The 142,667-nt window shown below is 38.3% G+C and overlaps 4 protein-coding genes and 1 long non-coding RNA gene across 8 annotated transcripts in view; 3 read left to right on the top strand and 2 right to left on the bottom strand.

The window, feature by feature from the left end:
* The window catches only part of OIP5 (Opa interacting protein 5), a 10,306-nt gene extending 5,615 nt beyond the window's left edge, over positions 1-4,691 (top strand). The window contains exons 4-5 of the mRNA XM_081048808.1: positions 784-865; positions 4,488-4,691. Of these exons, the coding sequence (XP_080904934.1) occupies positions 784-865; positions 4,488-4,583 (178 nt within the window). The 3' untranslated portion in view covers positions 4,584-4,691. The remainder of the gene's footprint in view (positions 1-783; positions 866-4,487) is intronic.
* A 5,506-nt stretch (positions 4,692-10,197) lies between these two features.
* On the bottom strand, positions 10,198-25,227 carry LOC308497765. Its single transcript, XR_013993367.1, has 3 exons — positions 25,100-25,227; positions 23,535-23,616; positions 10,198-16,828 (listed from the first exon to the last, which is right to left on the bottom strand). It is a non-coding gene; the product is annotated as an uncharacterized lncRNA (long non-coding RNA).
* Positions 25,228-28,075: 2,848 nt separating this feature from the next.
* CHP1 (calcineurin like EF-hand protein 1) lies at positions 28,076-62,409 on the bottom strand. The gene is made up of 7 exons (XM_081048807.1): positions 61,958-62,409; positions 53,586-53,658; positions 46,821-46,901; positions 43,382-43,509; positions 33,565-33,626; positions 30,189-30,311; positions 28,076-30,057 (listed from the first exon to the last, which is right to left on the bottom strand). Exons 1-7 carry the CDS (start codon positions 62,022-62,024, stop codon positions 30,004-30,006), a joined length of 588 nt encoding a protein of 195 aa, XP_080904933.1. The 5' UTR covers positions 62,025-62,409; the 3' UTR covers positions 28,076-30,003.
* On the top strand, positions 62,402-88,902 carry EXD1 (exonuclease 3'-5' domain containing 1). 3 transcript variants are annotated; one of them, XM_081048806.1, is made up of 12 exons: positions 62,402-62,549; positions 64,863-65,048; positions 67,776-67,844; positions 70,679-70,736; positions 71,030-71,157; positions 73,875-73,933; positions 76,579-76,665; positions 80,598-80,702; positions 80,785-80,865; positions 82,718-82,861; positions 83,521-83,712; positions 87,437-88,902. In XM_081048806.1, exons 2-12 carry the CDS (start codon positions 64,916-64,918, stop codon positions 88,061-88,063), a joined length of 1,683 nt encoding a protein of 560 aa, XP_080904932.1. In that variant the 5' UTR covers positions 62,402-62,549; positions 64,863-64,915; the 3' UTR covers positions 88,064-88,902. The 3 variants fall into 3 exon arrangements, with proteins under 3 accessions (XP_080904932.1, XP_080904931.1, XP_080904930.1); XM_081048805.1 differs by lacking the exon at positions 62,402-62,549 and adding an exon at positions 62,592-63,403; XM_081048804.1 differs by lacking the exon at positions 62,402-62,549 and adding an exon at positions 62,663-62,939.
* Positions 88,903-128,966: 40,064 nt separating this feature from the next.
* INO80 (INO80 complex ATPase subunit) overlaps positions 128,967-142,667 on the top strand; it is a 108,536-nt gene continuing 94,835 nt past the window's right edge. Inside the window, exon 1 of one of the 2 annotated variants that reach the window (XM_081048215.1) lies at positions 128,967-129,084. The gene's annotated coding sequence lies outside the window, so the exon portion shown is untranslated. Of the gene's footprint in view, positions 129,085-139,191; positions 140,494-142,667 lie in introns of those variants that run through there. The other variant, XM_081048214.1, reaches the window with a different exon arrangement.

Raw genomic sequence — 142,667 nt, 5'->3', positions numbered from 1 at the left:
GTAGCATGAGTCTGGGAAGACAATCTATATCAGTGTTGGTTGCCAGTCACAGAAAACCTAACAGTGGCTTTAACAAGTAAGGGGTGGGGGCGGTTGGCCACTCCAGGAGTCTTCTAATGGCTCAGCTGTGACAGAAGCATCTCTGGCTTTCTTGGCCTTTTCCTCTTGGATGCAAGATGCTGCTGCAATTATAAACATTATATCTATAGACGGTAGCATCCCCAACTGGAAAGAAAAGGATATGGGAAGTATGAGAATGGTCTTTTATGAGCAAAATAATTATTGGCTAGAACTATGTCACATGATCTCCTTAAGCTGGGAAAGCAAGTATGTGACAACGGAATGATTGCCACAATTGGCTTAGAACAGTTATGGTTCATTTCCTAGGACTGGGCACACAGCTGCCCTAAGCAAAATCTCAGTTCCACTAGCAACAAAGAAGTGAGAAATGGCAACTAACAGTATTTGTCATAATGTGATTGCTTTTCTTCTAACTGCTACAGGATCTACTGGTGGCGTGTGAAGCTTATGATTATTCATATGACCCTGGTTTTTGTCTTTAGTTTTTCCTGGGATAATTTTGTCTCCTGTATTTGGCTGGCAAGGAGAATCTTTCTGATTGGGTTAATGGAGAATTTGTTTTTCCTACAAAATACATTATGAATCTTGAAATGGAAATCAGAAGGCAGTCTTTGCTTGACAGATATTTCTTTAGAGGGCAAGTTTGGTTCATTGATAATCTTAACTGTAGTATGGTACTAATATTTTCTTTCTCTTTTCTAGCTATCTCTTAAAAACAAAAGCCGTAGTAAAGGCATCTGAGATGGATATTCACAACATGCCTCTACCAGAAAAGGTTGCAGAGGTAAAATTTCATGATTGTTGGGTGTTTCCTGTAATATAGACAACTCCTACTAATTTGTACCCATGAACTTGGGGACGATGCAATGGTGTGATACTCCACCAGTCCTTTATAACTTGGTTTGACATGCCTTATGGAATTTGTGACACAAAGCAAAATGTAAAAGCCATGTTGTAAGGTCTAGTTCAGGAGGAGGTAGAAAGCTTCTCAGCTCCTGCATTCCTGTGGTCTCCTCTATGCTGGGAATGAACACCATCGTCTTTCATAGATCTCTTTGCAAGGACCATATACTTAAATGTCTGCAGTGTACCATGGACGCCCCTTCCCCAGCAAAACAGCCATAACTGAAGAAAATTATAAAGAACACAATCTTAAATCTGTAGACATTTTCCTCAAGGCATAAAGCAAATGAAGAGACTTTTTTCCCCCCAAGAAAATCTACTAAACCAGCTCTTCCAAGGAATTGACTTTATTTTTTTAATTTTTCAATTACAGTTGACAGGCAATATTATAGTAGTTTCAGGTGTACAGTATAGTGGTTAGACATTTATATAATTTATGAAGTGATCCCCGTAAATCTAATCCACTGGGTACCATACATTTTTATTATAATATTATTGACTATTCACTATGTTGTACTTTACATCCCTGGCTGTTTTGTATATGCCAGTTTTGTACTTTTTAATCCCTTCTTCTGAACCCCCTCCCATCTGGCAACCATCAAGTTTATTCTCTGTATGAGATTGTTTCTGTTTTGATTTTTAGATTCCACATGTAAGTGAAATCACTTATTTGGTATGTCTTTCTCGGTCTGATTTATTTAACTTAGCATAATATCCTCTAGGTCCATCCGTGTTGTTGCAAATGGTAAAATATCATTCTTTTTTGTGGCTGAGTAATATTCCATTGTATTCCAAAAGTATATGTACCACATCATCTTTATTCAACTGTCTATAGATGGACACTTACCTTGGCTATTGTATATGAAATGTCCTTTTTTGTCCTTTATGATAGCCTTTGTATTAAAGTCTGTTTTGTCTGATACAAGCCTTATTACTCTAGTTTTTTCCTTTCATTTCAATTTGCATGAAATTTCCATGGCTTTCAGTCTGTGTCTTTCGATCTGAAGTGGTTCTCCTGTAGGCAGCATATGTATGGGTCTTGTTTTCTTCTCCATTTCAGCCAGCCTGTCTTTTGATTGGAGCATTTATTCTATTTAGATTTAAAGTAATTATTGCTACATATGTAGTTATTGCCATTTTATTCACATTTTTTACCTTTTTTTCCCCCTCAAAGAAATCCCTGTAGCATTTCTTGCAATACTGGTTTGGTGGTAATGAACTCCTTTAGCTTTTTCTGGTCTGGGAGGAATTGACTTTATTTGAAACAGTGTGTGGGATATTCAAGTCTAAGGGTGCTGCCCCAAAAGAAGGAAGTTTTGGTAATAAGCAATTCAGAGAAGGCTGGTCCTTCCATGAGAGCAAGAAGCTAAACCTTAGTTTATAAAAGAGAATCAGGGAAATAGACATCTAAGAAGAGCTCTCCTGGGGTTTGGAAGAAAAACACTGGCCTTAAACACTACCCCTGCCGAGGGGTCTGAATTTAAGGGTTAGACTGGAGCAATTTATGTTCCAGAGCATTGTCAAAAACAATAGAGCAATCACCCGGCAGTTAGTGGAGGCTGACAGCCAGGTGTGATGCTAATGGCAGCAGACAGCCTCCACAGAGATCTGGGAAAGAGGGAAAGCGTCCTGCTAAAACCACTGTCATTCCAGGGTGACTGCACCTGGCCAAGGCTGTGTCCTCTGAGGAGCGACTTCAGAGTCTTCACACTGAGGGAAACAGACATCAACAAGATAGGCTAGCTGGCTCACTAAACAGATAAGCAGACACCACAAGAAGGGGTGTGTGTGTTGTGTTTAGTACGCAGAGTTGCTGCAGTATATTATCCAAACTATCCAATTTTCAATAAAAAATTAGACACACAAAGAAAATATGATCTATATGCAGGATAAAAAGCAGGCATCAGAAATTGTCTTTTAAAGGGCCCAAATGTTGGGCTTAGCAGACAAAACCTTTAAAAGCAGCTATTATACGTCCAAAAAACTAAAGGAAATCATGCTTAAAGAAGTAAAGGAAGGTATGATGACAATGTCTCATCAAATAGATGATATCCCTAAAAGAGAAATGATAAAAAAGAACCAAATAAAAATCCTGTGAGTTGAAAAGTACAATAACTGACATGAAAGATTCACTAGAGGGGCTCAATAGATTTGAACTGGCCAAAGAATCAGCAAACTTTTAATAGATTGATGAGCTTATGCAATCTAAAGAGCAGAGAAAAAGAATGAAGGAAAATGAACTGAGCCTGAGAGACCCGTTGGGTACCAGCAAGCATACCTAAGTCTGCTTTGGTGCTGGGAGTATGAAAAGGAGAAAAACTTTTCAAGGAAATAATGGTTGAAAACTTTTCAAATTTGATGAAAAACATTAACCGACATATTTGAAACCTCAACAAGCTCGGGTAGGATAAATGCAGAGAGCTGTAGTTCAACATATCATAGTAAAAACGTTGGGATATAGACAAAAAGAAAAAAAAATCTTGAAAGCAGCAAAAAGAAAAATAATTCATTACGTCCAAGGGCACCCCAGTAAGATTAACAGGCTCTAGAGCAGGGGTGTCCAAACTGCGGCCCGTGGGCCAACTGCGGCTCGCAATCCATTGTTAATTGGTCTGCAGCAAATTCCAGAAATATATTTAGTTTACTTAAAGAAACCAGGTGAGGCAATAGTACTTCACCTTGAGTGAGTGGCCCAGCTGTTTGTGTATTTTAACGCACATGGTCCTTGGTGAAAAATGTTGAAAAAAGTTTGGACACCCCTGCTCTAGAGTTACCTGTTTAAGCAAAACAATTTCCTGATGAATTTTGGATATTCTTGTATCTTGGACCGTAAAAAGTAGGTTTAGTGTACTGTGCCATTTATGTCAGAAATAAGACTTACTTTGGTTAACCCTGACTTCAACAGAAGACTGTTATCCATTATTCTGTACTCCATGGTAAGTTTATGAGTCTTTAGTACATGTTGCAGGTGAGTAACACCACTGTTTGGTTCTAGATATAGCTATTCTAAGGTTAAAGAGCTATTGAAAATTATCTAATTACAACAAACATCTGTGCTAAACCTGACAACCGGAGCTACTTTTGAAGACCATTAGCGGAATATTAAAGGTATTTTTTTACTGTGAACAAAGAGTTAGGTTCTTGCCACTAGGAAAGGAGGGAAGACTAGTCAATGCTTCTGTCTCCACAAGCTTTCTTACCCTAGTCTTGTCTTCCTTACCAATTGTTTGGAGTTTCAACCTGGTGAAAAGGGGTAAGAAGGAGGGAGACAGAAGCCGTAACGCTCTGCAATGGCTGGTCTTTTTTCATGTGAAACTTTATATCTGAGGATCTGACTGTACTCTGTGGTATAAACTTCTTTAGAAATAGAACCAATGCATTTATGAAATGTGTGGAGATATTGCCAGCTCCCATCACTCACTTAAATTTGAAGTGACTTCTAGAACCAGCAAATTGAGAGTTAAGCTTAAGATGCCCTGATATCTGTATATTTCTCTTCCCAGCTGAAAGAGAAGATAATGTTAACGCATACTCACTTAAATTCACTGATGGACATTCTGAAGGAAGCGACTCCTGACCAGTCCAAGCAAGAAAACTGACCCCAAACCAAAGGTTGAGTATCAGAGTCAGGCCTCGACGGCTGTCTTCAACATCAGGTGCTGTTTGATCATTTCTTGAGAAAGATCGACTTTAAGAATGGATATGAAAGGTGGTTTATTGTGTTTGCTTCTAGGCTGATTTCCCAAATCATTTGTGAAGCTATTTCTAGGAGATGAGAAACTTCTGTCCAGGTTTCAAAGCTATTTACCTTAAGAACTTATTTTAGCTGCTTTTCAATGTCATAATACTTATTTCTGAATATATCTTTAACTGTAAATTTAGGGATTAAGAGGCAATGTCCCATGAATGTGTTGATCTAAAGATGCATGGTTGGTCTGAAAATAAAGTTGTACTTAATGTTGATGACTATGATTCCTGCATGGAGCTGTTAGATGAATACTGAGAATCATTTTTTTCTTATCTAAAATACAGATACGTACATATTCTGTAGGTAATATTTAGTAAGTTGTATGATATACAATTTTTCTTTCTCTTTTCATTTGGAAACTGAGCTTAATAGGGTAAGAATGAAAGGCATAATAAAACCTCAAACATTCTCCTAGTTTGTTTTACATAGCACTCTGGCTCAGTAGCTTGTATTATTCATTTAATAAGTATTTATAATATGCTAGTCACTGGGGATAAAAGGTAAGCAGAAACAGCCACTCTCCTCACAGTGCCTCTAGTCTAGTCAGAGATGGACGGTCAAATAACCACACGAAAACATGTAAAATTGTAACTAGTAAGGGTTTAAAGAAAAGGGACATAGAACTGCAGCACATGTAGTAGGTAACTGACCTGGTCTTGGGGTCCAGGAAGGCCTCTGAGGAAGTGAAGTTTCAGTAGTGGTCTGAGAGAGAAGGAGGCACTAAGGTGGTGGAGGGAACAGCCTGTGCAAGGCCCTGAGGCCCTCCCAAGCCCTGCAGGAGTTCTGGTGGCCAGAGACCAGGAGACAAGGCCTCACTTGGACTCCTGATGATGTTTGTTTTTATCCCTAGAACAAGGGGAAGCCCTTAAAGAATGTTAAAGGAGATGGCCTATGACAGGATCATTTTCTTTTTCAGAACCTCATTATGAGTGTCCTGTGGAGAATGGGTGGGAGGGCCGTTAAGCCCACCACTAAAGAGGGGCTGACACTAGCACAATAAAGAGATGATATAGTAAAGCCGAGCATGGTGCATAGAGAGCTTAAGTTGGTTCAGATGTAGCTAGCGGGTTGTTTTTTTAATAGCAGATTCTTTACATTTTATACTGCATAAAGCACATTTTCCTTTAAAAATACCTTAAAGTGGAGAAAAAAAAAATCTGATTTGCTTTATGCTTTTCAGTTGCGAAATATGGTTCTATAAGCAAGGGTGAAAACTCTGGTAACAAAGAGTACAAGAAAATACTATATTGAATCATCCTGGGGTTTTCATTGTATGTGGGTTATGTTTGCCTCAACATATTTGTCTAAATATAAAAGCAGTTCTTATGTAGCTATTTTCTTTAACCTTTTTTTTTTTAATTTATTGGGGTGACAATTGTTAGTAAAATTACATAGATTTCAGGTGTACAATTCTGTATTACATCATCTATAAATCCCATTGTGTGTTCACCACCCAGAGTCAGTTCTCCTTCCATCACCATATATTTGATCCCCCTTTACCCTCATCTCCCACCCCCCACTCCCCTTACTCTCTGGTAACCACTAAATTATTGTCTGTGTCTATGAGTTTTTGTTTCTCATTTGTTTGTCTTGTTCTTTTGTTGTTTTTGGTTGATATACCACATATCAGTGAAATATGGTTCTCTGCTTTTTCTGTCTGACTTATTTCACTTAGCATTAGAATCTCAAGATCCATCCATGTTGTCACAAATGTTCCTATATCATCTTTTCTTACCGCCGAATAGTATTCCATTGTGTATACATACCACAACTTCTTTATCCATTCATCTATCGAAGGACGTTTTGGTTGTTTCCATGTCTTGGCCACCATAAACAAAGCTGCAATGAACATTGGAGCACACGTGTCTTCATGTATAAATGCTTTCAGATTTTTTTGGGTAGATACCCAGGAGACGGATTGCTGGGTCATATGGTAATTCTATTCGTAATTTTTTGAGGAACCTCCACACTGCCTTCCATAACGGCTGCACCAGTCTGCATTCCCACCAACAGTGGATGAAGGTTCCTTTTTCTCCACAGCCTCTCCAACACTTGTTACTATTTGTCTTATTGATGATAGCCATTCTGACTGGGGTGAGGTGATATCTCATTGTGGTTTTTATTTGCATTTCTCTGATGATTAGTGATTTTGAGCATTTTTTCATGTCTATTTGCCATTTATATGTCCTCTGGAGAAATGTTTCTTCAGGTCCTCTGCCCATTTTCAATTGGGTTGTTTGTTTTTTTGTTGTTGAGTTTCATGAGTTCTTTGCATATTTTGGATATTAGCCCCTTATCGGAGGCACTGTTTGCAAAAATCTCCCATTCAGTTGGTTGCTTCTTTATTTTGTCGATGGTTTCTTTTGCTGTGCAGAAGCTTTTGAGTTTCATAGTCTCATTCGTTTATTTTAGCTTTTACTTCCGTTGCCTTTGGAGTCAAATTCATAAAATGCTCTTTGAACCCAAGGTCCATAAGTTTAGTACCTATGTTTTCTTCTATGCAGTTTATTGTGTCAGGTCTTATGCTTAAGTCTTTGATCCATTTTGAATTAATTTTGGTACATGGTGACAGACTGCAGTCTAGTTTCATTCTTTTGCATGTGGCTATCCAGTTCTCCCAGCACCATTTATTGAAGAGGCTGTCTTTCCTCCATTGTATGTTTTTAGCTTCTTTGTCAAAAATTATCTGTCCAATTTCCTTTAACCCCTTGATTGCCATTTTTTGGTAGACTTTCAGTAGAAAGTTAAATGCTTGAACTTGACATCAAGTTAAGCTGGCTAGTTTTACTTAAACAGATTTCTTTTCCCAAATACAAATTACATGCTCACTCTAGAAAAATACAGATATGGATGTGTGATAATAAAGGGTGTGTACACTTCCCTTTTCATTTTTGAGAGGCATAATATAGCATTCTGGGAAGTGAGCAGGCGGAGCCGAACTATTTGGAGTCAAGTTGTGTGTTGGGTACTTATTAACCATGAACTTGAAGAATTTATTTAAATTCTTGAAAAATAGGGATTAAAAACTGAGGGGGTATAGTGAGGATTAAAAACGAGTTAAAGAATACATCTAATGTAATTAGAGCAGTGCTTAGTTTAATAGTAAGTACTAAATACTAGTTATTATCATCTTCATGAGTGTGGATACACACGAAGAGATAAAACAAAGGCAATTACATTTTTAACATTCTGCAACCTGCTTTACACACAATAAATGTCATGGACAATTTTCTGCCCGTGCATATGCAAATTTATTCATTTTTAACACTTGCATATGATTCAATTATATGAATATGTCAGAACTGAACCATTTTTATATTGGATCCTTGTCCATATGTTTGCATATCTGTACTGATATTTCTGTAGAAGGGACTCCTAAAGTGGGACAGAATCAAATGTGTATTTACAATTTTAATATTATGTCTTCCATAAATGTTGTACTAATTGATACTCTCACAAATAGTTGGCTTTATGAACATGCTTTAGGTGGTGTAAGAGCTCTGGGAATCTAACAGATGATAGGGTGGCTGATATTAACAGATTCTAAGGCTATTTTATTTAGTTTGATACCATTTAGCATTGTATATATGTTGAATTAAAGCAGTTTCAAAATTCCACGTAGTTAGAATAAAATTGCATATTGAAGTTCCCCGCGTTGTATACCTTGAGCTCCTTAACGGAAGAAATCATGTTACTGTAACCCTAACATCTAGCACAGTACCTGGAATGGAGTTTATCAGTGTGTGTTAAATGAAGTCTTGTAGACAAAGGAACTATTACATAGTAGTTTCACCACAGAAACCACATAGCTTTTGTCTGTCTCCATTTAATAATAGCCAATTCCAAGAAAGTTTGTAACATCTACTTTACTTTCTACTATTTAAACTCCTTTTCTCTGAATCAAGGATCTTAGTGTTAAAACCTCTTTAACTTAATCAACATTTAAATATTAAATATAAAAGGATCTTAAACGCTTCATATATTTTAAATAGGAAGGATTCCCTGAAATATTTGTCATTATGGTACTTAGCTTGGCATTTCTTTAGCAGAAACATTTATTTGCTCATAGACCCAGGTTAAGGTTGGCTCCAAAGGTAAACGGGGAATAGCACAAGTTTAAATGGGATGCCTCTTTCTTCAGATGGCTGCCTGTATCCTTGGACTATACCAGAAGCCACAACTTGAGTGTCAGGAAACCTGGATCCTTCGTCTTTTCATTTTGACATCAGGAGCCTACCTCAGCACAGGTCTGTGGATAGGTTCCTTTTCTCGTCTCCATAATTTACTGCATTATTAGAAATTACCCATTCCAAGTAACACACAGTGAAATTTCAGTACATTCTCAGCTCATGCTGCTTTATTGCCAAAATAGATATATATATATATATGTACATATATATATATATACACACACATACACATACACACACACAGGTGCAGAGTTACCAACTCTTAAAGCAGTTCCATTTTACATCAAAGAATAAAATATCTTCTAAAATCCCTTGTAAAGATGCATAGATTAAAAAGCAAGCTGCCTTTTGTAATACTTTAAACATTCAATCAAAGTGTTAACAACGAGTACACCAATCGTGCCATGGAGAAGATGCAGAACAGCAACTAAAAACAGTGAGCAGCAACTGTAATTGACAGTACATAAAACTATGTGAAGGGTACTATATAATATGAATCTTTTTGATTACAAGTGATGGATGATTTTAAGGTAAGCACCAAAACTGTTCTGTTGTTTAAGGACTGATGATAATGTACTGCCAGAATTCCTTTCTTATCTCTGGGAGAAAAGTATATTTTAATCAATGGCATAACATACCATCACCACAGGAGACAATCTTTTGAAAAATGCCAGTACCCTTAAGATATCTGTCTATTCTGACTTAGGAATATGAGTTTCTGGAGAAATTGTGATGTCTGGTTTTCTAATAATTTTTGATATGCCTTAGTGGAAAAATAGGAACAGTTTAGAGAAACTCTGTCCTTAAATCTTTGTTGGTTTCATTGGCAGACATGTGGTTAATAAGTGGCAAAGAGAAAATTTACATATGGGGTGACATCTCACTTCCTGTATTTGAGTGGAGACCAAACACTGCAATGACTTTGTTAATTCAGTTGTGAACTACTAGAAACTTACCATTACACTTAAACATTCCCAAAGCTATCTGGAGTAAAATCCCACAGCAAAGAAAATGAGGTTAAAACAATTTGGAAAAATTATTTTTCAACCTGGAAGGGGCCTAGTGAAAAATCATTTAGTCTAATCCCTCTTCTATTTAGGCCTCTTTCAGATATAATGAATTCCATTTGTAAATTATTATTGTCAAAATTACTTGTAGTTATAAGGGTTATTCCAAAGGCAGAAATCTTCTCAAAAATTTTAATAAATTTACCACAATAAACATCTATTATCTTCATCAATCAAGAAAATAAATGGCAAGGTTTTTTCTTTTTTTCATAATGGGAAAACTTGCACCTATTTACCTGGCATTGAAAGCTTTAGGCAAAAAACTATGCAGTCTGACCAAATCATCAAGAATAAAACTCTGGCTATTAAAAAAAATTAACAAAAAAATTAATGTAATACAGTAACAAAAGAGAAACCAAACCACAGCTGTGCCAACATTTTCATGATTATTTCCACAAAACACAGCGGTCTCCTTTGCTGCAAGGATCCTTTATAGCTGGTCAATACCAGTACAATCCAGAAGAGTTGCCTAGTTATCTGAAAATCCTGGAACATAGGAAGTATGTGCATATTGCTCCTATTTGTTTCCAGGATACTACCCTGTTCCGAAAATAACACCTAGTTGGACAATCAGCTCTAATGCGTCTTTTGGAGCAAAAATTAATATAAGACCTGGTCTTATTTTACTATACAAGACTAGGTCTTATATTAATTTTTGTTCCAAAAGACGCATTAGAGCTGATTGTCCGACTAGGTCTTATCTTCAGGGAAACAAGGTAGTTTTAAGAGATGCAAACTTAAGCCACATACCCCATACCTAATTGTTTTACGTACTTCACCCTTGTATTCCCTACTTTTCCTACCCTTTCTGAAACTCTGCACCTTTCTGATTAGTGTAGCCATAGCAGCTTATTTATTTATTCAACATGCTTAATTTGTGCCTTTTGTATTGTTGTTAAACATGCTTGGGGACTAATGGAGCCAGGCAAGAGGTTAGAGCGTGAGTACTATTATGCTCTATTCCCGAGTTTGAATGTCTTGTGGTTCCCCATTTATCTTCTAGCTCCCATTTTCAATGGAAGTAAGGTAACCTTTAATTAGAAAATGAAAATAATCCAAACAATAAAGTCAAGCTATTGGTTTAAGTCTCTATCACTTCATTAGTAAGTGCATATATGTAATTACTAGCAAACACATAACACTGGACATTTTCCGTCATGCATTAGAATATTGGTACTCTAAAATCAAGTCATGGGCCTGCCACTATTGACTGCACTTTCATCCAGACCCAGTTTTAAACATGCACAGTTTAAATCCCTTGATTCAGAGGAAGGATACATGCAAAGTTTGAACCAAAAATGTAGTTTAATAAAGTGATTGCTTAGAAATGCAGGCAGATGCTCTACATCTATCACAATGCTGCTTCAGAACCGTGGTACAAAAGTTACACAAAACGGTTAAAATTAGGACCACTATTCAGTTATAAAAGGCTGGTCCTTTAGGGTAGAGAATGATGTAAAAACTCGGAAAAGAATTGAGAGATGCTTCTGGAGCAGTAAGTTTTCTTGGCCATTTACTGACTGCTACAGCATAGAGCGTAGGTAGGGATGGTAAAGACGCTTAGGCAGAATGGTTTCTTTTCTGATTCACATTAATGAGCATTGCCTGTAAAGCTCCCTGGGAAAAGGAGTTTATGAACAGCAGAGCTAATACAATGTAAACTCAAAATCAATGCCCTGAAATTTAGCATAGCCCTCTGCTTTTGAACTGTTGGCCAACGGTTCCTTCCAAATATGGTATAATTAATAGCTAAGCAATGTTCTAAATAAACTAGAAGTAATTTGCTTGCATCAGCAGCACCATGAGAATGTAAACTCCTGGAGGCCAAGGGTCTCTTCATATTTTGCATATTACAGGTACACAAAGAGTAAACATGAGACCACAACAATGAAAAGTAACCGCATACTTTTGAGATTACAAAAACTTACAGCACATTTTAGCATTTAGAACTATTAACGTGGCTGTGAAGGGTAATCTTTAATTGTTCTAAGTAACTAAGCTGTTGGCATTACAGTAATATGCAGTGATGTCCTCATGATCATGCAGATGTCTCAATATTGCTTGGTTATTCCAGTGTCTCTAACACCAACTGATGGTGTCGGATATTTAAAGAGGAGCTATAATCAATTTAGTACAGCCTTTCCCCTCTCCTTTGGAGTTGCCAGAGAAGAAGTAAATACTCTATAGGGACTATTTTCTTAGATCTATTCCAGTTTTAGTCTCCCCTCCAGCAAAACAAGGGAACATAAACCCACACTTTTCAAGGATCTTCAAGGTGCTGAATGGCCAAGAAGGCATGAAGTCACCCCCATCCCATTATATCCTGATGTGAGTTATATGATTCCTCAGGTCAAGAAGCTAGTTTGCTGGGTTCTTGTGACAATAAGCAGTCACAGGCCATAGGCCTAGCACGTCTACATTAGACAAGGTTTAAAAACCCAACACTCTCTTTGGCCAGTCTCTTCAATCCTTTTGTTTTACACCTTTAAATGCTAACTCCCCTAAATTAGCCGTAGGCATGAGGAAAAGCCAGCTATCCAAGTTATCTGGTTTTTTCAACCCTAAATACACTACAAACTTTTCCTTTTAAAAAATGCACCCAGAAAACTAATGGAAAAAGATAAGGTGACAAAGCAAAAAGTATGCTGTTAGCCTGGTGCTAAAAGCAGAATCCATACACGATGGCTTTTGTGGGACTGCCTTAGGAGTACATTTGTTTCCAGGTTAAGTAAGCACTAGAAGTTTAATTCAATGGCTGTTAACACTCTGTTCTAGGAAACAAATAGGGTCTTTAACCTTTAACTTACACAAAAGTTGCTATTTTTCACACTGACATATTCAGATACATTCATAGTTTTAAAAGTACCTTTTATATGCTCTTTATCTAGAACATCTTTTTGTGCAACTGTTAATCGCAGAGCCTCACAAACTCAAGTAGCAATACTTCCTCTACAACCTTGGTAATGCAACTTCTCTACATGCAAAACTGTTATTGCTACTAAAATTCCACCTCTTGAAAATTATTCATTTAATGGCTTTTTTTTTTTGCAACAGGAAATATCCTTTCCTATATACTGTGCTACTTTGCATTCATTACCTTTTCAGAGGTATTTTTTTAAAAAATGTTTAAATGCTTTTCAGAAATGGATTCTCACAGGCACTAAACTACTTGAGCCAATACAACTACTAAAAATACACTGAGAATGTAACCCTGGGGCCCTGGAGATCTGCTGCCAAAAAATTTGTCTAAGCTTGTTTCTACACAGGAGACACACCACATTAAAATAGTTTTACATTTCCTATCATGCTAACTGTAGAACCTGTGCCAGTAAATCCTGGACTCTCCTAATACCAAGATTTAAAAATCACCTAAAAGAACTGCCATTTCCAAACTGCCATTTCCTCTAAAGGCAGCTTTTAGAGGTAGGCATTTCTTTTCCACAGAAAGCTGTCTTACGTTTTCAGAACAGAACAACTTTTATGTCTATAAAGAAAGTAGAAAAAAGTGAAAGCTGTCTGAGGCAGCTTACTATAACCAAGCAAGAGTTACTACAGGGCAATCTAGGAAGGCTCCATCAGTTACATTCCCAACCCTCATGAAACGGTCTGGAATTCCATCAATACACAATTTAGCAGATTTGGAAATAGGAAAAGCCTGTGACAAATTACTCTATGGCACTGAACTACTGACCAGTGTTCTTCTGTTAGCATGCTGCAAATAGGGAATGTAAATGGTCTGCAGATTAGAAAAACACTCAAGCAATTAACACAGCATCTCAGTTAAGACATTCAAAATATACTTGCTTGATGCAAAAGGAGTAGGAAAATAATAAACCTAGGACATATAATGTGAAAACAGCGTAAGAACAATTTCACCTCAAACTGAGAACAAAGTAGAATCGTAAAATGGGGCCTCATTTTAATTTGAGGTTTCATAAGACACAAAGGCAGCTGGTTTCCAGCTACCTTGTGGAAAACTAAGTATCCTCAAACACAGTATTTCACATTATGACCCCACATTTCTGTTCATAAATGAGTCTTTTTGGCCTAATCTCCTTTCCCCAGGTAGTATATCATGGATACAGAAATTTATGAAAAAAGATTTTCCACTCTTTTTACACTATTGGTTATTAAAATAATTCATTCTGAAGTTTAAATTATAACTAGGTTCATGCACTAACCTCTAACATGGCAGGCACTACAATACGCTACCAAGCACTAATGCTTACAAAACTATACACATCTCAAAATGGAAGACATTGGTGATTTTGTTGTTCTTAAACAACTTGTAACATTTGTCCACAAGTATTAAAATATACATATATATATTTCTATTGCACATATCCCGTTTTTAACTTTTTAAAAGAAAAACTGCCAGCTAACAGATGAGCAAAGGAAGCAGGTACAGCTATAGATCAAGGCATAGTCCTGCCTAAAATTACAGCTTTTGTCACCAAGAAGGGCACCAAAATAGACCAGGAAAAAATGTAGATGTATTAAGTAAACACTGGGCAAGTACGACTGGAAAATACCCATTTTGTTAAATGCCATTTGGTGACAAGATGCAGAAACAACATGAAAGAGCATTAAAAGGTAGCTGTCTTAGTTGTGAAATGAGAAAATAAAAAGCAACTGGAGAGGCTGAGTCTGATACATATTCAAATAAGTGGCCCTGAGATGGTTTCACTGGTGCTGATAGTACAGGGTCCCTGTTTCCTGCCAATGATCTTACCCCAAAAATCGTCAAAAACACCTGGGGAGGACGGGTAACAGACAACTGAACATCCAAATTCTCCATAACATATGGTATTTTCAACGTACCAATGGGATGGACCCATGTATGAAAGTTCCATTCTGTCCTTAACAATACCAAAATACTAAAATATCAGGAAGTGGCTGGGAAGTTAGAGAAAAATTTAAGTTACCTTTATCCAAAGTTATTTCTATGCTTTACCACTTAGTAACAGCCCTCAATTAAAGGAAATTATGTATTTACCTCTATGATGTAATTAAAACGCTTCCTGTGCCAATTCAAATTGGTTGACCAATTAAACTAATCATTAAGAGTGCTCAACATTTCCACTTTTTTGCCATTTCTACCACTCTCAATTTTTGGTAAATCTGAAGTTTTCAGCATCATTGCATGTATAGCCTTGGGAAAACATTCCCTAAACCAGAGATGATCTTGGATGGTTTGTTTTTAATTTCATCTGAGAAGCTTTAAATCCTTTCTCTGCTCACAAAGACTCATAAAGGTTTCACTCTTATGTAAAGACCTGACAATTCATACACTGGTCCTCTGTTGATTTTTAAGAACAGCTTTACGACTATAGTCTGTTCATCATATAGTATAAGTTTTAAGGGAAAAGAAGGAAGATCCATATGTCTTATTGGAACTATTTTTCTCGTTTGAGGTTTTTGTCAGACCCTGAATTTCTTCTAATGTACCCTGACCTAACCACAAGTTTGGGAACACTGCTTCTGAGGCCGGTTCTCTGATGAGCAAGTTAAGTTCCAACTGGAGAAAGTTACCTGAGTCCCAGCCTACACAGCCGAACATTACAGCTATCTAGAAAAATAAATCAAGCATCCAAGTACCTATCTTGAGCCAAAGGAAAAAAGTTATTTAAGATTTTACAAAAAACAGAGCTACAGAATATAAAATGCCATAAAGTCAGGTGGAGCTGCACAAGGCATTTTCACATCTTTTTCTTAGAAGGGAGTTATACGGAAACTTATCATCTCCCCCAACCCCCCATTCCTCCATGTCCAAAGTTGAAGGCAGGTTATACTGTAGGGTCCATCCCATCTTCAGAGCAGAAAAACCACATGTCACCTTTCTTCCAGCCTAGCAGCACAGAAAACCATCTCAAGAGCTATATAAGACTCCATAAAGAAGAATGAAGTAATTGGTAATATAGCAGCCTCTCATCCTACAGAGGTGAATAGGGTTCCATCACTGGACTCAAAACTTTTGTTTCTTTTTACCAATCTTTCACTAAACCCAAGCATGCATTCATAGGGTTAGCAGCTGCAGTGTGGTCCTTTGAAGAATGAAAAACATTTAAAAATACCAAATGTCCAAAGACTTCTTAGAAAAAAACAGCTTCTTTTTCTAGGAGAAAAATTCCTCTTCTCATTCAAAAATGTGGATTCACACATGTAAAAATATGGATTTTTACAGAGATTGGGATGGTTTATTCATATATGAAATTAACCTTTGCAATATTTTGTCTTTATGCTTCTTTATCACATCAAAGGTTTTACTGCAAAACTGGACCTTTGTTCTTATCCAGTTAATCTATCGCAGGATGAGCCAGTACTTAGATACATATGTAATTTTTTAGCATCTCTTTCATTTCAGAGTTCAACACATTATTTGGAATTTGCTACTGCAGTCTCAACTGTGCTTATTATGATAGTGGCTGAAACTGGAAGATATTTAAAGAAAACTCTAATGTCATCCATACTTGCTATTTATATGTAAGTCTTCTTGTTGGGAACAAAAGGTAGAGAATTCACAAATACCACCATCTAAGCACCTGTTTCAAATTAAACATCAGCCTTCAGGTTGCAAGATAATCTCTTTACAATTAAGAAAGTAGCAGCAGAAAACACATGTCAGTTGCTTCTTTCTTCCTGGAGAAGTCTGTAGGATAACTGCACCCTAGGATCTTCTCTGAGTTGAATTTGAGAGGTGGAAAAAAAAGAAAAGCAGCCTTTTCCAATCCAAATCATGGAGGTAAGTGTAGAGAAGAGACATCCATATTTCAAGATTAGAAAAAGTGGCTGGATAAACAAAGCAGGACTATCCACTCCAGGAGACGACACAGAAATACCTGGAAATACAAAATGAATTAAGAACAGGAAAATTAAGACAGGTATTTCTGCATAAAAAATATTTAACACATAGAAAGAAAATAATATTTACATTACATATTGCCTAGAAAAAAATGTCCAACCATAACTTGAAATTCAGTATCCTCATCACAATAGTAGAAGCAGTAGCCAGAAAAAATATATAAGTAAAATACAAAAAAGCTAGATTTATTATTAAAAAAACTTATAAATGAGATACTTAATTTCCTTTTATGCTAATGAAGTAACATATTCCAAGTTTTTACAGCCATAGAATGATTGTATATAAAACGTACATTTTTTAAAAACGTGTTTAAAAGCCGTATTGTACTCCAAATTTGATGTCTAAATATTTAAAATTCAAAAACCATATGAATCACCTTACTTTGAAGTATCTTCAACTACATAAGATACAACTGAATAATAAAAATTTTGTAAAATACAAGTAAAACAATATTTATTGTATCATGATCAAATGCAAGCATGTAAAAACATTAGCAGGTCGTTAAACCTAACACTTGTGAAACTGCAAATATATGAAAAAGTAAATCAGACAAAAAAGGGACAAATACTGTATAATTCCACTTACATGAGTTACCTAGAACAGACAAATTATTAAAGACAGAAAAGTGGAACAAAGGTGACCTGGGGCTGGGGGAGGGGAAAGGAGAGTTACTGATTAATGGACAGAGTTTCTGTGTGGGATGATGAATAACTTCTAGAAATAGATATATAAAGGTTGCACAACAATGTGAATATACTTAATGGCACCAAATTATACATTTAAAAATGGTTAAAATGATAAACTTTATATATATTTTACAATAAAAATTTTTAAATCACATATGAATATCAAAAGCTTAAATAAATTACTTTGGCTTACACAAATGGCCAATAGCAATTAGTTAACTAGTCTTCCTAACCCTCTATTTTCAGTAATTCACATATATTAAAAAAAAATACCTCAACTCTCAACTTAATTTGAGTTACTTCTTTTGGTTGAATATAAGGGTTCTGATTCAAAACTTATGAAAGACAAATATAAATTAATTCAGAATAAAATAACAGACCTACAAAATTTGCATTCATTGCAAAAGCTGCACTGGAAGTAAGAGAAAAAAAAACAGGTGATCCACAGACAGGTTTTTAGAACCCTATGGGCAACAGGGTTGTTTCATTATATTAGGTTGATGCAAAAGTAATTGCGGCTTAGGTTAAACAACAACAATTAAAAAAAAAAAACCTGCAAAAACCGCAATTACTTTTGCACCAACCTCATTCAGGCTAATTCAAAGTTCGCAGCAGCCACTAGCGCTGTTAGGCAGCTCTATGGCAAGATAATTGGCAGTAATGTTGAGGGGAAAAGAAGATACAAGCTAGGACTTTCCAGAATATATAAACCAAACAAGCATCAGAGGCCTTTAAAAAGAACACCTAGTAAGAAACCTGTCTAGATTCTTTTAAAAACATTCCTTCAGCAATAACAACTGATAAAATGCATATTCATTATATGTAAACCTCATCCTCCAATTTATAACTTAATATTAGGCAATAATGCTAGAGTATCCTAAGTTTGTATTTTCTTCAAAATACCCAATTTCACATCTCAGACATGACTACCCAATTGTATACACTAAATACACATATGTATCAAACTGTAGCACCCATTCAAAAACAATTAGTCATTATAAAAGCCAAAGTTCTGACCAAAGACTGACCTACAATTCCCCATAAGATCCAAAGCACCCCCCTTCGACTGTATCTCTTCTGACCCCAACTCTCTCTTCCCCCATCGTGGGCTCCAGTAGATTCCTTGCTCTTCCTGGAATGTCAGGCATGCTCCCACCCTACAGCCTTTGTACTGGTTGTTCCCTGTGTGAGAAGACTTCCCCCAGGTATGTGCGTAGTTAATCCCCTCACCTTTACTCCAATGTTAATTTTCTCAACGAGGACTACTTTGAGCCCCTATTTAAGATTCTATTGTCCTTCCTTCCTACCCACAGATGTATTTCCACCATTCTCCTTTACCCTACTCTACCTTTCCTTTTATCCATAGCAGGTAACACTATCTAACCTACTACATAAGGTACTTATTACTGTTTCTCATTTACTGCCTTGTCTAAAATGTAAGTTCTACCTCAAAGGAATCTATTTTGTTCAATGATGAATTCCAAGCACCTAGAATAGGGTGTGACCCACAGTAAGCACTTAACTATGTACATTGATCTACAAAACTTACAAGAACAACCCTGTAAACTTGGTACCTTATTAGGCACTTCTAGGTTTCTGAAGTCACTTATTTAGTGATGTTGATTACACAAAATAACGTTGTGTTATAAAATCTGACTTGCTGCAAAGATTAAAAGGGAAAACAGGAGTTTTCAAGGCAGCACTTGGGTTAGACAGATCTAAGTCAAATGACGGTGTGATAGTCAGCTTCCAAGATGGTCCCGTTATTGCTGCCTCCTGGTATTCACATGTTTTTAGTCCCCCCTAACGAAGCATCAGGGTTGATCTATGTGACTATTGTATAATAAAGAATTTCACTGATTCTGTCCCTGAGAGGGAGAGTAAATCCTTGAAATTCACAGTAAATGTGCCAGTGGAAATTAAACAATATACTCCTAAACAACCAATTGGTGAAAGAAATCACAAGGGAAATTAGAAAATATTTTGAGACAAATGAAAACAAAAACACGACATACCAAAACTTAGGGAGACAGCAAGAGCAGTGCTTGCTAAGAGGGAAATTTACAGCTGTAAATGTTTACGTTAAAAAAGATCTGTTATCAACAACCTAACTCTACACCTTAAGTAATTAGAAAAAGAATAAACTAAATGGAAAGCTAGCAAGAAGGGAGAAAAAAAAATTGGAGCAGAGATAAATAAAATAGAAAGGCATGGCGGCCGGATGGCTCAGTTGGTCAGAGCCCGAGCTCTCAACAAGGCTGCCGCTTCAATTCCCGCATGGGACGGTGGGCTGCGCCCCCTGCAACTAAGACTGAAAACGGCGACTGCGCTTGGACCTGAGCTGCGCCCTCCACAACTAGATTGAAGGACAACGACTTGGGGCTGATGGGCCCTGGAGAAACACTGTTTTCCAATTTAAAAAAATCCTCTTTAAAAAAATAAATAAAATAAAATAAAATAGAAAAACAAAGAAAATCAACAAAACCAAAAGTTGGTTCTGACAGGGTTGTGGGAACCCCTGACTTTGTAGTTAGTTGGTCAAGTTCGGGTGGCCTAGGAATCTTCCAAAATGCAAATGCATCGCTAAAGTGAAGGAAGTCTTGTTGGAGACCAGGCCCTTTGACTTGTGGGGTCCGCATTAATTCTAGATGGTTAGTGTCAGAATTTTATCGAGGTACACTGGTTGTCAAAATAGTGACCAACAGAATGAGGAGGAAGTGATAGTTGAGTGACTTCTGAGGCAAGGTCACAGATGAGGCTGTGGCTTCTGCCTTGTCCTGGAGTGCTTGTTCCGGGAGAAGCCAGCTGCTGTGTCATGAAGACACTCAAGCAACCCTGGAAGAGGCTGACATTGGAAGGAACTGAGGCTTGCCATTACCAGCAGGAATCTGCCAGCCATGTGAATGAGCCACCACGGAATAAGATCGGATGACTGCCACCATAGCCATTATCTTGACTGCAACTTTGTAAGAGACTCCAAGCCAGAAGCTCCACCTAAACTGCTCCCTAATTCCTGACCCACATAAGCTGGGAGAGGTAATAAATGTTTCCTGTTGTTTTAATCCACAAAACTTTGGGTAATTTGTTATGCATCAATAAATTAAGTCAATATACTTTACTTCCTCTAAGGACAAGAAGAATGATGTATCATGTGAGTTAAATATTCCTTTCTTTGCTTCGTAAATAGTAAATTCAGAACACATTTCACAAAATACAATGGCTATCACTATCATTCAAATTAAGTTTTTATTATTTAAAAAAAGTGCTGGGCTTGTTGGACAGTTTCTGCCCCCAGATATGGATAGGCTATACTAATGTAAAATTAACTTCTTAGTCTCTTATCAAATATTTACTGAGTGCTTCCTTTCTTTGAGTATTTTGAATTATTTACTTGAAAGGTAACAAATGCACATGATAGGAAAAGGTGAAATAAGGTACAGTGTTTCTTGCATATCCTGTTAGAGAGCTTCTATGGTTATGTAAAACCTGTATATAAGTAGATTTATTTCCTCCCCACAAATGAAAGCACACTATACATCTTGTTCTGCACCTTGCTTTTTCCTTTTAATGTACATTAGAGATCATTCCATATCAGAACTTAAAGCTACCTTCTAAGTATACAGGCACCTAAATTTATTCACGTCACTTCCCTATAGATGGATATTTAGATTGCTACCAATATTGTGCTATACCAACGTCCAGTTTCTATTACTGTGAACCTGAACTTAATTAAGGTTCTACATCCAAGCAATAAAGCCTCTGCTCTAAAGGCGTATGATAAAGACTATCACCTAAAAGGCATTTTGCCCATCGGTTTTTATTCCTTTTCTTCATATTGAAATACAGAGGGTGCCAAACAAAATGTATACACATTTTAAGAAAGGAAAACTGTATTAAAATTGTAATACTCAAAATATAATGGTAACAAAAGATGACTACAAGTCACGTTTGACTTCTACAATTACAAGAGGTGCTCAAAGTAGTTCCCATCAGTGCCCAGACACTTCTTATTACGGCGAAATACTGCTTGAGCAACACTGACCAAAGTGTCTACATTGCATACATTTTTTTGGCACCCCCAGTGTGTATGTACATGTGCGTGTGTACACACACACGCGTGCAGGGTCTGACAAGTTCGTGAACTCATCCTAGAAAAAGTGCTACATACCTCACTGCTGAAAGTCACTGGTCACCTTCGAAGTACTCCCCTTGGGAAGCTGTGCACCTACGCCAGTGCCTAGTCCACCCTTCAAAGCAGTTTTGGAACTCTTTCTGGAATGGCCATCAGACCTTTCGTTGTATTACCCTTGATGTCCTGAATGTCATCAAAATGTCTCCCTTTCGATATTTCCTTTATCTTTGGGTAAAGAAAGAAGTCGCTGGGGGCCAGATCAGGTGAGTAGGGAGAGTGTGCCAATACAGTTATTTGTTTACCAGCTAAAAACTCCCTCACAGACAGTGCTGTGTGAGCTGGTGCATTGTGATAGAAGAGCCATGAACTGTTGGTGAAAAGTTCAGGTCATCTAACCTTTTCACGCAGACTTTTCAGCACTTCCAAATTGTAAAGTTGGTAAACTGCCCAGTTGGTACAAATTCATAATGAATAATCCCTCTGATATCAAAAAAGTTAAGCAACAAGTTCACGAACTTAATTGTCACACCTCGCATGCGTACACACATGCATTTACATGCATATATACATATATTGTTGGGAGTTCTTTTCCTTATTTTTTTTCAATTTCTTAAAATTTACCTTAACCCTTTTTTAAATATTCAATTCAGTGGTATTAAGTACATTCATATAGTTGTGCAACTATCACATCCATCTGCAGAACTCTTTATTTTGCAAAACTGAAACTCTGTACCCATTAAATAACTCCCCATTTTCCCTCCCTGCAGCCCCTGGCCATCATTCTACATTCTAAGTTCTCTATGACTTTGACTTCTCTAAGTACCTCACATAAGTCGTATACAAGATTTTATTCTTTAAAGCAGTTTTACCCTGAATGATTTTTATAAAATATTATCAATGTATATTACTGAGTAGATGATATAGGTTGAACTGTATCCTCCCCAAATCCGTATGTTGAAGTCCTAAGAGCCAGTACCTCAAAATGTGACCTTATTTGAAAAGTCACTGCAGATGTGATTAGTTAAGATGAGGTCATACTGGAGCAGGGTGGGCCCCTAATCTAATCTGACTGGTGTCCTTATAAAAGGGAAAATTTAGGGCACAGACACACCCACCGGGGAGATACCACGTGAAGAATGGAGTCATGTTGCCACAAGCCAAGGAACTACCAAAAGCTAGAAAAGAAGCCTGGAACAGATCCTTTACTAGTGCCTTCAGAGGGAGCATGGCCCTGCCAACACCGTAATTTTGGATGTCTGATCTCCAAAACTGTGAGTCAATAAATTTCTTTGTTCTAAGTCACCCAGTTTGTGGTACTTTGACACGGGAGCACTAGAAAACTAGTTCAGTAAGTATGAAACCCTATTTTGCAGATAAGGTATTGTCATTTATGAAAGCACGTATCACCTCTTGCTCTTTGAGCAACAGAACCTACTTCTGGTGTAAATTCACAAGGCATCAACACTTGGTACAGAACAGACTCATACCTAGGAACATTAAAGGTGTACTTAAAAGATTTAGAAATTACAGATTAAAATAATCAATATTTGTCTATAATTAAAACTTAAGTGAATATATTCTAAAATTTGCCTAGTAGCATATTTTATCAGCTGAACTTCCATCTAATTAAATCGGTAATTTTTTTATTTAATAAAAATTATCGGTTTGGGCAAATGATTTTTTCCTTTTTTATACTCAATACACTGCTTTTGCTGGAAAGAAGAGGTTTAGCTTAAATATCAATAATATATAGCCACTTTTGATGTTCATCTTCAGTTGAAGCTAATGATTTATTGTTCCACCTCTCTCTATATATTTTCAAGCTGCTTAAACAGTATTTGGAAGCATAAGCCACTATTACTCACTTGCCAAATCCTGAGTTCAGGGTTTTGTTTTCTTTTCGAGATGAATATACAAGTAACCTAAAAGTCAAGGAAAATGTTCTTCCTGTGATAAGGAAAAAAAAGAACGTTACAGTAAGGATACAGCCTTCACTTATGCTATATGCATTCACATGCCAGATCATTCAAACGAATCAAGCTATTCTAAAAAACATCACTATCGAAAACTATTCAGAAGGAACAATTAAGAAAGAAGTTATTCTCTACCTGCACTGGTATTAATTTTATAAAGATGTCAAAACTCTTGGAGCAGTGGCTCCCAAGTATTTATGGAATACTGTCCCCTTCGATAATGATACCGTGGACCCTATTCCCCCCAAAGACCTCTGCTTTAGTATCGATGACCACTCTCCTCTGTAAGGTAAGGAGGAAAAATGTTCCCTTCCTTTCCCTCTGTCCTGTATCTTCTTTATTCTAGATGAAATGAAAACCTACTCCTAACAAAATCAAAAGAAAGGTCTTATTTAGAAGTTCTTCTTTACCTGCTTCTTTTCAGCTCTGCTAAATCCAGGGCCAGCAAAGAGCATACCAGAAACATTCATTTGTATAATATTATGACATGTCATTGGAACAGGACTCAACTAACGTGCCAAGTTTAAACAGATTTCAACAATTCAGAAACCCAGCAACAGGAACCTTTCCCAGAATTTAACCTCAAAGATCAAGAGAGGGGTGGTAACAACGCAAACTGACAAAAGAGATACCCCATAATGTTAAACAAGAACTGAATACAAACTCCTTACAATATTACACTTTGCAACCCCACGTTACACAAATTATGTTCTGATAACAATTCCCAACTCATTTTCTCTATAAAAAAATCAGTAAAAATTGTACGGACTCCTTTAGTCCTGTGAAACAACGGTGAATTCCACCGGGACCTAAGAGCCAGCCGGGATTAATGCCCCACCAGGCAATTACCAGGCCGACCGCACGAGGACAAAGCTGCTGACCCCGACCTCAAGCTGCAGAGGTGGGGCCGCGAACGAATGAACACAGTAAACGCAGCAAGAGAAGGCGCACCACCCAGATGCAACTAAAATCCTGGACGGGGGAGGGGGAACCCGTTACACCAAATCTCAAGGTCAACGGACCAGGGACATAAAATACTCCGAGCCGCAACGGGCCCGGATTGATGCCGCAGCCTCAGGCAAAACAGCGACCACGAAGCCGTGAGGCGAGGAGTACAAATACATCAATAAAACAAAGATTTTCTTGAAAAGATAAACCGAAAGCCGACGCAGCTGCTGACAAATATACACCCGCGTGGGTGCCGTCACCGGGAACTACCCGGCAGCCACAGGCACGGCACTGAGACGAGCAGTGGTGGGCAGAGGGCCGGGTGCTGACGAGACACATCACGCAAGGCGGGGGCGGCCGTCCGGGGGCAGCTCGGGAGAAAACCCACTCGCGGCCGACTGGCCGATGCCCGCGCCAGCCGCGAGCAGGCTCCGCGCGCTCCCGTGCCCCGCCGGGTTGGGCCGCGCCACTTCCTACTCGTGCCCCCGTCGCTCGCTGTCTCGGCTTACCTCGCACGAGCCAGCAGAACTTGACCGCCCGGGGGCCGGCCCATCCCCGGCCCACAGGCGGGCATGCCGCGGAACGCCTCACTCCGCCATCTTTGCTCTTTCCCACCTCCGCCAACCCTGCGATGGCCGTTTGCGCAAGCCCGCCTCTGCCGCTGCCGCGGGGTATTGGTTGGATGACGACTTGCGCAGGCGCGTTCTCCTTCTCTTGTAGATTGGTTGGAATATACGTCAATCAATAGCGCTAGCCCCATTCTTTTCACTCTCTTTTTGTTGGACTGGGGCCCAGGGTTGAGGTAATAGCAGGGATAAATGCTTTTGTAATTCGTTTGTTAGGAATGTACAATTATTTCCTCGTAGAAGCGATGTCACTTTGTGGTAAGGTAGTCTGGCTAGGCCACATAACTATTTTAAACTACCATTAAACTGTACTAATAATTTCATTCTCAGGCCCTGCAGCTTTTAATTCTGGGCGTAGCACGAAACCTAGGCAAACAATATAACTACAGTTTGTCTCTGACTTTTGCCCATTTAGACTCTTAAAGGGCCCAAACGTTGGACTGCTGTTTACAGTGTTGGTCAATACACGAGAGCAGATTTGTCATTTTTCTTTCAGGGCCCTTCTGCCGGAAGTCAACCTGTTACAAGGGACACTTTTGTCGCTTCCTACATCCATCTGTAGGGCTCTTGAGGTCCTTCAGCGATTGTTCCAGGAGAGGCAGGGAGGGTAATTGGGACCCCTCTTCAGGGGCCTCACACACCACTAAGGCCGTCACCTAGGCCGCTTCCTAGAAGTACAGATTCCTAAGGCTACACCTCCTCAAGATGCAATTCCCTAAGTCTTCTGATGAAGCCACGGCATCGTATTTTAACAGTTTATGATCAAGGGCATCTACGAGAAAACCTACAGCTAATACTGAATGGTGAGACTTCACACTTTTCCCTTTAAGATCAGAAACAAGGCAAGGACACAGGCTCCTACCATCTCTATTCAATATTGTACTGGAGGGTGGAGCCACTGCAAAAGGCAGATAAACAAAAGGCATCCAGAATGGAAGAAACAAAAGGGATTTGGACCCTAGCACTTAAGTTTCAAATCTTGAGATCTTACCAACCATGTGGGGGCGCACTGTGGAATGTATTCACCCAGCTGTCCCATGCATTGTAAGACCTTTCTGGGATTGTAATGAGATTAAAGGATAATAGTATGTCTGTTAGCTAACTGTATGTCCTCTTTAGAAAAATGTTCTTGCATGTCCTCTGCCCATTGTATGTAAACGTCTATTACTTTGTACACCTGAAACTAATAAAAAAATTAAAAACACACCAAAAAAACCTGTCTTTATTCGCAGATGACATGATCCTCTGAAGAATAAGGAATAAACATACAGAGAGAGCAAAAACAAATACTATAACTTGTATGTTTAGCAAGGTTTTAGGGTACAAGATCCATACACAAAAATCAACTGTATTTCTCTATACTAATAACGAAAATGAAATTAAGAAAACAGTTGCATTTGCAAAGCATCAAAAATAACAAAATACACTGAAAACTACAAAATATGCTGAGAGAAATGAAGATCTAAATAAGTGGAGAGACTTTCCATGTTCATGGATTATTGGACTACTGTTAAGATGGCAGTTCTCAAATTGATTAGATTCAATGCAATCCCTAATAAAATTCCAGCATTTTGGGGGAGGGGGGTAGGAACTGACAAGCTGATCCTGAAATGTGTATGAAAATACAAAGGACCTTGAATAGCTAAGACAATTTTGAAACACAATAAAATTGGAGTAATTATACTACCTGATGACAAAACTGTCAAAGCTACAGTAGTCAAGACGGTGTAGTACTGTCACAAAGATAGGCATACAGAATCAATAGAACAGAATTGAGAGTCCAGAGACAAACTCTTAACATTTATGGTCAATTTTTGACCAAGATGCCAAGATAATTCAGTAAGGAAAGGATAGTCTCTTGAATCCAGGATGTTGGCAGGGTCGATTGATATGTAACTTGGTTACTAAAATATTAAAATACTTCCACACTTGCTCAAGAGGAGCCATTGTCCCAAACCTGACTTTCCCTCCCCTGCCTCACAGTATTACCCAGCGTCCTCCCAGACTTACTCTCTATCTGGCAACTGAAGGGTTCACTTGCCAGCACAGCAGGGATCTCCAGGACTCTGCTCCAGCCCTACATTCTGATTGGTCAGTGCAGCACTGGTAGTAGCATATTTTGAAAACCACCCGCAAATACAGGTATTTTTCTTCCTGAAACCCAGACAACTAGGGAAGAATCAAAAACAACCATAAAATCAACTGGGATAATACAGACTGTTTCTCATTTATTTCCTCTTAACAACCATCCCCCTTCATGTTTAAAAATTCTCTAGATACACCGTGGGTGTTCCTAAAAACAAAAACAAATACAAAAATTTTTTTTAAAATACTGTAAATATCTACTTGGAGAACCTAGTAATTATATTAATTCACCAGCAGGAATTCTAGGTCATCTTGGTAAGCCTGTGTTGTAATTTAGGAATTCTGCAAGATCCCTGACAAAAATGATTATTTAAGATTTTGCTTACGCCTGTGCAGAGACTGCTGGGTGCCCCCAGTGTCTTTCTACCTTCCGCCTTAGGAAAACTGATCATATTTCCCAGGCTTTCTCATAGTAAGGAGGTGCCATGTGACTAATCCAAGTGAAAAATGGTCATTCAAGCTTCTGCCTAGCAACCAACAAACAGGGAGTGCACTAGTTGTGGGGATTATCTTGTTCTGCAATTATAAAGTTATAATTATATAATGCCCCCACCTCGTGTCCAGGCAGCAGTTGAGTAGACCTGCATTTGATAGCACAAACATAAACCTGAGTAAGGGAGGCACTGTTTGTGATTTCAAACTTGAAGAAGGGGATTGAGTTATATAAAATTCTTGGAAAACACATGGACAAAATCAACCAAGTTATATTGTTTTAACCACAAGTATTTATTGATGGATTGGAGAATACAGTTTTAATGGAACAATAAGGCACCACTGTGGATTAAAATAGTTTGCTATACAGCCAAAAGGAGGAAAAAGCCACAATCTTAGGAACTTTAAATATGCAAGTCAAGAACCCTTAAGTACCTTTCTAGCAGATCAGTGTCAGGCAACTCTTCCCTTTTATACAATTCCTATATTATATCATTTGATCACAAACAAACTGATACTTCATCAAGAATTCCTCAGTCATTTACACTTGAGTCATCCAGCCTGGCAACTCCTCTGTTCCTCACTCTTCCCTTTGTAGTGTTTTTAGTGCTTTTTTTTTTTTTTTTTTTTTAGCAATTCCCTTCCTAATGTATTGCGTATACATCTTGGATAGCCTTCCAAAGCAAGGAAACAAGCCAGCAAACAAGGAGTCAGAGAAAATCAGCCAAGGGCAGATATATAAGGATGAACAGACTCATAAAGACAGATGTTAGGATGACAACCACCTGATTCAATGAGGTCTATACTAAGCTGACTTAGCAGAGAAGTTGCATCTGGCTCATGCAAAGGCCTGTAATGCCACCTCAGGTCATGCCACCAGTGCCGGATCCCCTGTTTCTAAGGGATTCGCACAGGTCTACAAGAGGAGCTAGGGAGTCAATGTAACCAGGTAGCTAATGATACATTCAATGCTTTGGACCTGTATTAGGAGCTGACTATGGCTTCCAGCATTAATATTTGCCGAGTGTAAAATTCAGAGAGAATTTTGTGTAAAACTTCAAGACACCGGGGACAATCTCTAAATCTCTTGGACTGGGATGGTTAGGCACTTCTGTAACACTAATCTTTCTACTTGGAAATGTGAAGTGAAAAGCATTCTAGGGCACACAACACTGAGGCACAAACCATGCTGCAGAGGTGGGAATACCTGAGGCTTTTAGGGTGCCCAGCCTCCTTGTTCAAAAAGCCATGAGAACGTCCCCACGCATATTGCCAGAGCAGCCATTCTGGTGCCGATGGTGTCCCTAAACTAAGCCACCCTGCTGGCATATGGCTATTTTCTGAAAAGTCAACACTGTACAAGAGTAGCCACATCAGAATGTATGCTGAGAATCAGAGGCCGGAGGTAGAGCGACCCGGGCCAGCCACCTAAAAGACTCGGCTCTACACCTCTCACCAAGGCCACCACCTTTGAAGAACATCTCCGCTCCACAGCCCTTTGATAACAGAGCAGAGTGCAAGGGACCAAGAGACACTCACATTCTTCTAAGGGACGTGTCAGTTACTGAAAAGCTCCTGGACAGGCAACATCCCAGAGACCCATTGAAGAGGAAAGGTAATTTAAAACCGGGCAGACCACCGGACTATCCTGCCAAGTCACAAATACACGGAACAGGCATAGCTTGGGGTGCTGAGTAGAACAAAGGGGACTGAAGCGTAATAAAAAAACAGTGACAAAGACGAAGTGAATGGTGTGTCAGGCGAAAGAGAAGTAGGAAGGAAGCAAAGGACAGATAAAAAGGTATGGAGAAGCACGCTAACGCCCAGCTGGAGGGAAGGCAGCATGGATACAGTTTCCATCCCGGGAAAGAGCTTTGCTGGCTGGTTCTTGGCATGATTCCCTCTCTCACGTTCTCAGACTAGATGGACATGTGGCATTCAGGAGCAGAACCGGGCTGGGGGGTACTTAGAAATGAAGATAACTGGTGAATGATACTGAACAGATATAGACTGGGTGTACCATTCTGTAATGCCCTGTTTATAAACCAAAGGCAGGTTCGTGTTGACAGAACATAACTTGGTATCATGCAACAGCCATAGTACTCTGGGAGGAGGAGGAGAAGGGGTGGAGGTGGAGCTGATGGACAGGAGGACTCTCAACTTCCAGTTCTTAAATACTAGAGAGCAAGGAACGGTTTGGTCCCAGTCTTTTAGTGAAGAAATCGGATGCTCATTTTCTGTTCTACGTCCACTTTCTCCAACACCTGGGGGGAGAAACCCAATTACAGGTATGAAGGTCATGACAGAAGATACTGTCCCAAACTGTTAATGAATGTTTTTCTCCCTCCCTCCTGTGCAGAATTTAACTTTTCAAACTAAGTGGTGACTGACTGACCTTCACAAATTCTGTGAAAGATATGGCGCTGTCCCCATCTTGATCAGCCTCCTGGATGGTCCTGTCTGCGATGCTGCCCAGCTGTTCATCTGAGATATTCACTCCGACCATCATGCGTAGCACCTGCAGGACCAAGAGCCAGGAATTACTGGAGACGTAGGGTCAGGGGGACTCTTCTACTAAGATTAAAGATAAAGCCTCTCCAACCCTCTTTTCCTTTGATGTCATCGTTAACAGTCAGACAGCTGAAACCCTCCTCTTCTCATCCAAGCCTCTCTAGACGCCGATATGAGCAGAACTTTGTGGCAAACTCATTGAACAGGAAAGCAAAGCCCCACTGAGGGACAGTCCTTTGCATTTTATCCTTCCCCATTCTTCCTGCATGGAATGTAGATATGATGACTGGAGATACAGCAGCCATCCTGGGACTGTGAAGTCAAAGTCATATGTGTTATGGATGCTAGGACAAGAACACAGAGGCAGCTTCGTTCCTGGACCTCATTTAGGCACTGTATCAATCTGGGCAACCTACCTCCAGATTTCTTGTTGCATGAGGCAAACGATTTCCTTATTGGTTTTAGTCAGTTTGGTAGGGCTTTCTGGAATCCCACTCAAATGCAGTCCTCTGAGGCGGTGCATTAGCCCACTATTTTTAAAGCATGGCCAAGAAACATCAAGGTCCTTGAAGGGTTAAATACTATATACCCCATTTTAGAAAAATAACATTTAATGGGCTGTGAGAACTACAGTAAACAGAATTTAACAGTTTCACCAAATTTGTTTCAAACATAACTAATTTACCCTCTCCCCTTCCCCCGGTTCTGCGAGCATCTTTAAGGTGTGAATATACTCTAAAAATTGCTACCTTAAACAAAAGAAACAACTCTAAAGACGTGACTCTCAGACAATATGAAATGCGGACGGGGGCTTTTGCGATGCCTTCCATTCCTGTAGTCAGCCACCTGTCTTCAGAAGGTAAAAGCTGAGCTTTTCCAGGAAAGAAAGGCCTTCTAGCCCAGCTGTTCACAGGCCTTCCTTCCCCCCCTCCTTTATATCTTTCTCCAATCTCATGAAATGATTTTTAAAAAGTAAATTACAGGATTTTTTACAGAAAAGACAAAAAAAGGGCTGAAATAATGATTTGTACCAACACATCATTTTTTTTTTTTTTTTTTTTTTGTTGAGAGCCCACTGGCCCATGTGGGAATCGCCAACACATCATTTTTTCCCCACAAATCAATTCTTGAAAATTGGAAGTTGTACATTTTGGGCATAAATGCACACCAATCAAAGGATTCATAAAGAGGCAATGCGAGCAAAAATAAAAAATGGCCGTTTGCCATCTTCCCTGATGGTGTGTGGCCAACAAGACAAATTCATCCTCAAACAGCAGCTTCTTCAGATCTCAGTCCAATTAGTGTCTGAAGTGTTTTATTTGTAGAATTACAGAATTGAATTGTGCATGTGTACTGTGCATATATAGGGAGGTGGTATCTTAAAAATCACTCATCCAGTCCGTTACTGAGGACATGAGGGTCCAGAAGTGGCTTGACAGTCCAAGCAACCAGGGCCACAAGTTGTCTGCCCACGTCTCTGTGCCCAGCCAGTGCACGTTCCACCTCTCCGTGATGTCACTTATGCTTTCAGTCAGAAGTTTTATTAGCAAATGGGCTTTTATTATGACTCTTTTTAAATGTCTGGTGAGGTGTTTTGTATATACCTTTTATCAGTTTAAGAATGTTCTCTTCTACCTGTTTTTCTAAGACTTTTTTTCTTGTACAGTCTTTCCATGGTTTGGTTTGCACATCAAAGTTGTACTAGCCTCATAAAATGAGTATAGCAACTATCTTTATTGAAGTGGAATTGATATACAATAAACTGTACATATTTAAACTGTACATACGTAAAATTTGCAATCTGATAACTTTTGACATATGTACACACTTATAAAACCATCACCACAATCAAGATAATGAATATATCCATTCCTCCAAAAGTTTAACCAGGACTTTTACAAAAATCATACTAGGAAAACATGACCACTCACTCAGCCTTTCCTTAGGATAAACTTTCCTTACGATAAACTCGCCACAGATGTTTTAACATCCACTGAATAGTTAAGAAATGGAAGTTTTGGAAATGGAAGCATCTAGAAAAGTAAACTTTGTTCTGTCCTCACTTTGGTAAAATGTTTGTATCTTCTTCCAAGGGTAAAACTAGTTCTCTTATACCTCAACAGTTCACCAGCTGTTTCTTCTAAAGTCATTTCAGGCCTGAGGGTTACTTTAATGATGCTGACTGGAATTCTGGCCACATGATCTCCTCCCCACTCTGCCTCAGGCTTGTGTTATCCTAATAATAGAACATAAATCAACCTCCACTCCAAAAAACACACATAAAACAATCGTTCTGGCATCCAGATCTGGGCCAGAGGATGAAAACATGCAACTATAAGTGACTGTCTCCACTTTTTCTCTTCAGAACTCAGAAGCCCATACGTAGCAATTATAGTAAATTCTTCTTACTGACGAAAGAGATCCCCAACTCTAAAGCAAAGGATACTAACACTATTTCAGTATTCCCAGACATAGAAATGTGGGAATGAATACCTTGGACTGGTTCTTAGTCTGGCCTGAGTAAGCTTCAACTTAGAAGACGTCTCAAGACACTGAATGAGTTCAGATTTACTTCAGGGCGAAAAGAAACCACTTTACTTTTTAGGCGTATCTTGAAATAGAGAAATTTCCCCATGGAAATTCCTGAATGTGTTAGCCACCTAGCGTCCTCCAAGTTTATAAAGATTTTAAAAAGTAAAGAAAAAAGGAGAATGTTCTCCCTTTCTAAACTTGTACTTAGGGGAGAAGGGAGAGGAAGAATAGATGGGCCATGCTAACAGGATGAAATGCTAGTCACTGCTAGAAGACAAGGAACTGTCCTCAGGGAACCACACAGGACAATGGGCAGTTAGTTCAGTGTACACGGCCCAGCAGCAGTTCCCTGACTCTTGTGTCAAACCCAAGTATAGATGAAACAGCGGCCATTACCTACGTGTCATCAGAATTACTTGGTTGATGATAAACTGACTGGACAATCACGAAACTATTTAATCTAAATCATCTCACATATTTTAGCTCTGCCAGGCAGCACCTAAATGACACTTAGTTGGCTTTTAAATAGTGGAGATGTCTGTTGGTGAGAACTCGAAGTGCCATTTCAAGTTTCCCCGATCATCTGCTCCCTTGTATCTAGGACAGGACTCTGCACGCAGCAGGTGTTAAATAAATGCTTACTGAAGGAAAGAACAATTCCTGCCTGCAAGAATAAGTAAGCAGGGCCCAAACACAGGTTATCCGTGCTTGGGAACTCTCCCACATACCTGTAGCAGTTCATCGCGAGAGATCTTGTCGTCTTTATCCAAATCATATAGTCGAAAAGCAACTGGTAGGGAAAAACAAGAAGTTAGTAGAGATTCAGTAGTGCCCCTTCTCAAGGAACTAAATATGTAAAGGACAGAAAACTGACACCAAATTAATAGTTTTTCCAAGAGCAATTGCCATTACTTGTAGAGCTTTTAAAGACTATTAACATTTAAGAAATTGAGGTGTGTCTCATAATTGAAGGCATCTCAGCTTTGGTGAAATATGGGCCCTTCCTCGAACAAATCAGAAAACTCAAAAAAGTTGAGTGCCCTTTTTCTTAGAACTAAAACAAAAACAAAAAACAAAAAACCAAAACCCATAGTGGTTCTGTACATTATTAGGTCGTCTCACAACCTATCAAGTCTACTGTGCACCACTCAGGGGGAGCCAAAAATAGGAGTTATACAGGTACCAAATAGCTGACTACACAAAATACTGCTCTGGGAAAATGGTGACTTTGGGAAATTCAGGCCAAATTTCTAATAATTATCTACCATTTGGGAGTCCTGAAGGAAACTGAAAGAACTTTAGTTTCAAATAAAATTGCGAAAAATTTGATGATCTGACCTTGTCATGTTTCTCTCTAAGTCTTCTACAAAGTAGGACACATGAGAGAGAATTCAGAGGAGCAAAAATCATTCACAGTACCATGTTGCTGAAGGGTTACCAAGTGAATAGTGTGACAACACTGAGTGATTTTATAAGCACTGTGAGAAATTGTCACACTAACGAAGTGACTACCTTATAATCATAGCTGAATTTAGTGTGGTTTTGAGGCTTTGAATCACTTCAAGTATGCCACTAAGATTTTTGGTTTCTCAATGAATACTAAAGGCCGAAACCCCACTGCTCTAGTTATTAAGATACACAGATTTAGATCTTGTCCTAAGAAACTTATGATCTCGTAGAGGAGAGCAACATGTACCCCTCACTTCAATACATTCTAAGTGCTCTTATATATCTGAAATTCAGGGGGACGAAGCATATGGCAGATATGCTTCTAATTCAAGTAACAATTGATTAAGTCTGATGAGGGGTGGCATTCCAGGCAGAGCTAATACTAGGTACAAAGGCACGAATACATGGATGAATACCTAAAAATTTAAACATCACCCCCTACCAAAGGAGTGAATCCACTAAAAGTCGAAGTAAACTTTTTTTTAAAATCTAATTTACTCTTTGTAAGGTACACATTAGAATTCTGGAAGGGGAAGTAACCGGAAAAGACTTTCTCTGATGTTTGTCTGTTTAATTTGGTTAGTTGAGTAACCATCTTTACCAAATTTGAGGATTTATCTGCTTAGGAAGTTTAGAGTCCAGGGGAAAGAAGGTAAGGGTCATAAGTGTTCCTAAAGGAGTATGTGTTTAATATATTCCCCACCTCCCCACTCACCCTTCTGCATATGCTGTCATCTTTCTAAAATACCATACAATGTGTTATCTACTAAGCTATCTTTAGGATGATTTCAGGATTGAAACCCGTTTGCTATATAACCCATAAATATCTATTTCTGAATTTCTTAATTGGGTAACTGGCATAAACACTTATATCCCTTGCTGCCAAAGTATTTACAGAAGTCTAAGCTTCTTTTAAAATTTATTGGGGTGACATTGGTTAATATCGTAAGTTTCGAGTGTCCAATCATATAACACATCATCTGGACATGCACTATGTGCTCCCCATCCAAAGTCTAGTCTCCTTGTTGCCATGTATTTGACTCCCTTCTTCACCCTTCCCCCAATCCCTTCTCCTCTGGTAACCACCATACTGTTATCTGTGTCTATGAGCTTGTTTGGTTTGTTCATTTGTTGCTTTGTTTTATATCCCACGAGTGAAATCATATGGTTTTTGTCCTTTTCTGATTTATTTCACTTAGCATGATACTCTCAAGATCATCCATGTTGTTGCAAATGGCAGTATTTCGTTCTTTCTTACAGCTGAGTAGGATTCCATCGTATATATGTACCACATCTTCTTTTTTTTTATTTAAACTTTTTATTTATTTCGAGTGTGTTTTTCCAGGACCCATCAGCTCCAAGTCAAGTAGTTGTTTCAATCTAGTTGTGGAAGGCGCAGCTCACAGTGGCCCATGTAGGGATCGAACCAGCAACCATGTTGTTAAGAACACCGCGCTCTAACCAACTGAGCTAACGGGATGCCCCCTGTACCACATCTTCTTTATCCATTCATCCATCGAAGAACATTTAGGAGGTGTGATCAAACAATACGGTGAATGTTTAAATAAAAAAATATATATATATTTATTTATTATAATAAAAGACACATTGCCATTAATCCCCCTCAAAATACTCCCTCTCACTTCGAACACATTTATCTTATTGTCCCTGCCACTTTCTGAAGCAGTTCTGGAAGTCCTCTTTCGTGAGTGTCTTTAGTTGTGCTGTTGTTGCTGCCTCGATGTCCTGAATCATTTTGACTTTGGGGAAGAGCCAGAAGTTGCCCAGTGCCAGATCCAGTGAATAAGGTGGATGAGGACACACCGTGATGTTTTTATTTGACAGAAATTGCCATATACCAGAAGCAATGTGTGACATGGAGACTTGTCATGATGGAGGATGAGATTCTGGCATACTTTAAAACACAACTTCCCTCCACCGTAGCTCACATCCAACTGACTGCACTGAACAAGTTGAAACTTGTCATCACTGTTACTAAGGTTCTATGCGCCGTTTACCGTATTGAACATCCCTGCCTTCCTGCTGGATGGCACTTGGCAGCAGTATTCATCATAGTTTGTCATCTTCTCCTATCTCCAGTTCCATGATTTCACATGCCATCCAGTGCTGAGACCCTCAACTGTGCATCTCCAGGTTGGACCCCTACCCCGAGCGCCTGAACTTGGCAGAGCAATACAGGACAGGGGTTAAGACTGGCTCGGCCGAATGCTGGCTCTGATGCTTACTATGTGAACATGAGCAAGTAATTTACCCTCTCTCTGCCTCAGTTGCCTGAGAGGTACAAAATCATACATTTGCTTAATGACAGACCAAATGAATGGTCTCAGTCAAACCTTTACATTTTAATCACTGTTTCTTTTTTTTTTAATTGTAGTAAAATATACATAAAGTTTACCATTTTGACCCCTTTTAAAAGTGTATAGTTATGTATGCTCGCATTATGGTGTATCCATCACCACCATCCTTGACCAGAACGTTTTCATCTTCCCTAACTGAAACTGACCCATTAAACAGTAACTCCCCATTTCCCCATCCCCTGGCAACTTTCTCTCTAGGAATTTGACTACTCCAGGAACCTCATGTAAGAGTAATCGTTTGTGTCTGGCCTATTTTCTTTTTTTTTGTATAAGTAGATTCATTCATGTAGTAGCATGTGTCAGAATTTCCTTTTTAAATACTGAATATTTCATTGTATGTACACACCACATTTTGTATTTCCAGTCATCTGTTGAGGGACACTTGGGTTGCTTCTACATTTTGGCTATGGTGAATAATGCTGCTCACTATTTCTTTTTGGCTACTCTCCCAAACTCAACTTTACCACTATTCCTTATCATCCAAATAAAATATCTTCATGCAGACTCTTTATTTCTCACATCATTCATGATGTGTTATAAAACACTTAAATCATATAAGAGGACAATTAGAACATTGAAAGGGAGGTTTATAGACATCTAGCTTACTTACCATGCCCTAGAGCAGGGGAATCAAAATTGCTGCCCGCTGCACTCCGCAATCCATTGTTAATTGGCCCGCAGCAAATTCCAAAAATAGATTTAGTTTACTTAAATAAACCTTGGGAGGCAATTCGTACTTCACCTCGAGTGAGTGGCCCGGCTGTTTGTGTATTTTACTGCAGACGGCCCTTGGTAAAAAATGTTGAAAAAAGTTTGAACACTCCTGCTCTAGAGCATTGTAAGTTGGGCTGTATCTTTCACATAAGTCATTAAAACCTCTCTGATCTGAAGGAGAGCAATAAGGAACCAGTCCTGGGAGACAAACAGAGCAGTAATACTATGTGTGCTTGGGCCTGTGCCTACATCGGTACAGCTAAGCCTTGTTGGTTGCACTTGACATTCGTTCACTGTGGCATAAAAAAGAAAAGGACAAGCGTGTTCTCAGAGTTCCTGGAGAAACTCTTCTATGCAGAAGATGGACCATAAACAAATTTGGTTCCAGAAGCCCACATTTTTATGTAACATACCACCTATATGTAAGGTAAATGTTCCTCACTGGCAAATGTGTTGCTAGGTGTAGGATGTTCAATTGCTCTTAATCTACAAGAAGTGCCATCTTGCTGCTTCCATTGCTCTGTACGAAATTCAAAGAGAACCAATATATAGACAGAGGAGCAGACATCCAGGGCTCCTCCTGTCTGTAGCTTTGGTTTCACTGTTGGTCTAAGTACAGGAAAGTGATCCCTACATATAGACCGCAACAGAATTCTAAGTTATTTTCAGCTTCCTATAAAAGTTGATCTGAAAGCCAAGACTAAAGTCATGGTGAAAACCATGCATAAGTTGCACAGCACTTTGTTGTTATCCTATTTCATCCTAAAGTTTGCCTTTTAAAGTGGTATTCAGACCTTCTTCCTTCCTAATAGAATCTCATCCACAGCTTCAGGAAGGGATTCTGTCTCTCTGATTCTCTCTGCCCCCTGTAAGATGTGGACAGGGAAGTACACAGCCCATTGCCACAGAAAACCGTCATGTGACCATGAGGAGCTGTCTTCGGATGAAGCAGAATAATGTCCCAGCTATGCCTAAGGATGGCAAAGCAGAGCAACAGAAAAAATCTGGGTCCTTGACAACACAATTATCCCTGATGGGTGCCTCTCCTGACCTGTAAAATGACATAATACATGTCCTTATTGTTGAAGATGAGTCAGCGGAAGGGATCCTAATTGACATACCGAATAACTACCAAGTACACTAATGCTATTTGGAATACTTTCTTAAAGGTCAGTGTAAATTAATTCACTTGAGACCACAGTAATTTATAAAGGAAATGAACTGCAGAGAAAGAACTCCATAGATGTGTTGCATAAAATATTTGAATCAAGTCATGGAAACACAAAGCTAACAAAGTGTAATTTTTTCTTTTCTTACTATTAATTGCTTGCTGATTGAAAGGTCTATAATGTAGAGACTTTGAAAAACCACAAGGGGTTCAATTCACTTTACCTACTACTTTTTCTTTTCTTTTTTTATTGTGGTAAAATACATATAACATAAAATTTACCACCTCAACCATTTTTAAACATACAGTTCAGTGGTATTAAATACATGCTTTTGTTGAATAACCATCACAATCACACCTCTTTTCATTTCATAAAACTGAAACTCTATTAAAAATAACTCTCCATTCTCCCCTCACCCCATCCCTGGCAATCACCATTATACTTTCTGTCTTTATGATTTTGACTATTTTAAGTACCCGATATATGTGGAATAATACAGTATTTGTCTTTTTATAACTGGAATAATGTCCTCAAGGTTCATCCACATGGTAGCATGTACCAGAATTGCCTTCCTTTGAACGGCTGAATAATACTCCATTGTATGTATACACATTTGCTTATCCATTCATCCTTTGATGGACACGTGGGTTGCTTCCCCATTTTAGCTCTTGTGAATAATGCTGCTAGGAACACGGGTGTACAAATATCTCTTTGAGACTCTGCTTTCAATTCCTTTGGGTATATATACTCAGAGGTGGAATTGCTGGATCATATGGTAATTGTTTTTAATTTTTTGAGGAACTGCCATACTGTTGGGTCAAAGAATTATCGTAATTTTGAACCACTGATAAGCACAAATGACAAACTGAAATACTTGCAACAACTTCAAGGTGGAATAAATAAGTCTCATTTCTATTGGTGTCAGAGCCACAGGTACCATTATTGCTGTGGTCTATTGCCAGCATTCATAAATAAATGAAATACCAAATTTCAGTAGACATTGGGAGAAAACTATATACTCTTTTTCCTTCCCACCTTCAGACTCCTCCCGTCTGTGGACCTAAATGAAGAAGCAGTGTTTCACGAGATCCCTTTTTCCTTGAACAGGGAATCACTGCCTTTTCTGAGGCAGCCCTATCTATATATGAGCATCTCGTTAAAAAATATTCCTCCTTCTGCTGAACTGAAATAGCTCTATGATCCTCACTGCATAAATTCTTTTCTACATGAGACTTTCATATATTTGAAGATAAATCTCTAAGCCAGTCTTTCCTTCTTCTGACTTTATGCCCAGTTCTCTCAAAATTTTCCTTAGCGGGTAAAAAGAAAGTTTAATGGGTCTAGAGTTTAGATTAGCTGAAAGATGAAAAAGTTCTGGCAACCTGTTCCACAAGAATGTGAGTATAGTTAATATTACTAAACTGTACACTTAAAAATGTTTAAGATGGTAGGTTTTATGTTACGTGTTTTCTACCACGATTAAAAAAAACCTTCCTTATGATAATGATTTATGGTTTTTGGTGCCTTCAAACTTCTATTTACTTTCTTATAATGTGCTCTAGTATATCTTTGGGATCCAAAATGAAGTACAGTTCCCAAGATGTGTTCTCTAGCACACAGTAGTCTTAGCACTACTCTCATTCTAAATGATACATTTCTCTTCTCATGGCCCAATGTTACATTATTTTGGGGTGAGGGTGCTGCAGGCTAGGCAGACTCAGTGTACGGTGGCTTCATTTTACATTTACCCTTAGATCTTATTTATATGTGTTGTTGGACCCAAATGCAGCACTCTGGTTTATCGCTTATAACACTCATTTTGTTAGATTTAGTGCAACTTTTTTCAGCCTATCAAGACCTCTTTTGGCTCTGATTCTGTATTCACTATGCTTTCAAGTTTACAGTCAACCAGAAACTCGATATATTTGCTAATTACATCTTCAATGAAAAGTCACTGATGAAAAAACCACCAAAAAGCTGCAAGAGCCCTGCAGCATACCACTTTGTAGTGTGACACAAATTCATCCATTTTGGGTATTCTAACCTATTTGCTCCATTGTGTACAACAGAACATCGAGGAAGACCTTATTAAATGTCTTCCTAAAAGCTATTTTACATCAACTAATGCCATGGAAGCAATACGCAACAGCAGCACGTGAATGAGTTTCTTGATTGCTTTCCCCACGTAATGTTGGTTGTTTCGTTTTTAGTTTTTATTCTGGAGTAATTAGAAATTTATAGGAAGTTGCAAAAAAAAAAAATATATATACATATATATACAGGAAGGTCCCATATATCCTTCCTGCAGCCTCCCCTGGCGGTAGCATCAATACACCATCAAAACCAGGAAACAGACAGTGGTACAATCCACACAGCACATTCCGACTTCACCGTGTGTGTGTGTGTGTGTGTGTGTGTGTGTGTGTGTGTGTGTGTGTGTGTGTGTGTAGTTCTACGCACTTCTGTCACCTATGCAGATTCGTGTAACTATTACCACATCCAAGATACAGAGCTGACGCACGGCAGCAGGGCTCCAATGTTACACCCTGTGACTTAACGTATAATAAAGAAGCACACCTAGTACTGTATTACAAAGTTGTCTTCATAGTTTCATTATACTTCAATACACTTGGTTTCCTTTGTAATCCTATGTATTTTATTCTATGCATTTAAAAACATTCTGAGAGGGGGGTCAACAGGATTCACCAGACTGCCAAAGAGAACTCATGATTTGGAAAAAGGAGAGCCCGTGCTGTGTAGGGAATTGGTGACCTTTCAAGTCTCCTCCAATCCGGGATTAGAAAAATGAGCAGTTTCAGAGAGCACAGAATGTCTCTCAACTGTCTTCTCCTTAAGCAACTCACCAAAGACACAGATGCTGTCCTCCCCCCATGCAAATCGACCCAACTGCCATGGGGGGGTGGGGGTGTGTGTGTGGGGTGGGAATGACACTGCATGCCCCTACCTGACAGGCTACATGGAGTGTCCACGCCACCTGGTAAATGGGTTGCTTACTAAGAGTCAGGTGTGTCAACAATCCTAAAACTGTACCATTTGTACTTTTAATAAAACTATATAATTTAATAATAAAGACATATGCTCAGTGGAAAGTTACTGTTTCTAAGAAAATTAGATTAATTACTTCTAAACAACTCAAAATTAAGCCACTGGGGAAAAAAACTTGCTAAAGTTAAGTATGGCAAGACAACTGTAAAAGATTGAGAAAAAAAAGTAAATGCCTAGAAAGAGTCAATTCTCAGAATGCTTTACGAGTTATCTTGAACCCTTCTTTCCACTTAAAAGAAACTGCAACTAGAAACCTTAGACTATACATTATAGATGTGCTCTACAAAAAAAAGTCTCACAACAACTATCAGCAGACCTATTCTAAAACAAAACAAAACAAAACAACTCTTGGTCCTCTATCAAAAGATTGTGTTTTTAAATGTATCAAAAGTGAATTTGTTTTTAAATATTTTAAGATAAAATAAAATGCTAAACCACGTATCCTTTTCTATGTTCTATGATACTGCTGCCTTTGTTAATTATTGATCAATTCCTCATCTGACAACACTGAATAAGAACATTTCTACTATACTAATGTCTGAATCAGGCAAACATGTACTAAGTATATGCTAAAACTGTTTAAATGTAAGATACATGGCTTTGTCTCAAACAGTATTTAGTCTTGAAAGAAGAAATTGGAATTCACTAATATCGTATACAATAAATTTGAGAACAATTCATTAGAGTTCTTTTCTTTTATAGTCGGTTTTGTTTGTATTTAAGCAGTCTGCTCTTCATTAAGGTAAATGATCTTGTAGTAAAGAAGAGCAGTATTTTATTATTTTGGTTCAAAAATCTTCCCTATCCTATATAACAATATTTATTGCAGTGTTTCTTAAACTCTTTTCTTGAAGTATCAACACGAGGTGAACTCATACTCCTAGAGACCGACTGGGGATATAGCCCAAGGGCCACAAATCAGAAGTTTAAGCCTTACGTAAGGCTTTACGTACCATCTTTCAAATGTATGCAAATTTGACATTATAGTCTATAATTTATCTACATTTGTTTCAATATTAAAAAGCCTTTTTCTTTTTACAGACGTCTCTGTATATCACTGTGCACCCTTGTAAGAGAAGCATGAGCTCAATCAATTCAACGTAATTTCAATTCTAGTTTTGACTTGTGTTGAATGAAAAGAGAAATTAAATTTCACTTAGAAGTGTTGTAAGAGATTTGGCAATCTCATACATGAATCAAGGGCAGAGGGAAATCTAAGGAACAAACATCCAAGGAAAGGAGGCAAAGAGGCATGGGGACAAAAATTAAACCTTGCACTACCCCAGCTATCCACCCAGACCTTAAGTCACATTCACTATCTATCAAATTCTAAGATGGGCCAAGGATCTCGCCATTATTCCTTACAGGTGGGGCTAGGTCTTTTTCACTGGTGTCACCTTAGCACTTACCACAGTGGGCATTCTATGAACTATAAGGATATTAGTAGCTAACTCTTACTGTCAGGCACTGTTTGAAGTACTTAACACATATTAACTTATTTAATCCTCACAATATCCCTATGTGAAACCCCTTAATATTCCATTTTACAAAAGAGCAAACTAAGGCCCAAGGATTTTAGTAATTTGCCCAAAGTCACATGGTCAAAAAGTGGCAGAGCTGTGATTCAAACCCAGCCAGTTTAGCTCCTGGGTCGGAGCTCTTAACCACTATACTGTTGTAAATGCTTATTCAATAAATGAATGAGTAAATGAATGATTTGTAAGAAATGAAAAGCAAATATTTAAAACTAGAAGACTTGAGCTCCTTACAGTGCAGTTTGTTGCTTCGGCTGTTGAGTGGTTCTGGTCCATTCACATCTTTACTCTTTTCATTATCCTCAATGGGTCGGAAATGAGCCAAAGTTCTCATGAATCCACGGAAGTTTACCTGGTCCTCCCTGTTTGGGAAACATAATAAAGAGATGTCAATTAGGGTGATTATTTCTTACGAATTCAATATATTGCCAATCATTTTAGCTAGAGTGGCCTGAAAGTCCATTTAACTAGGTCTCTTTCCATATGCATAGTACTTTAGGCCTCATAAAATTAGTGTCCCCCCAACCCTGTGAGGTAGGTACTATTATTCCCACTTTGTGAATGATTAACCAGTGTCAAAGTCACCTATTGAGTTTATTTGTATATCTTTTCCCAAAGAGGATTTTGAGTAGCTCCAGGGCTATGCTATCAGGAAAGCCAGAACTTAGACTCACTGCTTCAGACTCTGCAGCAAGGCATATTATGGAAAAGTGCTCTTAAAATAAAGTTCATTTAGTTATAAAAGCAGTAAATACATTTCTGGAAATTTGGGGTAAAAAGTAGAAAGAAAAACCATTCCAAGTTCTACCAATCAATTACAACTATCATTAATATATTTTCTTCCAGTAATTTTTCTACGCTTTTTGGGTAATTGTCAACATACTGCATGTGAAATTTTATCTTGCTTTTTAAAACTGTTAAGCTTTTAATGTTTGCAATCAGTAACACTTTGAAACATTTTAAATGTCTGCATAATAACTGTGTGGCTGTATCATGATTTTATTATTCCCTCATAATTGGATAGATAGCCCCTCCCCCATTTTTCATGATCACAGTGTTTTGAAAAACCTCTTTGTATATAAAGCTTTTTTGGTACTTAACTTTAGAGAAAATCTTTTTATTGAGCCATAGGCTAATCAATAATCCTATAAGAAATAATTCCAAAACTTGAATAAATGAAGAACGTTCTTTAATATTAAAAAAGAATGTCTCATGAGACATAGTCATTCATCTAAATCAGTCATGGAAAGAACAGGTTGCCTGGCTCCTGTGGCTGCCTAAAAAATAAATCCCAGTCTTTGTGTGCCTTCCTTAATATATCTGCTATGTTGGGTCTCTTTGTACTCAAAAGAATGACCTTTAGTTCAGGGTAGCTATACTACTAGTGGAGCAGTATCTTGTAAAAAATGTAAGATCTGAGGAATCAGGTAATGTGGAATAAGATTTGAGTCATATGCCAGAACAAACAGGTTAATGAGTGCATTACTGGCATGACGTCTCTGAGTAAAGGTAACTAAATACCAATGTTCCACTTTCAAATCCCATTCTTTAAAAAAAAAAAAAATCCACCTGCATAAGACTAGACAACAAAAACCCTGGAAGCCAAAATCGGTATCTGATTTGATACAGCAAGAAGCAAGGGTGCAGCTTGCTGAGAGCGTAGCAGTGCAGCTCAGCGTGGGCTTCCTCGTTCGTGTACACCCACCTATTGTGCTGAGCAGCAGATCCCTGGGTAGGACAGCAGGCGACACTGCCCACGTAACAAAGGTGGTTAGGCCTTCCAATCAGCAATAGTGACTATGAGGGGAAAAGGCTGGCAAAATGACTCTACTGGGTTTACTTTTCATTGCAAAAGGTTTGAATACAAAGCACAATTGTGAAAGTTTTCTCTAGAGAAGGTTCAATGCTCTGCATGGGCTACAAGAGGAAGTGAAAAAAGGGAAGAATTCAGCACAAATTCAGCACCTGAAACAAACAGGGCAGGCAGTTCAGGGGAAAAACCAGGGAAATGAGGAAGGGGAGATTACTCATGGTCAACATCTGCAAAGAGTACGTCTCAATCTGATCTGATTCCTGTCTTACACAAACGGGCTACTAGTCTTCCTCCTCTGACTGTCGCTCAGATTTACTGAGTACCCAACTTCTCAACTTGCAAATTCTTTTGCTCTCTATTCAGAATTCTAAAATTTCCTCTCCAGGCATTTTATCTGAGTGTCCTCACTGACACTCAGTCTCATTATTAAGAACTGGCAACCATAAACCTTTTCAAAGTCCTGTGGGTCATAAAGACAAGTCACAAGGAACCCGGAAGAGATTGTTCAAGAGATTACTTAAAAAATGATTATATGATAAGCTTTATTCATGAAAAGGTACCTAACCAAATCAGTCAATATTTACTCAGTACTTTGAAGGGAGTGTATTAGCTAGAAGCTATCAAAAGCCTAGTGTTAGATTAGACAAACCCAAAGCTATTTGAGAAAGTGTGCATGTGGTGGAGGACCCGGGCCGGGGGAGGGCGGGACCACATCCTTAGTCCATGTGGTAAAAGAGAAATAAAGGCTGTGGAAAGGTTCCAGATGAAAGGAGGCTAAAGAGACATGACAACTGACTCAGACTGGATCCTGTATTGGAGGGGGGGGGCGGGGGCACAGTGCTATAAAGGACATTATTGGATGAACTGATTAAACTGGAATATGAATAATATATTAGAGTAAAATAGATAGTGGGGGAAACAGGTGAAGGTGGTCAAAGGGCACAGACTTCCAGTTATAAAATGAATAAGCTCTGCCAATGTAATGTACAGCATACACAGTTAACAGCACCATACTGTGTATCTGAAAGTTGCTGAGAGTAGATTATAAAAGTTCTCATCACAATACAAAAGTAACTATGTGAGGTGACGTATGTGTTAATTAACCTCATTGTGATAATCATTTTGCAACATAGACATATATAGAATCACACATATAGAACACATAATGTTCTCTGTCAATCATGTGTCAATAAAGCTGGAAAAAAATATTTTATATTAGTAAAGCACTTGACAGGTACTATTATTGTAAATTACACACTGGATTTCAAAGACTTAATATGAAAAAATAGTGTAAAATACATTAATAATTTTAAAATATTGATTACATATCGAATGATAATATTTTGGATATGTGGGGTTAAATAAAATATGTATTGCCAAAGCTAATTTACTTGTTCGTTTTTACTTTTTTAATGTGGCTACTAGAAAATTTATAACTATGTATGTGGCATGCTTACATTTTTATTGACTAGGACTGTAAGAGACAGAGAGCACACACAAATGAGGCAAAATGTTAACAGTATAATAATAGATGCATTTGGGTAAAAGATATACAGGTGATTTTTGTATTATTTTCAATTTCTGCAACTCTTGTAAATTTGAAATTATTTCCAAATAACAATTTTTAAAGAGTTTAATTTTACATCAAAGATAAACAAAGATTAAAGACAGAATTTTGAAAATGGGCTCATATACCTGTTTGAAGTCTAAAAAGGGGAGGAGAGTAGAAGAGGAGATATTCTAGATATGATCAAGTTAGGGATGACTAATATATTTAGGATCATGGCGTGAGATAACCGGATCAATATCATTAGTCCCGAGTAGCCTCAGAAAGTAGGCCCAACAACTATAGGGACTCACCCCTCTGGAAAGAAGGCATTGATGATCCGGTCCCCCAGTGGGTTGATGGCAAGTTCTGGAATCCGCTGGAAATCTTCTCGGCTGCCAAGAGAGTAGCCCAGAGTTAGAGACCATTGGCCATTAGCATGTATGAACTTCTTCAGTCATGCAAGTGTACAACCTAGCAAAGATATTACCTCCTGGAATTTACTTCTGTGACAAATTATACAAAATAACTGCAAAGAATAGCACTTTAATACCTGCCAAGTGTTTCTTGCACCAACTCAGAAGTAGAAGCCAGATTTGACTATACCACATTCCAGTGAATTCAGCACACAGGTTATGTCAATAAACCACCGAGAGCAAATACTCAGTTGTTCCCGTAAATGATTCCTTGAACATTACCATTTTGTAATTAGTTATCAAGTTTGGAGAATGAACAACAAATGCAAAGTATCAAACACTACAAAGCTTGAATATGGGAGCAAAAATTCAAAGGGGCCTCTGTACTGAGACCTACAGCACCTATGAAATGAAAGGAACTCTTAGGTAATATTTACATTCAAAGAAAGAATAAAATGTGACAACTAAGTGACTTCCATACTTCCTTGCTCTGATTCTGGCTTTTTCCTCCATTGTCTCCTACAGACTAGAGCTAGAGAAGTATTTAACCCTTGAACATGGCAAGAGCAGTCATCTCACAATTTGGAAGTGATGTTGAAGTTACCGTTCACTGTATGTACACATGTGCCGCTGTTTATACACACGATCTCATTTCTTCATGCCAACATTTTATCTATACCCTTTCGGAGCTGAGGAAATCCAGAGTCAGTGAGACAAAGTAACTCGCCCAGTGCTACAAAGCTAGTAAGTAGCAGAACTGTGATTTAACTCTAAGACTGTAAGTCAAAGCACATGTTCTTTTTTCCTAAAGCCCAAAGTTTATATTAAACTTTTTGAAAGGAAGGTGTTCTCCCAAAAAGTGTTCAACAAGTGTTTTCAAAAAAACTTCTTGGTTGATATTCTGTGCCATGAGTGTAAAGCTGTCTATAACATAACTGCTCTGCATTCTTCAAAAATACCAATGTCATGGACAGAGAAAGGCTGAGGATTGTTCTAGATCAAAGGGGACTAAAGAGACATACAACTAAACTAAATGCACGATAGGGGAAAAAAATGCTATGAAGGACATTACTGAGCCAACAGGTAAAAACGAAAAAGACCATTTTGAATATAAAATATTATATAACAGTACTGTATCGAAATGCTAAATTTCTTGATTTTGATAGGAGAATGTCCTTGTAGGAAATACATACTGAAGTATTTGGCAAAATGTTAACAATGGGTAAACCTGGGTGTCAAGTATGTGAAAGAATTCAAATAAATCTTGATTCCTGCCGTCAAGAAGGTTACTAACAGAAGAGATAAAACTTACTCTCCCACCCTCTTTGTACTAAATACTAATGTTCCTATTTACCCAGAGGCCTTTAACATTCTGTTCTTCTTATGGTATAACATTCACACAATGTGTAACTAACAAGCTCATCTCCATCACATCCGGTGGTGACACAGGTAAAAACTAATCTAGGGGACTGAGCACAAAGCCCTGGAATCGTAACTCTGGTTTCTAATGTTCTTTGATCACTTTAGGGTGATCATTTTAACTGAGTTGCTTAAGATGATCTATACTCTGGAAATTACCGAGATCCTGATTATTTAATTCAACAAACATGTACAAAGCTAAAATGTAGCTGCTCTTGTTTGAAAGGTTTAAGAAACAATAACTGCTCCCTTTTACATGAAGATTAAGGCTGATTTGAATTGCACAGCCACATGTCTCAGTTTAATGTCTGACAAGCTTAAGTAATTTTAGCTGAGAAAAAGCACAGTTGGGGGGGGGGCGGGAATCACAGTCTAAATACCAGGTCTAGTATCAAGTGGCAAGCGCATAACCTAGCCTGAGTCCCTTCAGTCTCAATAAGGGATCTAGTTTCGGACTTCCAATGTCAATAAGGACCCAAACCCCGTCCTTGGATACTTTTAAGCTCTAGTCTTAGAAGTTAGATTGTAAATACAGTGTGGTTCCTGACTTCTAACACTATCAATTAGATCAGCACAGAGGATATTTAAACACAAAACCCCATCTTCATATTCAGATGCTGACCAGGCTCTTCTTGACCTGACCTACAAAGGACCATTTCAAGACCCCTTACTGGACCCAGCTGCCTTTTCAGAAAGACCAATTTCCATGGCTGTGGTATATTTCACCCAAAATAATGGCATCTGCAGAAAGTAAGATTTGTGAGGTTACACAAAACATTTACATTCTATGAAATACCAATCTGAAGAGATGATCCCTGTAAGAGAATCTACAGGGAAACAGCAAAGCAACTTGGCAGTGTTTACAATCCTCCGCTCCTGAAGATGCCCAATTCACTTGAACATATTAAAGACACTGGGAAATTCCACTCCTGAAGATGCCCAATTCACTTGAACATATTAAAGACACTGGGAAATTCCGTAATGAAGAAACCAGCTTAACCTTGTTTACCACACTTTCACAAAGTTTAGTTGATAACTTGTTTCTTTCTTCTTTTTAACACAACCCTTACTGGTAGACCAAGGAACTAGTGGTTCTATAAAACACACTTTGGGGTGAATCTCTGAAAGCACTTTGCAGAAACTCCATTTCTAACCAAAGTCTTCCACAGTTTCCGCTGCATGTTCCCACTGGGACTGACAATACACAGGAATACAGAATGCTTTGGACAATACATTATAGCCTCTCTGCAGAATTTGGCTTTGGGCCCAAGAGATGGAGCATCTTGAAAAAGGAAAGTGAAGAAAATGTAGAAGGGAAAAACATTTCTCCTTATTACCTTCTTAAGAAAGTGGAAGTGGCTCCAAGTAACAAAAGATTGGAGATCACCTGTATTGGGGCTGAGACCCTGATGAGTTCTGGAAAGGTCAAGACAGGCGTTGAGCTGAGTTTGGCAGTAAGAGGCTAGGGAGACTAAATGCTCTGTACTAACAGAAGAATCTGAGTTACCGCGTAAGCTTTAAGGCTGGAGGGAGTAGAAGAGAAAATGAGGCTGGGAAAAGGGAAGACAATCTAAAAAGATGGCCAAAGGCTGAGATGGCTACTGTCAGGAGGCACACCAGTGCGAAATCCCTGATAGTGGGTGGGTCCAACAAAATGATTTTACATATATATGCTACCTGTTTACTATGTAGTACAATGAGGTAATTTCTTCCTGTACTCAGGTGGCCTGGGGCTTTGCCCATATTTTAATCCACACCATGATGGAGATCAAAGAACAGATTTAAGACCTAGTTCTTTGTAAAGCTGAGTACAAAAAAATCAGTTAGATCCAGGTAACCATGAAATCAAAAATTACCCCATCACTTTCTACCACCTCTTCTCCCACCAAGAATTTGTAGAAACCAGCACTAAGAACAGTGCATAGTACAACACAGGTACTCATTAAACACCTGTCAAATAAGTGAGTTAATTCACTGGCTTTCCACAGTGTGAAATGGGTTTTTAGGGGTTGAGCAAATCTTACCTAGATTTTTAAGGCGCAGTTAACATTAGCGGACACCTGGAAAGTTTTCACCCCTTTCTTAGGAGAAACAGTTCCTTTTACAAAAGCTTTTCCATTGTTTTCCAGCAAACAAAGTGATTAAAACACACACACAAGTGATAAAACACACACAGTCTACAAAAGAAATGGACTCACAACAATTTGCAATCTGTATCTTTACTCAGTGGTTAAATGTGACTTTAAGAGGAAGATGTAATCCCAAACTCAAGTAAATTATTTAAGTATTGGAGCTAAAGGGGTAAAAAGGAAAGATTTCTAGTCTGATATATTTTTCAAGTGTAAATTTACATAGTCTCTTCAACAGGTGGATATCCACAGGCAAAAAAACAGTTTGACTCTCACCTCACACTATATAAGTATACCTATATTATATATATATATATATATATATATATATATATATATATATATAGTAAATATATACAAAAATACATATTTTATGTGGGTATCTCAAAATGAATCAAAGACCAAAATATAAGAGCTAAAACTATAAATCTATTAGAAAAAAACTCAAGGGTAAATCTTCATGACCTTGGATATGGCAATGGTTTCTTAGATATGCCACCCACAGCACATGCACCAAAAGCAAAATCACATAAATTGGACTTCATCAAAATTTAAAACTTTTGTGCTTCAAAGAACACTAGAGAGAGTGAAAAGACAATCCACAGAATAGGAGAAAATATTTGGAAATCACATATCTGAAAAGGGTCTAATATCTAGAATATAAAAAGAACTTTTGCAGTTCAACAACAAAAAGATAAGCAATCCAATTAAAAACTAGACAAAGAACATGAATAGGCATTGCTCCAAAGGACATTTACAATGATCAATCAGCACATGAAAAGGTGCTCAACATCGTAAGTCACTAGAGAAATGCAAATCAAAACCACAAAGAGGGGCCGGCCCGGTGGCTCAGGCGGTTAGAGCTCCGTGCTCCTAACTCCGAAGGCTGCCGGCTCGATTCCCACATGGGCCAGTGGGCTCTCAACCACAAGGATGCCGGTTCAATTCCTCGACTCCCACAAGGGATGGTGGGCTGTGCCCCTGCAACTAAGATTGAACACGGCATCTTGAGCTGAGCTGCCTTCCGGATGGCTCAGTTGGTTGGAGCGCGTCCTCTCAACCACAAGGTTGCCAGTTTGAGTCCCTCAACGGATGGTGGGCTGTGCCCCCTGCAACTAACAATGGCAACTGGACCTGGAGCTGAGCTGCGCCCTCCACAACTAAGACTGAAAGGACAACAACTTGAAGCTGAACGGCACCCTCCACAACTAAGATTGAAAGGACAACTTGACTTGGGAAAAAAAAAAGTCCTGGAAGCACACACTGCACACTGTTGTTCCCCAATAAAGTCCTGTTCCCCTTCCCCCAATAAAATCTTTAAAAAAAAAAAAAAAAAAAAAAACCACAAAGAGTTACCAGTCACATCCACCAGGATAGTTAAAACCAAGACAGAGTGTTGGTGAGGATGTGGAGAAGTTTGAACCCTCATATACTGCTGGTGGGAATGCAAAACGGTGCAGCTTCTTCATAGAACAGTCTGGTGCTTCCTCAGTTAATTAAGAATAAAATTACCATAGACCCAAATCAGATATATATCCAAGAGAATTAAAATGTCCACACAAAAAGGTTCGTAGCAACACTATTCATAACAGCCTAAAGGTCTATAAAGAACCCAAATGTCCACCAACTGATGAATGGATAAACAAAATGTGGTACATACACATAATGGAATACTCCTATTCTTCAGCCAAAAAAGGTATAGCATGTATACCATGATACATACTATAACATGGGAGAACCTTGAAAACATGTTAAATGAAAGAAGTCAGTCACAAAAGACCACATACGTATGATTCCATTTACACGAAATGTCCAGAGAGATAAAGAAAGTAGATTAGTGGTTGTCGGACAATCACCGAGGAGGAATAGGAAATGACTGCTTAATGGGTAAAGGGTTTCCATCTGTGATGAAAGTGTTCTGGAAGTAGACAGTGGTTATGGTTACACAATGTTGTGAACACACTTAGTGCTAGTGGATTGTACACTTTAAAACGGTAAATTTTAGGTTATATGTATTTTGCCTCAATCGGGGAAGAAAAAGCCCCTCGTGTGGTCCTTGCACCTGGTAGATACTCCACAGTTGTTGATTTTAATGACAGTGCAGCACGGTTTTGGTCCCTCCCAGCTTCCAATGACCGTGGAATTTGCCCCGAACAAACACGGCCCTATGGATTTACCAGCATCCTCTAGCTCTTCTGCCTGAGGATTATGCACAAAGACTTAGCAACTGTGTTCCTTCCCCGCTTCTGCTACATCCCACACCTGTACTAGAAGCCTTCAAAGAAGTTCTAAACGGCTTCCTGCCAGCCACCAGAAAGGCAGGCAGCTTCATTCTATACTAGTCAATCAAAGCTGAGGAGCAATAGTCACAAAAGGCTGTTGCTGAGAGTTAGGCTGGGAGATGGCAGTCAGGAATTATTTCATTTGACTATGATTAAGACAATTACAAATATGAAATTATAGCATTACACTACTCTGAAATCATACGCTTACTCTAGACCAGTGGTACTTTGGACATTCAGGGTAGAAAAGTCTTTGTTGTGGGAGGATGTCCTGTGCATTGTGGGATGGTTAGCAGCATTTGTGGCCTCTACCTACTAGACAAGGATAGCATTCCCCAATCAGGACAGTCAAAAATGTCCCTGGAAATGGCCTTCAGTTGAGAACCACTGCTCTGGACTAAAATAGTGAATATCTTATCTAACATTAATACATATAAAGTGACGTACCCTAGGGTTATGGATTGTGTTGGAAAATGAGAGGAGAGAGGACAAAACAACCTGACTACCTTACATTGCTACAGGTCAAAAGCTAATATGTTTGGGAAAGGGCTGTGGGAAAACTCAAGAAGAGAGTGCTGAAATCGCAAAAGTATGTCCTGAGGACCAGAACAATGGCCACCCAAAGTAAGGGAAACTGAGTAAAGCAGCAAGCACCGACTGATAAATATACTGCTGCTGTTCTGCTTATTTAACTACCTTTTGGATCAAGGATGCTCAAAGACCCGTGAAGAAAGGGTCCCTGCTCTCTGCATGCTGGATGCCTACCATGCCTGCCTTTGGGATAAAGGCAGCTATTCAGACATTGCCAGAAAATATGGAAAGGAACTGCCTACCTGAGAGTCCCGTTCTCTCCTTTGTCCAGGCTGGTAAACCGACTGTAGAGGCGGGTGATCTGACTGTGGGAAACTAAAGAACACAAAATTAGTCCCAGTTGGAGCAGTTGCCCTCCATTCAAACTGAACCCCCCGTGGCCCTTCGGAAGCCAGCTGTCTTTCTGGTCCGAGGCGGCCGTTAAATGCTTCACAATGAGCAAAATGGGGAGATGTCTCCATTCTAACTCATCTCTAAAATGAAAGCGGAAAATTTAAAGCTAAAGAATGAAAGGAATTAGAAAATAAACTAAATGAAGAGCAATCAAAATCGACTAGTAAAGTCTAGGCTTACTTAAGAGTATATGTTAAGTGTCAGGTGGTTGAGATTTAACAACACAAAGCCAACTTTAGTTTAAAAGGAAACTGTGAAACTTTCACCTTTCAGTGCCCTGACTTAAAGATTATAAAAATGCATTAAATGTTTTTGATTAAAAACATACTTATTAATAATCATTTTGCTGTTTCAGGCTGGCACTGCTGGGTAAGTAACTTGTACTGAATTTAAGATTGGGGCACGTAGGGGGGTGGCCGATTAGCTCAGTTGGTTAGAGCGTGCTGCTGAAGATTGGGGTACGTCAGATTCTATTTTTAAGATCTGGTTTAGTATTAGTGCTTTACCTTTTCCCTCAATACGGACCTTTCCCTCAGTAAAAGATCACCACAGGTTTGGGTCAGCCTCTTTTCTGTGACTACAGGAGCTCCACTGAGTTCTCAGTAAAGGAACGGGCTCCAAGAAAGTAAATTAGGCAATTTGTACAATGTCATGTTATCAGATGACATCTAGAAGGAAGCTACTCTGCTAGTTTTGGGTTAACTCAGCCACTAGCTGACAATTAAAATGAGGTAACGACTACAGGTACACAATCAAACTTTGAAAAAACACAAAAAAGGAATTTCTGGGAAATAGTTTAGTCTCCTGGATGACTGGAGGTAGAAGGGAAAAAAACAGTTATCAAAGGAGAAGAAACAACAGCTCAAAAAGGGTGTGGCAAGGGTGGACTTTGTCCCAGGCTGTACCTTCAGGGGTTTAAAGGGGTGGCTGAAGGAGTTATAGTTGTCATCCTTCCCCAGCTCCAGAAACAAAAATCTACTTGTGGTTTTAGGAACTACAGGACAAAGCCAACAGGGGCACAGCACGAGAAGCAGAAAGCAAGTGGCCCAGATCAAGGCTGAGAGGACACACCAGGTGCAGCTGTGGATGCTTTAGGGTCAGGTTTCACCCCAAGCTGGGCTCCGTTCTGTACTAGCTCTCTAAGGACAGCAGAGGAGGAATCATTCCCAGCCAGGGCAGAGCCAGCCAGGGGCCAGGCACTGAGGAAGCCCTGTGGCCCTTTCTGCCAGCCAGGCAGGTGTGAATCGCTCGGTACAAAGCGTACACTCGTGGGAGGGTCAGGTGGACCTACCGATTCCATTCAAGGCGCCAGTGCTTGCCCGTGAGGGGTGAGTGAATGGGGCTGTGGAGGGAACTCAGCGAGTCCACGAGAGCAAAGCGGCGAAGTGTCTGGCACACGGTAAGCACTTCGGATTAGCTATTAGCATCTTCATCCTTACACCAGGAGCCTGAGGGTACAGTTTTCCCGCTACACTCATTAATCTGCACCTTTCTTCTAACTCTGCCAGCCACAACCCTGTCTTCTGGAATGTGACCAGTTTACTCTGGCAATGGCCTTGGGCCTCAAAGGCTACTCTAGAACTCAAGTTCCCTTTAGTTTCAACAACAACAACAACAAAAGTCAGTTAATGAATGACTAACTTTCTCCAAAGATTTTTTTGAAAAACCAAAATTTGTTCACAATCTCATTATCGCTGTTTTCTTTATATACCACCTAATATCAGTCACGCGTCCACTTAACATAGTTGTAATAGGTTACTTTTCATTTAAGATTTTTCTATATTGCTTTAGAGTCCTTTTTAATAACTGCATAATATTTAGTCCACTGAATCAGTTTTTAGTAGAGTATTACATATTTCAGATTACTTTTCTTTAACCAGGAAAACATTCAAATTGAAAAGTCTCCCTAACAACCGAGTTTCCCCGTCTCCCTTGCCAGAGGCAAACACTATTACCAGTTTCTTTTGCATCCTTCCAAAAATTCCCTGTGTATATAGAAGCAGGTACAGCGATTTATACAATTTTAAAATGGAAAGGAATGTCCAACCCCTTCAACTAACAAATGAGCCATCAAACACTTTTCGGATTTAGATCATCATCTGAAAGAACTAAGCCCTGAAACCTCTTATAGGACGATTTTTTAAAATTCCCTTCATAAGTACCGGTAAAGCATTACAGCCCACATTTCGGGGAAAAAAGACCAGTTTATGGCTACCTGAGTTCAGAATTTATCAATGTTACAAATAAATAAGTAGCCAAATAACCACAAAACTGCTATCTTCTAGGACAAACTGGGCCATGTGGAAATCAGTGGAGAAATGTACAACCAAATGACAACTTTTAACAATTCAATACGGTTGCATCTCAATCTAGCTCCTGAATTTCAGAACTAATGATATGACATTGTTAAAGAACTGTTGAAGAAGAAGGGGGGAGAGAGGATGGAAGGAGGGAGAAGAAAAACAAGATTTAAAGCTTTAATTTAGGTGCTAAATCCACCATGACCAAGAATATAAAGTAACGTTCAAGGCAGAGAGCTCCGAGCAACTTCAAGGAGCAGAAAGGCATTGGAAAGGCCACAAATGAAAGCAGGGCAAGTTTCCAGTGAACTATTCTCACCAGAAGGCACTAAGCTAGCAGGACAGGTGCCCCAAACCTTTAAAGGAAGTCTCAAGAGTTGACAGTTACTCTCAGAAAAAGCTGTACACATGGACCTCTCTTGAATGAAGCTGTATTTTTCTCCCTTGATGGGCAAATAATTATTTTATATTGTTGAAAGATTACTTAGAAAAGCCTGCAAATCTTCCTGACCACAAACCTTTCCATCATCACTTCCTTGAGCTCAGAGGAGGGAGGCTTTTCAGAGAAGCGCTAAGCACTAAGGAGAAAGGGCAGAGGGAAAATTAAAAATGAAGAGGGAGGAAGAAAAAAGTTATTTTGCCTTTGCCTTTATCCTGTATCTTAATGCAGAAGAACAGACCTACATACCAAGCACACAAGTGCAACCGAAGGTAACATAACCACGCAAAAACTTCACTTCTTTAAAACGACAACCTTTTCTCTTTCTCCTTGATTCAAACTGGCCTTGTCTAGTCTAATAGCACCATGACTCACTGGTTTCTTTCCGTTGCTTATCCTTTCACCTTTGCACACACTGCCTGACCACTCCCATAATTCTTTAGCCCTTAGGACATCAGTTTCTGATCGGCATCAAACAGTTTCAGGAACAAAGCCTCAGGTCTGCTGTCCACAAAAAGAGTTTCAGTCAACTGAAAGTTGTGTTTCAGCTCCAGACCCATGAAGGCAGAACGATCCACAATGCCATAACTGGCATCAGATCAGGACGTACTTGATGCTTACTACCTCCTACCCGAGACCCAACCACTCAGGAGATCCCAGGACCCCAACGCCCTTGGCCAACCATGACTGATGATCTTTCCCCTACATGAACTATCTCCTAGAAATCACTGGGCAGCCAGGTCTTTGAACGTTAGCACACTTGTGTCTCTGGGCTCCATGCCACTTCCTTTCCTTTCTTTGCTACACACTCCACTTTGTCATACTGGGCTTTGACGCGCGCGGGCAAATGAACCCCTGAGTCTGGTAACAGTAACTCTAGATAAAAGATTAAGATGTTGAAGCCTACACCCCTAGCCATCCCTCCTGAACACTCCACACCCTAACATTTTCCGTGTTTTCCTTGACAAGAGGACTTCAAGAGCTGGCCTACCTACTCTCTTAGGGAAACTATAGATTAAAAGAGACTTAAAAGACATTAAAAAAAAAAAACCTACCTTCTTACAATTGCAGAGATTTGAATATGGACTCAATGGTAGACATTATACTAGAATTACTGTCAACTTTCTTAGATGTGACAATAATACTGTGGTTATGTGGGGGGGAATCCCTGTTCTCAGGAGATACATGCTGAAGTATTTAGATATCTGCAATTTTCAACTTGTTCATCAAAAAATATATATAGATAGCAAAACGTTAACAACACGTGTTATAGATGTTCAATATACTATTTTGACTTCTCTGTATATTTGAAATTTTTCATCAAAGTTGGGGGGAGAGCTGGTTTACTTAACCCCAAACCAGCTAAAAATGTTAGTTATATGTTCATTTCCATTGCAATAGGAGCTAGAAGTCCCTTTAGGGACTTAAGGCATGGCAGGTGAGGGCCATGAAGGGGCCCTGAATTTTGGCCTGAAGTGGAACTTCCACTTACATTGTAGCCCCAGAAGTTATTCTCAAGCAATTGACTTTGCCAGGCTGTGTTCTTTGTTGCAATTGTACAGAAACCCACTTTACCATGTTTCTCCGAAAATAAGACCTAGCCGGACCATAAGCTCTAATGCATAGTATAAGACCGGGTCTTATATTAATTTTTGCTCCAAAAGACACATTAGAGCTGATGGTCTGGCTAGGCCTTATTTTGGGGAAACATGGTAGTTCTTTCATCACTACATGCATCAAACAAAACCTCACCAGCCAGTGAAACTTATTTCTAAACCTGTTCAACACCCTCCTCATACCAAATGACACCAGTAGCTAAACACTAAAAATAAATGAATCTGCATTCATTACTACTCAGTTGGCATGAATTGTTTTTCACAGATTAAGTGGCTATTTTTTAAGGTTTTAAGTAATTCACAGCCCGATTATTACTGAATTACTTATTAATTATTATTAATCTCCACCCTTAGTTCACTTATTAAGTGAACTAAGGGTGGAGATTACAGAAACTTCCGAGATACTTGTGACCTTCCCCCAATGACAATTTTTATTCAAATGAGTTTTAATTTATGGAAATGCTGAAATGTACAAGAATTAGCTAACAGAACAAAGACAATATAGCAAATGTGTTATGCCAACACAAATGTTATTAGTATTTTTTAAACTATTAGTAACAACAAGATTTCTAATCCTTTAAAAGTTCTATTGCCTTAGAATTGGAAAAACAGCATCTGTACTCGATTCCTTATCCAATGCCCTCTGAAAACAGGCAAAGTATGAAATGCTGTCACCTCCTTAATTACATAGACCTAGAGATAGTTTTTATAACTAGCACATGCAAATGATCTTTTCCCAATACGATGATTGTCATCTATGGTTCAAAATAGGAGTTGCCAGTTAACTCAGCTGGTTAGAGCATGGTGCTAATAACACCAAGATTGCTAGTTCAATCCCCACATGGCCCACTGTAAGCTGCATACTCTTTGAAAACAAACAAAAAAACCCCACCTGGTTCAAAATAATAAATGCTAACATTTACCTGGTACCACATACCAGGCACCATTCTGAAGAGTTTACATAATTTATCTCATTTAACCCCCATAAGAATCCTATGAAGTGCGGACTATTAGTACCATTTATAGATGAAACTGAGGCTTATAGGTAATTATTACTTAGAGTTTCTTTCCTAGAATCATTTAGATACTAAATTTCAAATACCGGCTAAACTAGTGATACATGAATTCTAATCAATTTAGACTTATGAAAAGTGTTTAAATATAATCATTAATTGCAATGCAAAGCTTCTATATTGAACATAAAGTCAATTTTCCTCAATTATGCTACATTTTCTTACTGGCAAAGGTGGCAGTGAAATGTCTTATACTTGTTCTTAACTCGAAGTGCTTCTGATTGACAGTTCCCCAAACTCTTAATAAAACAAGAAACAGATGAAAATAGGGCAAATTCCACCTCTTTACCCCACCCTCAGGCATCTGTTGTTTTTATTCTTCTAAACCTTTTGCATCACGCTAAAATTACGATTTTAAAAATCAGCTCTACAATAATATTGCAATAATTATGTATGGTGTCAGATGGGTACTAGGCTTATTGGGGTGATCACTTTGTAAGTTATATAAATGTCTCATCACTATGTTGCACACCTGAACTAATATAATATTGTATGTCAACTATAATTGAAATATTTAAAAAATAAGATAAAATAAAAATCAACTCTGCTAATGGGCACTAACAGGATAAACTGATGGCTCAACTCCCAGGGTGGAGGAATGACTGACAGTATTGGGGGGTGGAGAACGCTCCTGGAAACCACCCCAAAATGCCCGAAGTTAATTTATCTAAATCTAACCCATTCATGCATCAAGGCCCAGTTCTTGTCCTCTACAAGGCCAGCAACACAAGGACTGTCTCCCCTGAGCTCTGCAGGTGGGTGCCACACAATTTCAGTAAATTCCGTTGTGATGCTAATCCCAAAGCTTGTGGGCTTTCTCCACGACCAGGTGGTGGACATTTTTTGTTACCACCTGCTTTGAGTACCTAGCACAGTGCTGAATACACATTGCAAAAATTCAATAAGCTTGTTTAATTAGGCTTTCTGGCTCAATACATACATTTGCATTGGTTGTGGTTGAGAATCTCCCTTAGGCTTTACTTTTTGCCAACTAGAAAAACAGCTCTTCCAGGAGTACTTAGTTCTGTGTCCACAAGTCACGGGATAAAATAACCAACAGTCCTACAGCAATCCACGCCCTTTTCATTTGGTCAAATGTATTAGGTTGGTGAAAAGTATTGCAGTTTTTGCAATTGTCTGTAACCTTTTAAACCTCAATTACTTTTGCACCAACCTAATAAATAAATCAGAATGGGATTACTGCTCCCTTCATCTTGAGGCAAAAATAGCTTTTTCCCATCCTCACTATGGTTTACACTTCCTCATTAATGTGACTTTTTATTTTACGCACAAATGCTTTAACTCTAGTGTTACCTTAGACCTAATGTAGTTCTTATATTTAGAAGTATAGCCAGGGGTCATGGCCACAAAATGTAATAAAATGCTTGCTGAATCCAAATTGCCTACATTTCCACTCTTGGAGTGTCAAAAATAGACCATGAGGTCAAGTGGCCAAACAGGTACTGCACATTACAAACAGCTAACTACTTTCTGTTATTCATCCAAAATCATGAAAAGGACTGCATTGGTAGAGGGTGAGTGCATCACTGTTAAAGGTCTTTATGGAGAGGCTTAATGGCCATATACCGTGTTTCCCCGAAAATAAGACAGGGTCTCATATTAATTTTTGCTCCAAAAGACCTATTAGGGCTTATGTTCCGGGGATGTCATCCTGAAAAATCATGCTAGGGCTTATTTTCCGGTTAGTTCTTATTTTCGGGAAAACACGGTATTAGGGGATGCTGAAAGCAGTAAAGCACTCTGACCAGTACTGGGACTAGATAACATCCCTTCCGACCTGAAGGTTCTACAAAATTGAATTTGTCAGAAAGCACAGGAGAGCATTTAATTTATCTCAGGCCATCAATGCCTGAGCAACTCTGTAGTTCCCCCAGCATCCTTCACTATTATCTGCATATAAGCCACTGCATTACTTACTGGTCACCTCATTATCAAAGACTGCTATCATTTAGAGACAAATCTCAGATGCTTACATAACTCGTGGAAAATACAAGAGTCACAATGGATTATTAAGAAGAGAAAATACTGTATGCATTATCAAGGGCTATACAAAAATGTATGTGATGGTGTTCACAGAGCTTCTGAATTCTTAAAGCCTTGTTACCCCTTTGTTCAGGTGAATGAGGAAGAGAATCAGTTCCTAGTACAAATTCACACAGATTTTTGGAGCACGTCCAATTTCCATAGCGACCGCATAAAGTACACCAGCACAGAAGGAGAAATCAATATATCAGAAATCAGCATCCTCGCTGCAAGTAGAAACTAGTGGTCACAGCACCCATGCTTTTTCTCTACACGTTCAGAAGTCTTACACTCTCGGACCCGATTCTTTAAAGGTCTCCAAAGTCTTACTGTACTATCTTGCTTTCCTGTGTCTATTTTCCCAGTTGTGGCCAAGAAAATGTGTGATTTCCCACAGATGTCAGTGGTTAAGTCCTTGCCCAGAAACGTCACAGTAACGGATCATGTTTTCTACAGGTCCATCCAGAGTGCCCGAGTTTGAGCATCGTGAGAAGAAAGGTAAAGGAAAGGAGTTCGGGGGTTTCCGTGAGCAGGGGGAGAAGCGCAGCCCCCCCAACGGTCAGAACCCCTGTCCGGGTAGCCGTAGCTGGAAGAACAGGTCCTCCAACCCTCGGCCTCGAAGCTCCAGCGCTGGACGCTGCCCCCGCCACCCCCGGGCACCGCAGCTCCAGACCTCAGCGCCAGCCGCCCCCGGTCCTGCAGCCAGCCGGAGGCGCCCGGCCGCGTTCCCACCCTCCTCCCCGAACTCACAGCCAGTCTCCTTCTTGATCTCCTCGAGCTCTTCGTCCCGCAGTAACGTGGAGGCCCGAGACCCCATCACCGAGCCGGAAGCTCCTCCGGGAGCGGGGCGCCAGAAGCGACGGCGGCGACCGGAGGGAGGGAGGGAAGGGAGGAAGGACCAGGGGTCAAGAAGGAAGAGGGCAGCGTTACCACTGCGGACCCGGGAAGGAACCCAGGGCTGGTGCGCGGAGGAGGGCGGCCCGGCAGGCGGCCAATCAGAAGCGAGGCTGCGCCCGGCGCAGCAGCAGACGTCGGCGCTCGCCGCCCCAGCCCTGAATGAATCAGCCCAGTGCCAGGTGGAGTCTCGCTCAAGACGGACCACGCCCCCCGGAACCGTGATGCAACCGGTCTTAAAAGGGCGATGCCACTCTGGCCCTAGTGACCGCAGTTAAAAGGGCAACGCCGGTGACTCACGGTTTTCATAACAAATTAACCTGCGGCAGGCGGCGTAGCCGAGCAGTTTCTCACAGAACTCACACTAGACATCCCACACGATGGCTGGCACGGCTTGCTCAGAGAAACAGTAAAAATAGAGAAAACGTCGCGTAGGGGGAACGCTAAGGTGCGTCTCCTGGGAACGGCATGCTGGGAGTTGCCCCTCCTCCTTTTTCCAGGCGTCGCTCTCCTTCCGGCCGCTGGGGACGCTCGGGAGCCGGCTTCGGGGCCTCCCACCGAGTGGCTCCTCGGCGAACCGCCGAGACTGTTCGTCCGGCGGGGCTGGCGCGGCTGAGCGCGCGGGTGCCCCGCGCTGCGTGCGTTTCTCCCGTCCTTCGATAACCGCCGCCGCGGGCTGGGAACTCGCCCAGAGTTCTTCCTTCACTGTCCCTCTCGTTTTAGCTCGGCGGAAGCTCGAGGAACTCACGGTTGGGCTGACATTGAGACAGGATTTCCCCAACTTCCTTCGGAAAAAAAAACCACACCACCTAACGGCAGAGGAGAGGGAATTCATAGCGTATGGGCCCCGCCTTTTACTTGAAATTTCTTCTGTTGCCTTAAAAATGAGGGAGTTGTCCGTTGTAGCCGTAACGGTATATTTTTGTTGTCTTGGAAACGTGTAAATGCCCCCGTTAAATTAGTGCAGCCTGTCCGATGAACCAGCTCTTTGCCTGAGGTTTTCATGCCTTTCCTGACGCCCCCTCTCTGCCCCGAGAGTGGTACCTGGGTGCGGAACTGATCTGAGACGGGGAGGAACCAAATCCTGACCGCTCAGCACTAGGGGCCTCGGCAAGCTCCCCAGGTCAACGGAGGGGACGAGTTTTAAGCTTTACCCAGGCTTGGCGGCTCAGCGTGAGACCGGTTCTAGTCTCACTGCGTTGTATTCGTGATTGATCTGCCCTGGGGCCTCGTGAAGACGTCTGCCTTCCCAGACAGTGTGACCTCTGATAACAGGAGCATCTTTTTGCCTTGCGAGTAGGGGTATGGGAGAAAAGCCTTGAGGTCTGCGACCTGAATGACCCTTTTCGGAGTCTGCCTTGAAGCCCCTCTGTAGATCCTGACGTTACCTTTTCCTTCGTACTCTTGAATCTTAACCGTAATCTTGAATCTTAACCGTTTGCAGCTGTCCTCAGTCAAAGCTTGCTTTGCTTTGTTAGTGTTTTTCTAATTTAACATGTCTTAAATGTCCTTATTGTCCAAGCCTTTATTTCTCATAAATCTTTTAAAAATGTAAATTATTTTTTGCCCCTGGTAAGGGCTGGTTTTTCTAGTGTTACGTCCTCTTGTTTTTCTCAAAATTCCCCGTTTGCCTGTTGGATTGACTTGAATACAGAAGCATTATTTTCTTAGGCACCCGGGTGGCTTGCTTGTGGTATGTTCTCTCTGGATGTACAACACTTGGGCTTGCCCTAGACTACACACATCCTCCACTAGGAGCCTGGTTTTAGTTCAGGTTCCATTACCTTCTAAATGTGTGACTTTGGGGAGGTGTCTTAAATCTTTAAGCCTCAGTTTCTACATCTGTAAATTATTTGTTGTAGGCAACAAATATTTGTGCAAGCACTTGCTAGACCTTAAAATATAAAAATATAGGTTATTGATGTAGCTAAAAATGCTATGTAACTTCTCATTTTCTTCCTAGTTAAATTAGGCCTTAATTATTTTGTCAGTGTTTTATAGCTAAAGTAAATTGCATAATTCATTGGTTGACTATTGCTGGTGTGGCAAAGGCAAGTAGCTTTTAAATTTAAACCGCCGTAGAGGAACATTTATCTAGGGTTCTAAATACAAGACTACCCCAAGTAAGAGGATTGTTCTAAACGATACTTTTAAAAAAAGCATTCATCTTTTAAATGACAGTATTACCCTAAAGAATATGCATATATACTATGACTGATAGTTATTTCTACAAGGTAAAGTTCTTTTCTTTGTATATTTCTTCATTGTTATCATTCTTTATAATGAGCATGCATCATCTTTATAAAAACAGTTGAATTTTACAAAACCAATGTATGGCACATGACTGGTTGGTGATACTACAGCAGTCCAGTCCCTGAGCTGCAGCCAGGGGTGGGTGGGATGACACTTGCAGTGACATGGCAGCTGGATTGGATAAAATGATATATGTATGTACCATTAAATAGCCTCTAAATGTTCTGCTGGTTCATTTAGCTAAGGAAGGAAAGGTGGTATTATCCCATTTTATAGACAAAGAAACCAAGCCTGCCTTGCCCCGAGTCTTATGGCTTTCAGTTTCCCAGGTATAAATTAGAGTCGGTACTTGCATGATCCTTTTCTCGTTATCACTCTAAAAAGATGAACAAAACTGAGTTACTCTCATATTTTTATTTTTCTTGTTGCTTGGGGGTATGGGGCAAGGGAAGATAGCCCCACTCTCCCCAAAATATTTAAAAAACCATAGATCTCTTTTATTTTCAAGTGTACGGATACTGAAAGAAGATTATTTGAAGACTGCTTTTGGAATCAAAAAGCATGGATCCCAGCAGTGACTACCATTTCCTCAATCAGATTTTGTGGAGAAGGGTGAAACTCACATTGGTTTGTGGTGTCTTTGAGGGAGTGCTCCAGCATGTGGACCCTAACAGGATTGTTGTCCTAAAGAAAGGTCTCATTTTATTTTGCATAATATTCTGCCTTTTAACAGATTAATAACTGGGTTTGGGTGTTGGCTCTATGCTCCATTAGCAGCTGGGAAGGAGGCATCACTCCTATTTTAGGGGAGGGGTAGGAGGAAGATTAGAATGCCCTTTTCCCTAGCAGAGCAACATGGCTGCTATACTAGCTTGTCCCCACTTTTATGCTTTTACTGAGGTGACAGCGGAAATTTTCAATATATAGAATTTTTTTTAACAGGGTACTTTTAAAACTTTCTCTCCATATGCACCTTGAAATTAAAAATCACTCTGTTAGATAGAATTGCTTTTGGCTTCAACAGACAAATTCACAAAGATAGTAAGGAGTTAATTTTTCTCATGCAGAAGGAAGTCCAGAGGTAGGCTGCTGAGGAATAGTGCAGAGGCTCAAAGATGCCAGGATGGACCAGGTATCTTGTGCTCCTGCTCTGCCACCTTAGTGATCATCTGTTATCCTCATGGTGACAAAGTAGCCGCTATACCTCGCAGCTTCAATTCCAGTTCATTGTAAAGAGCACAGCTCAGGAACAGCCAAATGGAAGAGATGCATAGGGCAAGTATGTAGAAAGGGGCTTGGAGTTTCCATGCCTTCTCTGGGCATACCACCTTCCTCGCTCCTCCACGTGTTCACCTTGAAGTTCCAAAATACAGTTTTTATTCAGCTAGAATATTGACTTGCTAGGGTTGTTGTTTTCCTGGCATGATAAGTTTTCAAGTTCACAATTCAAACATGTATAAATGGCCATTAAGAGATTAGTGTTATTGTTAAACCATACCATGAATTAAAATAGATTTGTGGACTAGGATTGTATTATACTAGGCTTTTGCAATATTAAGTCTTTCATTTATCATTTACTGATGGTTTTATATCCCAGGCACCATCTTAGGTACCAGGGATACAGATAAGAATAACATTGTCCCTGTTCTCCCAAATCTTAGTCTAGTAAGGAGACAGATAAGCAAGTAGAAAGATACACAGTAATGCAGTGTGATATCCTCCCTGGTAGATGGACGCACAGATGGTATGGAAACACAACGGTTCAGGTAATTTAGATCTGGGACTGGTAGAGGCTTCCCAAAGGAGGGATTGGTGATGGAACTTCATTTGGAGGAGTAGAGGGTAACTGGATAGGAGAAAAGGGGAAGTTGTTTTAAGTCAGTGGTTCTCAAATTTTATCTGTGCATCAGAATCACCTGGAAGACTTGTCAAAACATTGCTGGGCTCCCTCAGAGTTTCTCATTCTGAAGGTCTGGGGCGGGGCTCAAGTATTTGCATTTCTAACAAGTTTCTAGGAGCTGCTGATGCTGTGCTCGGAAGCACACTCGGCGAGACCCGTTGTTCTCAGCAGAAGTAGCAGCATGTGCAAAAATGTAGAGGCATGAAAACTTGCTGCGTTCAGATAACCTCAGTAAATTTCAGTATGAGGACGTGGTGAGAGAGAAGGCTGAGGGAGGCACCAGACAGATGAGAAGGACCTGACATATCATAGCATTTGGACAATTCTGAAAGCAATAAGGACCAACCTGAAAGATTTTTCAGTGGGAGGCATATATATTTTCAAGTTAGTTGCCTGAGATTTTTAATGCCGAGGAACCACACTCAGCTGTTAGACACAGATTCGCTTCCAGTGGCTTAAACAAATTAGGAGTGTGTTCTCTCGTATACAACAAGGCAGACATCCTGGGGCTACTAGGATGCTCCCCAAAGTTGGCAGGGATCCAGGATTCTTCATCTTTCTGCTCTGCCATCTTTAGTACATGGTGTCAAATCTCAGGGTGGAGGAGGAAGAAAGATGGCGGGTTGGGGGTGTGGGTATTCCTCGCTTCTGAGTCAGTTCCCTTAAAGAGATACCCTAAAAGTCCAGTAGACCACCATTCCCACTATCTTTGGGGAGACCGAACACGTTGCTAGTCTGAATAAATGGCACCGAGTAGACAACAATCAGTAAATGCCACGTGCTTGTTCAACAAAGCATTCAGTCCTGATCAAATGCCTTGGTGTATTTCTCTCTAGTCTTTAATTACACAGATTTATATAGTTGACTGAATGAATAGGTGATCTTTGACTCAGTCAGAATTAATATATATTCATTCAGTGGACAAGTAAGGGTAAAACTCAATTATTTTGGATTGCTAAGATGTGCAAATATACAGCTGCTGTGAGTATTTCCATCTGAAAAAAGGACACTGTACTGTAGACATGGCGTCTAAATTTTTCATAACTCCTCTACCTGTTCGCAGAAGAGCCAGGAGTTGGATTATTGTCCCTGACAATATTTTTGAGCATGTAGCATGGTATGAACAGTGTGGTCTCTGGAAGTAGTCAGCTATTTTACATTTTTTTTCTGGTGTTAGGTGGAGTAAAAATCACTTATTTTTAATTAACACTAGGAAATATAATAAGTAGTATAGTCCTTAGCCCCAAGGGCCTCAGAATATTCTTGGGAGAAGTTTAAATCCAGTGTACTACTGTCACCCTTTTAGTTACTATTGGAACGTTCTGGGGTTCCCTCTGTTCTCTATGCTACTTGTTTCAAGGATATTGCTTTGTAAGTTTTTACTGACTTCATTTCTTGGAGAAAATAGTTTGGTGATTTTTATAAAACTCAGACTTGGGCACTTTGGAGAGGCATCGTATTTTCTTACAGTTTTCAGGAATATTATTTTTTATTAACCTAATGAATTGTTTTCTATAACAGTGAAGAATGTGGAGACTGGTAGAAGTGTCCCAGGAGTGAAGATGTTTTTTGGGCATGAGATTGTGAATGGTGAGAGTTTCATGTTTCCTGAACCCTGGTATTGGGATTTACAGTAGTAATAAATTCACTGCTCTGCCTCATTCCAATTTTTTTTTAAAAAAGATATTACCTTTAATATAGCATTTATGAACTCTTAAAGTTGGTATTTGAGAATTGACCCTTATCTTACTATGTTGGTAGAGACTATGAGCAGAACAGTCTTAGAGAATTTTAATCATCTTGCTTATACTATGTTAAAACTGCTACAATGTTTGGGTGCTTATGACTAGAGTCAGCCAGCAAGCAGAGTGAGGAGGCTGAACAGAAAGGAATGGTCTTGTTCAGAAAGCGAGTTTACCACTACAGGCTCCCATTACATTCATAGTCCCTCGTCTGAAACCTCGGGGTCAAATGTTTCAGAATCCAGATTGTTCTGGACTTGTGGAAAACCCAACACACGGTATATACTGTTCATATTATATAACACCTCAAGCTAGGCAGCACTCTGTAATAAAACACATTTATACAGAGAAAGGGTGGATAATCATATTAAGTGGAATAGAATAGGACTGTAAATAGAATGTCAATTAAGGTTTTGCTGCCAAAAAATTTTTGGTTTTCAGACCTTTCTAGATTTTGGAAATGCAAATTTCCAAAATTTGCCTTGTTCTTTCTGCCAGTTTCAAAAGCCATTTAATGAGAGTAGGGCCAGTTGTTTGCCTAAAAGAATAGATATAGAACCTCATCTGGTCAGTGGGCTTCAAGCCAAATGGGCTAAGAGGAAAGGGTTGGGAGCAAGAACTATTCTGGCCTTCAAGAACTCAAAAGCAGAAAGCCCTCCAAGGAAGAGTAAAGATCAGTAAGGGAGTGAGAGATCTGGGACTTCGTAGAGCTGTGCATTTCTTACCATTGGGGCCGATATGAGGAAAGGAAAGGAAAGGACTCCTATCAAAGAGAGAGTACTGCTGCTTGAAAGATTACTGTTTTTGACAGAAGTAGAATTTAGGGATAGATGAAAATTTCACCAAATTAGTGATTTCTGATCCAGACCCAGTTCAAGGCAGACAAGTCCAGACAGCTATCTAACTACTTTCTCACTGAGTACGTTATGGTAAACATTCTGTCCCTTGAACACCTTTTATAACGGTGGTGATGGTGGTAGTGGTAGTAGTGCGATTTTTAATTGTGTTCTATTAGTCTTTGCAGAGGAGCAGAGCTCTGGACTGGCACAAAGCTAGGCTGTGGATGGATTTGTAAAGAGAAGTGAAGGAATCACTACTGCCATCTCCCTACTCAGGAGAGGGCTGACCACTGACTAGCTTTGTGATCTGTACACATGGATTTCATCTAAATTCTTTCTCAGAACTTGGCCTTTGTTCATAATTTTTAGGCTCAAAAGATGGCCTTCCCCTTCTTTGCCCTGTGACTCAATCAGCCATGGAGAGGACTCCCTGAAAAGCACCTTGAATAAGAATTATCAAGATGAAGGATAATAATTGACTCATTAGTGAGTGTTTTTAGTGAATTTCACTTTCTCTGCCTCAGACTCAATACTTCTAGATGGTGCAGAGAAAAGAGACATTTGACATATAGTGTCCCTGAGAGGCTTTTTCCCTGAAGTACCTCAGTATATTTAATTGAATCTAAGATGCCATTAATTATAAGGGACACTGTTACTTTTCCCACGCTAAGACAGAAAAGAAAACCCTGCCGATTAAATTGTCATGTGCATTTATTGTAAATTACATTCAATTTCAGAGCTGTTCAAAATGCATCTTAGAATCAATGACACACAATATTTCCCTACATTCCCTGCACTGCTACATTAAAAATAAATGGTTTCAGAGTCTCCGTGGAATGTTTTTCTCATATCTTTTTTGATTTTCAATCCAGCTTTTATTACCCTGAAATATTAATGTTCCAGCCTGTAAGAGTGAAAGGGACAGATCTGTAAATTATTTCAAAGAGATGCCCCAAGCAGTACATAGTGTAAGGGAAGGTGCATTAGGATGAAAATAGGAAAGAAGAAATATCTCTAGAACCAATCTGCATGACCACACAGGTGCCCTGGAACAAAAAGTGTAAAGGGAAAAATGTACCGAGGTTCCTAATCCTGCTGAATGACAAAGAAAGTTACATAGGGAAATAATGTTAGGAGTCTTCACAACCTAAGTGTCTGTCAATAGACGATTGGATAAAGCAGTGGTATATATATACACAATGGGATATTACTCAGCCATAATAAAGAATGAACTCTTACCGTTTGTGGCAATATGGATGGACCTAGAAGGTACTATGCTTTGTGAAATAAGTCACACAGAGACATGCATATGATTTCACAGAGACATATGATTTCATTTATATGTGCAATCTAAAAAAATAAACAAAACAGAAACTCATAGATACAAAGAACCAACTGATGGTTGCCAGATGGGAAGGGAGTTGGGAGAATGGGGGAAAAAGATGAAGGGATTAAGAAGTTACAAAATAGTCACAGGGATGTAAAGTACAGCATAGGGAATATAGTCCATATTATAATAACTGTATAGTGTCAGGTGGGTACTTATTGGGGTGCTCACTTTGTAAGTTATATCAATTTCTATATACCTATATACCTGAAATTAATATAATATTAGACACCAGCTGTAATTGAAAAATGAATAACAATTAAAAAATATAATAGGAGTCTTCAGTACTTGGGATAGTCTTTTCTGCTCTATTATTGCTGGCCAATGAAAGCCCCTATGTACAAACATTTCATGTTACTGTTTGTGGTGCACAAACTGTGGGTTGGGACAGATGGTGATTAATTTATTTCAGATTGGAAAGTCTGTTGGGGATCATTTTTTTTTTCAATTTTGCAGTGGAGCTACTGGATGAAGTGGAACAAAGTACAGTGAGAGAATCGGCATCTTCTGTTAGGTATGCTGGAATCATTTCTTAATTATGATGTTATCCAAATGTACACGTTAAGAGTAGAAAGCCTTAACTCTAATTGACTTGGCTGGGTAATTCCTAAAATGGCCTAAAGTAATAGAAATGAGAAGAAATTGATGTTTTCTTCCATCTTTAGATGGTATCAATGCAAGCAGTGGATGAATGGATCCTCTAGGAAACGGAGGTCCAGAGTTCTTAACATTCATGTGTGGCAAAATCTGTGTGTGGCGTTCGCAACAAAGAACAATTCACCTGAGTATTGTTTTTTGTAAACATAGTCTAAATACAGAAAGAACCAGGGTGGATAAAATGAAAAATGAAGACCTACATGTATGTGAGCCTCCTTCTCCTGCCTCTGAAGCACCAACCACTTCTCCGCTGAATGACCTCAAGTACAGCCCGTCAGGTGAGTACTGGGCTTTCCATTGTGGTTCAGAATTCTTCAGAGTTGGCCTAACCCTGAGCCACGGTCCTATAGGGAATGATCAGCTAGGCCATTGCTTCTAGGCTCTGATTAAAATAAAACATCATGATTCATTTGCCTATTTAATGTTCAAGGGCACACTATGTCCAGACGTTAGAGATACCAAAGTGTGTGGTATCCATGCCTTCATTGAGCTCGTGTAGGAAACGGACACTAAATAATTAAATAAGATAAATTAGTATAATACATAGTATGCTAGTGCAAATGCTATGGAGCAAATAAATAGAAGAGAAGAAGCCTGTGGAGAGGGTGGTTTTACAATTTAGGGCATCTAGGACAGGCCTCACAGAAATGGTAACATTTGAATGGGTCAGAACTGTATGGATATCTGTGGGAAATGTGTTTTAGGCAGAAAAAAGAAATGCACAGGTCCCGAAACAGGAACATGTTAGGATATTAACATACAGCAAGGAGAGTAGTAGGAGATGAAGTGGAGTCAGTGGGTCATAGAGGACTTTGTAGGTCGTTGCAAGGACTTTGGCTTTTATTCTGAAGTGAGAAGAGAAGCCACTGGAGTATTTTTTTGGATGTATCATTTCCCTAATGGCTAAGGACATTGAGGAACTTTTCATGTGCTCATTTGCCATCTAGATATCCTTGGTGAAATGTCTTCGTATCTTTTGCTCATTTTCTTATTGGATTATTATTGTTCAGTGTTGGGAATTCTTTATATATTTTGGATACAAGTCTTTTCTCAGATAATTGCTTTGCAATATTTTCTGAGTCTGTGGTTTGGCATTTATTTCATTTTCTTAAAGTATCTCTCAAAGAGTAGACCTTTTTAGTTTTAATAAAGTACATTTTTTCCATTTTTTTCTTGGATTATGCTTTTGATGTCATATCTAAGAAAGATTTTTTCTAACTCAGAGTCACAAAGATTTTCTCCTGTGTTTTCTTCTAGATGTTTCAAAGTTTCAGATTTTACATTTAGGTCTATGATCCATTTTTAGTTAATTTTTGGATATGATATGAGGTATGGATCAAAGTTCTTTTTTCTGGGGGGGTGGCATTGGATATCCAATTGTTCCAGCACCATTTATTGAAAAGACTATGTATTCTCCACTCAGTTACATTTGTACCTTTGTCAAAAATCAGTTGTCCATATATGTATAGGTTTATTTCTGGACACTATTCTGTTACATTTGTCTATTTTTCTGTCTTTACAGCAATAATAGATTGTTTCGTTTACTGTTGATTTATACTTGGAATCAGGTGGTTTTAGTTCTCACAGTTTGTTCTTTTTCAAAGTTGTTTTGGCTATTCTATGTTTTTTGCATTTCCCTATAAACTTTAGAATCAGCTTGTTAATTGTTACAAAAAAAAAAAAGCCTGCTAGAATTTTTACTGGGGATTGCACTGAATTGATAGATCAGTTTGGGGAATATTGGCATCTTAACCATATTGAGTATTCCGATCCATTAACCCGATATATCTCTCCATTTCTTTAGATCTTTTATTTCTCAGCAATATTGTGTAGTTCTCAGCATATGTCTTCCACATCTTTTGCCATATTTATCCCAAAGTATTTCATATTTTTAAACTATTGTAAATGGTATTTTTTAAAAACTTCTATTTCCCAGTGGAGAGATTTGAGCAGAAAAGTAACCTAATCTGACTTCTGTTTTAACAGGATCACTCTGGATGTTGTATAGGTACTGAAAGGAGGGCCAGGGTAAAAGCATGAATATCCATTGGGAGGCTATTGAAATCATTGTAAGATGAGTGGGTGCGGTGGGGCTTGGACCCTAGTGGTGGCAATATGGTTAGATAAGAAGTAGTCAAATTCTGGATGTGTGTTTTGGTGGAGCATACACGATGTACTGACAGATTAGTTGTGGGTGTGAAAGAAAAAGGAATCAAGGATGACTTCAGGGGTTTGAACCTGAGCAGCCTGAAGTATGGAGTTACTTTTAAACTGAGATGGGAAAGACGATGGGTGGAAAAGGTTTTGGGGAGTTGATTAGTTTAGTGTAGGTCAACCTAAGTTTGAATGTAAGCATAGAGATGAGGAGAGAGGTCTAAGATGGAGCTACAAATTCAAGAGTCAGGCTATAGATGATACTTCAAGCCTTGAGACCAGATGAGCTAGATCACTAAGAGAGTGAGTATGGATAGAAAAGAGAAAAATACGTGGACTGTGTCCTGTGCCACTCCCAAGTGTCAGAGGTTGGGAGATGAAGAACTATATGTTATGCTATAGCTGTAATGTTTGAAATTGTATAATTAAAAAAATAAACTTTAAGGACCCAGAGAATTTTAAAAGTGTGGACATTGGCCCATCTCCAGTACTGATTTATTTTAAACTTATTTTTTTCCTATGAACATGCTTTTAAAAAGTGTGTGTATTGAGATATTCAAGACAAACCCATGAGGAGGAAAACATTACTAGATTATCACAGGAAATGAGTCAATCATCCAATTCATAAGGTTATCATTGGTGGGGCTTTTGTTTCTTCTCAGTTGACAAACAGGATACTAATAGTGTTTTCTGTGTGTGGGCTGATGCAGGTGATAATGAAAGAACATCAGACATTTGAGTTGTAATAGTGTAGGAGTTTATGAATATGGCTAAAATTCCTGGGAAGGTTCTTCTATTGCCGAGAAAAACAAATAGATCTAATACCCTCATTCTCCTGCAGGGGAAGAGGAGGTGACATACACAGTCATTGATCAGTTCCAGCAGAAATTCGGTGCCGCTGTAAGTATTGCCCCCAATCAGCCCAGTATTGTCCGCCTATTGGCATCATGTCTACATCTCACAAATTTCTCTCTCCTTATGAGATCATTGATGGTTTCTCTAATAATTGAACAAAATATTTGAGGCCTATTCTATGCCAGGCATTGTTCTGAAGTCTGGGGTAAAACAATACTCAAGACAAAGTTGCAGCCCTCAAGGAGCTATCATTTTAATGCAAGAAAACAAACAAATAATTGTATATCAGCTGGTGACAAGTGCTATGATGAAAAATAAAGTGTGGTATGGTAAATCAAGTGACAGGGAGTTCCTATTTTATATAGAGGAGACAGAGAAAACCTCTGTGAAGAGGTGACTATAACACAGATCTGAAAGAAGGGAGCTAGACATGTGGCTATCCAGGTAAAGAACTTAAAGAAGGTATAATTGGGAAGTGCAAAGGCCCTGGGGCTGAAGCACACTTGGCCGCCGTGTGAAGGAACAGCAGGGAGGTCAGTGTGGCAGGACACAGGGAAGAAGAGTGATAGGAAATGAAAGGGGACGACGGGACAGATCAGGGAGGGTGTTTAGACATTATAAGGATTTTGAATTTGACTTGAGTGAGATGGACAGCCACTGACACTTTTAGAGGAGAGTTAGAAATTCTTATATTTTTAAAAAGATCACTCTAGATGCTCTATTTAGGCAATTTCTCTATAATCATTTATTAATATGAGACCTGGCAGTATTAATTATTCAGTCTAGGGTACAGTTCACAGGTGGACTTCAGAGGAATCAGTAGGCTTTCTGTTTGGACCTAAGCTTATGTTCATGGGTGCATTTTTAAAGGGAGAGTTAGCTTTCAACAGATTCTTTTTTAAAAAAACAGTGTTTTTGAGATATAATTCACATGCCATAAAATTTACCAGTTTAAGATGGACAGTTCTCTGGCTTTTAGCTTAGTCACAGTTATATATCCATCACCACCATGAATTTTAGAACATTTTCAGTACAATCCAAAGAAACCCCCTACTCCTTTGCCATCACCGCTAACCTCTCCCCAGTCCCCCAGCTCCTGGCCACTACTAAACTATTTTCTGCATCTATGGATTTGCCTAGGACATTTCATATAAATGGGATCATGCAATATGTAGTCATTTGTGACTGGCTTTTTTGCTTAACATAAACATTTTCAAGGTTCATCTATATCAGTATTTCACTTATTTTTATTGCCAAGTATTCCTTGGTATGGATATACCACAATTCATTTATCCTTTCACCATTTGATGGACATTTGGGTTATTTCTACTTTTTGGCTATTATGCATACCGCTGCTATGAACGTTCATGTACAAGTTTTTGTGTGGGCATATGTTTTCAACTCTCTTGGATAGATACCTGGGAGTAGAATTGCTAGGTCATATAGTAATTCTATATTTAATTTTTTGAGGATTGGTCATACTGTTTTCCAAAACTGCTTTTACATTTTACATTTTCCAAAGCTGCTTTTACATTCCCACCAGCAGGATATGAGGGTTCCAGTTTTACCACATTCTTACCAACACGTGTTGTTATCTGTCATTTTGATTATAGCCATCCTACTGTTGTAAAACGGTATCTCATTGTGGTTTTGATATGCATTTCCCTGATAGCTAATAACGTTGAGCATCTTTTCATGTGCTTATTGGTTCTTTGTATATCTTCTTCAGAGCAATATCTATTCTTTTGCCCATTTTTAGATTAAGTTATAAGAATTCTTTATATATCAACAGATTCTTTAAAGGGTCCGTGACAACAATAAGAAAAAAACAGGATAAGAACTTTTGCTTTGGAAATTCAAAGAGGTAGTTGGAAATTCTTATCAATAGGGAAATACAGCTTTCGTTCCTAGTTCTGCAGCCTTCTTGTTAACTGAGGATGGAACTGAAATTCAGTTCCCTTTTTCCATCAGTAATTAAACATACCCAGAAAGTAGAACACTTTATGTTCTCTGAAGGAAGATATTGTGTTACTATCACTCATATTCTTGAGTAATTTACTTACCTGTAAAATGGGGAGAATCTTGTATCATATGGATATTTTTATAGATTAAGGATCTTGGAATTATATAATGTTTTGAAATTGGATAAGATTATAGATAATCAAAGGACCAGCATGTATTCCAGGAATATCACTGTTTCAGTTTCGAGTAACTTAATGAATCCAAGACTTTAAGAGACCTGTTGAGTCCTTATTTCTCTGATTCTGAACAGTAGATGCTGTGAGACTCCACCACTTTGTGAGTTCCCTTCAGGTCCGGTAAATTGCCCTGTGTTTGGGCGCTGTTCTTTGCATGAGGAATCAGGTCATAAAGACTTGAAATCATTTGATGTAGCATCAGTGGTGACAAAAGCTACCTGAGTTTTCAACTCTTCTTAGCATTTGGGATGTGAATGATTTATTTTCCAGTTGTAGAATAATTTTACAAAAAAAAGAGGATCAGAAGTGTTCAGTGTGATGTGTGTGTATGTGTGTGAGAAGCAGACTGTTGTTTTGGATTAGTCAGATGCTATGAGTTTAAAAAATAGGATCCACTTTGTGTATTACTATCCATTTTACTTGTGCTATTCATGATGTCATAATTACATAATTAATTCCTGGGGAATTTAATTTTCTTCCTTTTCTTACCAGATGCTCCATATCAAGAAGCAGAGTGTCCTGAGTGTGGCAGCAGAAGGAGCTAATGTGTGTCGTCATGGGAAATTATGTTGGCTTCAGGTAAAAGATAGGTTTTTGAAAACATTTTTGTAGATTCACTGGTTGAGTTTATTTTAATTGTCTTCTTTATGTCACCCCAGTGTCACTGTCATATAACTTGTTTATTTGCTTTCACTCTCTTAGAACTCAGTTTATTTTTTTCAAAAGAAAAGAGCTTCTGTCTCTTTCTAATTCACTGTTATAGTCATCATTACTGTCTCACAGTCTCTACTTGAGATCTTTCCCAGCTCTGTTCTCTCTTGTTAGATACATGAAAAGTTTCTCCTCTTTCCTTTGGTTGGTAGCATTCCACAGCAGAGTTCTGCCACATCATTTTTATTTTCTTGGACCTGGGAGATGTCAGGTGTGGGTTCCCATTGTATCAAAAGACGTGGCTGTTTCATCTACTATATAGAAACCAGCAGAGAGAATCAAGGAAAATGAAGAAACAAAGGAATATGTTCCAAACGAAAGAACAAGATAAAACCTTAGGAAAAAAAACACACCTTAATGAAACAGATAAGTAATTTACCTGATAAAGAGTTCAAAGTAATGGTCATACAGAGGCTCACTGAACAGGGGAGAAGAATGGATGAACACAGTAAGAACTTTAACAAAGAGATGGATAATATAAGAAAGTACCAAATAGAAGTCACAGGGCTAAAGAATACAGTAACTAAAATGAAAACTATACTAGAGGTGGGGTTCAATAGCAGACAAGACGAAGCAAAAGAAAGAATCAATCAACTCAAAGACAAGGCAGTGAAACTCAACCAAACAGAGCAGCAAAAAGAAAACAAAATGAAAAAAAACAAAGAGCGCTTAATGGTCTTTTGGGAGTTCACAGCCTACACTCCTTGAAAACAGCTCTGTAGGCCACGAAATGTGTGCCAAACCTGAAGCCTGCCCCTCAGGCTGAAGTTCCAAGACAAGTATCAAGACCTTCTTAACAGAAAAACCGGGAAGTGTGTCCCAGTTTACTGTTTGCAGCCCTGGGGGTGGTAGCCTGCCAAGAATTGTCTCTAGGGTTGCCACAATTCCATGGGGACCCAGGAATGCAAGCCATCACCCTCTAGCCCCTAGAGGCAGGTGATCAAGGGGCATCCCCTGGGCAGAAGCCACAAAAACTGGGCACCAGACACAAAAAATACACAGACACCTACTTTTAATATGTTGAAATGTTTCTATTTCTTCTTTTCTAGTAACATGCTTATTGTTCTCTCTTTATTCATCAGTTTTACGAATTATCTATTAACTTTTATTGTGATGAATAAAGATTTTGCTCCCTTAGAGCACCCATGCCTCCCTGGATCCTCCCAATTTAGTTATATACCCAGTTTTGGTTAAGACAAGAGTCAGGCTGTATGTGATTATAACTGTACCTATTGTTCCCTGCTGAGCCAAATAAGATTGTTTCTTTTCTTGCACAACTTGTTTTCCATAGAATTGATAATTGCCTCATCTTAGTAGCTTTGTTTTCTTTGCACCTGTGACTAAGCCTTCCCATACCTTCCCCTCAGCGTAGTTTTTCCACACGCTTACCTCTGTCCTGCTAAACTGCATTGCAGTTTTTGTCTTGAAACCGTCTTCCCTGGAGCCTTCTACCCTCCTGTTCGAATCAAGCTGTTGTTCTCAAGGCTGCAAGCTGCAAGGGAAGAGTTCTGGAGGCTCACAAGTCAGTGTGCAGACTGTCATTTTCCAGTCCATGACCTAAGCCTCCTCTATGTTTCATATTCCCAACAATAGAGCCTCTCTGGTTGGATATATCCAGGGAATACATCTCTGTCCTCTGTGGGAGTGGAGGGGAATGGGTGCAGATAACGTGGAGGCTTCCTTCTCCTCCAGGCCCCCAACCCCATTTCCAACTCCTCATTTTTCTTAGTGTCTGGCACATTTAATCCTTTAACCCTTATTTATTTATTTAATTTATTTTTGTTTGTTTCTTTGTTCTGTTTTGTTTTCCCTAATCTGTTTCCTTTCTGTCAGCATTTGCCACTGATTTTCTTTAAATTAGTTAAATATTTAATCTTCATCTGTGGCCAGATATTTTCAGATATAATAATATGTCTTGAGATGAAGGTAGCAGATATTTGTTGAGAATCATACAATTTTTATATCCTTTGGCCCACTTCTTAGGGCCACTTCTAGACATCTATCCTAAATAATTCAAAATATGAAGACAAAAATATGTGAGAGCCTATTCATCTTTGAATGGCATCCTTTGTAATGGTGAAAAATCAGAAACCACTTACATAGTTCATAATAGGAAATGTTCTAGTACATTTCATAACTCTTATGTGGCTGCCAAAAAATTGATGACAGGTGCAATATAGAAAAATATTTGGAAGTTTATGAATGGAAAAAGCAGGATATAGATTTGAATGCATATTATTAAAGCCATGTACATTTTTTGCATATGAAAAACTGGGAGGAGTATTGAATGGCATGCCTTGATTCGCTGAAGAAGTGTGTATCAGCCATCCATATGCCTGGCTCTTTCTAGTTGTTGCACGTATAGTGGTGAATCTGACATAATCTTTTCCCTCATAGAGCTTACAGTATAGCAGATAATTACTTTCTAAATGTTTAGTGTCTGTTCAATTTTTTAAAAATATTTTATTGGGAAAGGGAACAGGACTTTATTGGTGAACAGTGTGTATTTCCAGGACTTTTTTCCAAGTCAAGTTGTTGTCCTTTCAATCTTAGTTGTGGAGAGTACGGTTCAGCTTCAAGTTGTCCTTTCAGTCTTAGTTGTGGAGGGCGCAGCTCAGCTCCAGGTCCAGTTGCCGTTGCTAGTTGCAGGAGGCGCAGCCCACCATCCCTTGTGGGAGTCAAACCGGCAACTTTGTGGTTGAGAGAACGCATTCCAACCAACTGAGCCATCCGGGAGGCAGCTCAGCTCAAAGTGCCGTGTTCAATTTTAGTTGCCGTGTTCAATTTTAGTTGCAGGGGGTGCTGCCCACCATCCCTTGTGGGATTTGAGGAATTGAACTGGCAACCTTGTGGTTGAGAGCCCACTGGCCCATGTGGGAATCGAACCCGCAGCCCTCGGAGTTAGGAGCACTGAGCTCTAACCGCCTGAACCACCGGGCCAGCCCTGTTCAATTTTTATAACTAAAGAAATGGGGGGAAAGAGCAGGGATTGACTGTTTTAGGTGTCAGATTCCAGTAAACATCATGAAGGTTCTGAGAATGTGCCAGGTAGATCCGGTCATTCTAGCTGTAGCAATAGTTAGCTCCTGAAATGACAAAGATGGCGTCAGATTTCAGGTGGCTGACCCCCTACTCCATTTGGATCTTTTTTCTTTTTGCCTTCCTCTGTCTGACTCAGTAGATTATCCAGCTGTACTGCCTTTGTGACTTTTATGATCAGAAATAATCTAGAATTCTTATAATTGTACAAAGTTGATCTATACAGCAGTATTTTACATCCTACCATTTGTGCCCACATATTTGTTGCCTGTTTTATATCGCTGGTGGGTAGGGATCTTCTCTTATGAGTAATTTTGTATAGTACCTAACACAATCATTGTGGAACTCAGAAAAATAAAATAGTATTTTGTGTTATTAACAATGAAATGCTGTTCATTCCCCTTAAACCTGTAATCCCTGGGGCATTAGAATGTCATAAGTAAGACTGGTAAAACATTAAAGTTGGGACGATAAAAAGTGAAAGGCTAAATCACCAGCTTGTCTGTTTCTTTCCTTTTGAAAATCACAACGATAAAAAAAAAAAAAAAAAAAAAAAAAAAAAAAAAAAAAAAATCACAACGATAGTGTCTTTTTTCTTTTTAAGATGGATGCAAACCCATTTTCCCTAAGAATCATTGAGTGCCTGTTTACTTTGAAAGTGAGAATGCTAAATATTTTATCACATGTTCTTTCTTGATCCTCAGATCCCCTTTCCTAGTTCTTGTCCTATAACATGTGTGTCTCTGGATGGTCTATTATAGGTGGCCACAAATAGTCGAGTTTATTTATTTGATATTTTCCTTCTGGGAAGTCGTGCTTTCAACAATGGACTTCAGATGGTATTAGAAGACAAAAGAATTTTGAAGGTGAGTGTGTAAATTGATTCCTCTGCTAGTAAAATTAGCAACCATGTTCTGATTACTCTGTCTCTACCTTCTGATTCCTTAGGTTATCCACGATTGTCGTTGGCTTTCTGATTGTCTCTCTCATCAGTATGGAATTTTGCTGAATAATATCTTCGACACACAGGTACATGCAAGGAAACACTGGATTCAATCCAGTGTACACAGCTCCTGTAGAAAATGGGCTTCATCTGATGAGTGGTAGAAAGTCTTTTTGTGTTTGTGCCCCATTCCTGCCCACTTCTCATGTAAGAGGTTTGTACAATATGTGAGAACACTTGGTAAACTGTAAAAGCACTTCAGAAAAGGTACTCAAAAGTACTTAGGATTTCCCCCCCTCATTTTGCTCCAGAATTTGTCAAATAAGAAGCAAGCTCCATACTGTATAACATTCAGAAACTTGAACAATTTGAGGGTAATTCAGAAGTGTGACATGGGACACTAATGTGAGGTGACTAATCACATCTCTGCCTTTGCCACATACGTGTCAGTCAAGGTTAGTGGCTAGTTGACATCTAGCTCAGGGATGTACGTTGTCCTAGAGTTGCCCCCAAAGCCTCTTACGGCCCCAAGTAGCCTGAAGATATATGATTTTTCTCTTCTCTAGAAGACCCTAGAGATCTGTGGACTTCACCAGCTCTTAGAGTTGACTTTGCTGTGAGAGCAGTAAAACCACTCGTTTTCACTATGTTTTCTTGGGGTTCTTCTTGGTTTATGCCAGTGAAAGGGAGATCTTGTGTATATAAGCCTAAAGCCTTTGGAGAGGGATTAAAATAATGAGTTGGCCAATTATTTTTGAATAGAAATTCCTAAAAGTTCAATTTCATGTTATTATTTGTAGTTCAAGTCTGCTCTTTATGTGTCTGATCTTAATGAACTTGATGCCACTTCTCTTGTTTACATGATCCTTTGGGCCTTCTTTCGGGATCTTTCACTGTGTAGAGATGGCTTCTGTGCTTACTCCAAAATGTAAGAGAATTGCTCTTTGTTTCCTTGAGGCCATCAGGCTCCTTGATTAGACCGCATATGTATTGTGTAATGAAGACATTGGCATATCTTTCCATATTTTTCTTTTCAGACTTTCACAGTGCAAGAAGCAGGAATTGAGAGTTTTTCCAATTTGTTTTCCTTTACTACGGTGTATTAGTTTCCTGGAACAAATCACCACAAATTTAGTGGCTTAAAACAACATAAATTTACTCTCCTGTAGATCTGGAAATCCGAAGTCTGAAATCATTTATACTGGACTAAAGTCAGGGTGTCAGCAGGGCTCATTTCTTCTGGAGACGCTGCAGGGAGAATCTGTTTGCTTGCTTTCGTCACCTGTATTCTTTGGCTTGTGCTTCTTTCATCTTCCAAGTGCTTAACTCCAATCTCTGCTGCCATCATCATATCACCTTCTCCTCTGACTGGAGTAAAATCTCCCTCTGCCTCCCTCTTATAAGAACACTTGTGATTACATTTAGGGCCTACCCTCACAATTCATGATAATCTTCCCATCTCAAGATCCTTAATATAATCACAGCTGCTAAGTCCATTTTGCCATATAAAATAACATTCGTAGGTTCCAGGAATTAGGGGTTGGCTATCTTTGGGGGCCATTATATAGCCTTCTACACACACATAATTATTCCAATTCTTAAGAAAAATAATTTTTGAATTTTATCTGCCTTTCCCCATTCCCCAGACACCAAAGAGTAATAAATAACAATAAGGCAGGCAAATTAAAGAATTGGAAAAGAAAGTAGACAGGGACACATTAAAGTTGGGTGATCCTTTTTCTTTTTCCTTTTTTTCCCCCTAATTTTTCAGAATAAGTTGACTGAACAACTTTAAATTTTCTGATGGCATTGTCTGTCATGTGGCTCCTTGGGAAAAATGGTATTTAAAGACACTTTTCTAAATACATTTCTGCCAGGAGATAAATTGCTGTTATGTATTCTACAGACTGGTCTGTTTGTCTTTTTTTAATGCTACAGGTGGCAGATGTCCTTCAATTTTCCATGGAAACAGGTGGCTTTCTTCCAAACTGCGTCAGCACTTTACAGGAAAGTTTAATAAGACACCTTAAAGTAGCCCCTAAATATCTCTCCTTTCTGGAAGAGAGACAGCAGCTGATTCATGTGAGTATTAAAGGATAGCCCATATGGCATTAATTTTTTAAAGTGTTTTCTGAGTGGGATGATCAGCATAATCTATAGAGAAATGATAGCAGCCATATAAGTTTATGAGCATTTCCAAAATCTTAGTTGTTCAGAATGGGAACAGTTTGTGGTCTCAAGTGGATAAGAGCCAAGATCCAGATTTGTTGTTTCTGAAATAAATTTTTAAGTTGAGACAAGGAGGGATTATGTTGAGAATTTGAACTAAGGCGATGGAGCAAAAATTATCCCAATTATTTCTCCCAAAGTAAGGTAGTTTTTCTTTATCTCCTGATAGTCTTGCATGTGAATTTGGGTCATGACCATATTGACTACAATTTTGGCCAGATAAGCAAGTTTGCTGCCTCCAGTTTTAAATGAGAAGTCCTGATATTTCTCTCTCTTTTTTTTTCTCTCTCTCTCCCTGTCTCCCCTGAATATTTACACACACACACACACACACACAGTACACCCACACAAAGTGTGTGCGTTCTCAGAAGGCTAGCCAAAGTGTGAAAGTAGAAGGTAATAATTGAAGAAATGGCAGTAATAGTATTTTAAGTAAAGCAACACTTAAATAAACAGTTATCATCTTTAAGGTTTTGCTTACTATTCAGAGAAAATTGTTCTGGTGTTTCTAGGAAAATCCAGAAGTGTGGTTTACACGACCTCTTTCACCCTCCTTACTAAAAATTTTGGCTTTGGAAGCCACCTACCTGCTACCCCTTCGCCTGGTCCTCCTGGATGAGATGATGTCTGACCTAACCACCCTGGTGGACGGGTACCTCAACGCCTACCGAGACGGGTCTGCAGACCAGCTGGGAGGCATAGAGGTAGGTGCAGCCCCCTGGGGCTGTGTCTTGAGAACTTCCACTTTTGCCTTATTCCTCTTGGAGAGCACAGCAATACCCACTCTTCACAGCTGCAGCAAATTTCATGAGGCTGACTCTGCGGTAAATATTCTTGAAGGGACTAGAGTTTGGGCTTACCCCATCTCCTTGAGCTCGTTTTCACAATATTAAATTATGTTTCCAATAAGTATTTCTGTCAAGAATGAGTAAATTTAAGATTTCGTTAGTTAACCTTTTCGTAAAGATTATTTTAAATTAAAACATAGCTGACATATATTTGTATTAGTTTCAGGTGTACATCATAGTTATTCAACAGTACCCACCTAGTTCTATACAGTGCTGCTTACTACATTATTGATTTTACGCCCATACTAAAGAAGTGATCACCATAATAAATCCAGCAACCATCTGACACTCATTAGTTACTTTTATAAAACCAGCATACTATAAGAAAACGATATTTATGAGTTGGGAATTGATGCCCTAAGGCCAAATCTGACCCATGGCCAATTTTTGTACAGCTCACTAGCTAAGAATGGTTTTTTTTATAATTTTAAAAAATAATAATAAGGAAGAGAAGGAGAAGGAAGAAAAAGTATGCAGCAAAATTTTGTGAGTTTGAGACTCACAAAATATTTACTAAAATATTTACTATTTGGTTCCTTACATAAAGAGTTTGCAGGCTGCCGGTATAAACCATTCTCACTTCAGAATACTGATGCAGAATCCTAAATAAAATACTAGCATTTTGGGTACAAACCACTCTTAGATATATTATACTTTTCTTTTAATGTGTCACTGGATTCTAGTTGCAAACATAGTTCAATGTTAGGAAATTCTCCATCTTACTAGAGCCAAGAAAGTCTTATGATTACCTCCTAAATGCTGAAAAAAAGTATTTTACAACTTTTTGTATTTTGCTCTCACTGTTTAACAAAAAAAGAACAACATAAAAATCCTTGCATACCTTGTTCAATTAAAGAATTTTAATATTTTTTATCATTGTAAAACCCAGGACAATTTTATAACTTTTTTGTATTTTGCTCTCACTGTTTAATGTTGGAAAAAATTAAATTTTTCTGTTTACATTAGTGATTAAAGTTGGAATAGATACTTTAACTTGAGAAAACATGTATCTCAAGTAAGAAGACTACATAATATTTGATTGGAAACACTAAAAACATTCCCATTAAAATCAAGAGAAAAATTTTAAATGGTGACTATCACCATTACTTTAATATTTTTGAAGCTATTAGCCAATGGAATTCTTTTTGAAGATGAATTATAAAAGTTGAACAGGAGGAATCAGAATTATGATATTCCTATGATACAACTAAAAACTGAAGAGAATCAACTGAAAAAGACAACCACAAACAAAAAGACAATTTAGTAAAATGGGTACAAATATAACATAAAAATTAATAGCTTTCCTATTCCATATACACAGCTGGAAAATATAATGGAAGACATCAATTTATAATTCCGTGTTTTCCCGAAAATAAGACCTAGCTGGACAATAAGTTTTAATGTATCTTTTGGAGCAAAAATTAGTATAAGACCTGGTCATATATTATATAATTTATATAACACCGGGTATTATAGTAAAATAAGACCAAGTCTTATATTAATTTTTGCTCCAAAAGACGCATTAGAGCTGATTGTCCAGCTAGGTCTTATTTTCAGGGAAGCACGGTTGTAGCAAAAAGATTACTTAGAAATAAGTCTAACAAGAAATGTGGAATATAGAGATGAAGAAAACATTAAAATATTACTGAATGACATAAAAGAGAACTTGAATGGGAACACTATGTATTTTTAGCTATCAAAATTAACTTTTGAATTTAGCTCTATTCCAAGAAAAATATTAACACCAGTATTATTTTGGCAAACTGTGATTATAGAGTTTATAGAGATCAATAAACATAAATAAGTCCTGTCAACTATTAAAACATGTTATAAATCTACATTAAATAAAACAGTTTGTGACTGGTGTAGTGTAGGCAGATCAGTGGAACAGAGTAGAGAACTCAGAAATAGATCCAATATATATCTGCCAGTATGGTTGTGATAAAGTAGAATTTCCCATCAAGGAGAAAAAGATAATTATTAAGGAAAAGGCCTTAGACAATTGACTGACTATTGTGCAGGAGGAGAAGCACAGCTGCTGCTAGATTGCTGTCTCTTTCATTACACCAAAACAACCCCTATGAATCAAGTATTTATGTAAAAAGTGGAATCATAAAATTATTGGAAAAAAACAAAAGAAAATGATCTCACAGTAGGGAATGCTTTTCACCTCCCCAACTTTACTGAGGAATAATTGACAAAATTAATTGTATATATTTAAAGGTACACCTTGTTGGTACACATGCATTTGTGGAATGATTACCAAGATCAAGATAATTAATATATCCTTCACCTCACAGTTAGGCGTAACTTTTTGTGTGTGTGGTGAGAATGCTTAAGACCTACTCTCAGCAACTTGCAAGTATACAGTATCCAATTATTAACTATAGTAACCATGCTGTACATTATATCCTCAGAACTTATTCTTATAACTGAAAGTTTGTACCCTTTGACTTACATCTTACCATTTCCCTCTTTCCCCAACCTCTGATAATTACCACTCTGTTCTGTTTCTATAAAATCAGCTTTTTAAAAAAGACTCCACATATAAGTGGTATCATACAGCATCTGTCTTTCTATGTCTGGCTTATTTCACTTAGCATGCCCTCCAAGTTTACCATGTTATCACAAATGGCATAATTTCCTTATTTTTATGGCTGAAAATGATACTCCACATCTTCTTAATCCATTCATCCCTTGATGGACACTTAGGTTGTTTCCATATTTTCACTATCGTGACTAACGCAATGTAAATGGAAGTGCCTATATCCCTTTAAGACAGTGATTTCATTTCCTTTGGATTTGGTAGTTCTATTTTTAATTTCTTTGAGGAAATGCCATACTGTTTTCCATAATAGCTGTACCAATTTATATCCCACCAACACTGCATAAGAGTTCCCTTTACTTCAGATCTTTGCCAACACTTGTTATCTCATCTTTTTGATAATAGCCACCCTAACAGTTGTGAATGATATCTCATTGTGGTTTTGATTAGCATGTGCCTGATGATTAGTGTTGTCCAGCATCTTTTCACCTATTGGCCATTTGAATGTCTTCTTTAGAAAAATGTCTATTTAAGTCCTTTGCTTATTTTTGTAATTGGATTATGTATTTGCTCTATCGCTATTGACTTGTATGAGGGAATGACTTTCTATGCAACACAAAGATAACTTAGAACTCTTAAAGGATTAATAAATTTGACTTTCATATTTTTGTATGGTGAAAATACTGTGTACAAAATCAAAAGGCAAGCAACCTAGGAAAAATTGTCTCATGTAACAAAGAGGACATTTTCTTAATGTATTTATTATTGTTGTATTTATGTATTCACAGATGAAAAGGGAGACTTACTTTTTACTGTATAATCTTGATACACACACGCACACTATACACAAAACTAGATTCAAAATATTTACTTGAAAAATAGTACTACTATAATTGCAGACACTAGAGGGTGCTATGAGAACACATTTGAATATCATCTCGCTTGCCAAATACTGTTAAGTATAGCAGAAGTGATTTTAAGGAGCATATTCAGAAGTTTAGTTATAGTAGACTTGTGTTCATTTTCTTTTCTTAGCCTGCATGTATGGAGCTTCCAGGGGAACTGCTTCAACTCAAGGACTTCCAGAAGCAGCGCAGAGAGAGAGCTGTAAAAGAATACAGGATGAATGCAAAGGGACTCCTACTAAGGACAGAGCTATGTCCAAAGAAATCAGTGACAGAAACAGCAGGGAAAGAGGGAAAAGTAAGAGGTTTCTTACTTTGTGAAAATTCTAGGCTAAGTAAAGCTCCGAGTTTTACATCTTATGGGAATGTAAATTTTCTGAAAGAACAAGCTAGCAGTAAACAAACTACAAATCCTCCACAGTTACCTCCCATAAAGGAAGGAGCCAATGCGGATTCCAGTAACAAAGTCATTTGCCCTGAGTCAGAAGGGTCGGAGGACCCGAAAAGAAATAAAAAAGGACACCTTCAGATACCCAAAAAGGAGTTTCAGACAAGTTTGTCTTTGAAAGAGGAGATAGAAAAGTTACTGATGGTGGAAAACAAAGAAGATTTAAAATGCACCCAACAAGATATTTCAGTGTCTCCTTCCCTTTCTCAGGAAACCAGAGTGTCTCCAAGTGACAACTTGCATCCTTTTAGAAAAGCTGTGCTTTCTACACTTCCTCCCTGTCCAGCCTTGGAGAGGATTCCTGGATAAATCCGTGTTCATTTCTACCTTAGAGATTGGCAATTTCTTGTTGAGGCCACAGAGGTGATTCATTTCCCCTGCCATCAGGGCCTTCCTCAGTGCTTAAGCTTCTCAAGTTGTAAATTTACTTATGCCTCAGTCATGGGCTTCGGGGAAAATTGTATCCTCTTGCTTAAATTCCTGGAATTTGATTAAGATAGGAATGAATAAGTTAAATAATAGACGAAGTAAATTTTCTGATTAGGTCACTGGGTAGAAATGTTCCCAGTGGCCAGAGTGAATTATTTCTCATAATTTGGATTTAGAGGATTTAAAGAAGGGAAAATCTTTGGTCTCAGTATCTGAAAGAATCTATACTTTTAAAATTTGGTTGTGTTTTGGTTTGAAGGGGTTTGGTAAAACTCTTAGTCATAAGTTTAAAAATAATCGGTACCTGACTACTTTATTAATACTCTTTTGCTTTTTAAAATATTAACTTTAATTTGTCAATTATTCTTCAATAAAGTTGAAAAATATTAACTTTGTTGTTGAATGTTTTATCTGTCTTATGTCATAGATAAACAGTAGTTAATGTTACTATAGGAATCAGTATCCCAGTTTTAATTTTTTTTAGTTCGTTTACTTTTAGAAGATTTTGGCCATTTTTCTGGCAAAGGAAGGGCTTCTTTTTAGTATGTCTATTATGTAAACTTGAAGTTTGATTCCACTCTATTTGCCTGGAGTTGGTATACTTTCTTAGGGTCAGAGGAAGGCAGCTTGTACAGAGCCTTTTTTTTATTTTAAATACTTTCAAGTTTCTCACCATTTTTTGTGTACAATAACCAATAAACCTGTTTTGTCATTAGGTTATCTCTTTCCTTAATTGGGTCAGGGTAGGAATAAATTGGAGTTATGTCTGGATTTCTGGGTTTAGAGTTTTGAAATCTGTCATTTGACTTTTACGGGACTCCATTACTGATCGCACTGAGAGGAAACACAGGGACAGCCTGTGATTAGGAACTTCCTCGTCTGCACCAGCTGATTCTATTGCGAGCTGCACTGGAAGGAGAGCTGTGCGCTTCCAAACCCCAGAGCCCAGATCCATTCTAAGGTTAAGATGATGATGACAGGCCCAAGAGCAGATGGCTCAGCCCTGCGTTTGCTGCATCTCACTTTGCCCATAGTTTAGAAGGTCACTTGGGGCCAGGGTGGTTTCTGGTTCATCTTGGGTGAATGCATCTTCAGGTTGAGCCCAGAATGTGGTTAATCTAAGTTTACTCTGGTAAGATCATGAATTCCTGTAAAATTCCTGGCATCGATTTAACTTTATGGAACCATGCAGTTACCCCACACAACATATATACGTACGGGCTACAGAAAAAAAATGTAATCTTCATATTTAAAGAAAGGATTCTTCTTCCATTTTGTACGTTTTGTGTACTTAAAAAGAACAACAGGACTGCATTGGACCTTCGCTGTGCCGTTAAATGTGATAGCCAGTAGCCACATGTGGTTATTTCAATTTAAAATTAAATTAAGAAACATTAAATAAAATTTAAAATTCAGTTCCTCAGTTGCACTTAGCATATTTCCAGGCCTCGATAGTCCCACGTGTCGAGCGGCTACCAAGTTGAACATCGCAGATGTAAAACATTTCTGTTGTTTCAGAAAGTTCTCTTGGGCAGTGCTGTTTGAGAAGTGCTTGGACTCCCGGAATTAAATGAGCCTTTGGGTTTCATTACAGTATTTTGTCAGGGAAACACGCATAGTCCTGGAACTGCATTTGTTTTTCACGTCCTCATCTAGACTGCAATGCCTACCTAATTCCATGTGCAGCCAGATCCGGCCATGAAGTTCTGTACTTGGTTAGACAGAGTGTAAAACAATCCCTGGGTTGTTCAAGGCCTGTTGCTAGTGCCGTGTGCCATTACTCACATTTCTGGTCTAAAATTTGCCCAGAATTTTGGGAAATGCTGGATTCTTGTCCCAACCCATTGTTGAGTTCTTTACTTACTCTGTATTTTTCTAGTTGAGAGCTCATTAAACAAGAGTGCCTGCTTTCCCAAACTCTTGGGGTTTTGCTTCAGCCTACACTAATTTCCTGCATCCCACTCAGATCTGACATTCCTGATCTGACCTTTCTGTACAGGACCTACAATTAGATAGTCTTACAAGTAATCTGACCTTTTTAGTTTGGGTATTAGAAAATGGAGACAAATGACTTCCCTGAACAAAAATACAGCTCTGAGATTTTTTTTTTCTTGCGTCTTGGTCCTTTCAATATTCTTTTATTATGAAAAATCACTGTAGCAGCACTTGCCTCTAATCTGGTTGTGGGCTTGATAAATCCCAACATGCCACAATAGAGTTTTAATGCCCTGTTGGTGTCTCATTGTTTTTGCACAAGGCAAGTGCCAGCAGCAAAGTGAGATGAGGCATAGGCAAACTAGGGAGCTTGGGGGTGAATAGCCAGGTATACTTACCAAAAAGGCATTTATACTGTATTATAAAAGTATAATAAATTCTTTACAGAAAATGTAGCAATAAAGAGAAAAAGATACTCAACTATAATCCCACATTATATAACCCTTCCTTGCATTTTGGCATTTTTCTTTCAATTGTCTCTCTAAGTCTCTCTCTCCACACACATATATATTTTAAACATAGTCACAACCATACAGTAAATACACACGTATTGTGCTTTCTATATCATATATTTTTCCATTTTATAACCATAACGGTCAACATTTAAATAGATGTTTCATTTTAAAATTCATATGCTATTAAATAGAATTTTGGAAAATAAGAAAAATTACTCTTATTTCTCTAACCTGACAGAAAAAGCATGTAACACTTTTGTTAATTCCTGTGTTTACATATAGTTTTTTCTCCCTACCTGGTTGTAATCATACACATGTGTATATATCTTGCCTTATGTTTTCCTATACTGTTGACACAAACTTTACAAAGATTTTTAATGACTGCCTAATATTTTTAAGAGGATGCAGTATGGTCTATTTAACTGTACTTTGGTATTTTGAGGTTGTTTCCAATTCCTTATTTCATGCTTTTTTTCCAAAGCTTTCTCCATGTTTTGAATCATTTGTTAGAATGAAATTCCAGAAATAGCATTAGCAGGTTTTCTTGCTTTTGTTTTTACAGTTTTTTGCAGTTCTTGCTAACTTACTTTATAAACGTGTTAATTATATTACTACCTCCAATTTTTGTAGTAATGATGCATCATTGAGGCCATTAGATTGTTTTTTGTGAGCGGCATGGCATACTTTTTTGGCTTTCAAAATTCTTACTTCTTCATCCATAAGTCTGAAAGGTTTCTTGTCATTTTCTATAATTTACATGCATGGGATACTATAACGATTAATGAGGACATAAATATTGGGAACATTTGAATCGCTGATCTCTAAGTAAGGACAATGTAATGGGTAAAATATTTTAATCATAGAAACCTCAAAATATAACCAAAGTCTATATACTCACAATAAAAGGTATCTTTAAAATATCTTCAGAGCTCTCATCAGGAATATTATAGAAAATTACATTTATTATGTGAAATAAGAATCTTAGCTAAATTACTAGGTTCACCCTAAGACAAAGTATAATACATTCTATTCCACATACTCACAGGATTTGAGCCTTTGACTCTACAATTTAATAGACCTCCTCAAACAAGAAGAGCTGTCAAATTATGATCAGGGCATAATCAGCAACCCAATCTTAAAATAACAAATCATTGCAAAAGAAATGTCTAGAGACTATGTTTCAATTTAGTCAGTCATGAACAGGATTTCTTAATGGAATAGAATAGAAAATATAAGAGTGCTTTGTACATAGTAAGGGAAAGTATCTGTTTGTGAAACTTTTTTTCTCTCAGCTGTATGCCTGAGGCATGTGTGATTTTACTGTTGGTCGAAGTAACAAACAGCTAAAGATAAGCATAAAAGGAAATTTATATCTTTAAATACTTACACAATAAAACAAGAAAGATCTACAATCAGTGAGTGACCTCAGCTTTCACTGTAAGCTAGAAAAAGAAGAGTAAATTAAACTTGGGGTAAGTATAGGATAAAATGAATAATGATGAGTAGAAATCAACAAAATTAATAGTGGATGGAAAAAATGTATAAAACCAAAATCTGGTTCTTTGAAAATATTGGTAGAATTGCTAAACCTTTAACCATACTGACAAATAGAAAAAAAAAAAGAAAGACACAAATTACCATTATCAGGAATGAAAGAAAGAAACTACATATATTAAAAGGATAATAAGGAACTGCTATGAACAATTCTATGCCCACAAATTGAACAACTCAGTTGAAATAGAAATATTCATTAAAAAACACAAATTACCAAAATTGACTCAAGAAGAAATAGAAACACGAATAGCCCTAAATCAATTAAACAAATTGAATTCATAATTTAAAACCTTCCTTAAAGCAAACTTTGATACCCAGACTTTGTACCCAGATAGCTTTACTGGTGAATTTCTATCTAAGGAAGCAATAATACCAAGTCTTTAATGGAAATTTAAAAAGGAGGGGTCACTTCACAACTCATTTTGTGAGACCAGCATTACCATGATACCAAAACCAGACTGTGGCACTGCAAAAAAATATATAGACCAATATTCCTCATGAACATAGATGAAAAAGTCCTTAATAAAATATTAGCAAAGAGAAACCAGAAACATAAAAAGGATAATATATAATGACCAAGTTATATATTGGTCAGAATAACAGAACAAAGGAGAAAGACCATATCATTATTTCAGTAGCTACCAAAAATTTTTTGACAAAGTTGTATAATACATCCTTTCATGGTTAAAAAACCAAACAAACAACAACAAAAAACGCCTCTCAGCAAACAAGGATTAGCAAAGGACTTCCTCTACCTAATAAAGATCTGTAATGAAAGAAAAGAAAGGAGAAGAAGGAGAAGAGGAAGAAGAAAAAAGGAGAAACCTATTACTGATACCAAAGGCACAGGCAACAAAAGAAAAAATATATTAATTTGACTTCTTGAAAATATGTGCCTCAAAATAATAAAAAGACAACCCACAGAATGGGAGAATATATTTGCAAATCATATATCTGATAAGGGATTCATATCCAGGATATATAGAGAACTCCTGAAATTTAACAAAAACAAAAAAACAACTTGATTCAAAAATGAGCAATGGGTTTGAACAGACATTTCTCCAAAGAAGATAAACAAATGGCAAATAAGTACATGAAAAGAATATCAACACCACTAATCATTAGAGAAATGTAAATCAAAACTACAGTGAGATACCACCTCATACCCACTAGGATGTCTACTAACAACAACAACAAAAATAAAACAGAAAATAACAAGTGTTGGCAAAGATGTAGAGAAATTGGAATCCTTGCACACTGTTGGTGGGAACACAAAATGGTGCAGCTGCTGTGGAAAGCAGTATGATGGTTTCTCAAAAAATTAAAAATAGAATTACCATTTCATCTAGCAATTCCACCCACATATATACCCCAGAACTGAAAACAGAGTCTTGAAGAGGTATTTGTACCCCATATTCATAGCAGCATTATTCACAATAGCTAAAACATGAAGGCAACCCAAGTGTCCATTGATGTTGGAATGGATAAGCAAAATGTGGTATATACATACCATGGAATATTATTCAGCCTTAAAAAGGAAGGAAATTCTGACATATGCTACAACATGGATGAAACTTGAGGAGATTATGCTAAATGAAATAGCCAGTCACAAAAAAACAAAAAACAAATATGAGGTACTTAAAGTAGTTAAACTCATAGAGACAAAAAGTAGAATGGTGGTTGCCAGGGACTGGTGTGAGGAAGGAATGAGGAATTATTGTTTAATGGTTATAAAGTTTCAGTTTTGCAAGATGAAAAGAATTCTGAAGGTTAATGCTGGTGAGTTTGCAGAATAATATGAATATATTTAATGCCAGTGAACTGTATGTGTAAAAATGAATGAGATGGTAAATTTTATATTACATGTATTTTACTTTTTTTTTTAATTGGGAAAAAACCCTATTACTAACATCACACTTATAATGGTGAGAGTCTGAATGTTTTCCCCATATGATTGAGAACAAAAAGGATGTTTACTCTCACTGCTTCAATTCAAATTGTACTGTAGGTAGGTATTAATTAGTGGAATAAGGCGAGGAAAATAAAAGCATATAGATTAGAAATTTTAAAAGTAAATTCGTATTTTTACATGACATGATCATGTGCATATAAAATCCTAAGAATCTACAAAAAGTTACTAGAACCCATAAGTGAATTTAGCAATATCCCAGGATACACTGTCAATATACAAAAATATGAGTATACCAAAAATACCAGCAATGAACAATCAGAAACTGATTGTTCAAAGTACCATTAACAACAATGTCCAAAAAACATGATATCCTTAAGGGTATATTTCATAATACATGTGCAAGACCTGTGTATTGAAAACTACAAAATATTGCTGAGAGAAATTAAAGAAGACATAAATAAATAGAAAATATACCGCAGAAGGTTCAGTATTGTTAAGATGTAAATTATTCCCAAATTGATCTGTAGATTTAACAGTCAAAATCCAAGCAGGCTTTTATGTAGAAATTGACAAGTTGATTTCAAAAATGTACAGAAATGCAAAGGACTTTGATTAGCTAAAACAATTTAGAAAAGGAAGAATAATGGAGTGTTTTTGCTACCTGATTTAAAGACTTTAAAAAGCAACAATAATCAAAACAGTATGGTATTGGTATAAGCAGTCATGAAATCAATGGAACAGAATATTGAGCCCAGAACAAGATCCACACATATAAGGATATTTTTAAATTTTTGACAAAAATGCCAAGATAAATTCAATGAGAGAAAAACTGTCTTTTTAACAAATAGTTGCAGAATAACTAGGTATCCATATGGAAAACAATGAAGTCATTCTTTATCTCATACCATACGAAAAATTAACTCAAAATGAATAATAGACCTATATGTAAAAGCAAAAACTATAAAAAATTTCAAAGGAAACATAGGGAAACATTTCAATGACACTGAAATAGACAAAAGTTTTGCAGGATACAATAAACACAAACCATAAAGAAAAAAAACTGAATTGTATATCATCAAAATTTGAAAGTTCTGCTCCTTGAAAGATATTTCAAAGAAAATGAAAATAACAAGCCACAGACTGGGAGAAAATATTTCCCACGCATATATTCTGACTAAGGATTTGTATCCAGTATATATAAAGAAATCTTATTACTAAATAAGACAATTCAGTTTAAAAGTGGGCAAAAATATGAACAAGAAATTAAGATGATCAGACTATATATCACAGAAGAAGATATAAGAATGGCCAATAAGCACATGAAATGATGGTCAGTATTATTCATTATCAGAGAACACAAACTAAAACCTCAGTGAGATCTCACCATGCACTTACTGAAGTGGATAAAATTTAAAAGACCAACACCAAACATACGTGAGAATGTGGAGCAACCAGAACTCTCATATTGGTGGTGGGAGTGTAAAACGGCACAACCACTTCAGAAAAAGTCTTGACTATTTCTTAAAAGTTCAATATTCATTTACCATACGATCCAGAAATTCAACTCTTAGGTATTTATGCATCAATAAAGTTTATTTGTGTTTTTTTGTTGTTGTTGTTTTAGTTAAAAAAAAGACTGGCAATATCAAGTGTTGTAGAACGTGGAGCAACCAGAACTACTATAAAATATACAACCATTTTAGAAGACAGTTTGTCAACTTCTTTTGAAGTTATCAGCCCACAATCCACTCCTAGAGATTTATTTCAAGAGTAATGAAAGCATATATCTACACAAAGACTTGGACAAAAATGCTCATGTTGGCTTTATTCCTAAAAGTCCTAAACTGGAATCCAAATTTTCAACAATAGGCGAATGAATAAATAGTGGAATATCCATAAAGTGGATTAGTGCTCAGCAATAAAAAGGGATAAACTATGATGCACATAACGTGGATAACTCTCAAAAAATTTTGCTGAGCAAAATAAGCCAGATGCAAAAGAGCACATACTGCATGATTTTATTATGTGAAACTCCAGCAAAAACAAAACTAATTGGTGCTGAGTGAAAGCAGATCAGTGGCTGCCTGGGGCAAGGGACAGGAGTTGGAGATTGACTGCAGAGGGGCCCAGCGGAATTTTTTTCAAGAGATATGAATGTTCTATATCTTGATTGTGGTGGTAGTTACCAATTGGTAGTTACCATTGGTAGTTACCAATGTATGCATTCATCAAAACTCATTGAACTGTACATGCATTTTACTGTGCATAAACTATGCTTCAATAAAGTTTATTTTAAAAGCATTTGGAAACCACAGGTCTAATGGGTATAGGGGAAATAATCATTAGGGTTACAACATTTTGTTAAATTATATCAATGAACAAAGGAAGCAAATATGTGTTGCTAATACAATCAGATTAAATTTGAACAAAACTTAAAAACAGTAATGCATGCACATGGTTATAAAATGAATAGTACAGAGGACGTATAATGAAAATAAATATCCCTTTGCCCCATTCTATCCCAACCTCAGTCATTTCCCCAAAGGCACCCACTTTTAATATTTTAATTCCACCTCCCAGCGTTTTCCTCAGTGAACTAGAGTGTAAACTGGTAGATACGGAACAGTTGATGAAAGGCATTTAATCGTGAGATGAACCAGAAGGGCCAGTAAATTAAGCCGAAGGCTGCTGATCTGTCCACATTGCAACAGTAGCCTCTCCGATTTGTATGAGATACTTCCACATTCTGGAGTTTTCAAATTCCCCAAAGTACATTCTTGTTTATAATTTGAAAGCCACCTGATGTCAAAGCCTGAATGTTTTAAATAAAAAGCTTTGTAATGGAAACAAATGCTAATGAAAACATTCCGTAGGAAGGGCCAAAACAGCAAATTCCAGGAATGAGGGAAAGAAGGGAAAGAAGTTCTGTTCATTATTGTGTAACTTGCTGGGATGCCATCCATAGTTTGCTTTTTGAGTAGCCATTGAAATAGCAAAGTCTTGATACAGGAAGGGAAACTCTTCCTCAGCTCCTCTTTCTGAGAAGGTGATCTTTAAAATAGAGAACACTAAACTGTGGCTGTAAAGCTGCATTAATGCAGTGTCTCACATTTGTGCATTCATTAGCAACTATTTTGAAGTGACTTTAGTCACTTTTTTTTTTAGTCTAGCCAGGCACTGGCTAGACTAGCTTGGGGAATCAGAGATAAAAAGACAGTCCCTACTCTTAAAGAACTTAAGAGTCTAGTGGGAGACATGTACAAAAAATTAAAATTGAAGCAATAGTTATGTTCAGGGTGTGCCAGTGCATTGGTTGGTGTGAGGAGTTGGACAGCAAAGGCAGGGGCTAGCCTTGGAGAGGACATAATATTTGCCCTGGAACTGAGGGGTCTTTCAGGGGGCTTCAGAAGAGATAGGGTAATAGTGCATTTGGGATAAGAGAACTATAAGGAGTTCACTATCACCAGGGAGGAAAACATATAGCGTGTGATGGTGAGAGGTAAGGCTGGGAAATAGGGCCCATGTGCCTGTTATGGTTTTTTGGTCATAAGCAAAAGAACTAATTTGATTAACGTAAACAAAAAGAGAATTTATTGGAAAGATGAGTAGCTCACAGAATTGACGGGAAAGCTGAACTAGGCTTGGAAATAAGATCAAGGGCAACTGTAGAACTCTAGGCAGCAGGAACTACTCAACTGTCAGTGAGTGAGCGCCAATACAATTTTTTCCATCCGTTCATAATTTGACTCAGGATTCGAAATCCTGAGAGAGTATAATTGACCTTATATCATGGAGCCGCCCATCTAGGGCACTCTGATTTATTGTCCTACCAACACTCCCCACAATGGGGAAAAGGTAATTCCCAAAAGAAATCTAAGTGCACCACCAAAAGAAGGGGAAATTGAGGATATGCCTTTTTGAGTTTAAGTGTTACCCTATAGACTCTAGGAAACCACTGAAGAATTATGAATAAGAAACTAAGATGACCAGAAATGTAGATTTTAAATCATCTTGGTTTAAACTTGAGGATGGATTGAAATGGGAAAAAGAATGGTATGATGGCGACTTGGATAAAAACTTGGCTTTCTGGGGTGGCCGGTTGGCTCTGTCGGTTAGAGCTCGGTGCTCTTAACAACAAGGTTGCCGGCTTGACCCTACATGGGCCGCTGTGAGCTGTGCCCTCCACAACTAGATTGAAACAACTACTTGACTTGGAGCTGATGGGTCCTGGAAAAACACACTTAAATAAATAAAAGTAAAAAACAAAACAAAACAAAACTTGGCTTTCATTCAAATGGGAGATAGTGAATGCTTGAATTTGATAGGAATACGGAAGTTGGTAGGATGGAGAGGAATGTGAAAGGTATTTAATCTGTTACGTACTATAATCTCTCTCTTTTACGTTCATTTAGTCTTAGTTCTACAAGGAACTATATAATTAATGTGTACCACTGGCTCTTACGAGTATGTCAATGATTCTTTAGTCATTTTGATTGTCTGAAGCTCTTCCTCTAGTACAGGGGTGTTCAAACTTTTTTCAATGTTTTTCACCAAGGGCCATATGCGGTAAAATACACAAACAGCCGGGCAACTCACTTGAGGAGAAGTACGTATTGCCTCACCTGGTTTATTTAAGTGAACTAAATATATTTTTGGAATTTGCAGCGGGCCAATTAACAATTGATCATGGGCCGCAGCTGGCCCGCAGGCCGCAGTTTGCTCTAGGAGATTCACTAGCAGGGCCTCATGGGAGCAATATTCCCCAAGTGATTGCATGATGTAAAAATTTATCTGTGCCTTTTAGAGGTCAGTTTTGCCAGATATAAAATCCTTGATTCATATTTTCTTTCTTCGCATATCGTAAGTATGTTATTCCATTTTTTTTCTGGCACAAAATGTTGCTATTAAAATCTAAACATGCTAATCTGATTTTATTTCTAATTTTATGTCATGTGGTGTCCTTGTCTAGATGCCCAACATATTATTTTTTCTTTTTCTTTAAAACCAAATCATTTTAGCAGATTATATCTTGATGTTGGTCATTCTGGATCACCATTTTCAAGATACACAGTGTGCTTTTTCAACATGTAGTTTTTTGTTTTTTAAATTTTAGGAAAGTTTTCTTGAATTTTATTTTTAGTATATTTGTTCTCTTGCTTCATTTTTTTTTTTTTAAGGACTTCTATTATCTATGTGATTTTTTTTGTTTTTGGCCTGTCTTCAACACTTGCCACTGTCTCTCAAATTCTTTACTTTTCTCCAGTTTTTTAAAATTCAAACAATGCCCTTCCTTTTCATCTTTTTCTTAATATATCACTTGTGTTTATTTACTCTTATGTTCATTCTAGTTTAGTCTTTATTTAAAAATTTTTTTTTTTTTTTAAATTTTTTAAAAATTTGTACTTCTATTCTTTTTTGGTTTCTGTCACCTCACTTCTTAATATTTCCAATTCTGACTTATATTCTTTCATATCTTGAACAATATTCTTAATGCCTTTTAGCTTTTTATGCAATAGTACATTAGATGTTAATCTTTTCTTTTTTTCTTAGTGTTTCTTTCTAGCATGATTTCATTGGGATGTTAGTCTGCTCCTTATTTTTTCTCTCTCTTTTTTTCCTGATGATAAACTTGTATGGGCTTTGAGTAGCACACTTTTCTGTTGCCCATATTTATGTGAAATTAGTTTCCCTAAAATTTTGCAAGGAAGCTTAGTTCAGTTGTCTTTTTTTAACTTCACAGAGCTCCCTCTTTTGTTGTTTTTGTATAGCGTTAAAATGAGAGTGGTTTGCCCTTTGAGATTTCCTGGCTCTATTTTCTGGCCCCTCTTTTATCTGGACTTTCTCTTTCCTTCTTTGTTGTCCCTGCCCTGCTTAGTTTTTATTCCATTTCCAGCAGTTTCTTCCCAGTGTGGGACCCTGTCCTGGAAAGGAGCCATGGTTAGTTATTTTCCAGAGTATAGGGTCTGGACTTCTCCAGCCTCTATAGACCTTCATACTATGAGATCCTTACACTTACTTCCTATTAGAGTGGGCAAAACCCTTAACACTTTCTAGTGAATGCCAATTGGCTATTTTCATGTTTTCTTCTTAGGGATGTCAAATGCCCCATTGTTTCCCTCTGTTTTTTTTTTTCTTACATAGCTGCCAATAGCTCTTGGTGGTTTGTACCTACCTGCTTGTAATTTAAGGTTTATGGGATACTTTGTTACCTAGTTTTGTTGTAAGTATTGTTCAAGGATTTTGGATTTTGCTATCTAATTATTGTGTTTTTCTGGGGGAATTTGGGAAGATCTAAAAACTATGCCACCACAATCATTGCTGTCATCTTCCCAGAATCTTGGTATATACTTCTATTTTCACTGAAAGGTTTAATAGTATCGCTTCCTTCTTGGGTGCACTCTCTCTCCGATCACTTGTTCTGAGGGAAGTCAGCTGCCATGTCAGGAGAACACTCAGGTATCCCTGTGGAGAGGTCACCCTGGCAAAGAACTGAGGACTTTAGCCAACATCCTGTGAGGCACTGCGTCCTGCCAACAATCACATGAGTGATTTTGGAAGCACATCTTCCCCACTCAAGCCTGCAGATGCCTATAGGCCAAGTCAACAGCTTGACTGAAACCTCACGAGAGACTCTGAACCAGAACTACCCAGCTAAACTGATCTTGGATTCCTGATCCTCAGAAACTGTGAGAAAAATGTTTGCTGCTTTGAGTGTGAAGTTTTGGGTAATTTGTTACCTAGTAACAGATAACAAAAACATATATGAATAGATGATCCCACTTGGTAGGTCTAGATGTCTTGCTGACTTCAGTGATGTTTTTTCCAACATTTTATTACAGAAAATTTCAAACATGCAGCAAAGTCACAAGATTTTACAGTGAACACCCATATACCTACCACCTAGATTCTATTAACATTTTTCTGTGGCTTTTAATGGCATCATATAGAACTTGTAGGAGAACATTTTATTCATAACATTTCAAAATATTTACCAATTGTAGGCTCCAAAATCATCACTTTTCAAGGCAAACTGTTGCCCTTTTTAGACAGTTGTGTTTATTTAACTATACTTTCTTATTTTGAGTTGAAATTTGTTTTACTTAATTTTCCATCTGTTGATTCTCCAATGGTGCCATGGAGAATAAATCCATTCCCTCTCCCAAATCATAGCCATTTGATGATTTGGAGACAAGTGTTATCACTTCTCTAAATCCCCTTTCTCCCTATTCCCTTCATTTCTTGCCCTTCCACTATTCTGCTACTGCTATTTTTCAGCTGATTCGGGCTAATGGGAAGTACTAATGAGAGATTAGATGGAGGAAGAAACCAGGGTATTCACACAGCCCCCCTTTTTCTGCCCTGGCTGGTTTCTCCATCATTGACTGCATCTGCTCCATGGCTCCATTACCTGCCTGACAGTCTTGCCATGGTTCAGCTTCTACTGGGTGATCCACTTCTTCTCTTTGTTTCTCTACTTCTTCTCTTTGTTCCTCCAGCCAAGGTGAGTTTTCCTGCTGTTGATAATCTCTGGACTGTGTCACCATCCACTGTTGGTTTCTCATCTCCTTCATCAGCTGGGTAACCAATTTCCTGCATTAAATTCCATTTCAAATACTTAGAATGCTTTCTGTTCTCCTGATTAGATCCTGACTGATATAGGGGTGTCCCACATAATTTTTGAGGAAGATATGCCATAAGAGGGTACCTGTGGGGTTTTCCACAATCATCTGTCATTTCTCCCAAAGACAGGAAATTGTGTTACATGGATTTATGTTGTCTTTTCTGTGCCTTGCCACCCATGGAATGCCTGGAGGCATAAGAGAAATCTGTTTTCAGAGATGCAGTTGGAATTAGATGAGGAAAACTTACAATAATGGTATTTTGGAAAACGGTATACTAATGATTTGTAACTATGGGAAAGGAAGTAGTCTTTGGAGTGATATACTATAAACAAGATTATAACCAAGGAGGAATTAGAAAATTAAAATCAGGCAGATGACTAAAAAGCTGAATGTACATTGAAAATCTCCCTTCAGTAATAAAAAAAGTCCAGTCATCGTGAAATATAAACACCAGTAATATTGTATGACTCATTGCTAATGTTTAAAAAAAAAACAGGGAAATCAAAGCATCATGCATTAGTACGGCTTCTCATTATATGACTTAGATTAAATATTCTATTTATTGTAATTTTTGTAAAATCTCAACAATATGTTATTGTTATTGTCATTCATCTCCATCTACACTGCAGGTGCTGAACACATACTAGGAATTAGGGATGAATAAGGAATAAATACGTAAATTTCAAAAAATGTTTCTGGAAATCACCATCATGAAACTATAATCTCAACATTAAATAAAATAGTAGAATAAATATTTAAAAAGACAAAATGTGTAAGCTTTTAAAAGATGAAGGAATTCTGACTAATCAACAGCAGTGAAGAATTATAAATAGCAGACCTTGCCAGATTGGCGTGAGTGGTTTTCTGGGGGTTTTTTGGATTTTGAATTCCAGGAACAAGAGGAGAATAGACGTGTTAGATATTCTAGACTGGGCTATCAGTAAAGCATTTTGATCTAGCATCTTGTGAAATCTCAGTTACGAAATTAATTTATAGTGACTTCCAGGTGAGGGTGGTAACTGGAAACTTCCAAGGAAGGCTTAGAGGAACAACTGAGCAAGGACAGGGAATTTTTAAAACACATTTAAATTGTGAAATATACATAGAAATTTACTATATCATGAAAATGTACTGTTTAAAGAAAAATCTAAAGTGAATACTCAGTTCCAGTGATCGGACGTTGCCAGTACCGTAGAATCTTACCTTGTATTTGTTTTCCATTACAACTCTCTTTCACCCCACCCCACCCCCACAGAGATAGCCATTATCCGGACTTGGTAGCCATGTCCTTGTTTTTTTATTACAGTGTCACCATCTACCTATGAATTCCCCAACAGGAAAGTAGCTTTGCCTGTTTTGAACTTCATATACCTGGAATCATACTGTATATATTCTTTTTATTCAATATTATTTTGTTGTTATACGTTGTGTGTGTCTATGTCTCATCCATTTTCATTGCTGTGTAGTATTCCATTTTTGTTATGTACCACAGTTGATCTACTCTATTGTTGTATATTAGCTTTGCTGCAATCAACAACCCTTCAGTCGCACTGGCTTCAATAACCAATATTTGTTTCTTGCTTTTGATACTTGTAAACTGTATCATCTTAGTTTCTTTTCTATGTGTTTTCTCATTTCGGGATACAGACAAAGGGAGCAAACTGTCTAGGACACGCATTTTTGTGGCAGAGGTAGAAGCGATAGCTCTGACAGAAGCTCATTAAGACTCTTACAGATGTAATGTATATTATGTCTGTTCTCATGTTCTATCGGCCAAAGCATGTCTCATGGCCAAGCCAAAGTCAATTAGGTGGCATGTATACCCCTCTCGCGGGAGGCATCGCAAGTTACATGGTAGGGAGACATACACAGTTCTTTTCAAAGGAAAGGTGCTGCAATTTGCCACCACTATTAACATTCCCATATTTGGTTATCACAAATGTGTTATTATGAGTTTTCTTGTATATGTATCCTGATGCAAATAGGCATGACTTTCTCAGGAGTAAAATTGTTAGTTATGTGTGTTTTTAACTTTACTAAGCAAGGTCAAACTGTTTTTGCAAATGGTTTCATTGGTTTACACACTCACCTACAGTGTACGAGACTTCCAAACATGCCACAACCTCACTGACTGTAGGTATAGTTAGGTAATGTAATCTTGTGAGTAAGTGGTTGTAGTTTGGTGTGGGTTTAATTTGTATTTCCCTAAGTATTAATGAGATTGAATACTGTTTGTATACTAATTGACTAGGAATTTTAAAGTGCCTGTTCAAATCTTTTTCTCATTTTTCTGTAGAGTATGTCTTTTACTTAATAAGTTTTAGGAATTCTTTATTCTATATATGAGTTCTTTGTCATATATATGTATTGAAAATATCTTCTCCTGCTCTTTTACTTCTTTTTTTCACTTGGACTGCTCCAATCAACTGAGCCATCCGGGAGCTCAGCGGCAGCTCAGCTCAAGGTGCCGTGTTCAAGTCTTAGTTGCAGGGGGCGGAGCCCACCATCCCTTGCGGGATTCGAGCAGTTGAACTGGCAACCTTGTGGTTGAGAACCCACTGGCCCATGTGGGAATCGAACCGGCAGCCTTCGGAGTTAGGAGCACGGAGCTCCAACCGCCTGAGCCACCGGGCGGGCCCCTAGGTATTGACTTTTAAATACAATATGAGGTATAGATCCAATTTTACCAGCTTCTATATACAGCTACTTAATTGTTTGGCACCATTTATTGAAAAGCTGCAGTGCTCCCACTATCAGATATGCAGCAGTGATACATGCAGTACATCCAGCGCAATGTCTGCCGCTCGATTCTCCTTTTGTTTATTAGGTATTTGTCTGTCTTATGTCAATAACACAGTCTTAATTATTATAGCTTTATAACAGATCTGGATATCTAAAAAACAACTCATTCATCATTCTTCAAAAGCCTCTTGGCTCTCCTTAGCCTTTTTTATATCCATGAAAATGTTAAGCGTGTAAGTTCCACAAAACATTTAGAGTGTAGATCGGGAATGCATCGAATCTACAGATTACTTTAGGGGAAACTGACATTGTTATTAAATCATGAATTCTAAACCACAAATTTGGTATACCTCTCTATTTATTTAGGTTTCCTTTAACACCTCTCTATAAAGTTTTATACGTTTTTATACTCCTATACACAGAAATCTTACACATCTTTTTGTATCTAGAAGATTGTATGGCACATAGAAGGTGCTCATAAATGTTTGTTGAATAAATAGGCAAATCCATAGAGACAAAAAGTAGATTAGTGATTGTCAGGAGTTTGGGGGGAGGACGAATGAGGTGCAACTATTAATGGGCATAGGGTTTCTTTTGGGGCTGATGAGAACGTTCAGGATTTTGATAGTGGTGATGGTCGGGTAACCTTATGAATATACCATAATAAAAAAAAACTCAATTGTACACTGCAAAAGGGCAAATTTTATTTCTGTTTTTATTTTTTAAATTTTTATTGGGGAATATTGGGGGACAGTGTGTTTCTCCAGGGCCCATCAGCTCCAAGTCGTTGTCCTTCAATCTGGTTATGGAGGGCGCAGCTCAGCTCCAAGTCCAGTCACTGTTTTCAATCTTAGTTGCAGGGGGTGCAGCCATCCCATGTGGGAATTGAACCGGCAACCCTATTATTGACAGCTCATGCTCTAACCAACTCAGCCATCCAGCTGCCCCTTCTGGAAGCTCAGCAGCAGCTCGTTGTCTTCAATCTAGTGGAGGGTGCAGCTCACTGGCCCATGTGGGAATCGAACAAGCAACCCTGTTCAGAGCCCGTGCTTTAACCAACTGAGCCATCTGGCCACCCCTAAAAGGGTAAATTTTATGTGAATTACATCTCAAATTTTAAAAACAGGATCACACAAAAGTTTAAGAGGAACAGCCTCAGTGGAAATTGGTATGACCATTTGAGAGGTCAACATAATAATAATGTAAGCGATATAAAGATATTCGAAACTTTTGATTTTGTAATTTCATTTTAAAACGTCAGTTCTAAGAATTTAGATGGAAATGCAGATACAGATGTTACAACATTATTTTTAATTGTGAAAAAATTTGGAAACAGCTGGGACTTTATGGGAATAGTTCAGTAAACCATGGTAAATCTAGAAGATGCATCCATTAAAATGCTTTTGAAAAAATTTTAATGTGAAAAAATGCTCAGTACATTGTGTTTTAGAAAGCAATAATCAAAATTATAAATCAATTTGGTTTTCAAAAATCTATGTTAAAATTAGATGGTGTTGTGCGGGAGACCCTGCTCTCTGCACCATGTCATGCAGGGCGGCCTGCGGAGTCTCTGCTCCCGCTCCCCACATACGAACGCAGGATATGGCGAGGCCAAAAAGGAACACCCACGGAGCCATAGATAGGGGAGTCATACCACTATATTCTCGCTGGGGGCTGGGTTGGAGACACAGGAAGCAGGAGCCACACTGTTCGCAACCCCCACTGCTCCGTTTGCTAGCTCAGCCACCATCTTCTTGCTAGCCCCCATTTTTTTTGCTAGCATAGCCATGGCCAGTGATATCAGTGGCCAATGGCACACTGGTTACAGCTGACGGCCAACTAGCCACAGCTGATGGCCATGCAATCACAGTTGATGGCCATTTACTACCTGAGCCAGCACCTTTCCACGTGATGCCGAGAGCCTGGAAACTGCCCTCCTGGCTCTGTCCCCACAGAGGGGAAGAAAATGTACCCAAATACTCTGAGTGGTCATTTCCAGATTGTGGAATTATGGCTGATTTTCTAAAGCTCTTTATCCATTTTTCCTGTAATGAACACATAGTAGTATGTTTTGAATCTGAAAAAGAGCATTGTGTACTGGTACTAAAAAAAAAATTATGTTTTTTTTGTTGGGTAAATCATGTTACCTGGAATGAGGAGTATACGCTCAAGTATGTATGTATTCTTAATTCCTCATCACACCACATTGCAAGAAGGAGTTCTTAAGTAATTGTACCGTATGTTCCAGAGAGAACTCAGGATTCGAATTTCAGCTGTTATCTTCTGTAAGTAGGATAATGTTTATCTATAATGGAGGATTTGCTAATGTTTTTCAGCCTGGTAAGCCTGATTTATCTGGGTTGATAACTGAGGTAGTTTCTTGAGCAAGAGTGATATAGTCTTACAGGTTTTCTAAAGTGATTTCTCTGAGGAAAAGAGATGATTGACAACTCCTACTCACCCTTCAACTGCCGCTCAGTTATCCTATCCTTCAGGAAACCTCTGCTGCCCACACTACCACCACCTCAGACTGGGTGACGTGTGTCACTGAGCTTTCCATACTTGTCACTATCTTTGCACTCACTACATTGAGTCAGAATGATTGGTTTTTGTGTCTGCCTTCCTCATCAAGTGCACTATATAGAGGCTGAACCAGGCCTTGGTCAATTTTGTAGCCCAGACATCTGGTTCATGGTCAATATTCAATATGCTTGATGCATACATGAAGAACCAGTGGAGGATGAGTAATTAGTACGAGATGGTAGGCTGGTGAGAGTGGAACTGGATTCAATGGGATGTCTGAGAAGGGATTTGGCCGGTGATCACACTAGAACATTATATCAGGTTTTAGAGGTCAGTTTCTCAGAACAAATGGTGTACTGGAGGGGAAAAGGGAAGGACAGGGAATTCTGCTGGTGAGAAGGTTATTTCTCACAGAGTCTGCCCCAGGGTTGCCAGTATCACAACCACTGATTTGTAATGCTGTGCTGATTTATAATGCAGATTTCTGGGCCTCCTCTTAAGCTCTCTGAATCAGAGTTTCTGGAGCTGGGCTCAAGGAACCTGCCTTTGAAAAGCTTCCCAGGTGCAACTGTAAGGTGAAAGGGCCTCTAAAACAGGTGATTTAGTGCTAGAGTCTGAGTACCCTGTAATAATTTGTGCTGCAAAACTGGCTGTGTGTGAGGTTTCAACCCACCACAACAAACAGACTTGTGGCTCCATCTCGGAGCTTGCTATTCAATAAGTTCAGGGTGAATCCTGAGAATATATGTAGTAAAAAGTAGGTTCGCAAGCCCAGCAAGCACAGAATATATTTGGACATGTCAAGTTGTCAGTTTGATGGGAATGAGAATTTTCTTCCCACAGCAGTTTATGAAGATATTCACAAAACCCTCTAATTTATTATATATTTTGACCAGTCTGTTATTTATTTCCTCTATGCCAACAATGTGCTAAGTGTTATGAGAAATGGGAAGATAAATTAGACATAGCTTTTATGTTTATGGCTCTTATAATTGGAAAAGAAAGATGTGTGGAAATAATTGTTGTAAAGACACGGCTCTCAGATTCACATTCTGGAACCTTCTAGTAAGGACCTTAGATAATGGGGGAAACCAGGATGAAGCCCCATCATTGTGTCCAAAGACATAATTTTGGAGTCAGTCTCTGAAGATGCCAAAGTGAGAAGTCAGGACATGGTTGCAGGATTTCTTATCAGTGCAGGTACTGGCCAACAAGTAGAAGAGAGAGATTCATATGAGCCAGTGTAAGCAATACTGCAGAAATAGAGTTAGGAACTGTGTAAGGGGTCCGAGCTTTGACTGAAAAACAGGCTCCAGGGGCAGGCTACAACCCTGGAAGGAAATTGGAGTGAGAACCAGGGACCCAGCCAAAGGTTTTTTTGTCTAGACTTACCATGTACATTGGAGGGTAAACAGGAAGACTCAATTTGTTGTTCCTGCAGACATCCAAGAGTTTGCACATCAAGCCAAGGGCAGCAGACTACATCCTCACTAGAGGAAAAGGAACAGAAATTGTGCCAGACGAGGTCCTCATTAGTTTGGGGCTGGTGGGACGGAATCTACAGGTAGCAGGATCTCAGTGCCTACAAATGTCTGGGGCAGAGGCTGGAACAAGCAGGAAGCAGTTCATGTAAGAATGCAATTTTTGCATCAGAAAGGTAGAGATCCAATTTGACTGGAGTTAACCAGAGAGAAGTGGGAATCAGGAAAAGATTCATGGAGGAGTGAGAATTTGAAAAGAGCTTGAGAAATCAATGCTAACTAGGGCAAATGAAACTTACTGGTCTGCATTAACAAGGTCACTTATGGACCCCTTCTCATTACGAGGAATTATGTAGCAGTTTATCAAAATCTTGGCCTAGTGACAGAATTAAATATTTTTGTTATGTGTATGCAACTGAACTCTAGAATTTTTCAAAAATCCTAAATATATGCCATAAGATTCCAGTGACTTCCCCCCCGCCCAGTATCTTACTATTAAAAATGTCAAACATACACAGAAGTTACTTTACAGTTCTCTGGAGATTGATCTAGGTTGTTGTCTGCATCAATAGTTTCCTCCTGCTGAGTAGTATTCTGTAGGATGGCTCTACCACAATCTGCTTAACAGTTCACCTGTTAAAAAACATCCGAATTGTTTTTAGTTTTTTACTATTATGAATAAAGCAGCTATAAACACTTGTGTACAGGTTTCTTGTGTGAACATAAGTCTTTATTTCTCTGGGATAAACACCCAGGTGCACAACTGCTGGGTCATATGTTAGTTACAGGTTTAGTTTTTTTAAAAATTAGTTTCCAGTGTTACAGATTTAGTTTTTAAGAAACTGCCAGATCGTTTTCCAAAGTGGCTGTACCACTTTATTCCCAAGAGCAATGTATGAGTAATCCAGTGTCTCCAAATCCTCAGTAACACTTGATACTGTCTGTGTTTTTAATTTTGGCTGTGTGAGTGGGGGGAGGGAGTATCTCATTGTGATTTTATTTTGCATTTCCCTAATGGCTAATGATGTTGAACATCTTTTCGTGTCTTTATTTGCCATCTGTATATCTTGGTTGAATTGTTTCTGCATGTTTTTTGTCCATGGATTGTTTGCTATTTACATTGTTTCCTTTTTACTGTTGAGTTTGTTGCTGTTTAATGTGTAAAGAGTTAGCATTGTTTCTTTAGTCTGCTGGATGCCTTCAATGATTTATTCAAAGAAGATCACTTAGTCTAATGTGATGAAGCCTATATCCTTTGTGTACTGACACAAACACTGGTGGCATTTACTGAGGCCATATTCCAGGTTAGATCGTGCTGGTTTGAGCAGAGGTTAGCAAGAGTGAGAATCTTGGCTGATATTTTGCAAGTGGCTCCAGTTGAACTGCTGGTGACCCACCTTGCTTTTATGGATAAGACAAGGCAAAGGGCTACTGCTGAGTTTTGAGAATTTTTTATGTATTCTAGATACTGGTTTTTGTCGGACATGTGGTTTGCAAATATTTCCTTCCAGCCTGTAGCTTGTCTTTTCATCCTCTGTTAACCGCTTTTTTAAAGAGCAAAAGTTTTTCATTTTTGGTGAAGTAAAATGTATCAGTTTGCTTTTGTGGATGATGCTTTTGGTTTCAAGTCTAAAAGCTCTTTGCCTAAATCTACATCCCAAAGATTTTCTGCTCTATTATTTCCTTAAAGTTTTATAGTTTTACAATTTACATTTAAGTCCATGATCCACTTTGAGTTCATTCTTTGTGTGGGGTGAGACTTAGGTCAAAGTTTATTTTTCTGCCTATGGATGTCTAGTTCCTCCGGCCATTTGTTAAAAAGGCTCTTTCTTTCGTTAATTTACTTTTGCAATTCAGTTGGTCTTTGTGACCTTGGATGAGGCAATGATTGCCTAGATATCATAAGGAACAAAAGAAAAATAAATTAATTGGACCTCATCATAGTTAAAAAAATTTTGTGCCTCATGGGACACAATGCTAGATTTTATACCTACGTATTTCTCTTTTTTTGAGTGATTTAAATGGTTCTGTATTTTAATTTTGGTGTCTATCTGTTCATTACAAGTATATAAAAATATGATTGATTTTTGTATGGTTATCTTGTATCCTGAGACCTTGCCAACCTCACATGTTAATTCTTAGATTTGTTTTTTGGTAGATTCTTTGGTTTTCTCTGTAGACAATCATGTCACTTGCAAATGGAACAGTTTTTTTTTTCCTTCCTTTCCAATTTGAATGCCTTTTATTTCCTCTGCTTGCTTTATTGTACTTCTTGAACTTCCAGAACTCTGTTGTCTTAAATATTTCCCCTATATATATATATATTTAGAACATTAGACAGTGATTATCTTAGTCCACTTGGGCCGCTATCACAAAATACCATAGACTGGGTGGCTTATAAACAACAAAAATGAATTTCTCACCCCCTTGGAGGCTGGAAGTCCAACATCAGGGTGCCAACATGGTTGAGTTCTGGTGAAGGCTCTTCTGGGTTACAGATTGCTGACTTTCCTCTGTGTCCTCACATGGTGGAAGGGGCCAGGGAGCGCTGTGTGGTATCTTTTATGAAGGCACTACTCCCATTTATGAAGGCTCCATGCTTATGACCTAATTATCTTCCAAAGGCCCTACCTCCTAATACCAATACTTTGGGCATTAGATTTTCAACATGTGAATTTTGGGAGGAAACAAACATTCAGCCCATAGCAGGTAATATAATTTTTGTTTCAACTGTCAAACATAATCAAGAGGAACATGTATGACAAACATATAACAAACACTGATTCAAACAAAATCAAGAGGAAAAAGAAAGCCTATTGTATTTACCTATATTTTTACTTATCATGTTCTTTTTTCTTTCCTGATGTTCCAAAGTTTCCTCTTTCATAATCTCCCTTCTGTTTAGAGAACTCCCTTAGCCATTCTTTTAGGATAGGTCTGATGGTAATAAATTCTCTTTAGTTTTCTTCATCAGACAATGTTTAGATTTCCCTTTCGTCCCTGAAGGACATTTTCACTGGGCAAAGGATTCTGAGTTGTCAATTCTTTTCTTTCATCACTGGAAAAATATTGTGCGACTTCTTTCTGTCCTCCATGGTTCCTGATAAGAAATTCACTGTCTGAAAATTGTTTTTTTCTGAATAGGTAGTGTGTCCTATCTGTCAGCTTAGTGTTGACTTCTCTTGTCTTTTTTTCAGTCAGGTTGAGATCTTGGTTCTTGGTGATTCACCATCACCTGGACATTTTCATATTATATCTTAAATGCAATTCTGGGCCTTATTTAAACTTATTTTAGTTGGCTTTCCAGCAGGAAAGTTGGGGGTATACCATCTTGTTACTGCTAGGTGGAAGTAGAAATCCAGGTTTCTTACTTGGTTTCCATTGATGTCTGAAAGGGCACTCCTTGTTATTGCTGGTTGGGGGGTTGGAATTGCAGGTCTCTATATAGTCTCCGCTGATACCATGGGGTAGGTGTTCTTGTTATCCCAATCGGGATGCAGGTCCTGTCTCCCTACTTGGCTTTCTCTGATGCCACCCTGGCAGGGGTGTCGGGGCACTTTGTTACACGCCGTAAGAGTGGAAGTCTAGGCTCCCCATTCAGCTTTTGCTGGAGTGGATGTGTGCTGAGCCACAGTTTTTTCTGTGGTGTTTGGCTGGAGTAAAGTAAAGTGGTTATCGTGTAAAAATGTTCTGTCTTAGTAGGCTGCCCTTTTCTGGTCCTTTGGCAAAAGAAGCAGAATTTTGTTGGGGCTTTTTTTTCATCTGTATCCATTGGTTTCAGAGTTGCCAACTTTTTCAGCTCCCTGTCTGATGCATGAGACAAAAAGAAAACCCAGGGAATCTGTCACCATGTTGCTCCTTGGGTTCTGAGGTCCCTTGCTAGTTAGTCTTCTATTTTCTCCACCTTTTAGACTCTTAAGTTTGTTTTATATATAGTGTTTAGGGATTCTAGTTGCAATCAGTAGGAGGAATAGAGAAATGTTTGTTTAGTCCACCTTCCTGGAAATCTAATTATTGTGTGAGTTAATAATGTTTCTCAATTTGAGTTTCTCTGATATTCCCTCATGATTAGATTAGGGATATGCTAATTCATCTGTAGTTCCTCAGAAGTAATGCTGAGTTCTTTTCAGTATATCACAGCATCACCCACTAGTTTTAGCACCATACACTGATGATACTTGTCTGAATCAATTATTATGATGGTTTTCAAATGATGATTTTCCAATTCTATCATTCCTTTGTCATTTATTAACTTATATTTAACTGAAGAAAAGCTTTCCCTTCTCTACCATTCATTCATTTATCTATATATCTATTTATGTCAGCTGTGAATTCTTATAAATAATAATCCTTTGCTATCATTATTTATTTTGATGTTCAAATTGTCCCAGATTTGGCCAGTGGGATCCCCCTTTAGTTGCTTCCTATTTGCTTGAGACATGTCTTTATTCAAAGGTCACATGATCACCTATGTAGAAAATCAAAAACAGCTACTAAAACTATAAGTGAATATTATAATGTTGTAAGACACAAGATTAATATACAAAAATCAAACATACTTCTATACAATAGCAATAAGCAATTGAAAATTAAAATGTTAAAAATACCATTTACAATCAGAAAAAATCATGAAATACTTAGGGATAAATCTATCAAAATATGTGCAACATTTGTTGAAGCTACAACTGATGATAGAAATTAAAGAAGAGATTAATGGAGAGATGTACTTTGTTTATGTATGGAAGAGTCAATATTGTTAAGCTGTTACTTCTTCCCAAATTTATTGACATATTCAATACAAACCCAAGGAAAATCCCAGGATCCTTACTGGGTAGAAATTGGTAAACTGATTCTAAAATTTATCTAAAAAACAAAGGATCTAGAATAGCCAAAAGAATTGTGAACATAGTTAGAGCAATCACACTATCTAATTATAAGACTTATTCTAAAGGTACAATAATCAGGACTGTGTAGTATTGATCTAAAGACAGACAAATATACCAATGGAAAAATAGAGTCCAGATGTAGAGTCACATATATTTGCTCAATTCATTGTCAACCAAGGTTCCAAGGCAATTCAATGGAAAAAGGATAATCTTCTCAAAAATTGGTTGTGGGAATTATTGGATATCCAAACGTAAAATATGAGCCTTGACCCTGGCCTTGCAACAGATAAAGTAACTCAAAATGGATCATAGACTGAAATCTTTAAAACCTAAACTATAACTTCTTGAAGAAAACACAGGAGAAAATCTTTGTAATCTTGAGTTAGGAAAAGATATCATAAAGTGGATGCAAAAATACAACTCAATAGAATAGAAAAAACCCCAAACAATCTGATTGAACAATGGGCAGAGGAAATGAATAGACATTTTTCCAAAGACATACAAATGGCTAACAGGTACATGAAAAGATGCTCAACATCACTAATCATCAGGAAAACAAAAATAAAAACCACAGTGAGATATCACCCCACACCTCTTAGAATGGCTATTATCAAAAAGACAAACAATAACAAGTGTAGAGGAGGATATAGATAAAAAGGGAACCCTTGTGCACTATTGGTAGAAATGTAAATTGATACAACCACTGTGGAAAATAACATGGAGGTTCCTCAAAAAATTAAAACTAGAACTACCATGTGATCCAGCAATCCCATGCCTGGGTGTATAGCTGAAGAAAATGAAAACAGGATCTTGAAGAGATACCTGCAGTCCCATATTTGTTGCAGCATTATTCACAATGGCCTAGACATAGAAAAAAATCTAAATGTCCATCTGACATTTCTTCTCAGTGAGCTTAGTCATCAGCTTATTGTTATACAAAGAAAACCCTAAATGCCCTGAACTGTAAGCCTCCTAGACTTTTCCAAAAGGATCTGTGTGTATATTTGGGCACACTTTCAGTGCTCCAGCTTGCTCTTCTTTCTTACATACCAGGCATGAAATGATTGATGGTGTTAACAAAATGGATTCCACTGAGCCACCCCACAGCCAGAAGAGAAAGTATGAAATTGTTGAAGCCAATACATATAGTGAAAAAATTGGTTAAATCCTGGATCTGGAAGCATTTCTGGTTGGAATGGGGACAAGCTGTCAAACTCTAATATGCTCTGGATTAAAGCATAGAAAATCACCTGTGAAGACTTTCTACTAAAACAATACTGTTTGAAGCCTTGGATTGTTTCTACATCCACTAATCAAGTTGGCAATCGTACATCTTTTCCTCCAGGGAAGAGTGGATCAGTTTCATCATTGTGGGTTGAATGAAGACAGAGTTTCTAAGATCATGACTGAGTGTCTGTCACAATTGAGTGTTCTGAAAGGTACTAGACAGAATATTTTCCTTTTTAAAAAACCTCTTCTTGCAAAAAAATTTCTAACATCCTTAAAAGTACAGAAAATAACATGGTGAACCCCAGGTACCCATAACCATAGTTGCAGAATTATCAATATGATGATTCCATCATTCTTGTTTCATCTATTCTTTTCTCTTCTAAAGTATGTAAAAACAAATCCTAGACATCATATACTTTCCCCTATAAATATTCCGGTATATATCTTTAACAAATAAGGCCTTGAAAATAATCATGCAAACTCTTTCATAGAACAAAGAAGACAATTTCAAAGCATTTTGTAAGGGCAATATTAATTACTCTCACATAAAAAGCTGAAAAGGACATTATAAGAAAAGAAAAATACAGACTGATATTCCAAGCTCACCAGTCTGGTCATTCCTTGAGATACTACCTTGATGGGCACCATTATCAGCAGCAATAATCAGCTCAGCAATTTCAGCCTGAAATGTTCCTATAATCATGTTTTCTCTGAGGACCATGTTCTGGGGTACTTAAAGGTCTCAGATTTCAACAGGGAGGTATTGATGTCATGTTCACACTCAGCCTTCAACTTTCAGACCCAGGTGTCTCCCACGTCCGCAGCCTCCTTCTCCAACTCTCAGTGGTTCCTGCCTTAATTTCACATTTGTAATTCAAGGGGCGGTGGGCCTGTCTAACTCTACCTCTCTAATGACTTTGATGTTGATATGATTCTTTTCATTTCCCGTTTGTTTCTTGGGTGGCAAAGCATTGGCAGAAAACACTCCTCTCGTGAACTGGCTCAAATATCACGTACTCTGAAAAGCCTCCTCTGAATTGTATTGGCAATTACTTATGCCTCCTCTCAGCTTCCTAAATACTTTACACATATCTCTTTTGTTGGCCTTGTCACGTTATACTGTGATTATTTTTAATGTTATACTGAGATTATTTAATCTGGTATTTCCCTCATCAGACTAAATAGCCAGTGGCTAGTACATTGCTTAGCATAAAGCAGTTAACTCAGTAAATGTTTGCTGAATGAAAGACTGAATAATAAAAATACAAATCTAGGGTTAGTTTTGATCACTCAAGCCAAGAAAAATAAGCCTCTATCGAAAAACAAAATATCTTACTGTCACTTCACACATGTAGAAAACAGGAGCCTTCAAAGGCCCGTAAGAAAGGATAGGTGTAGTTTATGATTTCAATTTTTAATATAATACTTTTTAAATTATAAAGAGTAATAATAGATACTTGTAAAAAAAAAAGGCTCAAACAAATCAGAGCTGTTAAAGTAAGAAGTAAAAGTCCTCTAAAAAGAGACTGCCAATTTAGACTTCATTAATGTATCGTGGTGCCTGTATTCCCTCAGCCTTGCCTGTTCTAAGCTTAATCTTTGCATGTCTAGTAAGTGAAAAGAAGTATTTAAAAAAATTTTTTTTAGAAAAACAATTTATTGCAAGTGAAGTTGAGAATCTTTTCGTATACTTATGAACCTTTGGTATTTGTTTTTCTTTGTTGTGTTTTCCAAAGCCCTCTCTCCAGTATCTAGAAGCAAGCCTTGCATACATTGAGCATTCAGTAAATATTTATTGAACAAATGAATGAATTCTGTTTTTTCTTCTTTACCCTTTTCCTACTGGGATGTTAATTTTTTAAATTTTATATACCGGTGCTCTTTGTATATTAAAGAAATTGGTTTTTATGGGACTTATGGTGATTTTTAGGTTAGGTGAGGGCTATATTGTTTATGTTGTATTTATCGGCCTTTCGCTTTATGACTTCTGGGTTCTATGGCAGGTCTAAAAAGGTTCCTTCACTCCAAGGTAAAGAAAAAAATCAATCTATGCATTCTTCTAATATCTTTTAGACACATTTTTATTGTTTTAGCTACCCAGAGGAGTATCCCACCTTTTTGGAAATCTGTTCCTCCCCACCCCCATAGTTCTCGTAGTGGCTGTCTATCAGAACCCACTGCTCCAGTTCAGCCCCTTGGGAACCAGAAGCAACTTGTACACACATAGAAAACTTACCCCAGCACAATTATAGATACACATTAGTTTCCAACTTCTGGGTTTCTACTTGAAGGCATTAATGTGTCATTTATCTAGCTATATTCTAACCGGATAGCTTTGTTCTGTCTGTGTTAGAAGTTTGTGGAAGTTTTTTTTTTATTGGGGCGTATTGGGGAACAGTGTGTTTCTCCAGGGCCTATCAGCTCCAAGTCATTGTCCTTCAATCAAATAGTGGAGGGCACAGCTCAGCTCCAAGTACAGTCGCCATTTTCAGTCTTAGTTGCAGGGGGCGCAGCCCACCATCCCATGCGGGAATTGAACCGGCAACCTTGTTGAGAGCTCGCGTTCTAACCGACTGAGCTATCCAGCTGCCCCTGTGTTAGAAGTCTTGAATAATGAGAGTCACGTTTCAAACAAGGGTGCCATGACCTCTCAGTCTGCTGGATGCCTCATTACCAGCATGAATTCAGGGTCTCCTTGGGCCTCACGGAATGAGTCCTTCATCTCACTAATTGTCCCTCCAACTTACGAGTTGAGCCCAGAGGAAAGAAAACAACGGAGAACTGCCGACAGTTGCAACTTAGGAGAAAGATGGAGCACGTAGATGTTCCCTCCTGGTTAATGTCCCTGTCCTCTGGAAACTCTGCTCCAATATGTTTTTACTATCCCAGACGTGGAGTCTGGTAGGGCAAAGGGTACTGTGGAAAGGGTGTTGTTGATTGAAACGGAACAGTGTTTCCCCAGGGAGAGGTGGGATTTGGCAGTATCCTTTCTCTCTGGGTGAGGGAGGAGCCTGAAAACCAGAGAGGATGTCTAAGACTTGTCTATGGTGCAGAGGATGCTGGGAAAATACTTTAGTGGTTCATGCTGTTCACAGACTGAGTGAACCTCATAGACTCAGAACCTAGCTCTGAGTGAACCTATTAAGAGCTAACTGGGTTTGGTCCTCTTGAAGGAGCGGGTCTGCCTTCCCTGGGACTTGCCTTGAGCACATCTCCAGAGGGTCAAGTATGTGGAAACTCTACTAGACCCTGCTCAATCCTCTGCTGACAGAGGGAAAGAAAATGGGCTGGTGGTATAAACAACCTAGAACCAATGAGTGAGTTTGTCTCTTGCTTTAAAACTAGTCAAGGAACCCCTCTTCTCCTTCAGGGTGCACTGTGCATTGTTCAACGCTAGCCTTCTAGTTACGTCACTTCAAACACTGGCATGAAGTCAAACCGGTTTCTCCCCTTTGACAGATCTGACATGTAACATTCCCCAGGAATACAGCATTGGTAAAGAGAAGAGATGGATGAGTTATTCATCCTGTCCCCAACGTCTGTCCAAATACGGTACAGACTTATGGGGTATGAATTCAGAGTAGGGTAGGCCTGAGACGTGTACAGCCACTCAGGATTGCTAGGGACCAACTGAAGTACACTTTCCCAACCTGAAGGAACCTTTACATCGGGGCTAGTACTGGCCTCTGGGTTATCCTATCATCACTTTCTATTTGATTTCCGTGATAACCATGCTGGGGGTTATCCTGAACAGCTAAAATGTGGACACAACCACTCTCAGATTAATTTAAGAAAACCTCCAAACCTCCTTTTTTTTTTTTTTTTTTTTTTTGCGTTATCTAGGAAAAAGCAAGGGGTGTAGGGGAATGTTGCTGGGAAGATCTGGTCTTCAAGTTCTTCAGCCGTTCTTTATTTTTTACAACTTTGTTGAGATATAATTCACAACAATACAATTCATCCATTTAAAGTGTCAAGTCAACAGTTTTAGTATATTCACAGATATGTGACACTATCACCACAATCCATTTTGGGACATTTTCATCACTTCCGAAAGAAACTCCATACCGTTTAGCTATTACCCCTCTAGCTCAATCCTCCCCAGTGCTAAGCGACCATATTCTTCCGACTTCAATGTAGACACTGAGGGTACCACTTCAGATAAGGTGTATGAAAGCTCAAACCACATGTGAGATATGATCAGCATCAGAACTATCCACTGCACTTAACTCTAAGGCAATATTCAAAATTATCCTTCCATAAATATTTAAATCCATCCTCATAATCTTACTTTCTTTGTTAAATCTTCTCTATTATAAAATAACCACAATGGAGAAAAGAAGCTAAACATGTATAACTATTTTTAAAAGTTTCTGTCGGTCATGTTTTATATTCTCGTGACTAAATTTATTTATCTTTATTACATCCTCCTCTTGCCAGGCTTCTGACTCTAACAGCAACTTAAAAGGGTCTGTTTTCATTACCACTAAATATATCTAATTTCTTTCCTTTGTACTTTGCCCGTTTTACTTACTGTCTTAAAACTCCAGCATGCTCTAAGGAGTTAAAAATTCGGTGCTTTCAGAGCTCCAGGATGCTCTAATTTTCTTTCAAGTATTGTGATACAGTGGAAAACAGGGAATTTACATTGAGAGATCTGGAGTCAAGTCTTGGATTTATTAATAACTGGATTTGTGATCTTGAGTTTAATATTCATGAGGTTCTATTTTGTCATCTATAAAGAGGAGATGTTAATACTATCATATTTACAGCATCATATCAGATAATAAATATAAACATAAATATATAACATTAATACCAGATATATTGGAAGTGTTTTCTTTTTATTTCTCCTAGCAATCAGTCTAGCTCTGAAGACCTTAATGTTGAGAAACTTGACGTGGAAGATAGTATCTAGGGCTAGTAGTTATTTGATATTTCCTTTAACTTGGCTAAATCGCTTTTCCAGAAAAAAAAGAATATCTTTAGTAACAAGATTCTCTAACTTAATTCTTTGTATTTCTTGGAGATTCTTGCACAACCGGCTCATTTTCCTTCTCGGAGGACTTGAGTCTCCGGCTAATGCTCATTCTAACACTGTCAGGACATTCCATCCTCTACTCTGAACATGCCTCTCCTCCAGTTTGACTTTGGCTGGACTATAACTACAGTATGATAAAATTCGTCTCATCATTTTAATTGGGATAGTTTCTTCATTATATATCTCTCAAGTGTTTACTGATAACTTACATTTGTGTTATTATTCACAGAGCTCTTTCTGTTGAAGATGTACGTATCCTGTGACTCAATAATTTGAGTCATTGGAGTACACCCGAGAGAGACTCCCACAGATGCCCAAGAAAGATGTGCAACATAAAAGATAAGACAACTCTTACAATTTATTAATTAATATACCAGACAAAATAATATCTGTGAATATAAAGTAATTGGGAATAAATCTAACAAAAGTGGTCCAAGGCTTCTATAGGAAAAACTGTATAAAATGTTATTAAGGCGTAGTAAAAAAAATCTAAATAAAACTAATGAATGTGGAGATACCATGTTCATATTAGGAAGATTTAATATCATGGAATGGCAACTCTCTTCAAACTGATATATAGATTCATGAGAAACAATAAAAATACCAACCATATTTTTCCTTAAAGTTCATAAGATGATACTAAAATTTAAATGGAAGAGTAAAGGACCAACAATAGTCAAACACTTCTAAAGAAGAAAGAAGAGGGACTTGCCTACCAGGTTTCAGAACTTATTTTGAAATTGTAATAATTAAGGTAATGTGGCATTGATGAAGCAAGAGACAAACTGACCAGTGGAATAGAACAGAGTCCAGAAACAGATTATCACAGTGTAGAACTTTAGTAAAGAACAGAGATTGCACGTCAGAGCAGTGGGAAAAAAGGGACCAACTGTTCAACAAACAGGTTTGGAAAAAATGGATCTCTATGTGGAAAAAGATGTAATTGGGTAATTATTTTATGACATATTTTAAAATTCCAACTGGATTAAAGATCCAAATGTTTAAAAAAAATTTAAATTCTTAGTATAAAATATTGGTAGACTTTTTTTAGACATGGAATAGGGAAATAAATCTTAAGCAAAACATTAAAAACATTTATGTGGAAGAAAATATTCATAAATTTGACTATTAGAATTAACTTTTAAAAGGACACTAAAGCAAGTGAAGTGAAAGGACACTCAAGAAGTGAAAATGTAACTATCAAACTGGGGGAAGATATTCATGCTATGGAGAACTAACCAAGGCTTTGTATCAAGAATAAATTAGGAACACTTACAAATCAGTTGGAAAAGCACACACACACACAAAACCAATAGAAACATAGGTAAAAGACATGAACAGGAATTTCGCAGAAGAGCAACACAAATGGCCAATAATTATTTGAAGTGCTATTAATCCATAGGATCTCTCTCTCTCTCTCCTTTATTACTGGTGACGGTGTACATTTGCACAACCATTTTGGAATATAGTTTCCAAACAGTTTTAATTATTTTCTATACTTGACCAGTTGCATATCCATGATTATGCAAGTGTACTATTATGTATATAATAGGAAAAACTCTTAGACATACATGAGAAAACTGCAAACCAATACCATTCATAACAGCAAAAACCTGGAAAACAACCCAAATGCCCTCAGTGGGAGAGTGGATAAATAAACTGTGGCATAAACAAAATAATATTATACAGCATTACAAATGAATGAAATAATCTATAGAGATAGAAAGATTAGTGGTTATGTGGGGTGGAGGTGGGGATTGAGAGTAAGGAGTGAAGCTAATGGATAGGAGTATTTCCTTTTGGAGTGCTGAAATGTTCTAAAATTAGATTATGGTGATGCTTACACAACTCTGTGAAGATACTAAAAATCACTGAATTATATACTCTGAAACTGGTGAATTTTTTTGGTGTGTAAATTATATCCCAATAAAGCTATTTTTAAAAGTATGAACTCCAGTGACACCTAAGAGTTGTGATGAATTTTGTCAATATTAAGTAGAAAAGGTGAGTCCCAAAAGATTACATGTATCAGGATACTCTTTAACTTTTATTTTGACATAATTTCAGACTTAGAGAAAAGTTGCAAGAATATCAGAGTTGTCATATAGTATTCACTTGGACTTCCCAAATGTTAATATTAAGCAATCATTTGCTTTCTCTTTCTTTCATACATATAATTTTTTGTACATACATAATACATTTTACCCTAAATTGTTAGTTTCAGAGGTGAACATAATGGCCCTTTACCCCTAAAAAGTATATAAATTTCTTTAAAACAAGGAATTGTGTTACATAACACAATTATCAACAGCAGGAAATTAACATCAACAGACTACTGTCATCTAATCTACAGAATTTACTCAAATTTTGCCAATTGCCCCATTAATATTCTTTATATTAATTAATTAATTCTTTATATTAATAAATGTGCCCCCCCCCCAAAAAAAAACCCCTCCTTGTTCACACATTGCATTCAGTTGTCATATCTGTTTAGTCTTCAGCCTGGAACAGTTTCAGAATATTACTGCAGATACTAGTTCTGACCACTTGGTTAAGATGGTGTTTACCAGGTTTATTCACTATAAAGTAACTCTTTTACCTTTTGTAATAAGTATCTGTGTGAAAATATTTTGTGACTATGATGCTACCGTTTTTACATAGGATAAAACATCTAAAATTTAAAAATATATACTTTTAATAAATGTCCATAGATCCAATAGGAAGCAAGAGAATGTGAAGATGGAATTCAGGATGATGGTTCTGTCAGGAGGCAGAAGGTGGAAGTTTGGAACGTGATATGGTTAAACACAACTTATTGTCCAGGACCTAGATTTTGTTTTTCATAATAAGTTTCCAAGTGCTTATTACATTATTAAAAGTAAGCTAAAGAAATAAAAAGGAACCACTGATAGATCTCTTATGTGTCATGAACAAAAGATTATGATTAATCCAATTTTGTGAACCTGAAGCCACCCTCCCAAATTTAAAAATAACAAAAATTTAAAGTAAATTAATTAAAGCTCTGCATATTAACATGGATAAATCTAAAAACATAATGTTGCCTGAAGAGAGCAAATGAAGATAGATATGTGCAGTATAATTTTTATGGATATATACAACATATATATATATATATATATATAAAACATGGATGAGTATTGTCAGTAAATTCAGGATTGTGGTTACATCTGCGAGTGGGGAGAGAGAGTAAATGGTATCAAAAAGGGCTACATACGAGGTCAGACAATTAAGTTTGTGAACTCATCGTAAAGAAAGTGCTACATACCTCATTGCTGAATATCACTATGGTCACCTTTGAAGTACTCCCCTTGGGAAGCTGTGCACCGATGTCAATGCCTAGTCCACCCTTTAAAACAATTTTGGAATTCTCTTTCTGAATGGCTATCAGAGCTGTCATCATATTACCTTGATGTCCTGAATGTCATCAAAATGTCTTTCTTTCAATATTTCCTTTATTTTGGGGTACAGAAAGAAGTCATTGGGGGCCAGATCAGGTGAGTAGGGAGGGTGTTCCAATAGTTATTTGCTTACTGGCTAAAACCTCCCTCACAGACAGTGCCGTGTGAGCTGGTGCATTGTTGTGATGCAAGAGCCATGAATTGTTGGCAACAAGTTCAGGTCGTCTAACTATTTCACGCAGCCTTTTCAGCACTTCCAAGTAGAAAACTTGGCTAATTGTTTGTCCAGTTAATACAAATTCATAATGAATAATCCCTCTGATATCAAAGAAAGGTTAACAATATCGGTGCAACAAATTCACAAACTTAATTGTCAGACCTTATAAATAGCATCAACTAGATTTGTAGTGTTTTATTAATAAAAACAAATATTACAAAATATGAAGGTTTGACAAATCTGGTAGTGAATACAGACATATTCGTTCCATTTTTCGCCATACTTTGTGGCGGTATATATTTCATAATTTGAAAATGAAATAGTGACAGCATCAAAGATTACAGCTAGGCCATCAAGTAAGTAAAGCACATGAAAGTGGTAAGGGTAATGTTTGGTACAGTATAGGAACACAGAACTTAGCATCTGAAGACCTGGGTTTGGGTCCCTGCTGTATGACTCACTACTTGTGTGAACTCGAACAAGTTGCTTGTTACTTAACGATGTTCAGCCTCAGTTCCCTCTTCATAAAATGGAAATAAAGAGCTTTTATACAGCTTAAATGTGTATTGCTCCTAGAGCACTACCCAGCACATTATCGGTGCTCACAAAATGGTAGCTATTGTTGTTTTATGTGCTTTCAAAACAGCATTTACTAACCCATACTAATTGGAACAAAAATCATCTCAATGAGACTGACAAATTCAAATTAAAAAAATATTTTATTGTAGGAATTGCAAAACTGAAAAATCGGCAGAAGCTGGGCAGTTATGGAAAGAGTCAGTAGAATGGGTTTAAGTAGTATTACCAGTAGTAATAGGAGCTCAGGTGAACAGGAGAGCACATACCGTGCACGAAGGGAGAAGCTACGGTTTACTTCCATTCAGCTGTTGGACTGGTGTCGCTAGATCTTAGTTTTCAAGAAAAAAAAATTTAAAAATAAAAAGTAAAAACACACATCTTGAGGCCAGTTAAAGCCAAAGACCATCAGCGTATGGCCCTTGCTTTCATGCTTAAAATGTGTGATGTTGCAGATCCAGGCAGAATGTACTTGCTCTTCACCTCTGTTTTCCCTGGAATCCCAGACAGCAGTCAGGATGGTGGGAACTATCCCGTGTGGAGTTGGTGGTTGGTGGGTGCTGCTTCATGGTTATCGTTGATCAGATTGTTGCCATGTCTGCTACATCTGAGAAAAGGTTGAGTTTACACTTCCAGCTCCTCATAAGTGAAGTCCCCTTGTTTCCTGTGATTTCGTTAGGTAAGGAGAGTGTCTTAAAATATTTCTCTATTCTCATGAAACTCCTGCCATTTCCCCCATTCATCAAGACCAGTCTTTATGAACAGTGTCCAAAGAGAAAGAGCCTCCTAAAAAACTAAGAGAACATCTTGATTCCAAAACCAAGGGAAGACAGTGTTTCAAGAACAGAGATGCTCCCAGTTGGAAAGTCAAATAGAATGAAAAAAAATTAACTTTATTTTGAACTAATTTTAGACTTACAGAAAAGGTGTAAAAAGATTTTCTGTGTGTTCCTCACCCAGTTTCCCCAACGTTAGTATCTCATATAACTTGAGTAAAATTATCAAATGAACATTGGTACAATATTTTGAAGTAAAGACCTCATACGAATGTCACCAGTTTTTCCACTACTATTCCGTTTCTGCTCTAGGATCCTTTCTAGGACCCCACATTGCATTTATTTGTTCTTTCTCTTTAGTCTCTAGCAATCTGTAAGAGTTCTCGGGTCTCTCCTGGTCTTTCATTACCTTGATAGCTTTGAAAAGTATTGACCAATTATTTTTTGGAAAGTCCCTCAATTCAGAATGTCTAATGTTTTTTTCATGATTGGAAAGAGATTATAAACGAATTTTTTACAAGAATACTACAGAAATGATGTTGTGTCATTTCTCAAAGCAAAATATCAAGTGGTTCATGATACGTCATTACTCATGTTTACCTTGATCACTTGGTTTAGGTGGTGTCTTCTGAGTTTCACCATTCTGTGTATCTTTTCCTTTGTACTGAAACGTATCTTTGGTAAGACACTTTGAATCTATGCAAATCCTGTTTCTCTTCAAATTTTCACCCACTAATTTATCATCGATCAGTGGATCTTGTCTGTAAGTTATTACCGTGGTGTTTGCCTAATGGTGATTTTTGTTATCCCTCTTTCTTTCTACTGCTACGTTTATTAATTGGACTTCTACTCCAAAAAGGGTCTGCCCTCTCTCCCCCATTCAAATAACCAGTTGTTTACATCAGTATGGATGCATGAATAACAACAATAAATACCTAGGGGTCTCTAAGTCATAATGCAATACTATCAGTTATTTTGTTGCTTTGGCCATTAGGAGCTCTTTCAGGTTGGCTCCTGTGTTCTTGTGACATCCTTTTTTGAGCATTGTTTTTTGGACCCACAAGATAGTCTATGCTCATCTTTTATTTTCCCAGCCTCAGCCTAGGGAATTATTTCTCCAAGGTTCTCCTTTTGATTGGAGAATGGTATTTAGAAATAAAGATCTGGATACTAGGTATCCTCATTACTTCTAAATACTCTGAGCAGACAGTACTAGGAAATATATGTATATTGATCCAAACAGACCCACCAATCTGTATTTCTGTACCTACTGTACATATGTTAAAAACTATGAGTGTATACTGATACCTCAGATTCCTATCGAACACCACAGGCTTCATTTTAGCTTTCCCCTTTTCTTTAAAAACTTTTTTCTCCAGCAGTGAGACACCCAACTCATGACCTACAATGTATTTGTTTAATTCTAGCACACAGGTAGTTTCAAATTGCTCACATCTCTCCACCCCACCATGGGAAGCACTTAGTATGTAGATCACAGCATTTATGTACATTTCAGTTTGTCTTATTTTTAGGTATTCAGTCAGTTATTTCCCTCAGTTATTAGGTGAGTTCTTTTTCCCCCCATTCTCTGCAGAATGGCTATGTTACTCATTTTTAATACAGTAAAGTTCATTCCTTAAGTGTTTATATTCAATTTTGGGTTTCTCCCCACCTCACCACCATGTATTGTGGTTTTTGTTTTTGATTATTGCTTTATTATCAGAAATTGTCTATGGCCACACCACCCTAAACTTGTCTGATCTTAGAAGCTAAGCAGGGTTGGGCATAGTTAGTACTTAGATAGGAGAAATAAAGTATATATCCTAAGTCAACAGCACAAAGTTTCCTCAAAATAATCATTAAATAATATTCTGTATGTTTTATTTTCTAATGCATTTTATACATACATCAATAAATTTAATATTGCATATTGAATGAGTGTGAACAGTATTTAAAGAAAGCCAAAGAGACTCCTCTTTTTGGACAGAAAACAGAAAATGTTACAATGAACTGTAAAATAAAGTCAAGATATATCTGGAAAACGTTAAATCTCAATTTAAATCCAAACTACAAAGAAATTGTGGATTAAATCTTACATGGTGTACTACACCTCTAAGGCAAACAATCTACAAACACTTTTAATCAAGAATGCAAGACTGTATTAGAGATTGGAAAAAACTGTTTTATCATGAAAGTCATAGATGAAAGATGTAGCGAGCTGTATTTCACAAGTTCTAGGACAGATGGAGGGGAGCACAATAATGCTCCCCCCAAGAATGACCACAGGACCTGTGAATATGTTAGGTTACATGGCAAAGAGAAATTAAGGTTGCAGGTGGATTTAAGGTTGCTCATCAGTTGGTTTTTAAATGGGGATATTATCCTGGATTATCTGGGTGGGCTTAGTGTAATCACAAAGACCCTTAAAAGGATAAGAGTTGGTCAGATATGATGTGAGAAGGACCCAACCTGCTATTGCTGGCTTTGAAGATGGAGGAAGGGAGCCAGGAGCAAAAAATGCAAACAGACTCTGGAAGCTGGAAATCAATTCCTCCCTAGAGCCCTGCCAACACCTTGATTTTAGCCCAGTGAGACAGTGTCAAACTTCCGACCTACACAACTGTAAGATAATATATTGTGTTCTTTTAAGCCACTGTTTGTGGTATTGTTAGCACAGCAATAGGGAACAAACACAACAGACAATCTACATTCGAACACTTTTCTAAAGGATTGTTTAACTTGGTCCCTCCCTAGATTACTGACTTTCCTCCCTTTATTTTTTTCCTTTCGGTCTATGCTCCAAATAGCTCGTTGTTACTCAAATATTATCCTACTTTCGGTCTATGCTCCAAACAGCTCGTTGTTACTCAAATATTATCCTACTTGGTTTTAGGTATTTACTTTTGGGGGTATGTGAAACATTACTACAGTTCTAAGAGTCAGTCCAATACAAAAATCTTGTCAATTCTCCATCACTCCTGCTACCTGGTTTCCATTCCTCCCCTGCTTCCTGCCCTTCCCATATAGGAAATCAATCATTTTAATTTCTGGTTTAGCCTTATATTTCTTTTGCCCAAATGAGCAGAAATTTGTTTTCTGATGTCCCCTTCTAGCTTACACAAAAGGTCGTGTACTATACTTTTGCCTTTAAGCAAATTAACTTTTTACAGTCCAGTGAATTTAGCACGAGGAAGTCCACTTAATAACCTCAAGCAAATGCTGTTCTGCTTAATTACACCAAGGGCCCGGTTGAAATGAATTAAAGCTTGAGACCGGAGGCAACCGACATAGCCCAGTCCACTTGCAGGAAGCTCGCACCTTTCCGTGCAGGTGGGGTATTCCCGAGGTCCTCCTCATCGCAGAGCCTGGTAACTGAGGTCATTAACTTTAGCAAACGTGGGTAGCACAGGAGCTCACTGCTGCTGGCACGAATCAATTATTCCCTTTTCAGAGGCTGAGTGGGTGACTTTTCTGATGACAGGTGTGTGGGTTCCCCAGGCCTTGAATCAATCCTAAAGCCCTCGCTTAGGCATCTTGCCTAAGTCACAGGATCGTCGTCTTGACCTGAGCCTGACGGGGAGGCCAAAGCTACAGCACAAGGGTGCTTTTCAGAGCGGGCACTTCCTCTATGTACAGTCCCGCCCAAAGGCTCCAGAAACAGGATAAAACATCACACTCGGATCCGTGCTTTCCCTCCAGTGCATCTCCCCAGGGTTAGGTAGCCCCTAACACACTCATCACAAGAACCCTCCCACCTCCCGCCTGCGGGAACGAATATTCCCAGGATCCTGGGCCGTTTCGATTGACGTTACTTCCGGGAAAAGTAACCTTTCTTCGGCGGTTGCAGGCCTGGAGAGGTCTCGCGACATTTGCTCCCGCGAGATCTGCTTGCTCACTCTAGCGACGACATCCTCCTCCTCCTCCCCGCCGCCTTTCGGCAATCTTCGCCAGTCCCAGCCCCGACCAATCTGCACTCAGATAGCATGGATCCTAGACTCCCCCCGAACCCCGGTCCACGCGGGGCGTCAGGCAGCAGCGGCGGGGTGCGAGGTGCTCGAGGCCGACGGCAGCGGCACTGCGGACAGCCACGGGCTGGAGACTAGCAGTGAGCGTGGGCGGGGCGGGGGTAAGCCAGCTGAGTAGCGGCTCGATTGTTCTGGCCTGGCTATGGCGCCTCTCCTCCCCCCCGCCATGGCTCCCCGTGTCCCTGCTCCGCTCCTCTCAGTGAGTGAAAGTGGCCGCCGCCGCCGCCGGCCCAGCGCCCGCAGCCGCCTCAGCGCCGCCGCCATCTTGGGGTCCCAGGAGCCGCCGAAGGAGCGGGCTAGGAGCGTCCACGCTCAACGCAGTCACCGTCCCACGGCCTCGGAGAGCGAACCGCGGCTCCATCGTCGGCGGGGCGACCCCCCCCTCCGGACCCCGCCCGCACCCCGCCCCCCCTCCGCCGCCGCCGCGGCGGCGGGGCCCGGCGGCCCGAGGTGAGGCGACTGGACGTGGGCAGGCGAACGGAGGGGGGGTCGTGTAGGCCCCGTTGCGCCCCTCTCTGCGGGCGACGACTGGGCCGCGTCTTAAAGGGGCCGTAGCCCCCGGCCCTGGGATTTGGTGGGGTTAGTGGGGAGGATGGGTGTGAACCCTAGGCAGGGTTGGGACCTCAGGGACCTGGGCCTCGTCCGTCCCCTCTCGTATCTCTTGAGACCCGGGGTCACGCGATGACCTCAGCCAGCCGAGGAAGCCCGTGGGGCGCCCACACGTGGGGAGTGTTAGACCCGGTGCACGTGGGACCCGGTGGGGCGGTGTCGGGCTAACACGTGTGTGGGTTTGGGGGTGGGGTGGGGCAGGGCGGGGGCTGCTGGGGCTCGAGTGTGAACTCTGAGGATTATACCTGTCCTTTTGAGCCAATGAGATCTAAGGGCCAGAGAGCGTGTTCAGTAGTGGGGAGTCAGTCGGGGTGTGGACGAGCGGTGCCTGCTGCGTGTTGGTGTTGGGTGGGTGCAGCCCCGCACGTGCACAGACTCCGCGTGTAGGTGATACTCTGTCTGGTCTTTTCGGCTTTCGTAGGGCGGCTAGGCAGGTGTCATCCTGTTTGACATTCCCTCCGGAGCTTCCTGATGAAAACTACTTCCGTAATCACCGAGGGTGGAAGCCCCCTACAGTTTAGGAGCGATAGAGCCTGCGAAGGCACTCGTTATTTTAGTTACCGGCCAAGTGTGCCGAATTCTCCTTTGATTCGTACGCTGTCTGGTTTCATGTTTCTGTACTTGTTGGTAAGAATGGGAGAGGGAACGAGGGGGTTGACCTCGCTAACAGCTATCACAGGGAACCGGCTTACCTTTCCCATCAGTGAGTTGCGTGAGGTCCTCCCAGGGAAATTCTCACTGTGAGGGCTTTCCAATTCATTTTTTAAAGTAACTGCTTTATTGATGTATAATTCATATACCAAGAAACTCACCCTTTTGAAGTGTACAGTTCCGTGATGTTTAGTATGCGCATAGAGTTGTCCAGCTGTCACCGCTGTCTAATTCATCAGCCCCAAAAGAAGCCCCTTTAGCAGTCACTCCCCGTTCTTCCTCCCCTGAGCCCCTAACAGCTAATCTATTTTATGTCTCTGTAGATTTGCTTATTCTGAATATTTTGTATAAATGGAATCACATAATATGTGCCCGTTTGTGACTGGCTTCTTTCGTTTAACATGTTTTCAAGGTTCACCCAGGTTAGAGCATGTGGCAGAACTTCGTTCCTTTTTATTGCCCAATAATATTCCGCTCAGATTGTGTTTTATGCTTGAAATTCACAAGCTCTTCCCAGAAAACAATTTGAGATTATGTATGGTAAAAGTTGCTGCATACCTACTGGTTGCATACCGAATTAATTGTGTTTTTAAGGATTAAATTCCATTATTTTAGTTAACGGTGTTCTTATCCTCTACATTTTTGTTTCAGAAGACTCCAAACCATTTTTAAAAGATCTGTGTCTTTTGATAGGAAATAATTGTAAAGAGCACAAATGTGATTTTAAAAGTTTATGACTAATAAAAACATTTTGAGTACATCAAGGTGCAAATGTGATTGTCTAAGCAACAGACTACAAACTGTGGTGTGATAACGTCACTTATTGAAAGTTTATTAAGTACTACTGAGGGAAGGTATGACAGCTTTCGACTGCTGTTCCTCGTGTAGAGATAGGGCAAGGAGAAGAATAATGGACACCTCTTTTGCCCACAAGAAGATTAAAACTGGCTTGGGGATTTGACATTTCAACATACATGTTCACACAAAATATCAATGCTGGGATGCAGTGAATTTTAGACTGGTCAGAGCGGGATAGGGTTCATAGGGAACTTTCAGTTTGAACAGGAAAATAAGTGAATTTGATGACAAATTTTAAAGTTGGGTCTTAAGTATAAGAATTTTGTTAGGGTAGGCTGTACATGCAGAAGATGAGAAAAGCATGTTTGTTAATACTTACTCTACACACTTTTTATGGGCACTAATCCTAATCATGGGGGCCCCGGTCCCACCTCCTAATACCATTGCTTTGGGGGGTTAGGATTTCAACTTAGGAATTTGGGTGGGACACAGACCTTCAGACCATGGCTGAACATTAAGTCAGAAATTTAGTTAGGGAAGCATTGGATACACTTGCTAATCATGATACAGTAGGTTTGCTTAGGGTTGAAAAATTGATCACAAAAAAGCTTAATGCCTGTGTTTACTAAGTACATAAGAGATTTCTATATGTTAGGTCAGAAACAGGAGATCAGTAATAGTCAATGTAGTTGACAACCTTAGATAGAAAAAATCACTGGGACTAAATGCTGTCCATATTTTGAATGGACTAGAGGACAGTGAGTAAACTGACGCACGCCTTTATAAACCTTCACTACCAAAGATTGACAACCTGTGTGATGGGCTCTAGAGCAGGCAGGGTTCTTACATTTTTTTACGTGTCATGGACCCCATGGACCCCTTGGGGTCTAAAGAAGCCTGTGAACCCCTTCTTAGAATATGACTTTTGTTTGTTTGGTTGGTTTTTACAAGACTTTATTGGGGAACAGTGTGTACTTCCAGGACTGTTTTTTTTTTTTCCCAAGTAAAGTTGTCCTTTCAGTCTTAGTTGTGGAGGGTGCCATTCAGCTTCAAGTTGTTGTCCTTTCAGTCTTAGTTGTGGAGGGCGCAGCTCAGCTCCAGGTCCAGTTGCCCTTGCTAGTTGTAGGGGGCACAGCCCACCATCCCTTGCGGGAGTCGAACTGGCAACCTTGTGGTTGAGAGGACGCACTCCAACCAACTGAGCCATCCGGGAGCTCAGCAGCAGCTCAGCTCAAGGGGCCGTGTTCAATCTTAGTTGCAGGGGGCGCTGCCCACCATCCCTTGCGGGAATCCAGGAGTTGAACTGGCAACCTTGTGGTTGAGAGCCCACTGGCCCATGTGGGAATCGAACCGGCAGCCTTCGGATTTAGGAGCACGGAGCTCCAACTGCCTGAGCCACCGGGCCAGCCCCAGAATATGACTTTTAAATGTATAAAATGTAGTTCATGTAGTTAAAGAATTTATGATGTGAAAAATTTGCTTTTATTACTGAATGAAGTAACAGCTAGTGATAGTCCTGCTCATATGTGGTGTGCTGCCTACATTCAGATTTGAAGGAAGTAACTACTTCACTTATAGGTTAGTGAAAATAAGGATGTAAATTTTTTTCCATCTTTGCAATAATGCTAGCAGAGTACACACAAGAAGAAAAGTAACTGCACTAGATTGTAAAGACTGGGGTGCACCTCTTTCTTAATGTCCAGTGTCCTTTGTCTTAAGATTTGGTGCAATATGTCTAGAAAAATAATAGAAAAAAAAATTTTTTTTCCATCTAAGTTCATGGACCCATAGTTTAAGACTCACAGTTTAAGAGCCTCTGCCCTATAGGGCTTTGTACACATAAAACTAAGTTCATATGGGTCAAGCCAGTGGTCTCCATAGCAAGACGTAGGGTTGTTAACTCAAATTCATGTTCACAAGAAGATGAACTGAACATGACTTCTTATGGGAAAATCAAGTTATAGTTTAGCTAAAGAGAAACCTGGTAGTATAATGGAAAGACATTGGTTTTGGACATTAAAAAGACTTGGGTTTGAATCCTGCTTACCACTGGGTAAGTTATTGGACTTTTTTTGCATTTCAGTTCTCCTTATCTGTGGTAATTTCACTTCTGAGATTAAATGACATTAACTACAAAATAGCAGAGCATGTATGGCACATAGGGTTTTCTCAGGGTGTTCAAGTACAGAGTTCAGCTTTTGGTAATGGTACTAAAACTATTCTCATTTCTTATTAAAGAACAAATGAAGTGTCTCCAGGTTTGCATGTGACAGCTAGCTTTTCTGGGTAAGAAGTTAGTAGCTAGGTTAAACTGGGTAAATCTCATATCTTTGTCTATGAACAGAAAAATGGCTACTGACCATCAATATGGTAAAAAGAAAGCTAGGCCAAATGGTCAGTTTATCTCTGAGAATGTTGCCAGAAAGGCCTAAGAGAGGTATGAAAAGTAAAAATTTTTAAATTTACTGCATTATCTTGGTATGAAACCACAATACAGCCACTCTTAGATTATTGAGTAGATTCTAATTATTGCACCTCAAGGAAGAGCACATTAAGCAGGAGGGAAGTTTCCAGAAAATGGCAGTGTAAATGATGAAGGTAATGGGGAGGCTTTTGTATGAAGATAAAGAAATTTGACTCTACAATGCAATGATGAAGACAGAGATGGACTATGACTAAACTGTATTGAATTAAGAAAAACATGAATAATAATCCTGGAAAATTAGAAATCGCTTGAAAGATGAATATTGTTTGTCAGGGCGTGAATAGTGAGTGGTTGGTTTATGAAGCATATTAGCACAGAAAGTGGTTAAGGTTCAAGAACAGACCAGATATAATTTAAGGATTACAAAGCCAAAGACTTGTGATTCAGCTCTAGTTTATTTCAGGTCACCAAAACGAACCATTTAACGATACTTGTACCTAATAGTTTATGAAATGCCTTATTTATTCACTCAGTAAAGATTTATCGAACACCTAGTGACTGCTTTTTGATCCTCCTAGTAACCATTTGTTGAGCATCTGCCACACCCAAGGGACTGTGATAGATTCTGGGGGTGTGCAGTGAATACAGTTCTATCTACATGTATGGAGAGTGCAGAGGCTCTGCAAAGATAAACACACAATTACGCAAACTCTCAGTGCCGTGGAGAAGTATAAACTCAAATGTTTCTCTTGAGGTGCTGATACAAATTACTAGTACTTAGGTTTGTGGTGGTTTTTTTTTTAATGAGACATTCTGTTTCAAGGCCCTAATCTGCCTTGTTAACAGAAGCATTGTAATCCAGTGGCAGAGTAGGGTAGCCCAGCCGCTTTTAGATCTTGGAGTCAGATGACCGGGGTTCGAATTTTAGCTCTCCCTCTTGTTAACTGTGTGGCCTCTGGAAAGCTATTTAAACCTCAATTTCTTCATCTATTAAATTAGGGTAATAGTAGTACCTACTTCAGAGAGGATAATTGTGAGAAATCAGTGACTACACAGAAGTACTTAGAATGGTACCTGGCACATAGTGCTCTCAAGTGTTAGCTATACGTAATTATAAGTGCTGTTTTATTTTGACAGTATAATCAAGAGTTTAATCTAGAGTTTTAATTTATAAAGTATGGAAATCAGAACCTTTTTATTATGAGTAGAAGATATCTCATTTGTAGGTAAGGCAGAGAAGAATACATCAATAAAGAAAATAGTTATTGTGCATTAACTTTGCGTTTATGTAATGAATACCCGTAAATGTTAATAGAAATATCTTTCTATTTAAGATTATAACAAAGAGGTGGTGTTTTACAACATAGAATTTTTTAATTCAGGCTCTAAATTATTTCTGTCCATGATATCATTCTAATGTTAGTAATAGTTTGCTATTTTTAAAATTGTTTTGTTTGGTGAATGTTGGGGAACAGTGTGTTTTACCGGGACCCATCAGCTCCATATCAAGTCGTTTTCAATCTAGTTGGGGGGCAGCTCAGCTCCAAGTCAAGTCATTGTGTTCAGTCTAGTAGTGGAGGGCAAAGCTCACTGGCCCATGTGGGAATCGAACCAGCGACCTTGGTGTTATGAGCACTGCACTCTAACCATTGAGCCAACCGGCGCCCCTAGATTGCTCTTTTAAGAATCATTCTTAGAATATAATAAGTAGACCAGACTTCTAGAGCAGTGGGAAAGTTTCTGTAAAGAATCAAATAATAAATCTTAGGCCTTGCTGGTCGTGCTTCCCTGTTGTTCCTACTCAACTCTGCCATTGTAGTGTGAAAGCAGCCATAGTCAAGATGTAAATGAATGAGTGGGGCTATGTTCTGATAAAACTTTATCTATGGGCACTGAAATTGTAATTTCATATAATTTTCCTGTGTCACAAAATAAGGTCCCCTCCAATTATGTAAAAATGTAAAAACCATTCGTACTTGTCAGGATGTACTAGCATGGACAGTGGGCTGGGTTTGGCCTGCAGGCCATACTGTGCCAACTCCTACTCTAGAAGCTTGGCTCTACAACTTCCTGGCTGGGTGGTCTTGTGCCAGTGAATAGTTAAGCCTTAATTCCATCTTTTTAATGGGGGATAATAATAGTATCTATTTATATAGAGAGTTGTTAGAAATAAATGAGATAATCCTTCTGAAGTGCTTAGCACCATCCCTGACACATAGTAAGTGTTGAATAAATGCTATATGTTATTATCTAATTGAACCCTTTCGTTTTACCATGAGGCTGTTGGGACCCTGAGAGGATCACGCATGGTCCCGAGGTCTCCCTATGGCTTGTCATTAGCGTTACACTCACAGCTCTTGACTTCAGCTTCTCTTTCTACCCTACCATGCTGCTTTCACCGAGGATTGTAGTACCATTTAATTCCGTTAAAATGCTGCTTGAAAAAACTGTTCTCTTGGATACCACAATGGTGGATACATGGCATTATGCATTAGCACTTTATAGCACAAAAAGTAAACTTTAATGTTTGCAAATTAAGCAAAAATCATTTAGGAGGTCAGTGATCCAAGGAAGGAATGTAGACTATGACAGGAGAATCTAATTATATTACAAATGTATGAAACAACCTTACTCGAGGGGAGGAGGATGGTGCTGACCTAAGTAACCTTGGAAATGAGTGGAATCTAAGACCAAAGGAACCTCACGTAAGCACGGTAGTCTGATTGATAAAGTTGTATCCCATGGGGGTTCAGGTCAATTCTGATACTTACATACATGTATACTGCAGTTGAACAATTAAGTAAATGCATGGTGGGAGACAAGCTTTTCACTGTTAGAGTGGGAATTTACAGATAAGCAGATAGGCTAGAATGATCCATGTAGTAATGGATTAGAGTCGGAGACATGCGTATGAACCCATGTTCAGCGTAATACAGATACAGATGTTGACATATTGAAATATTTGCAGGTCTGTGTACATACTCGGATATATATATATATATATATATATACATATATATATATATATATATATATATATATCCGCTCTTGTCAGCTGAGAAGGTTAAAAGAAACCCAGGAGCCCACCTAGTACCTAGATCTTGGTTTCTAATACCATTATCCAATGAACGGAACTAGAACTCTGGAGAAATGGCGGATTCTAGAACTGGGGCAGGAAATATACAAGATGAGCCAGGATCATCTTGTAATGCCAGAAAGTAAGGAAGTGCTCCAACCACCACCACCACACAACAACCACAACCCCACATTCATGAGCACATGTCAAAGGAGCAGAGGAACCCACTGAAAGAGCTCCCAGTGGCCAAAACCGGAACCACTTGAGCAGCAGAATAAACAACGCAGCGTTGGATTATAATCCATAATATAACATCAGCATTTAAGTGTCTATATTGACCTTAAATAAATGATTGAATAAATGAATGTACTGCCCTAGGCCCTCTGGAGGTCCTTCAGACAATGTTGGAGCACTTTATTACTTGGGACTTTGGAGTTCTTGGATTCCAATCCTGGCTCTGCCACTTCTGGCTGTGTGACCATGGGTGGGTTAAATAAGCTGTCTGTAAAATGGAGGTTATAATAATATTCTCGATGTTATAAAAGGATTGATTAAATGAGTTTACATATATAAAATGCACGTGCATATAAAACATTTGGCACCTGGTTCTCAATAGAATGTGTGTATATAGCCGCCTTATTACAGCAGCTTTCAAAGAATTTGGATTCCCACTTGGAATTCATTGTCATGGAGCCTCCCTCCGCACTTCTGAAGCTTCTTGAATGGAGGAAAATCTAACTTTAAGAAATGTTTATTGAGCACCTAGTCTGAAGTAAACATACCTGCATTGTTCAAATTGTGTAGACCGTATAGTGAAGAGAATAATGATATTTGGTGTTAGTAAAATCATCACATATCTAAGTGACTAAAGTATCCAAAGACTGAAAAGCAAGAAGCAAACTCATAGACACAGACAATAGTTTAGTGATTACCAGAGGGTAAGCGGGGGTGGGGTGGGACATGGTAGATGAGGGTAAAAGGGATCAAATATATGATGATGGAAGGAGAACTGGCTCTGGGTGGTGAACACACAATGTGGTACATAGATGATGTATTACAGAATTGTACACCTGAAATCTATGTAACTTTACTAAGAATTGTCACCCCAATAAACTTTAATTAAAAAAAAAATCAAACTTGATCAGAACACACACACGAAAAGGCCCATTTAGTGTACAATTTAACTCATGCTTATATACAGGTGGTTTTTCCTTAGGATGAATTACCTGAACTTTGATTTCTTAGACTTCCTGTAGAGAACACAATTCTACATAACTAAGAACACCCACACCAGTTAGTATGTTCACTCCCCAAATGAAAACTGACTTTCAGTATAGGAAAACTTTGAGTAAATATAAAAGTGAATTTTGGACTATTGGCTATTTATGGATGTCCTTTGATTTTCAGTAATAATCTTTCACCGTCACTCATGTAGTAATGCAGGGTTAACTATACAGAACTGATAACTAATTTTTCCTAGTATTTTGTGGGATCTTTATTTTTCACAAGTAACTATCAAGTAAGCTAATGTTATTTTCCTCTTGCTGAGTAAGGAACTGAGTTGATCAAGATTCTCTGGGCTGAGAATTCAGTCCTTTATCTCTTTACAGGAGCATTGTTTTTCTCAGCTATCTCATTCCCTGAAAAAGGTAACTTGTTTTCATGGATCTAGCAGAGAAAGTCATTGAAATCACTGGTTCTTAAGTAAGAAGGATTTTTAGCTGTTTTCAAATTTTTGATAAATTATTATTAATTCAGATTGGGTGTTTTTCACCAGAAGACTTATGAAATATATAGCCTGGGGACCTCTAACATAGCCTAACTTAAAAAAAAAAAATTCTTTTTTTAATTACCATGTGAAAGGTCCATCATCTACCTCTGGAAACATTTCATCACTTTTGGATTTTTTGAGCTAGTAATATTTAGACTCTAAATGCTTAATAAATAGGGATTACACTTGTTTGACCAAATCCTCTCTGTTGTGACTACTATAGAACTCCCTGGAGGCATTTGTGCTAGTAAGGCTATTTTATTATTCTGATAAGACGTTTTTATTCCCATCTTGGTAAAGATACCATGTTTTCCCGAAAATAAGACCAGGTCTTAAACCGTATTTCCTCCAAAATAAGACCAGGTCTTGTATTAATTTTTGCTTCAAAAGACACATTAAGGCGTATTTTCAGGGGATGTCTTATTTTTTCATGTACAGCAATCTACATTTATTCAAATACAGTCATGTCATCTGGAACATCGTCGTAACATTCTAAATGCATCCGTCTGGCTGATGATCTTAAATGGGGCTTATTTTCAGGGAAACACGGTAATCTTCTAGGAAGTTGAAATGATTCTTTCCTAGAAGAAAGCAAATGCATTGTAATTGATTTTTTTTTGACCTTGGTAACGTATTTTTTTGGTATAATATTCCGATTTCATTAAGGATGAAAAGTAGGGAAGGGAGAATGGATAAGCATTTTTTTCTTTATCACAATATACCTGTGATGTAGGCCACAATATTTTCTTTTGGCCATTTTTGAAATTTATGAAAGGGCCTTTTTTTTTTTTTTTTTTTTTTTTTTAAAGCTAAGAGTTCTTCATTCCATTTAAAATGTAGGTGTTATTTTTACCTCTGGAACTTTGTGCTTTGGGTAAACTCTGGGCTTGTTAATTTGCTAGACTGTTCCCATGCCCTTGTAGTGATCCCTTTGGTTGAGCAGGTTGTTTCTGGCCTCCATGTAGAGGGCTCTGTCAGCCTCTTCTCCTTGAGGGCAAGGTCTTTTCCTCCTCGTGTTTAAATTAAGTGTCTGGTACATAGTAGTCTCATAGTAAATGTTCAGTCTGAATGGAAAGTTTTGGTTCAACTAGAATATTTCAAGATTGCTTTGTGATTTATTTATCTCTTATTTGCCATGTGTAGGGCAACCAAAAATTTGTTACTCAAATGTGAATACTTTTGAAAGCAAAGGGAGAGCAAATATTAGCAATTATGCTTAGGATAACAGGCACATGCTTGAACTGTGTTGGGCAAACCAACTAGGAGGTATGTCACCCTAGTCATGACACTTTTTTATTTTGGTTATAGGAGAGTCTGATGGTGAAGAATGGGGTTTTGGAGCCAGTGGTAATAGATCTGAGTTCTGATTCTTGTTTGGACAAGTTATTAAACTTAAATGGGAATGAGATGTGAATCATTGGGAGGATTAAATGAGCTCGTACTATTAAAGCTCCTACTTAGGACAGAGAATCCCCTCACACTTGTGTGCGTTTATTCAGCATTGGGTCCTCTCCTCCCATCAGGGCCAGAACTAGAGTTTTTACTTGCAGCTGAGGCTGGCTTGGAACTTTTCTTTTATGGCCTAGATTATTTTAAACATTTCAGGGAATGCAGGAATGTTTTTTAGCTGAGCCATTGAACTTGTTTTTGTTCAAGTTGTATAATTGATGGTGGGCAGGAAATGAATACCCTATCAAACCTAATTACTCTTACTCTTTCTCAGAATATTCCTGAAAAACTTTACCCCAATTATTTTCTGCATAATTGCTAAGAGATAATTTAATGATTTAGACTTAGCAAACTAAAGAAGTCGTTGTAACCTTTGTTTTAACTAAATGGAATGATACAAATTAATATTATTGATTAGGAAAAAGTGATTTAAATGAGTATTTCATTGTTTCTTATCAATATTTATACTATCAGAATTAATTTTCTTTTGGCATTTGAATTATTTTTCCCCCCTGTATTATTTGTTTTGCTAATTTAATTCATTTTAATTTGTGATTTTTAAAGAAGGAAACCAAAGAAAAGCGGTTTTCATGTGCTTTGTGTATTAGTACAAGCATCCGCATTATAAACCAAAGGAAAGCGTTCTGATACTAAGACTTCCAACAATTTCTGGTATCGCATATGATTCCTTATGAAACAACAGATAATAATGTAATGCAGAAAGACCTAGAGTAAAGGACAGTCTCAATGATACAGGTCCAACTAAGAGAATTAAGAGAAATGGGGATTATTTACCCGTTAAGTATTCAATAAACTGTTGCTTCCTTAAAATATTGGCAAGTTAATAAAGACTCTTTTGCTTATTTTTTTTCAGTAAAGGATACTGGTTAAGCACAGCGTATGTTACGGGAACTTTCAGTGTCTTCCCATAGGTTGGTGCTGGAGAAGCACAATAATACTTTTAAGGGCCATGGTTGGAAAGTGAATCCTAATCTCAGCTGCGAAAGAGAAAGTGGACCAGGATCTTCTGGAATAATTCTGGGTAGCCTTGGAGCCCATCAGACTTCCATGAGAATCCTGGTAAGGTTATGACATTTGTGTTAGAGGCAATTTGCATCTTTACTTGGTGTGGAATTGGCAAAGGTGGCCACTTAGCCTGATGGCATATTATTTGCAACGCCCTCTGCAGAGTGATTTTTTTAATACCCTTGCACATGGATAAAGAGTAAAAACAAGCTAGGAATGATTAGTACTTTTTTTTATGTAGAAGTTTCTAATTTTGATGAAGTCAGTTTATCAACATTTTCTTTTATGGTTAGTGCTTTCTGTGTCCTATCCAATAAATTTTTACCTACTCCAAGGTCATAAAAATATGTTTTCTTTTAGAAGCGTTATCATTTTAGCTTTACATTTAAGTCTGTGATTTATCTCTCAACTTTATTTTTGTGTATGGTATGAGGTAGGGTTTTGAGGTTCAGTTTCTTCCCCCCGTATGGATCTCCAGTTGTTCCAGCAGTATTTGTTGGAAAAACTTTCCTTTCCCTATTGGATTTTTTAGTGCCTTTATAAGGAATCAGTGTGACCATGTAACTTCGGGTTTCTTTCTGAACTCTATTCTGTACCATTGTTTTATTTGTCTATCCTTATGCCAAATGCAGTACTCTCTTGATTACTATAACTTTCAGTAAGTCGTGAAATCAGATAGCATAAACTCTAACGTTCATATTTTTCAAACTTGTTTGGATTATTCTAGGTCCTTTGTATTTCCATATAAATTTTAGACTGAGTTTGTCAGTTTCTTCAAAAACCCTTTTGGGATTTGCCTGGGAATCTAGAGATGAATTAGGGGACAATTGACATCTTAATAATGAATATTCCAGTCCATGAACATATAGTGGTAGTAACACATAGAACTGGCAAAGGCATTCTATTTATTAGGTTAGTGCAAAATAATTGCGGTTTTTGCCTTTAATTTTAACCTTTTAAACTTCAGTTACTTTTGAACCAACCTAATATGTAAAGGACTCCTATAAATCAATAATAACTCTACAATTTTATTCAAATGTGGTAAAAAACAACAACACACATTTCACAAAGGAAATTATACAGATTGCAAGGTGCTCAACTTCATCAGTCAGTAGGGTGTACAAATTAAAACCACCGTGATTTTGAGATACTGTTACAACACTAAGTGTTGGCAAAGATGGGAAGCAACTGGAATTCTTTGTTGATGGGAGGGTAAAATAGTAAAACCATTTTGGAAAATTATTTGATGGTTTCTCATAATGAAAATTTAAATATCCATCAATAGGTGAAGAGATAAATTTGGTTATATTTATTCTTATAATGGAATCCGATTTAGCATAAAAAGAGCGAACTACTGATACATATACTAACATGGATGAAGTACAAAACATACTAAAAAAACAAAAGTGTACGTGTAGTGATTCCATTTATATAAATTTCTAGAGCATACAAAATTAATCTGGTCATAGAAGTCAGAACAGTGATTGCCCCTAGAACAAGAGGTAGGAATTGACTGGAAAGAAGCAAAGCCCTCAGAGAACTTTCTGGGGTAATGAGCTATTCTTGATATATCTTGATGGGTGTGAATTATATGGATATGTGCATATGTCAGAACTCATCAAACTATGTATTTAATATCTGTATTTTCTTCAATATATATAAATTATACCTCAATTTCAAAATCTTTGTAACTTTCACTTGAAAAATAGCACGTTAAGAATTTTGAAAAATATTAAAATTAAAAAATAGAAAGTAGAAGAGGTCCCTCTTAGTCCAATTCCCAGAAATAAACACCTTTAGTTGTTTGGGATGTAACTTTTCAGACATATTCTAGTCTTACGGTGTAGCGGTAAAAGGTGAGGGGTTAGATTATCGGATTCTAATCCCATTCCCTATTAAATTGTGTGATTTGAGCAAGTTACTTAATGTGTAAGATTTTGGTTATCTGTAAGTGGAATAATAATAGTAACAATCTCTTTAAACAGAAAACTACTGGGTGCTCTAGTTCTGTGTGCTAGAAATATATACTACTGCTAGAATTTTGTAAGAACCCTCTAAAATGTTACAAATATTTTTCACTATTATTTACTTTTTAGCTGTATTTTTTTCTTTGCAGAAATGATACGTTATTAACATGTTCTTTGAGATATAATTCCCAGTGTATAAAATTCACCCATGTAAAATGTATATAGTTTTAGTATACTCATTGGTTTTAGTATACTGTATTC

This window comes from Rhinolophus hipposideros (assembly GCF_964194185.1).
Source record: "Rhinolophus hipposideros genome assembly, chromosome: 5".
Lineage (NCBI taxonomy): Eukaryota > Metazoa > Chordata > Mammalia > Chiroptera > Rhinolophidae > Rhinolophus > Rhinolophus hipposideros.
Note: the sequence above shows the minus strand (reverse complement) of the source record. Positions and strands in the feature narration are given on the sequence as shown.

Excerpts from the sequence above, each read along its gene's own strand:
- CHP1 (XM_081048807.1), bottom strand. The coding sequence starts at position 62,024 with ATGGGGTCTCGGGCCTCCACGTTACTGCGGGACGAAGAGCTCGAGGAG. Across the intron at positions 53,659-61,957 it reads GATCAAGAAGGAGACTGGCT|TTTCCCACAGTCAGATCACC; the intron begins GTGAGTTCGGGG and ends TGTGTTCTTTAG. Across the intron at positions 33,627-43,381 it reads CCGAAGCAACAAACTGCACT|TTGCTTTTCGACTATATGAT; the intron begins GTAAGGAGCTCA and ends TTTCCCTACCAG.
- EXD1 (XM_081048806.1), top strand. The coding sequence starts at position 64,916 with ATGGATCCCAGCAGTGACTACCATTTCCTCAATCAGATTTTGTGGAGA. Across the intron at positions 76,666-80,597 it reads GGAAATTATGTTGGCTTCAG|GTGGCCACAAATAGTCGAGT; the intron begins GTAAAAGATAGG and ends GGTCTATTATAG. Across the intron at positions 82,862-83,520 it reads AGAGACAGCAGCTGATTCAT|GAAAATCCAGAAGTGTGGTT; the intron begins GTGAGTATTAAA and ends TGGTGTTTCTAG.